Genomic DNA, 142,819 nt, shown 5'->3' on the forward strand with positions numbered 1-142,819 from the left:
TTACCAGTTAGTTAAATCAACTGCAGAGCAACATTTAATTAAAATTAGCAAGTCGTGTCAGAACTGTGAGTGCAAACTCACAACATTAATCTAAAGAAGAAATCCGTGAGTCATTTACCACCCACTGAAAGCATGAGAAGTCAAGGTCTAGAGGACTGAGGCATTAATTAGATCTCAAGCTACATCACGTTAAAGACAACTGAGGAACAGTTTCACCTAAACCCTTCAGCAGCTGTGGTGACGCGTAAGAGCATTGCTCATCAGCCAATGTTGATATTTCTCTATTTTGGTATCCACCTGTCACAAGCATCTCCACTGGTTACCAAATTGTGGATGATCTTAATCAGTAAAATGGTTTCACTCTGCTTACTCTTCATTCATTTCATGGATGCCCAGATAGAATAAATAGTCACTTACACAGAAAAAAACATATGTAAATGTATGTTTTTATATTAATGTTATATAATTTCTAAATGGAAAGCACATGGAACGGTCTGGATACTAGTGGCAGTTCTAGCTTGTATGGCACTGTCATTATTATTAAGACATTGGGAACAATACAAATAAATAATGACAATTTTAAAACTATATAAATATAAAAATGTATACAATACAAAGAAAAATAAAAACAAGTTCTATTCCTTGTATAAATAAAAAAAGAGAATTGAATTATTACACATTTACCCTGTTGGTTAACAAACATACAAGTGTTATACCTGCCGATTTCATTACATAGAACTGCATGATATAAAAAAAAATAAAAAATCACATCGAAATATATGCAACTCATTTCATATTTCGGAGTGGTAGCCCATCTACCTCACACCCCTTTTCATACTTCTGAGTGGTAGCCCATCTACCTCACACCCCTTTTCATACTTCTGAGTGGTAGCCCGTCTAGCTCACACCCCTTTTCATACTTCTGAGTGGTAGCCCATCTAGCTCACACCCCTTTTCATACTTCTGAGTGGTAGCCCATCTAGCTCACACCCCTTTTCATACTTCTGAGTGGTAGCCCGCCTAGTGACATATCATCATAGACGTGATGTGCACCAATCACACAAATGTCACCATTAGAATTTTCTTTGTGGACACCCCATGTCCATCTCAGCAAGATGCTGCCCTGGGTGGTTGCCCATGTTGCCCAAACCTGAATCTGCCAGTGCTGGATACGTACGCAGGGCAATGCTCGCACTGCACATACATTCAATCGCATAAATTACAATTAAATTAAAATTATAAATTACAGACCTACTAAATCTGACCAAGAGGGTCAACAATCAAGATTGAATTGCTTCAATACTGGATGTAATGAAGCAACATCTGAAGATATCAGCCAGCAAGTTATGGTTAGGGTGCAAATAGGTCTTCCAACTGGACAATGAGCCCAAGCATACCTCCAAATTAGTTACAAAGTGGCTTGTCAACAAAGTCAACATATTGGAGTGGCCGTCACAAAGCCCTGACCTCAATCCTATGGAAGATTTGTGGGCAGCACTGAAAAGGCATGTGTGAGCAAGAAGGCCTACAAACCCGACTCAGTTACACCAGACTCCATCGAAGCTCCTCCCTCTTCGGAGGTGGAGGAGCTTGAGTGGGACCCCTCGGGGACCTTGTTTGTGACTCGGGTACCCTCACCCCGACGAACCCGACCCCGGCTCCTTATGTCTGTGTCCCAGAAGGGGAGAAGACACAGACGCCGGGCTAGGGTCCCTCCCGCCCTGCCCCCTGGCTCGCCCTCGCTCGCCTGCGCTGGGGCTCGGAGAGCGCCTGCGGGTCCCGGCCCTCCGGGTCGGCGATCGCCTGCAGGTCCCCCTTCGCGACCTCGTCGCCCTGCCTCGCTCCCTCCGCCGGTTCCTCAGCGGTCGCCTGCGGGTTCCTCGATGGCGGCTCCTCGGTCGCTTGCAGATCCTCCCGCTCGTGCGCGGGGGAAGACGTCGCCGCCTGTAGCGGCTCCCCCCCTCTCCCTGCCCTCGCCAGGGTCCCTTCCTGCTCCCTCGTCCCCTTCCCTGGTCTCCCCTCCGACTCCCTCCTTCGTCCCTGCGTCAGTCCCTCGCCCTGTCTTCTCGGCCCCTCCGGGGTCCCTTCTGGCTCCGGCCTCCCGGCCGCCTGCGGCCCCTCCGGCTGCCTCCCATCGCCCGCTGGCTCTCCCTCGGGCTCCCCTTGGTTCCCCCTCCTTGTCTCCCTACGTTCCTGCCTTTGTCCCGCTCCTCCTCCTTCTGTTCTGCCCTTCTCTGCTCCTCGTCCCCCGGTGTTCCCTCCGTTCACTCCTGCTCCTTATGTTCCCTCTGTTTCTCTCTTTCTTGTCTTTCTGCCTTCCCTGTCCTTTGCCAGTCCTGTCATGTCCTGTCGCTGGCTCTGTTTTGTGCTTCTGTCCTGTTTCCCGTCCTTCATAGATTTTGTTCTTCTTTTCCAGGTCCCGTTATCCTCGTCCCGTCCGTCGCCTCCTCCTAGGCGCGCCCGGAGTAGCGCGCCTTTGGGGGGGGGGGGTTCTGTCATGCCCGGCTCGTCCGCTCCTCGTGTGTGCCACGCCCCCTGATTACCCACGTGTGCTTCCCTGATTGTCTCCTGCTGTGTCCGCTTCCTTTGATTAATCTTTGTGTATTTAAGTCCTGCTCTGGCCTGTTCCCCTTGTCCGTCATTGTGGTTAGCTGTGCTTTCATGTCTCCTGATCTTCGTTCCTTAAGACCTGTAGTTTGCCCCGATCTTGCCTGTCTCGCTTGCTCTGTGCACGCCTGCCTGCACGATCACCGCTCTCCCCGCGACTGATCGTGACAGCTACCAAATAGTAAGGAAGTTTATGTAAACTTCTGCCTTTGATGAAAGTAATAAAAGTTAAAAAATTAAATTCTCTCTCTATATATTCTGACATTTAACAAATACAAAAAAAATGGTGATCCTCACTGACTAAAACAGAAAACGTTTCCTCTGATTTAATGTTCGGCAGTGAGAGAAAAGGTTTTTGTTTCTTTTTCTGAAGTGCATGTAAACTTCTGGTTCCAACTGTACATTAAAAGGGGGTTTTAAACAATGGTTATTTGGGTCAGTGAATGTATTTTTATGGGCAAGAACAACATTCTTTTACTAAGCTTGTACTTCACTGAGTGAAACTCGGACAATCAGCTGGATTATTTTGGCATTAGACCTATTTCAGCTCATTCAAGAGCCGGTTGTGCCACTCAATTGTGTTGCAATGCATCACATTCACGGTTTTTGTAAAGGTCAGCTTTTAGTCAAAGTTAAAATGACAGCTGACTGCACATCTGTCATTGTGCATCAGTGCTGCAGTGATACATTTTATTCCTGTCCATGTTCTTATTCATTTTCTCGGATGAAAAACGTCCATTGAATAAGCTCTGGAGTAACTGGGCGTTAAGGGCGTTGCTCAAATATTAAATCACTCTGCCGACCCTGGGATTTGAACCAGCGTCCTAACCTGCTAAGCCACACATTCTAGATGTCACCTCTCATACCAGACACTGTTTCAGCAGTAGCAACGCCTTGATATCCTGTCCATGAAAATCACACACGCGAGAGGAGACAAGACATGCTTTTGTAACAGGCCAACACCTACTCATACCCAACAGAAGTATGCAGACACTTGCGCAAACATGCTACTTTCATACCGGGACCAAATAGTACACAGTAGTAGCAGTTGTACCGAATATTCCTGCACATCTCCCACAATAGGTGCCAAAGCACATTGCCATATGGTTTCCTCAGGTCCTAAAGCACATGCAAACTGCAGCGTTAAATTCCAACATTTAAAATCGTTTAATCAACATTTCTTTTTAAATACTTCTTATTCACCCTGCATGGTTTTATAGCAGTGTTTAGGCGTTGCATTTCAAAATAAGCCTTTTAATTTTAATCGGGAATTATCTAAAACGAATAGAAAAACTAACCAATAAGCAACTACGAGCAAGTATGGCTGTAATATCTGTAACAGTGCATGTTTATAATATTAAAAGCTGAAGCCATTGTTTTAAAGGTCCGGTCCCATAATTTATAAAAACTTTTATAAATATTTACCAGTCTCACTATTCGTGCACAATATTACGGCTCATTACTTAAAGTTCGAGGCAGACAAAGTTTCCGGCTTCAGTCCAGAGACTGCGTTCCTTGACCACAATATTCATATTAGTACAATACAATAAATAACCAGAGATATTTAAAGCTGTTTCTAAAAGTTACAACAGAATAAAACAAAACGCATTTCCCACTTTCAAGACTTTCTGAAGCCGGACTTAAGTGTACTATAACACGTGTTTTACGCAATCACGTGAGAGGCCACGCTAGAATGGACGAACCGATTTGCAGAAGCTCTTCGAACAAAAGAGGAAAAGTAAACATCGTAGCAAGGATTTTAACAACCATGACAGATTCCCTAAGAATCATTAACAGAAATTAAGTAATAAATATTTTATTCAAAATCACAAACCAAATATATGCATCCAAATAAATGCAAACGCATTTGCTGATACTTATATCTAACCCCTTCCGCTAAAGTTGGTTTGACCTCAGCTGAAGGAGGCTACCAAAACGTCAAATGCAGTAATTTACAAATATTGTAAGGATACTAAAATATGGAGAAATATGTAATTAAATAAACACTATTTTTAGTGTGATTACTAAGTTTCTGGTTAGTTACTTGTAATTTTTAAATATACTACAAAAGCAGTTTACGGGCTGTCCTTTTTTACTGGAATGGTATAATCCAGACATGCCTTCCCTTCATTCAATGGGTCGGAGAGTTATGCTTAATGTTTATGTAGTTTTAACTGGCAGCCGTGGGTTGGGTGAACCGTAGGGCCAAAAAAAGTTAATCGGCGGTGTCGTTATATTGCTTTTTAAATTTTAAGGCCGACGTCAGTCTTCACATAGTGATCTCCCTTCGTTTTGCTTTAGGTGAGTAATGAGGAGAGAAAAATATATTTCCCCGAACATCTGCGCACAACGAGAAGAAGCCCATGGATACAGAAGACGGGAGAAGGAGAAGAACGAGGAGCGTTCGGACGTGCAGGAAAGCCGGAGCAGAAAGCGGTAAAATGAAGAGGGAAGTGGACAAAGTTCTTAGGTCTTTGTCTGTGGGAAACTCCGAGGACCATGAAGTGCCCGTGGAGGAGGACTGTCTTTACGGCAACTTGTTCCGAAGCGAGAATTTAGAACAGAGGACGGTGGCGCCGCGCTATAGCCTCCTGCGAGAGATCGGAAGGGGCAGCTATGGCGTGGTGTACGAAGCCATAGCGCGGAAGTCGGGCGCGAGGGTGGCCGTGAAGAAGCTTCGCTGTGACGCCCCCGAAAACGTGGAGCTGGCCCTCGCCGAGTTCTGGGCTCTGGCGAGCCTGGAGAAGCGACACGAAAACGTCGTGCAGCTGGAGGAGTGTGTGCTGCAAAGGAATGGTATGGCTCAAAAAATGAGCCATGGCAACAAGAGGTCCAAGCAGTACCTCCGGCTAGTGGAGACCTCTCTAAAAGGTAACGTTCAGATAATATTTACCAATCCTCATCATCCATTGTCAAAATAAGATTAAAATGAATCACTCAAATTCTAATATCTTTGCCATTTTGGTTGTGTACAGTTTTTTGTATATAGGTGATCAGTTTACCCCTGGATGTTAAGTCCATAATGTTTCACTTTCGCTGTTGAAAAAATAGCAGGTATTTTTTTTACTATTTAAAAAGGATACTATAGAAGTCTTGTTATGACGTTTGAGATGTAGGAAGTGGAATCTTTATGGAGAAGTCACTGTGTTTTTGTCACGTCATCCGGACTTGGCTGGACCAGATTGATCAAGTTTCTGAGCACTGCGCGGTAGCTTTCAGTTTTAATACCAGCCTTCCGCGATTGCTTGCTTTGTCAGGCTTTCTGCTCGGCCAGAGCTCTTACCACGAATGCTCTTCGATCACCTTTGTAAACGTGTAATGGCAAGGAAAGCGAGGGAGTTGCTGCCCAGTCTTAGCTGCCCCGGCAGCAGCTTCACCATTTCAGTTGAGGCCTTTTTCATCTCTAAGAAAAGTTTCAGTCGCTGAAATTCTAGCAGTGTGTACAATGGAAGCATTGTTTATGTTTCTAATCGAGAGCAGCCATTTATGTTGGATTTATTTAGTAAAAATAACCGCTTTAGCGAAGCCCTGCCATTTCCAGTTATGCAATTGTGCTTTTTTGTGCTGGGGGGATGGGTGCTTTTGTAAGAATCCTGCTGCAGATGACAGCGAATGGGGGCAGTTTCGTGGCGTTTCCACCAATTCGGTGCGGTTTCGCGAAGATTTTTTTTAATTTCTTTTCATTTTTTCATTTGGTTGGATATGTAAGGCAAATACTCGGGCCTTAACACTTTACCCAAAATATCATTTTCAGCGTTCATGCTTTTAACTCTAAGGACTTCCTTGTCTGTTAGATGTATCAAATGAAAGAAGAAAATCACAGCCTGGTATTGTATTACCACTGGCCATGGAAAAATCTGAGTGTTCCTTTGGTCACATATGGATCAGGCCAATGTTCTGCCCTAAACTGCAGTCAGAGGTGTGCAGAGGTCATCCTCCTCTTGGGTGACCTGTCCCGGCACTGTTCCCATCGATGCTTAGGTGTTCCTGACTAAGCTGAGTTATCCGTGCTAGGCCCCAGACAGATTACACATGTAAACACACTGGCCTCAGAAGCAGCTGACAGCAACTTGCCAGGATTTGTGCATGGCTCGATGGCTGCCAACTGCTGATAACAATCTTTGTGTGGTTGCCCCGCTGTGGTTTATTTTTAAATTGCCTGATGACTTCCTTGACTATAGTCTTTGACTACCTTGTCAAGGTTTTATGGCATAAGGTAAAATAGAGATGATTGGATTAGTACAGTAATCTGAATAATGCAGACTGACAATGTACTTTCTTTGCATGTAGGCCTTAATAGTTGATGACGCAAATTTTAATGACCCCCTCAACCTCTTTCTTATATATAGCTTTACCACAGATGTTTCCTGGCTGATACAGGAACAGTTTTGTTTATTGTGATTCTGATCATTAATGATTCTTGTCATTTCAGGCTTAACGGACCATGTCTATGAAGCAATATGACCAGCGTGTGCCGCTGAATACCCAATCACAGCGTTCGCCATAAAAGCAGAGATGTTCTTAAATGTGTAGGCCTTAAAAACTACAAATCGGTTTGGAGGATGAAAAATGGCAGCACATTCCAGGATCTTTCGCTTTCTGATTTTATGCATCACATGCTAAAGTGAGACTGGAAAGGCAGTGTTAGGATGTATGACTGGAATATGAAGCTGTATGTGTGCAGTAACCGTGCGGCATTTTCTATTGCAGGAGAGCGAGTGTTGGGCTACCCAGAGGAGCCATGCTACTTGTGGTTCGTGATGGAGTTCTGCGAGGGTGGAGACCTCAATCAGTTCATCCTGTCCCGCCGGCCAGACCCTCGGACTAACAAGAGCTTCATGCTGCAACTCACTAGTGCTGTGGCATTCTTGCACAAGAATAACATCGTCCACCGGGACCTCAAACCTGACAATATCCTGATCTCGGAGAAGTCAGGAGCACCTGTACTAAAGGTGGCGGACTTTGGGCTGAGCAAGGTTTGTGCGGGTCTGGGTGGCGTAGGCAAAGGGGAGGACAAGAATAAGGACATCAATGTGAATAAGTTCTGGCTGTCTTCAGCTTGTGGATCTGACTTCTATATGGCACCGGAGGTATGGGAGGGTCACTACACAGCCAAAGCAGACATCTTTGCCCTGGGCATCATTATCTGGGCCATGCTGGAGAGGATCACCTTCATTGACGCCGAGTCCAAGAGGGAACTGCTCGGAACATATATCCGGCAGGGCACAGAGATCGTCCCGGTCGGGGAGGCGCTGCTGGAGAACCCAAAGATGATCCTCCACATTCCCCAGAAGCGGAGGAGCTCCATGTCAGATGGGATTAGGCAGCTCCTGCAAGACATGTTGGCCGTCAATCCCCAGGATCGGCCTGACGCCTTCCAGCTGGAGATCAGAATGGACCAGGTTACATGTGCTGCTTGACCATTAGAAGCCGAACGATAGCGGACCTTTTATTTATCAGGTATTGACAAGTACGGCCCACCTCCCTGACCCAAAAAGACATGCAGTTCTTTATTTTATGACATCCGCAAATGTCACGTAAGGGTTTAGTGTCTTGTGTGAAAGTTTGACTTAAGGAGTTAAGGAGTTTACATGCCACTTTACTGACCACCTAAGGATAAACACGTTTATTTTTTATGACAGGTGCGTATTAATTCAAACCACCTTTCTTATATCTGCCCAGGCCCGAGGTCCTGCCCTCTTGAACACACATGCACTCACCTTCACTAATTAAGGTCATAGATCAACTATCACATTGGCACAATCTAAACATCACAGTTTTGAATTCTTTTTTTTCTTTCCTTCCTCTGCTTTGCCTCTCCAGTTGTTTGTTTCTGCTTCCCCCCCCCCCCCCCCCCCCCCCCCTTTGTTTTAATCAAAAACATACAAGTTGCCTCAGGGGCAGAGTGTACCCAGCATTCTTAGCAGTACCAGCCAAGGCCCCGCCCTCCATCCCCCTGTGCTGTTTCATAACACTCGCAGCGTCTCCCTGAGGGCCACGGCATTGTGGTCGATCACATCAGCTGTTCTCTCCACCTCAGATCTCAGAGTTGAGATGTTTATCTCGGCTTTATCTTCCCATAATGCTCTCTGCGCCGTTATACTACGCAAGTGTGTGCCGGGACTTTCCAGATGTTTCTCATACACTTCCATACGTAGCTCAATCGCTGTTGTTTTCTGTGTGACCAGTACAGCTTGGGGGAGTCATCCTGGTGATGAGGCAAGGTGTTAATTGAGTAGTTTGTGTTTGTACTGCTAGAAGCCAAGGAATTTTGCGGGTATGTTCATGAAAACCAGAACAGCAGGAAAACTGCGATGACTGACCCAGCCTAAGTTGTACATCTTGGCAGGAGGTTTTAATAGGGCTGGGTACCGACTGAAATGTCCAATCCTGTTGAGGACCGAAATTTTTACTTGCTTTCGGTACTAAATTCAGATACCGAAACGGTAAATCTCAGTGTCTGAGCTAATAAACATAAGGCGTACTTGTGTATATCTCAAGTTGCTGGTGGTTGGCTCTCTAACTTAATGCTCCTTAAATGCGTAGCGTGAAAAAAAAAAATGCCTACGAAATCAAAAGTGTGGCTCCACAGCGTTCCATTTAGTCACATTTTGCGACCATTTTTGTAAATTAAATTTTATAACTAGGCTATTTTCAGATGTGCCCCTCACATAGGGGCTGACCATATTGTCGTATGTCGTGAAACACCCGGAGAATTGGAGTTCATGTGTATGTGAGTGAGATCGTTGGAATTCTGGCCGATTCAGGTCCTGGGAGGCACTGCTGTTCAGGTGCATACAGCGGTAAACTTGTTGATTTGCTCGACGACAAGCACCTGCAACTAATATGGAAGTTATGCAGAAGTGCGGAAAAACAGATAAAAGTCGATGGTATTATTCTTGTACCTCAATAAGACTGAATACTTTCTGCCTGCGTCTGCAGCCGGTGGTGGCAGAGAAACGTGCTGGCGCTTATTAACGGGTGAACGATGAAAGATTGATCTGTTGGCCAGATATATTTATGAATTACAAACATATCACGGGTCGTATAAGTAAAATCAGGGCTCTCAAGTTTCACACATTGACTGTGAGACATGCATTTCAACCCGTTCACACACTCACATGCACACCTTCTGTTTCTCACGCTGAGAAGTAAGGTGAAACACCCACCAAGGTGTCCTGTTATATGGAATTAATGGGCGAGCTGTAGGCATACAGGGTGGAGTTATCCACTGAGTTCATAACTGTCCTGATCGAGTTAGACAGAGTTGATAGTCACTTACCAGCCAATCAGAAAATGGCATTTGTTGCATGTGATACGTGGATGTGCACAGATATGGAGGAGACAAGGTGGAAGTGAAAGATCCGATGAATGCGGTTGGCTGAGTTCTAACGTGTCACACACTGACCGTGAGACGCCCACAGTGCCCCTAACAGATGTTTTCTCACTGCAAACTTTCGATGAAACTTGAGAGCCCTGGTAAAATATAAATAAAAGCCTGTGACCCATTATGATTGCGATCGATCCCCCCCCAGTAACTAACCAATGAGTAACAAAACAACTTGTTTGAGTAAAAGTTTAGTGCTGTAATGTTAGATATATTTTTGTTGTTGTTGAAATTGATTTAAAAGCATATTGATATTGATAAAAGTACTGTTCCGGATCCGGTATTGAAACATTTTCAACGATGCCCAACCCTAGATTTTAATTAGTAAGCCATGCCATGGGTAGCGTGATCACCTAGCTGTGATCGTGTTTTTTAACCTGGGGGGTGTTCCACGAAGCAGTATTTCTTGGTTGGCTGGGTTTAACTTAAGCTAGACCTCATGATTGTCCAATAAGAGTTCAGGGAAGGATCATTTCTATTGGACATTCATGACTTCCAGCTAAGTTTAACCCAGTTAACTGAGAAATCCTGCTTCATGGAACACCCCCCTGGTCCTTGGTTAACCCAAGATGGTTTGCGCCATGTTTTTGCTTCCTCCCAGCTTCCTTCCTCGCCATCCATGTTTTTGTACCCTCTCAACACCCTTCCAGACAGTCCCCAGTTTCAGAAACACTGCTTCAGGGATACACGCCGTCATCCAGGCAGAAAAGACTCAGCGCTGTGGGAAATTCTCTCCATGGAAGCTGACATTATGTTTGTCAGGTTTAGTGAATGCCCTGGGGGGTCCTGGTTTGAGCAAACATGCTTGTGTGCGGTAGGGGATTTTTTTTGTAGAATTCAAAGGACCGCTTTCCTTGTTTTGGGAAGTGAGGCAGTCAGCAGTGACTAATGAAGAGTACTGCTCTGCAGGTGAAAATGGTGGTGTGTGATAGGAGAGGTGAAGTAGTTATAACAGAGTGAATATCAGTGTTTGATTAATCACGTTAGTCTGTCCACAGATATGTAAATTTTAAGCAGTCAGCAGCTCAATGGTGGCTATTGTAAGGATGTTGTGGATCCCTGCTATTTCGGTTGAGTAGATTTGCAAATATTGCAGTTTTCCCCTAAATGGTCACCTCCCCATCCATGATGGCCTGAAAACAAGCACTCACAGATGCATACGTTTGTATTCGTATCTTTGTCCACAGGAATTAATGGACAGTCCCTACAAACCCGTAAGCCCAACTATGATGACCTTAACCCCTACCCAGCCATAACTTTAACCATAAGTAACCAAACAAAACATGTAACTTTTGGAGTTTTTAGTTTTTTGATTGCATCCGCAGTTGCTTATAAAATAGATTTTTTTTCCTTTTGTGGGCACTTGAAATTATGTCCCCCCCATTCATTCATTCATTCATTCTTCTACTCCAAAGCTACAAGTCGACATTCAGACTTGAATCTCCAGAGAACTTGAGAATGATTCCTTTTTATTCAAACTTGCAGTTGAACACTGCAAGAATCTCAGTGTTTTACTGTGTTGAATCGGGCACTTGCTGCCTTCACACCTGTTGATTATTCTTTTGTTGTATTGCATCACTTCTCTGTTGACTTTAAAGTTTTTTTTATGTTACGTAAAATGGAACAACACCCCCTTTAGGCAAATCAATATAAGGCATCCCTAAGCCTTTGTCAGGATTTCACCATCTGCTTGTTGGGTGTGCTGAGCTGCGTGGCCTCAGACCCCCCCCAACCCCACTCCTTGCCTGAGGGGGGAGATCAGTCTTTTGTGGAAGACATACAGACTGTAAGAGGTTTGGGTGGTGGGGAGTGGTGTAAAAGTGCCTTGATTTTGTCTTCTCAGTCTTCTGGCCGGAAAGCAGGGCTCTGTGGAACCTGTTGGTGCATCTTCATCTTCACACAAACCCCCCTTGTAGCCAAAGAGGGTTGCCATGAAAGCAGTCGCAGTTCCCAGTCTCCGTCTACCCCCGGAATAGCCGGACCATTCTTGAGGGAGGGGCACCAGCCGAACATGCCTTGCTGGCTATGTGCTACACTTAAGTGTTTTGTGAAATTTTAAGGTGTTCAGATCTTTGAATCTCTTCACTTGTCAGAAAAACCGTTTGTTGAAATACCTGTGCTAGAGTGATGAGATGAAACAAGAATTATTTTCCCACGAATCAGTAAAAGTCTAAGCCAGTTTTGCCGGGGCTAGATGTAGAAGGTTAAGGTTTGTGCATATATTCCATCTCATTTTCAGCATGACTTGTAGTGAGTTGGATATTCTGTTCGGCATACGATGATAGCTGCTACCTTCGTTTAAAATCTAGCTTGGTGTGTTTTCAGTGTAGATGTGTGTTTGACTCCTCTAGAGGCTGGGGCCCTGCTGTGGTGTTACTGGATTTGTCATGGGCCAGCGGCTGCCGGTTTTGCCTCCCATTGGGGACGCTCCTGTTTTTCACGATGACTGAGTGCCTTCTTTGGCATGTGCAGCATGCAGTGTGTTGACCAGTCCAGCGAGACACACCGAAGGCTTCTTATTGGTGTCCTTGCTGGGGGAGGAGGGGGGGGGCTGGACACCATTAGTTTATTTGAAGAATTTTTCAGTCACTTGACCTGTGTGCTTAAAGGAGGCTTTTGGGCTTGTACATATTTGTTGTCATCATGATGGAAGCTATAAAAGGTTCAGACTGAAACCAGTAAGTTGGTTATGTGATGCAATTTATTGACAAATATCGTGACCAATCCCTTTTGCTAAAAATGGTTTCTCAGTAGATAATATTACAAACAAACTTGTTGGTTGTTATGTAGTTTAATTTGACTTTCATCAGTTATATTGTTTGGCATTTAGCTATGGACGAATAGACTCAGTTTTAGAATCTTTCCAGAAAGCAGTTTGGAAATTGATCAGGACAAGCATATTTATACTGCAAGGTATGTAGTTGGTCCACAGGGTATAGGGATGTCATGATACCAGAAATGTACTAGTCAGTAAGTGTATTGGTAAAATTCCACGATTCTCTACTGGGATGTTCTTCCAGGTCCAGAGGGAGTTTGCAGTCATCGTCACGCATCAATGATATTTCACACCAGTACCATTTTTGTGGCAATTTGTGATTTTGGTGACAAGAGGTCTGCTAATGGACATGAAAGGTGGCACCTGTTGTGGTAATATGATTTGACCGTGTTGATTCTGATATTGATTTTGAAACTAGTTTGCTGATCTGGTATATTACCTAGCTGTAGACTTTAGGGCTGCATGATATTACATCGGAATTATCTCCAGGGCCTTGCATGACAGGCGTAAAACTTTGTCTGGTCACCTTATTTTATGGCGTATCCTTTTATTTATTTATATTTGTGTGTGTGTGTATATATATATATATAATTTATATATATTTATATTGATATATATTATATATTTAAATTCGCTTAGCGAAGCATGCCAAACTACTGGTATGGTATGTCCTGGAAAAGATGAGATGTTCCTCCTTCACCGCTGCTTTAGTGCTCAACAGCCACAACATATATTATTAAAGAGGAGATTTTGCGGATAAACAAGGTAAAACAGACGGTGGTGGTGTGGTGGTACTTTTTGCAATTAGTCATGCACCTTTATGAAAGGTAGGAATACACTGAATTCATACAGATTACCAACTTGCACAATACACCTCTCACTTATATTTTAAGCGTGCTACTAATCTGCTTACCGAATTATGGTCATGAGTAAAGGTCTGTGTAGTGCCAGAAAGCCAGTGTCCAGGCAAATTTTTTATGTCCATTGTCTAAAGCCCTGTAATCACATCGCATTTCTTTACTCTGATTTGTGACACAACTTCTGGCAACAGCACCACCTTATTTGACACAATCTGTTGGTCACTTTGGCTATATTTTATTTTTGGTAAATTTTAATCAATTTTTATAGATATAGAGCAATATTGAGTGCAAATATTTTGAATAATTGCAGCGTGATATTGGGCAGCCCCAGTAGACCTGCTGGTTAGACTCGTCCTTCCCAGTTTTTATCTTTGTTGCCTGAGGACGCGTAGGGGTGGGGTGGGGTAACTTAATGCTGTGAGGTGCAGACCTCTTACAGGCTGCTACAGGTCAAGGTTTGAAATGTCTGTTAGCGAGCAAGAGATGAGCGATGGAGAAGAACAGTCATAGGCTTCAGGCTGAGTGTAGCTGAGGATGGATCGGCCATGCGCTGTCCAATCACTCAGACCATCCCTACTGTAGACAGCTGATCTGCACCTCCAGTACTGTCCTCTCTTTGCCCTTATTCTAAAATGTTGTCGCTCGCTCGAATGACTTTATTTTAGGTGCCCAGGAGGGAAACCGTTCCGGAGCTAACAGTCTAAGTGTTCTGCAGCTGACGGTTACTGATGACTGGTAGGCTTGTGGCTCCTTGCACAGCTGTTTTGCACGAGCCCTTTGTTTCCGCTGGTCTGTCGTCTCGGTTTCCTGTCGTGCGCTTCTGCACATGTTACCTTCCACCGGCTCTGTCCCGCTCTGTTAAGCCACGTGTTGTGCCATCCCCCCCCCCCCCCCCCCCCGCCCCCACCCAATGTTATTTGTTTTTGCAAGTTCACTTTCTTATACTTTCAGTCTCCCTGCATATTGAAATTGATAGCAGTGCCTCATTCAGTCTTCTGCCGCTCTGATATATATAAGTGTATCAATCTCAGCTCAATCCTGTACCATCTCCAGCTTAATTTGCATCTTTAAAAGCTGGTTGTCACACCTTAGCACTGCAATGCATTTAAGCGGCTGCTTCATCACTGGCGATGCTAGCCGATACAAGCCTTACAGTCCATTTGTCAGGACTTTAAAACAGAACTTGCAACAAAATGAATTTTCTTCCCATGATGCTCCAGGATGCAGAAGTTCTGTTCAACGGGATCTTGTTGCCCACACCTATGTTCCTCTAAGTGCTGGCATGTTTTGGCATGAAGAGTGGCAGGCACAATCCTGAAGCACTGCTCCACCAAAGTCCCCCAATGCCCTGGGAAAGTTTAGTTGATTGTTTTGTACTATATTCATTGGGAAAATAAAATATGACAAAAATACACTGAATGTTTGGCAGTGTGGGCTAACCTATTTCTCTGCTGTTGAGAGTGAATGATTTTCAGTGTTCGTGCTGTGGAGAGCCGGATTTGACCAGTTTTGGGTGGGATGTGGGCTGACGTGTTCCTGTTTAGTGTTTAATTGCTGTTTTTTTGGCTCAGCTGCTCAGGATGTTGCCAGTTCATTTAAAAGCCTGCAGTTTGATTTCCCCGGTGGGTCAGTGATACAGTAATTGGAGTCCGTGGGCCGCAGCTCTTGACGTTCGAGTGGCATTTATTTCTGCTATGGCTGTCAGACCAGGGAGCTGACTGCGCTGAAAATGCCAGTATGCAGCTTTCAAGCAGAGTCTTTTCAAGCACTTTTTCAAACAGTAGCTAATTCTTAAGGCATGTTTACTTGCTAATGCAAATAAGCCCTGCCTTCAAACAGTAAATAATGTCTGCGACTAAATATATATAGCAGACAGCCAAGCATTCGAAGAGCTAAAAATGCCTGATTTAAGTGTTTTTTTTCTTGTTTGCTTGTTTCTCCCCCAAACGTTGTGTGATTGGAGTCATTTGTGATCATTCTAGCATGTCAGAAACTGCTACCCTTATACTACAGTGTGTTACAGGTCACAGAAACGGGTGTGATAGACAAAAAAAGCATCCAATGAAAACATCTTGTTATTCAGAGGGGTCAAGAAAATTGCCCAGCCTCATTTAAGTTAACGGTTGGCCACAAAAAAATTATTTTGTGTAATGGGTAGAACAAGTCCTACCTGGTACTACATTGTCCATTGTCTTCAGGCACAGTGATATTCATTTAATTTGCAATTCTCTTATTTATGCGGGTTTGCCAGGAGTGTTGTGGGCTTGCTTTGTTTTGCCGCAGAGTTGGGCAGTGTGAATTTTAAAAGCTCTTTCCTCCTTTAGTTAGTGATGACTAGAAAGAGAGAGTGTAGTGCGTTTGTGTGTGCGTGTGTTTGTGCGTGTGTGTGTTTGTGGCTTTTATCTATTTTCGTTCTGTTCTGTGTCTGGCCAAGCCCTCTAGGCTTCTCCGTCAGATGTGCGTTACCTTTGGTATTCTCCAGACGCAAGTCTAACGGCCCTCAGGGGGAAGCCCTTCCTGCTGTAATGAGTCAGAGGAGCCATTTTAAAGTGCATGAGGTGATATGCTGCTTCTAAAATGGATTTTGCTGAAGCAGTTTTTTTTCCCCCACCTCTTCTCCTCCTCCCAGATGGCAAAGTTTGTCGTGAAGGCCTATACTGATTGGCTGATGCATCACTAGGCGTGAGCCTAATGGGACCCCATTAATAAGTGGCCTCCCTCTTTAACCCATAAGCCACTGGTTTGAAACTGATCATTCACTCGGGATTATTTTGACTGAATTTTAGACACGGAGGGTGACTAATGATTCGATTTTCTGGGGGGAGAGGGGGGGTAATGTATTGTTTTAGATGACATGAAAGTAAATGTATTTAAGCCATCTAATTGTGAGGGAGGGGCAGGTGGGGGACCCTTGAGTATTGATCCCATGTACCTTGCAATGGACAAGCTGTCGGTGTTGTACTTCACAGACCACTGCTTCCATGTGTGTTGATCCTCTGCTCATTCGCTTGCCCCTGAAGCTCTGTAACGGAGCTGCCCATGTGAGCCCGGATGTTCTACTCGTTACGCAAGTCATTTGTGGCAGAGCGGTGGACTGTTTGCGCCAACCTATTGTGTGCATCATTAAAAACAAAGTGTGGAAATGGAACAGCTGTATGGTGCATGAGACCTGGTGTGCTGCCCAGGTGAAAATGATTTTTCTTTCACGTTTCCCCATAAACTGGTCCAATCCAGCTGCATCCCACTTCTGCGCCTGGAAGGAATGTTTACTTGTTTGTGCCGTTTGTATGTTTCTTCAGTGCTTTGAAAGGAGTTCATTTAGCGTTCAGTTTAGCAACGCCAGCTTGTACACCAGCGCCAGCCTTCTGGTGCTTATATTACTTGTTCTGTCAATGGCTAGATGGCGGCAGCCGATGTAAGAGCTTCTCTGTTTTTCGTCGCCCCTGGTAGATGTTACCGGTTCATTCACCGCATGTTTTGCACAGGGTGGCTGTTTATATTACCTTGCTGTTCCTCGCCCTCTTTACCCGAGTAACACTCTAATCTTTTTTTTTTTTTCTTTCTTCTGCCCCCCCCTTCCATAGATTTGTTTACTTCGACACCCTTGGACCCCACCTCCATGGTGAAAAAGGGACTCCGATCTTTTGGACTGTGAAGCTTCCAGTGTGATGTGATGCGATGAAGCGGAGATGTACCACACGCCCCCAAACTGGGATGCAGCCAATGAGAACGCTATGCAATCAAGTTGCACAGAAAGTCAGGTTCTTTTTTAATTTGCTTTGATGTTGGACGAAGACGTACGGTAAAATTGCAGGATGACTGGCACATGCAGTGAGGTTTCATGTGGTTGTGGAAGTTTTGAGAAGCAGGTCGTTAAGACATTTCACCCCTTTGGCTTGAATGGTTTATTTTCTGCAGTGGGCCTGAGATTTTATTTGTTGCTCTTTAATCGACACAAGCTGCCATTGCGATTGGGTCAGTTGGCTGTTAGGCGATAGGGGTCTGATCCCCTTGCTGGTTTTTCCTCATAGTCAAAGGCCCATCACACATTTGAATGAATGAAGCATCGACATGGGTCCAGATCACCAGTATGTGGCATCCCCAGTCCATCAGTGCCCATGCTAAAGTTAGCTCACAGGTCCAATCTGCCCTAGCTTCTCAGCGGTGTTTCCAGTTGAGCTGAGGTCCTCAGCCGGTCTCGAGGAGCCCGACTCCTCTCTCTGACCTTGAAGCAGCTTATGGATGCCTTTTCTGAGGAAATAGGAGCCCGATGACTGTCCTCAGTCTGAATACTAACCAAATCAAAAGACACAGCTGCCTGAAAAAAAATAATAAGTACGGCATTTTCTTTTACCTGTGTGCCTTAATTATTTATCCAGTAATTAACCTGGGTGTCATTTCCTTACTGTGATGCTGTTGAATTTCCCGGTTTGTTCCCCTTATGGATATTTGGTAATGAAGTAAAAAACATTTCAGGTCCTACATTTTGGGCAGTGTTGCCGCATGGTGGGACTATATTTCTCATAGCACATTTCTGGCTTATTCCCATGGCCCAAGAAATATTAAATGCGCCATCTAACTTCCGGTTGATTATTAATTAAAAAAAAAAAAAAAGCTGGTCTTAAATGTACTGCATAGAACCGTATCAAGGAGCGTAATTGGACAGACTTGACGGCCCCTTTAAGAAGGTCTGGAGTGTAGTGAAAGTCTGTATCCACAGGGAGCTGGACGGCTTGTGACCCGCACCGCTCATTTCCTGTCTAACCATGTGCACAGGGGTAATCGGAATAGTTTTTGAAACTGAGCACAGAAGCGAAAATGTCCCCAGGAAGACTTTGTCTGGAAGCTCAGTTTAATGGAAATCATAGGATTTTTATATTCCAGTTGCTTGTGTTGTTGACTTGCGTTGGGTTAATTGATGACAACAAATAACACTAAATAATGGGAACAGCAGCTATTTTTTAGATACTCCCTCTGTTTACCCCAAACTTCGGTTTAGATGGTCTACTATTCCTATATTTTGTGTGAGGTACTACCCCCCCCACCCCATGGATTTGATCCCCCTCCCCCAGCACCACCATTAGTGTCCACTAATATTTCCTTGGATGAAGTGTCAGGCTGTTACCTGTATTTGGGAATATCTGAATGTTAAGGCTCGATAGCTGTCTGTTGTGTTTATGAATCCCTGCATCTGTACCACTGCTCACCACTGCAGTGTGAATCAATGGCATGTCATTGAAACACCTTTGCAGTGACCAATGTGTCTATCATACCTTTTAAAAACTGATAATACTAACTATTGACAACATTAACATGCCTATACCTACTTAAGGTATTTAAATGCACCTTGCCACATATTACAGATTCTTAGAATTGTAAAGAAAAGCAGTAATTAGGTTATTTTCAGTGTTGGATGTATGTCTGAGACGGAATGAAAGTTGCTCTGCATTTTGGGAACCATCCTCAAGTGGGAAGTCATTTGATTAGCAGGTAATTTAGCAAAAATTCAGTCAAGCTGTGCTAAGGGCTTGAAAACAATTGTGCAGATCCATGCATTTGCCAGAAAAACAACATAAACTCTGTGGTAAATGACGGTTGAAAGAGTTGTTTTTGAATATTAGAAGGTGTGAGCTTTTCTTAGGTTGTTTGGTTTACAGTTATGCACTTGGTCTGGAGTCTCGTTTTCTGGTTCTACCTCATATTTGCCAGGCTCTCCTTGGGAATCTCCTTTAAGCCATTGGTTGATGTCCTGGGTTCTCTTGGCAAGAGTAATATTCGGCATGTAGACTTTTTAAAATGTGGCTGGTTGATAGGCTAACTTTACAAATAAAGGTATCTTTCCAGTTTGGTCTTACTTGATAGACTGGTGTTCCCTGTGGGTTTCAGGATTCTCCAGGCTGCTGATCTGAATTGTGCTTTAATCTCTGGCGTGAAACCAGTTTGTCATTGTCCATGTTCTCTCTGACACTATTAACACTGCTATTTGTGTGTGTGCGGGTGTGTGTGTGGTGTGTGTTGGGTGGGGGGATAAATGGGCTGAATATGATTATAGTAAATGGTTCTGAGTCAGAAATATTCTACAATGAGCAAGATCAATAGGATGCGTTTGACAGATGTATCTTCTACACCACCCTTCTATATGACTTTGAGCAGTTGTGAGCTGTTTACCCTGCCCCCCCACCCCGGAAACTTCAACGATGCATTTTAAAGATCCTGCTTTTGACTAGAGCGCTATGAATCATGGCAGCAACTTAAAATGGACCATTTGCTTTTTTGAAAATCAGGCTTTTCGAACAGCGTAGCTTTATATTTTGAAGTTTAACATTCTTAAGCTGTAGCCTAAACTGAAAATGCAAAGTTATAGGCTTCTTGCCACACCCCCACACCCCCCAAAAAAAAAAACAAATGTCTGCACGTTGTTACCTGCAGTCGCAGTGATTTATTGCGCTTGGCTCGGTCTTATTCCTCGGGTGCTGGTGTTGGATTGCTCTTGTAGGAAATGCGTCTGTCTTGGATTTCTGTCTGTGCTTTATTACTGGGACCAGTATTTACAACAGGGAAGGTTGATACCATCCCACCTTCCACCTCCCCTGCCCTAAATTGAATTATTGAATTAGGCGGGTTAGAGTGGTTGTGTCTTGTGGCTTTGACTAGATTGCTCTGTTGATGTGACTGGAAGTGTGTGTGTGTGTGTGTTTCATACTGTCATTTTCTCTGGTTCCTCACCCATGACCAATTTTGTAAGACCCAGAGTGCACTGCTGTCCTTCTGGGTTTGTGGCATGTACTCCGTTGTATTGTATAACTACACGCCTACATGTACTTGCTGACATCCCGTGGGTGATCAGATGGTTTTCTTTAGTATTTATTTTTTTTCCCTGTATTATCTCTCTGGTTCAACTTGATGATTTGTACATTGTTCTATGCAAGCATCTCACTGAAAACACTGTGCTGAGAACCACGTGATGATGTCATGCCTGCTCCTTTCTCAGAGTGGATTGGAGGAGCAAAGTGAATCTTTTTATTTTATTTGTTTTCTGTTTGTGTTAAATCGTTCTTGGCTATAGTGCTAATGGGGTGCCATTAGGAGGTTTAGCGAATGACCAATTTACTTGTAAATATGTCGGAACAACTTGTTTCTTGAAATAAATGAAGAAAAATAAAATGGGTTTTCTGTGTTGCCTGTTTTTTTTTTTAAACAGCACAAGCTGGTGAGGGTTTGGATCCTCACACGTATTGGTCCGTCCATCCGCTTTGCTTAAATCACAGGTTCTAATGGTCTGCTGCTAAGTGAGGCATAGCAGAATCTGTAAACGATTTCTTTATTACATGTGAGTATGTTTGGGCTTGACTACCTGTCGTATTCCTGGGTAGTGCATGTTTTATTTGGGGTAGTTGGTGTTTCTTAACCCAGTCTTTGAGCTTCCCCAGACAGTCCACATTATTACTCCTTCACCCCTGTACCGGGTATTCGATGTTCTTTTTCAGCTGAGTGGAAGCAAAAGTGTGGATTGGGGGGGGGGGGTCACTGAGGGCTGGTTGAGAAACACTGGGACAGATTTTTAAACTACAGCTTCAGTCACCAGGGCAGTTTTCATGCTAAGCTGGGCATCCCAAGGCCTGATCTGTACAGGTTTACTTCGCCCAGCCTGAGAAGCCGCCTCTCCTCTTTGAGGAAAGGCTCTGCAAGCAGGCAGCTGTGGGCAGTGCCTGTCTCCCGGAGCTCCCTGTACCGCGGGCTGTCCCCGCTGGCTTAGCTTGGTACGTTGTGTGTACTCGCCAGGAATGGAGGATTAGTGAGACTTTGTTTTGGGTGGGCCGGTCAGGACAGAGGATTGCTGGATCAAGTCTTCTGTCCTCTGTCTGCCTCCCTGCTACAGGCCTGCACACTTACTGACCCCGTCTGTGCTTTCGAGACCTTCTTAAATGTATTTGATTGATCAGTGCAGATAAACAATTAATTGGCAAATGCTTGCATGGGTTACAAACTGCTTGTAATATCTTCCAATATCTAACTTCCAAAAAGACCAATAAAATATAAACTTGTATTTTATTTGAAAGAAAGCACAATGTTTTCGATGGGTTGTGTGTTATGAACTTTTGTTCCTGTAAAAGTCTCTGCTTATACTTAGACCCAACAAAACAAAAGTTGGCTGTCCAATCAATGGCAGGCATCGGAGGGCTCTTCCTGGTTCTGGGTGGAGAGTAGCCTATGCTGCGGTTCTTCCCTACAGCATGCTGAACCAGTGCATTCCGAGCAGGTGGATTATGTGTTGTTTGTACATTTTGCCTGTAGCCTCAGGCTGGCTGTCACTTTAAGTAGAGGTCAGTCAATTTCTGTGCAGGTAGAGGCTTGTATGAAGTATAATTAAACTTCTCAGTTAAATACAATAACCTTTCTGTTTACTGCTTTAATGTCAAGATTTTTTTTTGTGAATAATATTGTCTATTATATATTTATTAAATTACCATAAGTTGTCCATTTATATATATTAGATATTTTATTGGGGCATCCTTGTGCTTTTCATAACCCAGTGCAGGATGGTGAGGTCTGAAGCCTTTAGCATGGGCCCTTGTGCTGGGGACACCTGTGTAAATACAGGGAGAACACGCTAACTACACGCATGTGCACACAGATATAGCTGAAGGAAACAAATTCACACCCTTGGAGGTGTGAGGCCACAGTCTTGCCCTTTTACTGAAGCAACGTTCAATGTTTTACTCTGGGACACTAGAGCATAATCATTCTGGGTCTGGGACTAGACCCAACATCCTTCAGGCTAGGAGTCAGCATTCATATCTACTGCTCATCACGTACAATGCCTCAAAGCGAGGATTATTTCGAAAAGATGTCGGATGTTAGGGTCGTTTCAGCCTCCGGAATTAAACCTTGAAACCACACTAATCCCTGCTCCTGAAACGATGAGGTTGTCCTGCCTGAGGGGAGAATGCGAACCTCCCAGTGACAGCGATCATATTCCCTATGCAGTTACGTTCACTAAGAGAGTGAATGCTGATGATTGTAATTGAAACACTTCAATAACCTTTCTTATGCTGAAAAGAAGCGGACCTCCCTGGAGATCCGTGTGAGGGGGCTATTATAGGCTTACCTCCCATCAGCTGGCATCCCACCCCCAGGATGAAACCACCTCTCTAGGCATTCCAGTGTTTGCTTGACTATATGAAACTGACAGGAACGCCCCCAACCCGAAGATAAACCATCAGTCGGTATGTATGACATGAACCCCATACTGAGCCTGAAACAGTAACATTGTGTGTGTTGCTCCTGAAAGCCCCCACCCTCCCCCAGCCGTCTGATCCACAAGTCTGTGATTAAACAAGCCATCAGCGCACACTGCTAAGTGAACCCCGGTGTCCCTCGGGAGCGCTGATGACGAATGAGACGGCCAATCGTCCGTCAAAGAGACCTCGTCGCATTAGTCTCTCCTGTTGACTCTTCTGTTTCTGCCTCTTTGTGTCAGAATGCACCGTTTCCAAAGAAAATAATAATGGCCGCCTCGCAGACGTTCGGAAAGACCCCATGCCCGGACTCTCTTCTCATCTGAGGGGTGTCCTGTTCTGCTCCATTCTCATTTGTCACAGCTGGCTTCTATCCACCAATTATAGTGCACTTAATGACCTCTGACCCCACATGCATTGATACTTATGAGGGACGTAAGTATTACTGATCAGTACAGCACGTTAGCAGACTGTTAACCTTGTTTGCTACAGGAACATATGGAAACCATGTGACACACATTTTGGGGGGGGGGGGGGGGCGGGTTCAGAAGGACCCAGTGGCTGTAGGCAAGGAGGAAAGCTGCACCGTCTGCTTCGGCTGACGGGTGACAGCCTGTCATTCCTGCCAGTGATCCGAGGGATTTCCTCTCAGCTACACGGACCGGGAATATCCACCAGGATAAAAGGTAAGGTTAGTTCGGGTTGCTTTCCAGCAGGGCCCGTATTCCTGTGAATAGCTGTTAACCATTTAAGACTTCACACTCTATAAAAGGAAAAAAACATGCCAGTGAGGTCATATATAATTGTGGGGCACTATTAAACCACACTCAGAATTCAAATCACCTTATTTCACCAAGAACTGGATGAGCACAAGTCAGTGTTATACATAAACCGTAAGATATTTGTAAATATATCTCGGGTCTGTGGTGCTTGTGCTTCTCACATGTCCAGTGCGTCGTCTCAGAGCGTTTACTGCCACATGATACCCGTCTAGGTTGCGCACAGAGCTCAGTGTGTTATGCAGGGGCCCGGTGCAAGGGCAGCACCGGCAAATCGGGGGGGCCACTGGTCAGGAGAAAAACAGGAAACTGGGTCTATGGAACGCAGCAGGACTGGGGGAACATCTGGGTACCCGATGTCCCAGTGTGTGTGTGTGTGTGTGTGTGTGTGTGTGTGTGTGTGTGGGGGGGGGGCAGTATTCCAGGGAAGCTTATAGAACTGAAACAGGAGACATATTTTGTAGCTCTGAGTCTGTGATGGAGGCTGATTTTCTGGAGGGGGGGGCTGGGATACGAATGATGAATGTTATAGAGTAACACCCCCAAACAAACCCCCCCGCCAAAAATGTCTTTGTTGCTAATCAAGCACATAGTCAGGTAGTATGATAATAAGACTTATCCAACCCCCCCTCCCCCAAGAGGTCCAAAGGAGGACCCTCCCCTCTTTCATAGTGAGGGGCCTATTGGTGGAGCTGTCAGACGCCCCAGTTATTTCTGGCTACATGCCTGGCTCACACCTACAGTTTACATGTCATTTATGTAGCACACATTTTATAAAAGCAGGGCCTGCCAGTCCCTGCAGCAACTGGGGTTAATGGCCTCACTCGGAGGCCCAACGGTCAAATCGGCCACCGTCCAATCACTCACTCGGAGGCCCAACGGTCAAATCGGCCACCGTCCAATCACTCACTCGGATGCCCAACGGTCAAATCGGCCACCGTCCAATCACTCACTCGGAGGCCCAACGGTCAAATCGGCCACCGTCCAATCACTCACTCGGAGGCCCAACGGTCAAATCAGCCACCGTCCAATCACTCACTCGGAGGCCCAACGCTCAAATCGGCCACCGTCCAATCACTCACTCGGAGGCCCAACGGTCAAATCGGCCACCGTCCAATCACTCACTCGGAGGCCCAACGGTCAAATCGGCCACCGTCCAATCACTCACTCGGATGCCCAACGGTCAAATCGGCCACCGTCCAATCACTCACTCGGAGGCCCAACGGTCAAATCGGCCACCGTCCAATCACTCACTCGGAGGCCCAACGGTCAAATCGGCCACCGTCCAATCACTCACTCGGAGGCCCAACGCTCAAATCGGCCACCGTCCAATCACTCACTCGGAGGCCCAACGGTCAAATCGGCCACCGTCCAATCACTCACTCGGAGGCCCACCGGTCAAATCGGCCACCGTCCAATCACTCACTCGGAGGCCCACCGGTCAAATCGGCCACCGTCCAATCACTCACTCGGAGGCCCAACGGTCAAATCGGCCACCGTCCAATCACTCACGCGGAGGCCCACCGGTCAAATCGGCCACCGTCCAATCACTCACTCGGAGGCCCAACGGTCAAATCGGCCACCGTCCAATCACTCACTCGGAGGCCCAACGGTCAAATCGGCCACCGTCCAATCATTCACTCGGAGGCCCAACGGTCAAATCGGCCACCGTCCAATCACAGGCGCAGCCGCCCAACCCGTTCAGCCACACGCCACCCCCACCTTCACACTGTTCGTTTATAAACACCTTATTTACAGACGTGGTTGACTTGCCATCGGTGCCTAGAGGTAGGGTTCTGGCCTGTCAACAGTGAGCCGTGTGTCTGCGTTCCCATGCGAGCTGCCTGCCCCCACCTTCCCCTGTCATCCCAACTGGTTCTGCCGCTGGCACTGGGCCAAGCGTCATGTCTTCTTCATTAGTTGGGAGTGGAATCTGTGAACGACGTGCGTCCCTAGGAAGTCACATACGGCAGAGCGTCAGCCAATTTTGACTGTGAATCACCCCTTTATTGTGATACCTGATGTGACATGAAAAGCCCCCCCATCAAAACAGGGGGATCTGGAAACAAAGGAGGTATTAGGGCCCAGATCCGTTCCTGAGCTCCAGTCTGGCCAGGGGGTGGTTTTCAGCAAGCAGGTATGGCAGCGTCAGCCGAGACCTGATTGGCCAGATGACCAGGAGTGGAGGTTTGTCCGCAACGGAGTGTGATTTGTGGCCTGTTTCAAGTCTCCTGTTCCAGTGGGACCACGCTGTTGCAGCCCGTGTCAGTGGGGTTTTGACTACCTGCACGGAGGTCAGTGATCTTCTGTGGCATCCCGCCAGATGGGAAACGCAGCACGGCTGCTGAGAGGAAGTAAGAGAGGGCAGGGGTGACGTGCCGAGCAGGTACTGCATGTGACCCTGACCAGGAGCTGTGGTCAGGATACCACAGGCATCACAGAGCGACACAGGCCACGACTGGTCATAGCATGTGACATATCAGGTCACCTGATCTCACTCTGCCAATTGCCTCTCTGCTTTCCCCTTCATAAAAAAAACAAAAAAAAACAAATAAAAATCATACATCATATATCTTTATCATCATTGTACATGTACGACGAAACATTAACTGGAAGGAAACTTGCTGGGCTTAGATATGCATTATTTTATATCTTATACACTGCTCACTTGTGCTTTACTACTTAAAACAAAGCCATTGACTGTGTTATCTATGTGAAATGTACTCAGGAAGATGGGTGTATTAGAGAATCTCACTGTCCTTACGATGATTATCTAACCTGAATAAGAAGCCACAGAATATAAGAAGCTGGAGCAGAAACGGCAGAACATGAAACCGTATTCCGAAGATAATTTGAAGACATTTGTTATCTTTTTTCATGAATTTAGTTCTAATTGAACAATGAAGGTGCCCTGCAAATGTGCATCTGCTGTCCATGGGGGTGTTCAGCCGCTCCGGCAGTCAGCGCGATCCCGAAAGCGCCAGTCAGCGCGCGCTGCAATTCCTGCCAAGCCCGTTTCTGTCTTACGCTGTATTCAACATCGCGTATAATTAATATGACAGTGTAATTTTATTTTTCAATTCTGCGCCCTTTGATGGAAGTGGAGTTTTGGAATGAGACAGCTAGGTCATCATGTTGTCGCAACAACTCGCTTTGTGACGCTTATGCTTCAATGGAAAACAATCTGCTTTTCTGTTTGCATAGTTTGAGCAAAAGAACATTGGTTAATTTGGTGTAAATTGCGTGTAAATGGCATAGTATAATTATCGGTGAGGACACTGAGGGCTCTGAGACTGACTATGTCATATATGCAAATGGGAAACACCTTTATATTTCTGTCTCTTCATCTTTTCCATCAACACGCTACCGATAATATTTCATTTGTAGCTATTACTGAAACACCAGGTCAATATAAGCATTGTTGTTATTATGATTATTATTTTTCACAAAATATATCAGCAAACCAAACAGGTACCTGCAGGTTTTAATATGACGTTTTTGTGGCAGCGGTCTGTCTTGCTCCAGAGGAAAAGTCTAAGTGTGCCGATTGTGCAACGCAGCGCCCTCTAGTGAGAGCAGTTGCAAACTGAATATCTGCCAACATAGAATTATCCGGTCTGTCTGTGGGCGTGACTTTTATACTCTTCGCAGGAGGAGAGCGAGACCCGCACTTGCTGACTATCTGTATCGCGCCAGGAAGGAGTTTGTTCCACTTCCTGTCCTGTCCGCTTGTCTGGTACAATGCAGCTCCTACCCGCACTGAAATGATGGGTCACAGACAGGGACGGATTATGGGTTGTGTGGGCCCCTGGGCAAACCCCCCCCCCCACCACCACCAGCACCACCACCACAACCACCACAATTCAAGGGCCCTTGGCAGCCAAACGCCCTCCCTATAAGGTCAGGGGCCCTTGTAGGCAGAGGATCAAAGAATGTAGGCCCTCTAAAATAGACAAACGAAAATACATTGTTGATAAGCGTTGCAAATTGTTTTGGGCTAGGGTCCCCACGGGCCCCCTGCACCTCAAGGGCCCCTGGGCAGCGGCCCCGCTGGTCCGGTCCGTAATCCGTCCCTGGTCACAAACCTGTGTTTCCAGTAGCCCAAATCCAGGCAATGCTTAATCTCTTTAAGCCTCATTACAGGCAAGCATTGGTGCTCCAGCTTACAAATCCTGGAATATCCTACCCGGAGGAATTGGCAAGGCCACGGGCAGCTTATCAAGTGCGCCAAGCAGGTGGGCATCAGACAGGGCACTTAGAGGCGACAGGTATAGAATTCTGTCCTTGGAGCCTGGAGGTTTATCAGGCCCCAGCAGCATGAGACCAGAACGGAGCCCAGTTGAGTGATTGTTCTTAATTTTAATTTTGGTGGGGGGGGGGGGGGGTGCACAGTACAGGAAACTGATGTACCATGTAATGTCTCTTCAAGGTTACTGTGTCTTCAGTACCTGTGCTGGAACATCTGTATGCGATTAAATACAGTATGTATAGATCTATTGCTCAGATTCCAAACGGGAGACGTTCTGCTAAGCCTACTCTGATTGGCAGCAGCCGCGGCAACAACAAACAACAACAAACAGCAACACATTCAAAAAGGTATAAGGAGTTCTGCTGCTTCCCTTGGATGCTGTTGCTGTGCATTTTGTTATAATCAGATACAAAATAACAGTTGAGGTTTCACTGAATACCGTATTACATTTAAATATATCAAATTGCCCAAAATTGTTAATTCTACTGTATCTCTGCGCTGAGTGTTCTTGTGCAAGACCATAATACGTCTCCCTTTGCCTGTTTTTGTCGTTATTGATCAGAAGACTGTCTCGTTTGAAAGGCAGTAATATATCTGCTGATCACCTTGCATGGTTTCGGCTGACTGAACAGGTTTTTCAGTCCCCCGGTGGGATCCGTGGGGGTTGCCGTGGTAACATCTGCCTTGCGCGTGCGGCTCTGAGCCCCCGCATCCTGACGACATGGAGAAAAAGATTCATTGTGGGAAGCAGAGAGGGAGCATGGGAAAGCCCCAATGACCCAGCTGTGTGAATGGGTCAAATCTGTCGATAAAATTTAGACAGTCTTGGAATAATAAAAACATGAACTGCGTGATTAACATGAATTTCCTCAACCGCTGAGCTCCATCTCAGAGTTTTTCCCACTGTCATCACTGTCTGTGTGTGAGGAAATTAGGTTTCATGACATTAACATGTCACCTGTACAGTAGAAAAGCCTCTTGCAAGACCGTCTAGTCAATTCTTGGGATTAAGATTATCCCCATTGTCGTTGTGAAGGCAGCGTGACCCATGGAGCTGCCTCACCTGCCTACACTAAGAGCAGCACGATGGCACAGACGCATCTGGAACCTTTAGACAGTGCATGAGATTTAAAGTGTTATGACCAGCTTACAAACACCCAAACACCCTCTACTTACGAATGAGTTATATTCCGAACGGCCGTTCGTAACTTAAAATGCTCGTAAGTCGTCATTCGACATCATAGTAAGGGTATGCGCAAGTACAAAGAACTAGGATGCTGGGAGTACGCACGCTACGCTGCTATGCGATGGGAGTAGTGGCCAGAAGTCGTACTAGACAGTAAAACTGATCCTTCATGCCAGACTCAAATGTGACAAACCTCGCTCACGACAATGCAATGTGAAAGGGGAGACCACATGTGTACTAGACTCAGCTAATAACACCATCCATCCATCTTCTGTAACAACTTGTCCAATTTAGGGTCACACGGGGTCCAGAGCCTATCCCAGACGCTATGGGCACAAAGAAGGGAACAACTCAGGATGGGGTGCCAACACATCACAGAGCACACTCACACACCATTCACACACCATTCACACACCACTCACACACCATTCACACACCACTCACACACCATTCACAACTTGGTTATTCCAACTAACCTCAGAATGCTTCTGGCCCTTTGGGGGAAACCCTGTGAAAAAACGGGGAAAACATGCAAACTCCAGACACATGGAACCCTGGAATAGACTTGAACCCAGGTCCCATGGTGTGAGGCAACAGGCTGACCACTGCACCACCGTGCCGCCCCATCAGCTTATAATGGTGATTGAAAAATAAAGTGAATAAACAAGAAATTATTGTAAGTGGAAGGTCAAATGAAAGGTTTTGGGAAATCAGTATGTGCTAAATGATCCAAAAGGGGAGGGGAGAAGCCCAACAAGAGCTGGCCAGGAGCTCTTTATCTCCCCCTGGAGGTGTGGATGACCATTAAGAGTTACTCGCCTGCACTTGCTTGCAATCTCCACCCTGCAGGAGAAAAATAGAAAACATGGAAACGTGGAAATCTCTTCCCAGTGCAGTCTGGTGAAGGTTTGCTCTGTGCTTCTCTGCCCTGTCACTGCAACTCCTTAGAACTACAGAAGCTCACACAACTGAGAGGCAGCATCCCAGCCATATGACACCCAGTGACTGACAGATGGTGGGCTGGGTGTCTCTCACATAAGAAACGGATCTAACTTCCAGGACAAAGGGAAGCAAATGCGGTCTATCACACGTGCGTCTTGTGGGAAAAAGAAATCAATTAATTTATCAGAGCTTGGTGGCCAGAAATTAAAGTAAATCTATATCAGGGTTTCATTTTGAATTCTAATATAATTGTAATGATAAATAATCCTGAGCACAGAATACTGAAAAATCCATGCATAATATTACCCTGCTGCATACAGTACCTCACTTACCTGGGTGACTAACATCGCCCCACGTTGCCCACTAGTGCAATTGAGTTGATGGACTTTTTTGCATTGGAGATGCTGCCAGAGATGAGCTGGCTTTCGTGGCGAGATTTCATAGTAGTGTTACTTAACTGGTTTCTTCCCTGAAAGTTAAAACTGGGCACACGCACTGCAAACGTTTTCAGCACAGAGACAACACCACATTGCCTCCTAGTGGAAATGAGAGGGATGACTGTGCTATTTTGGGCCTTGAGGCCTGGCTGATCTAGATTTCTTCAAAGCGAAAATAGGTCACCGTCTTTATAAACACTTTTTTTTTCCAGCAGCCAAGAGAAGAAAACACAGTTTGATGTTTCTGCAGAGAAGGAGGCAAATAATTAAAAACACACACATACGCACGCAAAAGCAATAAGATAACCGGAGCTGTGGTCTAGCTCCAGTGGTCCACTAGAGGGCCTCAGTGGGGACCAAGGGGGGGCCGTGAAATTCATATGAAAATTGCAGAGAAAATGCATTTGGATTGGCTGGTAGTCTATATCAAATAGACAGTATTTAGATATATTTTCAAAACGTGATACAGAATGACACAATACCATTTATATTCATATACTTTTATTGTGCTTTAACAACTAGGACTTTGCAAAAAAAAAAATATATATATATTTATATATGTGTGTGTGTGTGTGTGTGTGTGTGTATGTATATATATATATATATATATATATATATATATATATATATATATATATATATATTCTATTTTGACCATAAACTTGTGAGAGTTTTGATCATGACATCACACAGAATCTAAACTCAAACCATTTAGTTAGCTTCTCAGGTGGAAGTTGATGGCTGTCCATCCATCCACTTTCTGCTGCTTATCCTTGATTGGGTTGTGGGAGCAGCAGCAATCTAAGCAGGCCCTCCTGCCAGTTGGACACGTCCAGGGAGGCTCCAGGAGGCTTCCTAATAGATGCCCAAACCACCTCCGCCGGCTCCTTTCGATACAGAGGAGCACCAGCTCTACTTTGAGTTCCTCCCGAATGTCTGAGCTCCTCACCCTCTCTCTGAGGTTGAGCTCTGACACCCTGCGGAGGAAACTCATTTCCACTGCTTGTATCTACATCTCTTTCTTTCAGTCACTACCTGAAGCTTGTGACCATAGAGGGTAGGAAAGTAGATGAACCAGTAAATCAATAACCTTGGTGTCCGCTCAGCTTCCTCTTTACCACAACAGAATGGAACAGTGTCTACAAAACCGCTGACGCTGCACTGATCGGCCTGTTGATCTCCAGCATCCTTCTTCTGGTAGCTGCGAAGAAGACCCTGAAAGGCTATCTTCCGTGTTCCTAGAACCAGAACTGGTACCTGATGATCATCTGCCGAGGCCCCAGCCTTCGACTGCCACCTGATCTGCAATGTACCCACCCCCAACGGTTACCAATCCTTGGTTACCACTGGTTAAACTTTGTGTTGAATGAGCGGTTGCTAGAGGAGTCCTGAATGAGGCACATTACCTGCATTGTGAGGGAGTGTCAGTTACGGCACTACGGCCATGTGGCGCGTTTCCCTGAGGGTGATCCGGCTCGCAGGATCCTCGTTGCTGAGGACCCAAGTGGCTGGACCAGGCCGAGGGGATGCCCACGTAACTCCTTGCTGCGGCAGATGGATGGCCATTTCTGGAGGGTGGGACTGGACCGTGTATCTGCCTGGGGGGTCGCTAGCTGGGATCCCGAGGAGTTTCTCTGTGTGGTGGCTGCTGCAACACGCTGTATCAGTGCATGCTCCCCAACCTGACCTGACCTAATAACTTAAAATTAGGGTCCTTCCATTTATTTAGCAGACTTATAATGGGTGTTGAGCTTCTGATTTGAGAGCCATTTAGATTTGTTCTCCTACTGTTTTTAGAGCAATGTCATGGATTGGGAAAACAAAGAACCGTAACGGTAACCATGACGCTGCTACCAGATGCAACCTCCTTATGGTCCCCTTAGTTTCATGTCTTCTCAGTTTAGTTTATAATAAAGTTCCCTTTTGTTATAAAGTCTCGCTGTGGATCATTCACTACGCCCCGCTGTGACAGTGACTAAATTAAAAAATGTTTATATTAAACGATGGCAATATCTGTCATCATTGCAGAACGCGTTCAACGGATGCAATATCATGAGTTGTGTACATGTTTTCCTGAACATAGGGGGGGGGTCCTTGGCTTAAAATAAAAAGGTTGAGAACTGCTGCCCCAGCCACAGTCACGTTTGACATCCCTGCTAAATGTTTTAAATGTGCTAAAGTGACCTTCAGGGATCTTGGGATGCATCTTCGGTTGTGGGGCTGGAATTCTATGATATAATTCAACACAGATGTGTAGTTTGAGCCTTTCAGACTAAAACTGAATCTAAATTCTAGAAAATATATTTCCATTACTGTGAATTTTCACATGAAACGGCTCTGAGCTTCTTTTTCCCGTCTTTATTTAAATAATTAGCAAAATAAAAAAGACATTATGTTGGCATGTTACATATTTGTGTATATAGTATTTAGTTATGCAATGTGGACAAACTTGGCAATTTTTTTTTTAAAAGAACCAGTTTACATGCGTCTGTTGCTTGTATGATGTCTTTGTCCCAAAAATGTCTTGCATTTCTCAAAAAAAAATCTGTCCGTAGGTGTTAAGAATACAGAATATTTCCCACTGAGCAAAGATAAATCCAAAATACTGTCACAACTTGGATTTGGAGCAGATTAAAAACATCTATTAGCCTTCGTGGACAAGGTGTGTGACAGAAGAGCTCCATCTGCCATCTGTCTTGGCAGGTTTTCTACACTTTGGTCCCTGAGACCAAAAGTACCAACACTCCCGGAAACAGGGAACCGGTGGGACTTGGGCTGCTGATTGGATGGACGGCTTTCAGGATGACTGGGAGCAGAAGACAGATTCATTCACAGAGGACTGAGAGCCCAGAGCAGGGACCTGGAAACCGAAAAGGGGCAAGATCAGAAATCAAAACCACAAGAAACTGACGAAAATAGACAAGACTTTACCGTTTTTTTTTTACTCACTGCAGTTTAGAGAAACACAGATTAAATTCATCATCTGAAGAAAAGGATTCAGATTCGCAGAAGTGTGACTGATTTTCACATATGATAAGAATTAGTAAGTTTCTCTTTCAGATCACACTACAGATAACCATGATTAAGTGTTGCAAACAAGCACATCTTACTTTCACAAGATGTGAATCAAATGACTGTAATCAGGGCATTTTTTTTATATAGGTAATCATTAACCAACACACAGAGAAGTTGTAGCTTCTAAATCTCTGCAGAAATATTTACAGAAGAGGTATATGATTATTAAAGGTATATTACAGTGAAAACGTCCCTTCCAATGACGGCTACCGCTTGCGTTTATAAACATGAAACTTCAACTCATTCAAACGTCTATAAATAGTAGGCCTTGTCCTCTTGCTCTTTGTACAAGTATAATGGAGGGAAACAGTCACAGAAAAGCACTTCACATATTCATAAATGTGCGACAGCAGCGCGACAGCAGTGTGGCAGCAGTGTGATAGCAGCGCGGCAGCAGAACGACAGCAGTGTGGCAGTAGTGTGACAGCAATGCGACAGCAGAACAACAGCAGTGTGACAGCAGAACGACAGCAGTGTGGCAGTAGTGTGACAGCAGAACGACAGCAGTGTGACAGCAGTGCGACAGCAGAACGACAGCAGTGTGACAGCAGTGCAACAGCAGAACGACAGCAGTGTGACAGCAGCGCGGCAGCAGCGCGACAGCAGAACGACAGCAGTGCAACAGCAGAACGACAGCAGTGTGACAGCAGAACGACAGCAGTGTGGCAGTAGTGTGACAGCAGAATGACAGCAGTGTGACAGCAGAACGACAGCAGTGTGACAGCAGTGTGACAGCAGTGCAACAGCAGAACGACAGCAGTGTGACAGCAGCGCGGCAGCAGCGCGACAGCAGAACGACAGCAGTGTGACAGCAGTGCAACAGCAGAACGACAGCAGTGTGACAGCAGAACGACAGCAGTGTGGCAGTAGTGTGACAGCAGTGTGACAGCAGAACGACAGCAGTGTGACAGCAGTGTGACAGCAGTGCAACAGCAGAACGACAGCAGTGTGACAGCAGCGCGGCAGCAGCGCGACAGCAGAACGACAGCAGTGTGACAGCAGTGTGACAGCAGTGCGACAGCAGAACGACAGCAGTGTGACAGCAGTGTGATAGCAGCGCGGCAGCAGAACGACAGCAGTGTGACAGCAGAACGACAGCAGTGTGGCAGTAGTGTGACAGCAATGCGACAGCAGAACGACAGCAGTGTGACAGCAGTGCGACAGCAGAACGACAGCAGTGTGGCAGCAGTGTGACAGCAGTGCGACAGCAGAACGACAGCAGTGTGACAGCGGTGCAACAGCAGAACGACAGCAGTGTGACAGCAGTGCGACAGCAGCGCGACAGCAGCGCGACAGCAGAACAACAGCAGTGTGACAGCAGAACGACAGCAATGTGGCAGTAGTGTGACAGCAGTGCAACAGCAGAACGACAGCAGTGTGACAGCGGTGCAACAGCAGAACGACAGCAGTGTGACAGCAGTGCGACAGCAGCGCGACAGCAGCGCGACAGCAGAACAACAGCAGTGTGACAGCAGAACGACAGCAATGTGGCAGTAGTGTGACAGCAGTGCAACAGCAGAACGACAGCAGTGTGACAGCAGAACGACAGCAATGTGGCAGTAGTGTGACAGCAGTGTGACAGCAGAACGACAGCAGTGTGACAGCAGTGCAACAGCAGAACGACAGCAGTGTGACAGCAGTGCGACAGCAGAACGACAGCAGTGTGACAGCAGTGCAACAGCAGAACGACAGCAGTGTGACAGCAGCGCGACAGCAGAACGACAGCAGTGCAACAGCAGAACGACAGCAGTGTGACAGCAGAACGACAGCAGTGTGGCAGTAGTGTGACAGCAGAACGACAGCAGTGTGACAGCAGTGCAACAGCAGAACGACAGCAGTGTGACAGCAGCGCGACAGCAGAACGACAGCAGTGTGACAGCAGTGTGACAGCAGTCCGACAGCAGAACGACAGCAGTGTGACAGCAGTGTGATAGCAGCGCGGCAGCAGAACGACAGCAGTGTGACAGCAGAACGACAGCAGTGTGGCAGTAGTGTGACAGCAATGCGACAGCAGAACGACAGCAGTGCGACAGCAGAACGACAGCAGTGTGGCAGCAGTGTGACAGCAGTGCGACAGCAGAACGACAGCAGTGTGACAGCAGTGCAACAGCAGAACGACAGCAGTGTGACAGCAGTGCGACAGCAGCGCGGCAGCAGCGCGACAGCAGCGCGACAGCAGAACGACAGCAGTGTGACAGCAGAACGACAGCAATGTGGCAGTAGTGTGACAGCAGTGCAACAGCAGAACGACAGCAGTGTGACAGCAGAACGACAGCAATGTGGCAGTAGTGTGACAGCAGTGCGACAGCAGAGCGACAGCAGTGTGACAGCAGCGCGGCAGCAGCGCGACAGCAGAACGACAGCAGTGTGACAGCAGTGCGACAGCAGAACGACAGCAGTGTGACAGCAGAACGACAGTAGTGTGACAGTAGTGTGACAGCAGAACGACAGCAATGCGACAGCAGAACGACAGCAGTGCGACAGCAGTGTGATAGCAGTGTGACAGCAGTGTGATAGCAGTGTGACAGCAGCGCGACAGCAGCGCGGCAGCAGAACGACAGCAGTGTGACAGCAGAACAACAGCAGTACTACGCCACATTTGAATTTTGGCTTTTAGGGGTTGGCTGAATGAGGTGACATGCATATTTTTGTGACCGTGAGTAAGTGAAATTGCATTTGTCTGCAAATTTACATACCTCAAATATCAGACATCACAGTTATTTTGTAAAACTGTGGACTGGATGTTGCATTCTAAAGAAAAGCCTAAGTTAGAATTAACTTAGGTACAGTGTTCTCCCATCTATCGCGGAAGTTACGTTCCAGACCCATCAGCGATAGGTGAAAATCCGTGATATAGAAAGACCATATAAAGAAACATTTTTTTTTATAGTTTAAGCCTTAAAGTACCTCTCCCACACGCTTTAAAAGCGATAGGTGAAAATCTGCATTTCAGCTGGGGCTTGATAGCTGAACCGCAATATAGCGGGTGATTGCTGTATTGACAAAAATAACTTGTGGTTAAAGTTGCACATTTTTCATGTGGGGTGGTACAACTCATGAAAAATTATGATAATACTGTAATATGATAAAATTCTTTAACTTTAAAACTGTATGTATAAACTTAATATCAAAGACAAAAGTTTGTGCAGGTGTCCAAGCAGCAGTATGTTTGATTTTAAATGCGACGTCAGGTAGCGCAATCGCAATTCATATTACTACTAATCATAAATACAAAAAAATTGAATAATTTACAATGTCTGATGTATTGAAGACTATTATATGGTTTACGATAATGGATGTAGTATTTTTTACATCCGCCCCATTGTTATGTTTCGGTTGGTGAAAACCATTGACATTAACCCAGGTCAAACTATGGAATGAAACTCCAGGCGTCGGTTCTCAGACTTTTCTGCAAGACGAGATGTTTTTGACTTTAAACACTAAAGTCTTTGCACTAAGTGGTGCGTTTGTGTCTGTCGTGTGTGACACGCTGTGTACTCATGTTGGCTTTCATACAGGATGTGCTGTAGGCCACAAGATGCAAAGTAGAAGGAGAAGCTGTTCTGTAAAGGTTCCATTTTACTGCTTTTGAAACCTTCATCCAAAGTGTGTATGACTGTACTTGACCTCACTGAAGAAGTTTAAATGACTTGTGGATTTCACATTCGGAACTAGGTGGAGCGAATGAAAGGAGGCTTCCCGTGTGTCACGAAAACAAGTTTTGTAGTGCTTGGGTCTGTTTTGGTTAGACACCAATTTGGTGCCAGGACCTGATGGTGATAGATGAAAGGCTTATTTTACACTATATGGACAAAAGCATTGGGACACCTGGCCATTACACCTACGGGAAATTTTTTGACATCCCATACTGAAAGCATAGGCATCAACCTGAAGTTGGGCCCCCTCAATCTTCTGGGATGGCTTTCCACAAGATTTTGGAATATGTCTATGGAAATTTTTGCCCCTTAATCCAGAAGAACATTTGTGAGGCATTTTTGTTGGAACACACCAAAGTCACCCACCCTTGCTTTATGCACTGGGGCACAGTCACAGCTGGAACAGAAAAAGGCCTTCACCAAACTGTTCCCACAAAGTAGAATTGTCCAAAATGTCTTGGTATGCTGAAGCATTAAGAGTTCCCTTCCCTGGAACCAAGGAGCCTAGCCCAACCCCTGAAAAACAACCTCATACCATTATCCCTCCTCCACCAGACTTTACAGTTTGCACAATGTAGCCAAGTAGGTAACATTCTCCTAGCATCTACCAAACCCAGATTCAGCTATCAAACTGCCAGGGAGACAAGCATGATTCGTCACTCCACAGTGAGAGCCCAGTGGTGACATACTTTACACCACACCATCCAACGCTTGCATTGCAAGATTGGTGATGTGAGGTTTGCATACAGCTACTTGACCATGGAAGCCCATTCCATGAAGCTCCCAGTGCATATTTTTTGTGCTGGGGTTAATGCCAGAGGAAGTTTGGAACTCTGCACTTACTGAGTCAACAGAGCGATGGTGACTTTTATGCACTATGCACCTCTGTACTAGGTGACTCCACCACTACTTATACCAAAGGTGGCATCCTATGACCGTATCACACTTGAATTCACCGAGCTCCTCAGAACAATCCATTCTTTCGCAAATGTTTCAAACCCTGACTGCATGGATAGGTGCTCGATTTTATACACTTGGGCAATGGGTCTGAATGGAACAGCTGAATTCAGGGATTAAGAGATGTGTCTCGGTACTCTTTTCCATATAGCGTAAGTCATAATCACATCAGATCCCTAAAAAAAAATAACATGTGAAAGACAGGACTGGTTTTTGCTTCAGGAACTGTTTTGTCACACTGGCATTTTCCAAAGGCTGACGGAGAATTTTTGTGGTTGGTGAGAATGGCCAGATTACATTCTACCGGAGTGATCTCCAACCTTTTGTGCAGCGCGAGCTTCTTTTAAGAGCAAAATAATCCTGGGAGGTACCAAGCAGGGGTCGTTCTGGGGGGTCCAGTGCGACAGCACCCCTAAATATGTAAATATGTGGACCTCCGAAACATGTATGCTACTTGGGTCTGAAATTAAAGTATCATTATTGTTAATATTATAATTATTTACATTTATACATGTGGGCTAACATTTTGTGCGATGGGAAGAGGCGAAACACAAACATAGGGACATTTTCTTGACCATCTCTTAATGTGGGTGCGCTGTGGGGTCGTGTCGCTTCAGCTGGTCAAAAGCGAAGTTAACGATCAAAAATAGTCAAGGTTGAGGACATATCAGAGTGAGTTACACATTTGTAAAAGCTGTAAAATGTGACTGCAAAGCATTGCATAAATTACATTGATTTTGCTTCTTAATGCTGACAATCTAGTACAAGACATACTTGGAGCACATTACGGTCAAATGCATCTGGCCCCCCTAACAGAACAGCTTGCCTCAGTCTGGCCCCCCAGTTGAAATTATCTAGAATCGCTGTTGCTACCAAGTTGCTGCACTTTTGACGAAGGGGGGGTTGTCCCTCTCAGGTAATAATTTTGCATTATTTAAGCAAGGGTGAGGGTAGAGGGTGTTGGACGATTGCAGCAGAAAATGTCACAATGATGATTGCAATCAACAGAATGGAGACAATACATCTATCCCTCCTTCCATCCATCTTTTATCCGTTTACACCAGGGGTCACCAACCTTTTTGAAACTGAGAGCTACTTCACGGGTACTGAGCCATACAAAGGGCTACCAGTTTGAAACGGCCTCCTAAACTTATCAAGTATAATAAACATGTTTTAAATACTTTTCTTTTTACATGTTGTCATTTTCCAGTCTATATAAATGCAAATGTGATTAAAGAAGAATAGCAACAAGATAAAATAAAATTTTAGACGCTGCTCACTGGTGAGTTATGCTATTTTTAGAACAGGTCCGCGGGCGACTCCTGTGCTCCTTGGGGGCATCCTGGTGCCCGCGGGCACCATGTTGGTGATCCCTGGTTTACACTAACCAGCATTGTGGAGCGACCTGGACCATATCCCAAGTAGCTTAGGGCACAAATCATGCCTGGTCGAGGTATGAGGAGGGTAGAAAGTTGTAGAAAGTTTTTTTTTTTTTTACAAATAAAATCCAGATTATGCTCCATAAACATAAATCACTGGAATGTTAATGCTTTAACCTGTATGCCAACTAATGTTCAGACTAATTAACGTGAGCTGAAGTGAGTCAGTGAAAAAGTTTGTGAAATAAGAACTTAAAATGGTGGCCGTACAAGTACAAAAGACATTAACTATATGGAGGTCCCTATGGGCCATAGAGTCCAGGAACTTTCCGGCCTCAGTCTGATCCTCAACATGAATGTCTAACTGGATTGGGGTCAGGTGACTGACTTGACCGGTCAAGAACATTCCGCTTTTTCAGATGCAAAAAAAAATTAAATATAATAAGCAGTTTGGATTTAGTAATCGCTGTTTTCTATACTCCTAAAACAAGAACGTATTACAATTTCAAGCAAGAAACACACCATCAAACATACATGACTTTTGAAAACAAAACAAGACAGCGTACAAAAAATGAACAATATAAACATTATGTTTTCCCCTCTAAACACTAGACAATCTTGAACCATTGAAATCAAGGTAACAATAGCTTAAATGCGTCAATAAGAATAATATAATAATAATAACAGTAAGGGCCAATAGGAAAAGCTGGCCATCACCATCAGGCAAACATTTAATATAAATCCATCAATACAGTATGTGATTTGTCTTCTTCGAGATCAAACCTAAGCAAGTTGTCTCTCAGGGTTATTAATAATAACTATTCTGCTTAGCTGTTCCAGAGAGTCCCTCGCTCTTTTTCTGATTTTTTTCAAGTGCACATGGAGATCGTCATAACCGTTTAGATACATGAGTGGAACGACGGCAGGGTTCAGATACGCAAGGCCACGGCAGACCTGGTAAGCTAAGTAGATTTTCCTAAAACTTTTGTAGCAATGTCCTTCCTCTTGCAGGACTCGGGTTTTCAGGTTGAGGTTGCGAAACACGTGAAACGGGACGTAACAAACAGCGTGCAAGAGAGTTATAGTTACCACAAGTCTCAGGCACTGTTCTTTCAGAGTAACATCTATGTCATTTCTTCTAGAAAGTACCACTGCCACATGTCCATAACACCCTAAAAAGACCAGCAGAGGGATACCGAATCCAGTGACCGTCCACCAAATGCTGTAAGACAAGTACTCTTTGAGGCGTTCATTTACTGTGGTGTCGAAGCAGAATTTTTGGATGTGCTTCGGTGTCTTCTCAAAGTATAAGTCAGGAGTAATCTGAACACAGACCACGCACCAGACAAGGACACTGAGAGCCACAGAATGCCTCTCAGTTATCTGTCCTTTCACTCGCATGGTGTGGACAATACCCAGGTATCTGTAAACGCTGATGCAGGTGAGGAAACCGATGCTGCTGTATAAATTCAAGTTGAAGCAAAATCTGGTGATTTTGCAGAAGGCTTGTCCAAAAATCCAAGATTTCTTCGTTTCAGCATAGGCCAGAAAAGGCAAGGTGAAGATGTACAGCATGTTTGAAATTCCAAGGTTAAGGATAAAAATCCTAATATTCCCAAATTTTTTCCAGGCTTTAGACACGTATTTAAAACCCCAAGCATTTGCAAGCAGACCAACGACAAACACCAGCCCATATATCGTTGGCATGTAGATTTTCGTAAAGGCTTTGTCAACTTTGCAAGTGCCATTCTTCGTCTCTTTCATTGTTATGTTCATGGTGAAGATGATAGTTAGGAGGGTGGCGTCAAAGAACACTGGTACTGAAAACCTTGGTGGTGCGCTTATGTATAGTCTGCTGAATAGCAGGAAGTGTTTTTTTTTTACACTGTCCCACTGTGGTTTGCTATGGGTGCAGTGCTCTCTATCATTTCTCTGTACAGGGTCTTCAGATTCACAGGAAGTGAGAAAGCCTGATAAGAGGAAAACAAGCTTGAAATTCTACACGTTTCACCAAAAATGAGATGGCAGCACGCTCAAACTGATGTACCCACAAACCTCTCCAAAACAGTTATTTATATTCTGTTCATTTTCAAAATGCTCAGTGTGTGAACATTTGCTAATCACCATAAACATGGGCATTTCCTTAAGCAACTAACAGTGAATAAATTGGTTAAATGAAACATAATTGTAAGAGTCTGCCAGTGTGTGATTTCTCTGGTACTTATTTTAATTTCTGACTCTCAGATGGCATACACTGTATGGCCACTCGAGGCGCACTTGAGTCACACATAGACTTCTGACTTCACTCGCAACTTGTTCCTACTGTAATTGACTTCAGTCTTGATTTGAACTCCTGCATACAAGAAATAACAATAAACAGAAAAAAAACGGAATAAATTAAATCAAGCTAAACTGTGGTTTCCTGTCACACGGAGCCCCTGAACTATCATAGAAACATTGATGTCCTTTCTAACCCTAAGCCTAGCTTCAGTCGGCCTAATTTGGGCACACAATAGGCTATTGTGAAGTGTGAAATATGCTACAAAATCGAGCTAAACTGTGTTTTTCTGTTATATGGGGGCCTTGAATTATCATAAGAACAGGTATTGATGTCTGAAAAAGCTATAACCTTTCCAACCTTAACCCTAGCTTCAGTTAGCTAACCCTAATTTTGGGAGTTAGGGTGACACAACCGGTTGTTGGACAGCATGAAATATGCTATTAAAACAAACACAAAAAACTAAGAACAAACAACAACAACAATAATAATAATGAAATACCACCAAAAACTTGGGATATTAACCATTCATATTCTCGGTAAGGGACTTTTACCCCTATCTTAATGGGGACTTTAGGCCTTACCTCACAGAGGACTCTAGGCCTTACCTCACAGGAGACTCTAGCCCCTATCTCACCGGAAACTCCAGCCCTTATCTCACAGGAAACTCTAGCTCCTACCACATAGGGGACTTTAGCCCTTACCTCACAGAGGACTCTAGCTCCTACCACACAAGGGACTTTAGCCCTAATCTCACAGGAGACTCTAGCCCCTATCTTACTGGGGATTTTAGCCCTTACCTCACAGGGAACTCAAAGCTTAACCTCACAGGGGACTCTAGCCCTTACCTCACAGGAGACTCTAGCCCCTATCTTACTGGGGATTTTAGCCCTTACCTCACAGGGAACTCAAAGCTTAACCTCACAGGAGACTCTAGCCCCTATCTCACCGGAGACTCTAGCCCTTATCTCACCAGGGACTCCAGCTCTTACCTCACAGGGGACCCTAGCTCCTACATCTTCTGGAGGGATAGCATCCTGTTTTACAGATATTGCTGATTTGGTTGTTAAAGCTGGCCTTCAGAGACATTTATTCTAAGTACACTTGTATATCCTTCCTCTGTACATCATCCCCAGTAACAAGAATTTCATTTTTTTCCTTGGCAGGTTGCAGGGAGTTTTGTAACATTTATGAATTTATGTCATCTATGCATAAGAGTACCAGGAGTTAGAGTTAGATATAGCTCTGTGTCATCTGCATCCTGATGAAAGCTGACTTTATGTTTTTTCAACGTTATTTATTATACTTGACAGTGGTAGCATGTAGAGGTTAAATAATATCATGGTGGTGCAGTGGATGTCACTGTTGCCTCACACCTCTGGGACCCAGGTATGTGGAGATTGCATGTTCTCCCTCTGTCGTTGTGGGGTTTCTTCCAGGTGCTCTGGTTTCCCACCCATGGTGCAAAAAATGCATGAATTGGAGTTACCAGATTGCCTGCAGGTGTGAATGGTATGTGTGCCGTGTGACGGGTTGGTGCCCCATCCTCAGCTGTACCGTGCCTTACACCTGTAGCTTCCAGGATAGACTATGGACCCCCACCCACCCCCCCCCCCCCCATGAGACGGGTAGGTACAGAAGATTGTTGGGCGGGAAATAATTTCTCATAATATTAGAAAAGTAAATACAGAGATTTAAATTACGATTTATAGAGATAGATCAACAAAGAAAAATGTCTCATCTCACAAAAGCACAACCACAAGCCATGCAAGAGTAAAATGTACATATTTTTATTACACAAGGGGTAGCAAACATGAAAAGTGGTAAACATTCATATAACAAGAGCAAGTCATTTACAGACATCTTTTGTTATTTTTGTCACTGAGAGACAACTTTGATCAGGTATATTTCTTTAATGTACATCCACAAGGTGGATGTATAATTTCAGCAATTCCAGCAATTCCTATTTTAAAGGATGTCCCACATCTATTCAATTTCAGACGCAAAACATAACATATCATAACTTTAAAACTTTTCAAAACAGTAAAAAACAGTAACAAAGACTGAAACTTACAGTCAGACAAACTAGTTTTGGATAACAGACCTAAGAGGGCAGCTGTTACTTCAAATGCATGTATGGATGGGTGTCCCTCCATGAATCGCCACCTTATCGTGGTGGGGGGTTGGGAAATTGGCAAATTGGTCCTAGGTGATTGGCCAGGCTAGGTGCAGTGCAGAGTAACCCCCATGAAGGAAAAGATTAGGAACCCATGATTTACAATGGAAATTCCTGGTATGGGGAGTCAATGACATGCTTTTCTTTTCACCTGAAGGCTAAACCAGTAGAAAGGCTCATTTACACATTGGATGCTAGATTCCATACATCCTTTTCTGCAGATTAGTAATTATGTAGTATTTTTGGTATCTCAGTGGCAGAGGTTATGGCCAGGGATTCAGTGATATAGAATTAGCCCATAGTACAGGACTGGGCTGGTCATCTGGCAGACTGGGCATTGGGGTTATGGGCCAGCAAAATCTGCTCCTCGGACCAACAAATTCTACAACACAAGTTCTATTTGGCTTATCTATTTAGATGATAAGTCCTATTTAGATTTTCTTTTTAGTTTATTTCGGATAAATTTAAATTTTTTGTTTTAGAAATATTGCAAAAAATTCAATATGATTTTTAAAAAAATATCATGCAGCCCTAGAGTGCATGTGTAAGTAGGTATAGGCCTGTATGGGCAAAAGCAACAGGGCTGATTTTTAATCCCAGTCCAGCCCTGCCTTTCTTCCAAGGACATGGATAGCAGATAAGGGTATGAATGCATGTTGTGGTATTAAAATATGGAAAAGAGATGAATATGGGCACTTAGACGTAGAATAACTGGAATGCAGTGCGGACAGGCGCGGGCCTCCGGGGGGCAGTGTTGAGCAGCTGGGGACAGTGGTAGTGACAGGAACAGGAGTCGACGGCCATGACGGGATGCCTCAGCAGGCCACCTCGCGGGCAGTGGAACATCACCCAGACCGTGCGGGTGCGGTACGGAGTGCAGCAGCGGCCATCGGAGCAGATACCACAGTACCGGGGGCGGTAGAGTCGTATGCTGTGGCAGCCCTGGTACTCCAGCCGTTCCGGCTGCGCAGACCTGTAGCTGGGCTCACAGCGCTTTGGCTGCAGGCACATGCAGAACAGACTGCATTGGAACCTGTGTTGCAATGCTCAAGCCAATATAAAGTCAAGACTGTTTTCCAAATTGACAGGCAGATTTCCCAAATTCCCTCAGTCCACTTCTTTTTGTTGGTGTTTCAGAGATGAGACTGCCGGTGACCTAAACTCAGGCTTCCTCATCATATCTTACAGTACTGGGAACCAAAACTCACTCAGTTGGGGCTATGTAGTCTCTGGCTTATTATCCATCTTGAGTTAATGAATCTAGCCTAGCTTTTACTACAGGCATGATCACTAGATTACGATTGGACCCAAATAGTCACATGACACATGCCGTTAGAACGTATAATGTGTAATGTTTACAAAACATACGGCTTGCCTTAACTTTAAATAGAATTATAATCTTATTGTGTTAATTGTAAAATGAAAATTAGGTTTTGTAACATTAGTAATGTAACAAGAGCTCAACAGGCTGCATCTGCAGCAGTGGGTTGGGGTCGGGTTTGGGCTCGGGTTTGGGTTCAGGTGGATTTCACAATTCCATTTTCCGGAACCACGGCATGAGATGTGAATGATTGTAACACGCTTTCGGTTTCACTATTAGAATTCTGAAGCCACGATTCTAATGCTTTCGTTAATACGGGGTTCCCCCTGGCACAGCTCTGCAAAACTTAGCCACTATCATAAACCATTTACGATAATTACTTGTTCTTTCTGCTGTGAAAAAAAAGTTGTTCTCTGTCACTCTGTTTTTCTCGATCACTTCGCTTTCATGTGAATGCGAGCAGAAACAAACAGGCAAAGCCCAAACTTGCAGGTGTTAACCACCATCCTATCCAGAGTGTGCTCCAGCCTTGTGACCTGTTCTGTCTAAGATAGACTCCAGAGACCCTAGCAAACCTGACCAGCATAAGAGGTTTACCTTTAACAAATTCCAGTTGCAGGGGGGGACCAGGGACAATCATGGAACGCAGTCAGTTGTTCAAAGCCATTCAGTCAACTTCCAGAATGACATAGATTCCCCCAAAGACCACTGTTGTTTAGCAAACTAGTACAACTTTACTTTGAAAGGGGCAAAAATGTTTTTCCAATGTGTCATTTTGCTACATTTCATATAAAAGTGAAAATAGAATAAATTTAATTGTCCACAGTCTACACTATTAAACTTATTTTGTGGTACAGGCTGCATGTGACCAATTGAACAAATAGACAATGATAGGCGATGGAGGCCAAGGGAACTGGGGGGGGCACCCACCTTAGGGACCCTGAGGGGAGCCCCCTGGCAGGGTCGCACCTGGCACAGCCGGCTGTGCAGCTCCAAGTGACAAGCCCGATTCTGGTTGGAAACACGGGTGGATATTCCTGGGCCGCAGGTCTGTGAGCAGGGACTCCACGCTGTGCTCTGCTCGATGCAGTTGGAAAGAGGGACCTGGCTCTGACTGGAGACGTCCATCCTTGTGCCATTTAGCCTGTAGGCTAAATAAGAACTACCCATGTTTCGACTGCAACCAGTTCCATTCCCAAAACATCCATTTTCGTCAGATATAAGAATGCCTGCTTCTCAGTAACCCTTGGAGCTGCTGTCTGTCTGGGAAGTACGAGATTCCCAATCTATTATCTCAAGCACTACGCAAAATATTTTACAGAAAGTGCAGGAAATGCAAGATAAGCTCAAATCAGAGCAATGAGCAGGAGGAGAATAATAATCTTGAGTTTCACATTCAGCCATTGTGCATTTTAAGATTTTTGAAGACGTTTTTCATAGGAAGGAAATGCTCCATTGTAGGGTATAGACTCCCACACGCAAACACCTATCAAGGTCAAGTTAGAGATATCAGTTTACTGAACCACATATTTGGGACTATGGGAGAAACCAGGCTACCCACAATGTAAGGGGAACATGCAAGCTGCACACTCCCAGCAGGGGATGGAAGTCAAACCTTTAAGGTGAGGCAGCAGGGCAGCCCACCTAGTCACTGAAGAAGATGTACTATATGGACAAAAGTATTGGGACACACCGTTTAATTATTGAATTCAACTGTTACCATGGCCCTGCAATAAAATTCAGCACCTAACCATGCAGTCAGGTTTATAAACATTTGTGAAATAATGGTTATTTCTGAAAAGCTCACTGCATACAAACACGTTACTGTCATAGGATGCCACCTTCCTGGTCAGTTCGTGAAATTTCCTCCTTGCCAGATATTCCACGGTCAACTATAAGTGGCACTATTGCAAAGTGGAAGCGTTTAGGAACAACAGAAACTCAGCCACACAGTGGCAGACCATGGAAAATAGCAGAGCAGGGTGACATAGTGCTGAGGCGCATAGTGCGTAAAAGACATCAACGCCCTGTTGACTCATTTACTGCAAAATTCCAGACCTCCTCTGGCATTAGCTACAGCACAGAAACTGTGCCTCTGGAGCTTCATGGAATGGGCTTCCAAGGACACGCAGCTGCATGCAAGCCTCATGTCACCAAGCACAATACCAAGAGCTGGATGGAGTAGTGTGAAGCACACCACCTCCTGGTAAAGCACACCACCTCCTGGTAAAGCACACCACCTCCTGGTGAAGCACACCACCTCCTGGTAAAGCACACCACCTCCTGGTGAAGCACACCACCTCCGAACTCTGGGGCAGTGGAAACGTGTTCTGTGGAGTGACGAAGCATGCTTCTCTGTCTGGCAGTCTGATGGATGAGTCTGGGTTTGGCACATACCAGGAGAACGTTACTTGCCTGATTACATTGTGCCAGTTGTAAAGTTTAGTGGACTAGGGATTGTGGTATGGGATTGTTTGTCAGGGACTGGGCTAGACCCCTTTGTTCCAGTGAAGGGAACTCTTAATGCTTCAGCATACCGAGGCATTTTGGACAATTCTATGCTCCCGGCTTTGTGGGAGCGGTTTGGGAAGGTGCTTTATGTCCCAGCATGACTGTGCCCCAGTGCACAAAACAAGGTCTATAAAGACATGGTTGGGTGACTTTGGTGTGGAAGAACTTGACTGGCCCACACAAAGCCCTGACCTCAACTCCATCAAACACCTTTGAAATGAACTAGAATGGAGACTGTGAGCCAGGCCTTCATAGCCAACATTAGTGCCTGTCCTTATAAATGCTCTTCTGGGTGAATGGGCAAAAATTCCCACAGACACACTCCAAAATCTTATGGAAAGTCTTCCCAGAAGAGTGGCAGCTGTTATAAATGCAAAGGGGGGAGGCAACTACATATTTGTCATGCCCCCCCTCATCTACCTCGTGTGGATTCCCCGTGTTCACCAGCTGTTTCTTGTTGTTGTCATTTAGTCCAGTGTATTTAAGTTCGCGTTTAAGTATGTTTCCCCAGTACGGTCATTAACGTTGTGTGTGTTTTGCAGTGTGTTACTCCGCAAATAAATCCCTTTTGTTCATATTCACGGCTTCCTGCGCTTGCTTCCGTGTGCCAGATGTGACAATATTGATGCTTGTGGATTTAGAATGGGATGGGAAAGTTCCTGCAGGTGTAACGGCTTGGTGTTCCAGTGCTTTTGTTCACATAAAGTAGTTAACAAAAATTTGAAAGCACGAATGAAACAAAGCTCTTGTGATTAGTATCTTGTGTGTGCATCGAGCTAGCGTACCTCGGAGGGTGTTCTGGAGGACGCTGTTGTCCGTATTCTCACAGACCCATTCCTTACAGCACTTCCCTGGCAGCCGGATGTGCTGGGGATGTGGGCAGTCTGCACTGGGCAGCTGCACTTCGTCGCTGCAGAGGGGCACGCAGGTCACACCCCCTCCGGCACAGCGGCATTGCAGGCCACATGACGGCTGGAACACCTGGCCCTCCTGGTACGTCTCTCCATTGAGCTCACAGCCCAATTCCTCCTGACCTGCGGTCCACAAGGGGAAGAACGATCACATTGCGACAAGGGAACCGCCTTGTCAGTGGCGTGATGGCAGCTCCGGGAGATGATGCTCTGCTCAGTAGTTTGTGACACTTCGGGGTGCCGGGCTTTTACAGCGATGTCAGCATGATCTGTCACCCTGCCAGAAGGGCTTCAGCGGAAATATGTCAACACTTGCCATGGATACAAAAGTTGTGATGTTTGCACAGCTCAAGTTGGTGTAAAGGCCACACTTTTCCCAGATTCTACTTGGCATGCCAATCTGGTGGAGTACCGGGTAAGGATGCCATCTCCTTTTTGGATCCTGTCTCTGGCATGGGACACTCGAGATCCCGCAGGTACTCACTGACACACTCTCCTGGGCCGCCTGGAAAGCTAGCACTGTAGTCACACTGCAGTCCCCGTTGGGCATCACACAGGTGTTTGTCGTCACATGTCTCGCCTTGCTGCCTGGCACAGACCCGGCAGCAGCGGCAGCCGTCCAGGACCAGGGGGACACCGGCAGGGCAATGGGGTGGAGACCTGGCACAGTAACAAGGGCCTCCACACATCTGGCAGCATACCTGACACAGAGGTGACAAAGTCAGCACCTCAGCCCTCATTGGCTCACAGACCATCTTGGGCAGCTGGGTGATTGGCTATTTGAAGGGAACTGGAAGAGTCCATTTCCAAAATTGGCACAATGCTCATCCGGTACACTAATCAAATACTTTGACAAATATCTTGTGTGTGTTATGTTGTGTCGGCAACACATTTTACGGTCTATTTGTGCTCAGATGTTTTATAGACTTTGAATACAATCACAGCATGAAAATGTTACGAGACCTGAGACCTACATCCTTGGAATCCTATTCATAGACTAAACCTGTTTCCAATTATTTTGGAGGACTGGAGCCAAACCTGAACACGAAAATTGTACATTGAGAGCTGAACTATTGCTATTCATTTTGGGAGAGCAGATCACTTGCCAAGAATTTTGTTTTTTTTTTTTTTTGGTCGGGAGGGTTGACAGGTTGAACACTGTGTCCCTCATTTGCTCATTGGTCATAAAAATGTCATTGATCCATACTTCTGCTACGGTCACCATTGATAAGCCCGACTACCAGAGTCATCTATGAGCTATATTATTTTTGGACAGTCATCGTTGCTGATTCCAGCTGCCACAATTTTAATATCCCTACAATATATTGCCAAGAAAATGACTTAACATGGATAAAATGTGTCACTTGTGGACTCTGGCAGTGAGATGTGCCTGGGATAGGCTCAGGAATGCTAATGGCTTAGGAGTAAACTTACCTTAGAGAACTATGAAAACACTATACATCACATCATTATTGTTACATTTAGCAATATGAAGTGTTAGTATTGTGATGTTATTAATATTGCATTACCATCCCACATTTACTTAGGAAACTTCTAATACATTTTATTATTCATGTCAATTTTTGCACTTTAATGTTAGACATCATCTAGGATAAATCCCTACTGAAGATAATGTCTGGGGTTGTAACTTGTTCCTAATCTGTCTGGTTCCTTAAGCACATCTCCCCCTGCTGGCTGTAACCCTCAAAGCAGATTTGTAGCCTCACCTGTGAGATTGCGCAGAAGAGCAGAATCCAGGATGGCACAGCGTGCCGCTGCATCGCGTCCCCCCTCCGGCTGCCCGATGCGTAGCTCTTCCGTCCTCCCAGAGTTCGCTGCTGCTGCTGTTCCTGCTGGCGTTTCCACTGACGTTTATAAAGGCCGGCCTCTGATGTCACGGACTGACTGCACTGTAAACAGCCACTGGATAGCGATCAGAAATGTTTCGAATTCCTCATCTCTCTTAGTTATTTCCACTCACTTCCAGCCAGCTCCCCCCCCCCCCCCCCCAAATGTTTCAGTCTGCTGAGATGAACTAAAACATTACATACACATTGCTGCCTGTTGGTATCTTAAAATTGAAGTATAAAACATTTCTGGTATACTTACTGATTTACAGATGTCTTTTTTATTTGTTAATGTTATTTTCCATCATCTGATTGCAGCATCTCGGGTTGGAGGCACTGTTGCAGGCAGAAAAGGTAGCGGTGGCTTCCTGGCACACCGTGAGGGACTGAGCTGGTGCCTGAAGGTGCTCCAAGATGGCAGCAGTGGGCAGGATTGTTTAATATGTTCTCCAGTCCTGCTTGCTGAAATTGCTTCCTGAGGGTCAAACGTCATTCCTATGATGGAGCTGACCTTCCTAATGAGTTTGTTTAGATATTTGCTATCATCTGAACTTATCTGGCAGACCATAACATAGAGAGATATACTTGCCATTATGTGCCTAACTTGTAAAACATGTCCAGCCACGTGCTGCACAAGTCAGAAGATCTAAGCCTCCTCAGAATGTAGCGTCTGCTCTGGTTCTTCTTGCATGCTGCCTCTGTGTTGGGTGCTCAGTCGAGCTCACTGTTCAGGTGGATCCCCAGGCACTGGTTTCCGATGTAATCAACTATTTGGTGTTGAAGACACGTGCCAGCAAGCTCTGTGGGGTCTTTCAGTACCTGTTCTCCCACACCCTGAGTCTGTAGAAGGTGCCTCTGCCCTGGAAGACATCTTGTGTGGTCTAAGGGTGTTCCAGCTCAGTATGGACTTCAGACCACCGTCTACATGCACTTTATGTATCTTGCTGCTCTGTGCAACAGAATTTCAACTTGGGATCAATAAAGTCCTTCTTTTGTTATCATCTTATCCTACCCTAGAAAACCACCAGCAACTCCCTTGTGTAGATGATGGTGCGTTGCAGTTGGTTCTCCCTGCGCCATAAGACAAAGTCCTCAGTTAGAGTCCTGTAGTCTGTACCCTATAATAGAAGAGTCATCAAAGGAATCCTGTCGGTAGCAGGAGTTTGGGCTTGTTAGTGTTGCGGCGGAGTCTGGGAGCCTCCCTACCTGGCATGTGTTAGTTGAATTCCCCTGAGCTTGATCCGGAGTTTGGAGAGGCTGAATGGTATTGAATGCACCAGGCTTGTAGGCAGACATAAACGCTGGGGGAGGGGGGATCTTCACTTTAAGCCTAGCAATAGGTCCATCTCAGTAGATTGCTAAATGGGGGGGGGGGGGGGAATTGTTCGATTTTGCAGAATCGGGGATGGGGATTCAAATTTTGGGGGAGGGCTCAACCCTGTAATTTCACTAACTGGCTATTTGCCTGGTAGGGAGCAAATATATTTTGGGTGGTGGGAGGGGTGGCTCAAACATGTAAGTTTCCTACGTGGCTGTGTGTTTGGAACACACTAGAGAAGTCAAAGAACATGGTTCTGGCAATGGTACTGGCTTGGCCCAGATGTGAGCAGGCTTTATGGAGATATATAGATTCAGAAGAACATCCACATCTATGTGTGCCTGTTAGCCAAGCTACAAGGAATCAAGGTGGTTTGTGAACATAATTGCTTCAGGACCAGCTACTCAAAAGGTCTTCATTATACGTGACGTGACAGCAACTGTCCAAATGGGCACTGCAGTAACCCTGTTTTTTCTCCTGCAATCACAGAGGGTGTCTTCTAGAGCCAGGGTGTCTTCTGCAGGCTCGGGGAGAATAGTTCCTGAGTAGTTCCTGATGGGTCCCATACTGTACGTCTGAAGAGTCACTGGATCATTTCTTCAGAGTGAGGAAGTTGCAGGGGGGTGTGAAGATAGTGGAGTGGGGATGAGTCAATGTAGATCCTGAAACACCCTCAGTCGACAGAGTCGGCTGTTGGTGTTAGGAAGGGTCTGACTGACAAGTGAGAGTCAAGTCTATTGCTGAAGAGATTGAGATATAGATACAGGCTTGTCTGTGCTCCCCTCCACCACGAGGTTTCCAGCCAGCCTGTAAGCAGTGATGCTCCTCATCCCATTCCACGCTCCTTTCATGCTGTTCCAGTTTAGCTTGTGCTCCAGCTTGTCACTAGGGATGTAACGATATTAAAATGTCACGATACGATACAATTTCGATATTGATCTCACGATACGATATTTATTGCGATATTGTGGAGAGGCTCACGGTATTGTAAAATAGTTCCCAAAATTGTGTTAAGAATGAAAATAACCAACAAAAAAAAATTTAACTGCTTTTGCCAGTCACCAGGACATTTATTCGTATATTTAAGGATCATGACAACATATGCTGATCCCTTAATGCTTTTAAAATGCAAATTCAAGGAGCATTAATATACCCCGTATGATACAGTGATTCTTCAACAACTGATTCTTCTTCTCATGTGCAATGTTCTCTCAAACAACTGTAAACAACAAAGAAACAATTCCAAAGAAAGGAATTCCCAACAGGGAACTGCAAAGAAAGATCAAGTTAAGCCAGGTTTAATCTATCATATGTGCTAGGCAAATAAAAACAGCTTGTTGAAACAATCAAGTATCTATGAACATAACTTAAATAAAATAGTGAAAAAGCTTACTGAAAAACTGGTGTATCCTTTAACTTATGTTCAAGTTTTTCTTCAGAAAGATCAAAAGATCTACATTGCAAGGGAGAAGAAGAGACCTCTGAGCATTTACAATATCCCCTGCAGTTGAAAATACTCTCTCACTGGGCACTGAAGTAGCGGGTACACACAGGTAGGTCTTTGCTAGTGAGGACAGAATAGGATACTGCCCTGCATTGTCTCTCCACCACTTCAAGGGACAAGCAGACAGAGAAATCAGTGATTCTTTACAGTAAGAGTCCATTTCTGCCTGAATTCCACCTGTGACTTCTGAGTCATTACAGCCAAAGGAGCTACCAAGGAGGTCCTCAAGGGCATGCTTCTTTGGAGGTGGCACGAAGCTCTCATTGCTGTTGGCCGGATCTGGTGAATGTGAGCTCTGTGACAGCACATCTTGGTCCTGGTTCTTAAATGATAAAGATACATTTATATTAGCTTTATTTATTAATTTATATTAGCTTTATTTATTTATGTATTTATTCATTTTTTATTTCTTTAATTAAGGCACAGTGTTAAAAAATATTTACCTGTTGTTGCATCTGTGATGCTTTTAACTTTATTCTTTCAAAGACGTCTTCCCTCTCTTTGCTGCCTAGATGTTGCAAGGTCCGAAAGCGTGGATCCAAAGCACTGCTTTCCTGCAAGAACTTTTCATCCTCTCCTTGGTATCTGTCAGAGAGATCCTTCAGTATGGCTGCCTTCATCTGAGCAATAACATTTGAGTCATGTTTATCTGTGGCCATGCTTTCTTGAATCATTTGTTTTAGAGGTGAAATTAGAGAAATTGTTGGTTGCGACTCATCACAGAGCACAGTGTGGCTTTTTTTATTGGTGAAAGGAGCTTCACTAGATCTTCAGCATTTGCAATGTCTGAAGTGTCCAAAGTGTCTATTTCACGTGACTTTTGTCTCAGTTCATCACTCAGAAGGGCTGCAGCAACAGCTTGTTGTTGTTCTAGGTAGCGCTCCACCATGTCAAGTGAGCTATTCCATCTTGTAACGACATCAATGATCAATTTGTGCGCAGGGAGATTTAGTAGTTTTTGTTTGGTGGTCAGAACAGCTGTGGCTGTAGAACTGCGATGAAAAAAACTTGCCACACGTCTAACTCTTCCGAGGAGGCGGCTCACAGCGTTTACCTTTAAACCTGCTTGGGAGGCCAGATTTAACGTGTGCGCGAAGCACCTTATGTGAGGAGACAGTTTGGCTTCATTTACTGCTACTCGCATATTGCTTGCGTTGTCAGTAACAGCAGCGATATTCGTGCTAATCTTGTCCAGCTCCCACTCGTTCACTGCAGATTTGAGCACTTCTGCTATGTTTGCACCAGTGTGTGATTCGCTTAGCAGTCTTGTTTGTAAAACGTAACTCTTCATCTCCCATTCACTCGATAACACATGTGCTGTAATAGTGATGTAACTCTGCGTTGCTCGCGAAGTCCATCCGTCAGTGGTAATAGCGACGCACTCAGACTGTTTAAGGTTCAGCATAACTTCTTCTTTTGTCTTACGGTAAAGAGCAGGAAACACACTTTGACTAAAATGAGCCCGCGATGGCATCTTGTACCTCGGCTCAAGGTTGGCCACTAACCTTTTAAATCCTTTACCATCTACTGCAGAAAAAGGACGTAAATCACAAGCTATGTATTCCGCGATGTACCTCGTGATTTCCTGAGCCCTTACGCTGTTGTGTGGCAAAACTGGTGAAAATGCCTCCTGTAACGTTTTTTGACCGGACGTGACCTTCTTTGTGAGCAAATCTGTAAACTTGTAGGGGTGATGGGTCGTCAGGTGACTCCGCATGTTGCTTGTGTTTCCCGTGTTATAACGCACTGTAGCGTGGCAGTGATTGCATATGGTCCATTGTTTGTCCGCCACCCTCTGTCCTTTAGCGTTTGTTGACATAGCGAAGCCGAAATGCTTCCATACTTCGGACTTGAATGCTGCAGGGGCTTGCACAATCTCAATTTCGGGGGCGTTTTCAGAAGTATCAACATGAGCCATGCTGTATTCGCCGCTATCCGCCATGCTTGTTTGTTGTGCGGGCAGCGTAAACTACTATTGGCTCAACAGCGAATGCCGTAGCGCAACGGATCATGGGTTATGTAGTTTACAATGCGTTATTCCGCAGAAACCTGCCTATTTTTTTTTTTTTTTTAAGGATAACTGGCGTTTTAATATCGTAACATGACCACGACGATATCGAGACACTTTTATTACCGCGATAGCGCGATATGGTCAATATTGTTACATCCCTACTTGTCACTGCAGCAGATTTTTCGCTCGCGGGCCTGCCTCATCAGTTCCACCTGCACCCTCTCAATCTCCCTCTTGACTCCAGACCTGAAGACCATCTTCTTCTTGTCGAGTCGGTCCTTCGGGTCCTTTGTGATCCACAGCTTATCATAAAAATAGTGAACGGTCTTTGTGGGACGTGTAACAGAATTGGATGTCGTCCATTAACAATGTGTCAGGTGTGTCCAGGTGTGGGAAGGGGAGTCAGTTTAGTTATTGCTCTCAGTAATATATGTCCCTTAGGACTTGCAATCTCTGCTCATTCAGTCTGATGTATTAACCTTCTGCTTCTTTATTTATTTAGGAAGTTTAATTTATTTCAAACCAAATCCATGATTTGGTATTTCCGTAGTTTTTCTGGCCCCAGCCCCCCGCCTGTTTCCAGATAATCATGAAGGGAAAATATGGGGAATAATCCTGTTTCATGCTGTCTAGTCGTACTTGTGGTTGGTTCAAATGGAGACGTTCAGTTGGGTAATGTGCAAACTGAAAAAAGGTGAACCAACTGTTGAAATTGCACACAATTACATCATGATGAACTACAAATGATCTGGCCCGTGCAAGTTTTTGCATCACATCAGAGTGTTTGGATACAGCTGTTAGGAGTCTTGCTGAATGCAGTAACATTTACTGATCTTTTGGTTCACTGGTGGAATTATACATGCCGATTGAGACAGAATTGCTGACATTTTTTGTTACACAATAAATGAGGAAACAAAGACAGTGATGAGGTGGGGGGGGGGGGGGTGACAACATGAACAGTAGATGTGTGGTTCGGTCAGTTAGGCATCAGAGCTTGTAATTCGAAGGTTGCTCGTTTGAATCCCAGCCTCGGCAAAATAGTCACATATCTGTTGGGTCCTTGAGCAAGGCCTTTAACAACCCCCCACCCCCAAATGCTTTAGGGGTGCTGGATAAATCGCTAGACCCCACACTCAAACCCCAAGCCTTGCTCTCAACTTGTGTATTTGTGTCCCAAAGGGGAGAAAGTTGTGATACGTGAAAAGAGGCTTTCCCCCCCCACCACCAGCAGCACCACCACAACCACCACAATTCAAGGGCCCTTGGCAGCCAAACGCCCTCCCTATAGGGTCAGGGGCCCTTGTAGGCAGAGGATCAAAGAATGTAGGCCCTCTAAAATAGACAAACAAAAATACATTGTAGATAAGCGTTGCAAATTGTTTTGGGCTAGGGGCCCCACGGGCCCCCTGCACCCCAAGGGCCCCTGGGCAGCGGCACACTAGATGTCTTCAGCAAGTTTTGAGGTTTTATGCTGAAGATTGACTGAATGGCAGCTGCTTCCCCATAAAAGTGTATGCTGGGAAAAAAGAAACGGAAAGAGGGATGAAAAGAGGGACGCAGGTGGGATATCAAAAAGAAAAATACAAGCACACTTTTCATTAACGGATTTGATAGGTGGAGCGGATTTCTTAACTTTAGGATGAGAAAGGTGCTGACATTTTGAGAAGAAAAAGTAAAAAGTCAGATAATAAATATGTGATAGAACATCCATCCATCCATCTTCTGCTTATCCGAGGTCGGATAATTAATTTTGTACATAAAAATGAAATAATGCAATCTGCTTATTGCCAATAATGTGCATGGTGCAATGTAGCAGCAGCATAGTCAGATCGATGGGAGAGTGGAACAGGTGATAGGCTGTAGATGTAGCCCACTGTTGCAGGGAGAGAACTATATATGTGTGGCTTCATTTTTGATAGGCCTCAACAGCTTTTTGTAGAGGTGATGTTTGTTACCAGTGCTGACATCCTGAAACCATGACTTTAGTCTTCCTTTATTGTCGTCATGACCTTGACTTTTATCATTGCTAATTTCGTACTGTTTATCTTGTGGTTTTTGTTCTTCAACCCAGAAACTGATCTTCCCAGCAAAGCGGTTCCACTAGCACCTTATGGTAGCATTTCAATGCAGAAGCCTAGCTGCTGTAATTGTTTCTGATGCAGCTCACAAACAGAGACACCTCAGGAAGCCGAAAATACACAGAGAGCTTTGGCCGGAGAAGTGTTTGCCACATGACAGCAGTGGACAACAGCAGTTGACTAGAAACAGAGGCAGCTGGGGCAGAGTGAGACCGCTGAGCGCTAAAAGGGGTAATGAAAGCCCAGCAGAGTGAGACCGCTGAGCGCTAAAAGGGGCAATGAAAGCCCGGCAGAGTGAGACCGCTGAGCGCTAAAAGGGCCAATGAAAGCCCGGCAGCAGGGCTGTCATGCTGAATCCAAGCTGTCGTTCAATTTGCGTCACTTTCCAGCAAGTCAGCCAAGACATGCTGTTATATTTGTAAATTTCAAATATAAAATATCATTTTAAATATAGCAAAATTAAATATACCAACATCTATTCAATGAGAAATCAAAATTATGTTTTTAAAGTCACAAAATACAGATACGCTTTTGCACCCTCAAGTGAAGTTTTACCATTATTAACTCATTAGTTAACTGTTGACTAATATAGTACCTGAATGGAATATGTGAATTGTCATAATTGATTAATGATGGACACACATGGGCTCAGTACATAATTAACACTTAGTTCCTGGTTAATTAATGCATTAAGTAAGCGTGTGCAAGCATGTCCTCTCAAGTAAAGTGAGCCTCCCTACCTGGCATGTGTTAATTTTAATTTCTTTGTTTCCTTCCATAAACAGTCACCTACTGTACTAATGAAACAGTGTTTTTGATTTCTCAAATAATGGTTAATGGGCCTGTCAGTTCGATGGTGAGGAGACTGACATGGCAGATAGCATGGCTGTTTGCTCCATTGAAGAACTGAAGAATGTGATTTCACACGGATTATTTTAATGGCCAGTGGAGACGTGCAGAGGTGACGGCTGAGATGAGCACCAATCACTTTTCAATCACTGATCACCCTTACAAAATATTTTCACAGATAACTTGAATCCATTTACTGTAGTGGAGGCAAACACACCGAACTCTATTTGCTCACACAAAACTCATCTACTGTTTAATAATTATTGCTCCTATACCCCACCTCAGACATTCCTTTCTGAAGCATTTGTTTCATCTCACCTCTTCTAGAACATTCCAATCAAATGCAGTCGGCAGTGTTACTCTTTGCCGGTGGGCCCTTTGATTTATTTCAAAGCAAACGAGACTTAAATATGTTTGTAGAGGTGGAGCCAAAGACTCCCCAATAGTACATTCTACAAAACAGCATTTGCTGCATACAGAACATTCCAAGAAGGAACATCAAATGTAATCCTTAATTGGTCCCTGAGGTTGACCGCACTTCTTCCCTAAATCAACAGCTACATTTTTTTGGACAATTACATGTCAAGACTGCCAGGTCTCCACTTATATCAAGGGTCTTTAAAGACATCCCTCATACTCTTTGATTGATGGGCATGCATGTTGATGACTCTGGGCAGTAACTGCAGCATCACAAGATTATGGTCATTATTAGACCATTCATTTCATAACACTTTTTCATAGAGACTTTTTTCTAACATGAAGTTTCTGCTGCCCACTCTTACTTACTCATTATTCCAGTAATGCGTTGAGTTGCTGCCAAACTGCCAAGACCTCTAGCCAGTGACTCAATGGTTCCAACTTCTAGCCTCCAGACAGAGGTTCTTTGATTTCAGAATGGTTCCTCCTGTCTTCCATACAAGTGAATGCAGATGATTAATGGCAACTGAGTTGTGCTGTTTCAGTTTAGCCACAATCTTTGCCTTGATAGCCTTCAGCTCACTTTATTATGAATACTATGCTGTTCTTCAATTAAATGCCCTTGCCGATTCAATATTGCAATACTGATGGATACAATCAGGGCAATACCACTGTCTTGGGAATCAGCCGCACTCACGAGGTACACCCTCAGTAACTTTATCTCTAGTAATTGGAAGTTGTTTCCCTCTGAGCTTTGAAGTTTGCAGTATTCTTCAGACTTAAAGTATTTTCCTGTGAGCAAAAACACAAAATCACAAGAGTTTTTATATTGAAACTGGAATGGACCTTTTGGGAGTGTTGCTATAACCTTGTTGCATTGTTACAGATAATTTCCTCTCTGCTTTGTAATGTCAAAGTGTCAGCAAAGGCTGACAAGTGAACCAGGCAGGTCTGAAGGCCATAGACCAGATTGACAGAGCAAGTGTGAGACCTCCTGGAATTATCGTCCTAACAACAGCACCCTAAGCAGCTCATTACCTCCTCAGCGTAATCTTGAATTTTGCAATAGGCAAGGTGGACACATTTGAATAAATGTCATGTTTGTAAGGTAAGGGATTATAGCACATTACCACACCCACCACAGGACAAACCACCTCGGGGATGATAACCAAAGTGCAGCCATTATTCCTCATCACCACACAAGCCTGAATGGAACAGTGGGAATTTTTTTCTGGGGCTAGAGCAGCAAATCTCCTGCAAGTTTTAGGACCTACTTGCAGGGCTGGATGTAGATTAACATCATACTCAGAACAAAGCAACTGCAGTTTAAAGGCCTTGCTCAAGGGCTCAACGGGAGTACAATTACTCCCAGCAGTTACAGGATTTGAACCAACAACCTTCCAATTGCTGGCACAGATCCCTAGCCTCAGAGCCACCACTCCACCCCATCATGTTTGAAACACTAAAATTTTTACACCCATGTTAGAATCTTCACTCACCCAGCAAGTCAGACACCTCATCACCAGTTACAGTATCTCCTACTTCTACTGTCCATGAAAATGTTTGGCTGCGGTGGAGAAGGATTTTGTGGAATTATTAATCGCTCTCGTTTCACAAATATTTTACAATTCCTTTGTCTCTCGCTGCCACTATATCTGTGATATTTGACTCGTTTAGTGTGGTCAGTGGTCAGCATCATGCTTGCATCCACGAAACTTCTCCAGTGCTAGTATCGCATAGTAAAGTTGCATATCCGATGCGTGCTAAGGGTACGCATGATGAGTGAGGCACTTGATGTCAAATATCTACTTGTCTTCAATTCAAAGTGTTATGCCATTTAATGTTGCTTCTCCAAGCATCTTAGCTTCTCAGTGATTAAGGCCTAGAGGACATCAGCTTTAGAGCCAGACTGACAAATTTGTATCATCAATGAAGCTACAGCTGTGAAACTGCCAGGTGCTAATTATATCAGCCACTGGTTGCTGTGGCTATTTGTGTTGCGGCTGGAAAAAGGAAGTGCTTGTTAGGGTTTTCTTCTTCTGAAGATACGCTGGAAACCAACCAGTCTCTGAACACAGAACAACACAGACAGCTGTGATGGCTTTTTACTTGCTGCAAGGGAAGTCCGGTCCTGACTTCGAGGTGTCAGCCTCTCAGTCGAACTCAGCCAACTTCGAAAGAGGAACTCCCCTCGCAGCATCTTTTATTAAGGTACACAAATAGGATATGCAAATAACATTCAGCATTGTTTATCACCATGTATGGGGTGGAAATATTCAAGCGACAGTTCTTAAGAAGGGTTATTGCTAAATTAAGATCAAGCTGCTGCAGGGTGTTATTTCTAAGAAGTGGCATCTAGCAAAATGACAAAAAAAAAGTACATATTTGTCTAACTGCTCTTTTTCTCCCGCATGTTGCATCAGCAACCGTCATTGTTTCTGAAAGCCTTCATGAGAACATTTCCAACCATATCTGGACTTCTGTGTGCTGCTGCAGCCTGAGTGGTGGGATATTCTTGCGCAGGTCAAACAGACTTAAGATAAACTTTATTGAATGCCAGGGACTGATTGTTGTGCATTCAGCACCAAGTACATTGAACATAGATTAACATAAGTATTGCAGGACAGACAAAGTGCGAATAGTGAAAACAAGTAGACAGGGTGCAAACTAATTAAAAAGTACATTCTACACAAACAGATCATCCTTAAAAACAATACTAAGGAAATAAATAAATATAAATTATATAAAATACAAATAAATGAACAGAAGGTATATGTGCAATTACATGCACAAAAAGGGTAGGTCTCTCTCTCTCTCTCAGACACACACACAGATCCACACACACAGTCAAATACCTACACACACACACACACACACAGAAATACAGTAACAGAATTTCAAATAAACAGTGTTCTTGTTACACAATAATAGCAACAGAGGCTATGAAATTTTTACAAAACACTGTTTACATCTGAATCCCAGATGCTACCCCAATGTGCCGAGCTATGTGGACACAGGACTCTCTAGCATGGAGCCCCACAACAGCCAAGAGGGAAAATGACACCTAGATTCTGAGCATTCCATCTGGATGTGTGAGAATCCCATGGGAATCCCGGGATACTCACTAAGGACACTATCGTAATCTGAGGTCAGGGGAATGACGTACGATCGGAGCTGTGTACACAGGCAGTGAAATATCAACTGTAGTCAGGGACCGAACTTCCGCAAACTCCACCACTGTGTTAACAGGCATGTAAAAAATGTAAGGGCTTAAAAACTTAATATCACCTTTATTTTTGCCCAAGTTTTAAGGATCTCTGTTGGAAATCTCGCTTTGACATCAGCATTCTTAAGCAGAAGAAAGTGAGCATCCACTGAGATTAGTAAATACAGCAAAGTAATTATGGTGTAATCTTGGAAGCTTATAGAAGCTTGTCACTTTCTATAGATAAAAAAAATGACAGAATTGTTATATTTCAAAACAAATGTCAAGATATATTACAACAGGGGTTATTTTATAATATTAATATGGTAGCGCTGTGGTTCTGGGAGGAAGAAGTTTCAATGCTTTCCCTGTGTTGCCCAGGTTCTGTAAGAGTGCTCTAACTTTCTCACACAGTCCAAGGACAGGCAGTTAGGTCAAGTGGTGTCTCTAAATTGCACACAAAATATTTTTGTATTTATGTGAGTGCGATGGATTGGCATCCCATCTACGGTGCATGCGGCAGTTTGTGTTCATGCTATATTTGGCTGAGGATGGGGGAGGTTGCAGTCGGCGCATGCGTACAGCGGTGATACTCCACCGGGCCAGCAGAGGGCAGCTGGATTACGACAAACACAAAAACAAGCAGTGTAGTGAAACGTGTAAGCTTAAAGTTCTTAGTCTAGGCTTGGGCAGCACTGCAGTACATTTTAATCCTTGCGACAAAATTTGCCAGGCGGGATTGATGCTCGACATAAAAATTTCAGCTACACGTGGACTGTGTCCAGGATATTGTGTTTATTGCTTGAGGTGTTAATGGATAAGAGGTGGATCAAACTAACCAGGCCCAGCCTGGATGGGGGGGGGGGGGGCCTCGAAAAGACTCAGAAATAATTTGATTTTGATTAATACTTTGTTATTATAAAATAAATAGTACCTTAAATGATAAACTGTTCCCTTTATCAGCTTATCTGCCTATTTCCTGCCCCCACATACACACCCACCGCAAAAGTAAAAGGGGTTTGATCCTCCGGTACGCAAATTTATAGTGTAAATAATGTATGCAGTCGATTTCGGCAATATCTAATCCAAAGTGAATACGTAGGTAATAGGGAAGGAGTAAGCTGTAGTTTCTATGTCCAGAAAGCTCAAGGTTGTATCTTAATAGTGTTCTGTTTCCTCCCGTGTGTGTTTCAAAAGGTCGTTGTTGTCCTCTTGAAAGTTCACGGAGGAGATGTCCTTGATAAATTTGCCATACTTATTATTATTTTATTTTATTTGACCTTTTTTCATTTCCGTATTGGGTCGCAGCTTCAACTTTCAGAAGCCTTGGACTAGGTCGCTGTTTCAAAAGGAGCTCAGCGATTATCACAGGTTGACCTCTAGTGGGAAAAGGCTGAAAATACAGTCTGAAATATGTCCTTAAAATGATCAGAATTGCCTGAACTACAGATGATTCACACACAAAATCTTCCTGTGAGTATTTTTATTACAAACTCACAGTCTATCAACGTTAATTTTTCAATTGTATGTCAGCAAGTCTTAAAAAGAAATCAGAAACTGAAAATGCAACGTATAGAAGTATTTGACCCCTCAAGTGAGCATTTGGGAAAATCCCCTTTTTTTGCAATAACAGCCCTATGTAGCTACCAGCTTATTCCCAGTAGATTTTTTGAGTGTTCTTTTCTTTTTTGTAGTATTTGAACTTCCAACACTGGGTTTCATAAAACCAAATACCATGTAATGCTTTAGTGGCAAGGAGGGGTATGAGACCCTCACTGGCTTGGTGGGTTTCCTGACAAAAACCATGACAAATAACAACCGAACTGTGTTTTAAACACCTGTAAAAGGTCCCTTTGTCTGTTTCATTCCCCATCGTCAAGGTCACTTCAGTTTGTTTTACTAAGCTAATCTTTGAACATGGAGGCAATGCATGATGCTACAATCATCACAGACTATGCGGTGCATGTGTAGAGTGTGCCTTGTCATGAAGTCGTTTGATTGGCTAAAGAGACAGTATATGTTCTCTGTACATATTTCATTGGCTATTCATTGTTTGTGCATATTTCATTGGCTATGAAATAGTTGATGTGAGTTGCACATATGCCCGAGTTGACAGCTAAATGCTAAAGGAGTGAACTGCACTGCAGCAGCGCATGCTCCCCAACCTGACCTGACCTTTCACAAACTGCCATTGGCTCAGTCCATACCTAACACTCCAACTGCAGACCTTGGTGGGATCTTGCCTTAAAAACATGACAAGGAGAATAATAATTGAACTGTGGTTTCAATATCTGTAAAATGTCCTCCTCGTCTGTTTTGTTACCCATCCGCAATGGAACTTCAGTTTGTTTTACTAACCTAATCTTTGAACATGGAGGCAATGCATGATGCTACAATCATCACAGACTATGCGGCACCTTGTCATAAAATCGTTTGACTGGCTAAAGAGACAGTATACATTCTTTGTGCGTATTTCATTGGCCAAAAAGACACATTGTAATCTATTTTTATTAGTCAATTATAGCAATGACTGAATATGAACGTGTTATTAATGCACATATACAAAAGGCTCAGATCCCGGACCATTCTATATCCAGGAATGAATTTTTTTTTTCAGACAGATGACCAAAATCCATGGTGGTCCTGGAAAATCTTGAACAGGTGACAACCCTAGAATAACCTTTGCAGGACCACACGCTCTTAACATGTTCTGAAAGAACCAGCATATATCGGCGATTTAAAAACTTCCATCCACATATCACAAGCAGGGTCACTATTGTGCTGTATGAGCCACATCGCTTCAAAACAGCCAAATTCAAATTCAAATCCAAATTCAAATTTTATTTGTCACATACACAGTCATACACAGTACGATATGTAGTGAAATGCTTACATGACCGCCAGTGATAACACATAATGTGTAAAATATTACATTTATTTTTCATTGTTTTAAAAGGAAGATTTCTCTTTTTTTGTCATAAGGACAGAAACCTGAGGAAAAATAAATTGCTGGGGTTTATATTCCCAGAAACTATAGTACTCACCTTGTCAGATTCTCCCTCTGATCCTTTTGTCAGTGACCTTTTTTCATATGACATTCCAGATCATTCAGCACTGAGAGAGAAACGGCTGATGGAAATTATATCTGCTATCTATTTCCAAGGAACACACCACAAAAGAGTTATCAACAGTACTCTTGTTTCATGCACTCATGCATTTTAATGGCTCATACTTCAATGGAACACTGGTATACACAGTATAGGGAATGTACTTCCTCTTTAATAACATTTTCTTAGAATAACAATCGTAAGTGTACCAGCCCTAGCTCTGCCATAATGGCACTGCCCCAATCTTATCATAAATCTCACCAAGTAGGCAAATATTTAACTTAGTATTCTCTTTTAATGTCCCAGCTGTGGAAAAATTCAGAGACCACTTTATATTTTTAAACACATCTGCATTTTTAAATCCCAGTTTAATTGTGGTTCTGCTGGCAGAAGGTTACACTGAACAACAGGTTGCTTCCAGGTTCAAAATTTCTAAGACAGCAGTACAGAAGAACAAGGTAAAGCAGGAGATACTGGGAACGACCAGAAACCAGTCAGGTAAAGGGTGGAAGCAACTTTCTAATGCCAGAGATGACTGTCAGCTCATTCGACAGTATCTCATGAATCATGGGATGACATAAAGTGACCTTCAAGAACCCATCGCAACCTTCTCACAAACTCCTTGCTCCAATAACATCTGGTAGGGGTTTCTTTGGCCTTACAGTCAGCAGAGCGAAGCTTAAAAACAGCTTTTTACCTGAATCAGTTCAACTGCTGAACAGTCTGAACCTGAATAACTGCGGACTCATTACTCTGAAACTGCATTTTTTTTACTGCATTAAATTTTATCATTCTGCGTTCATGCCATATTTGCATAATCTTTCCCCATTCGGAAGTTACCAGTATTTCTTGTTCATGTCTTAAAACATAATTTTTATTTTATGCTTACACACTACATGGACAAAAGTATTGTGACACCTACAGGAACCGTAAAGACACCCCATTATAAGTCCATAGGCATCAATACGGAGCTGGTGCCCCCTTTGCAGCTATAACAGCTGCCATTCTTCCACAAAGGTTTTCTGCAAGATTTTTGGAGTGTGTCTGTGGGAATTTTGTGAGGTCAGGCACTCATGTTGGAAGTGAAGGTCTGGCTCACAATCTCTGATCTAGTTCATCCCAAAGGTGCTCAGTGGGGTTAAGGTCAGGGCTCTGTGTTGGCCAGTCAAGTTCGTCTACATCAAATTCCCCCAACCATGTCTTTATGGACATGCGTGGCGGAGCACAGTCATACTGGAACAGAAAGGGCCTTCCCCAAAATGTTCCCACAAAGGGGGAAGTATAGAATTGCCCAAAATGTCTTGGTAAGCTGAAGCATTAAGAGTTCCCTTCATTGGAACCAAAGGGACGTAACACAACCCCTGAAAAACAACCTCATACCATTATCCCTCCTCCAACGAACTTTATAGTTGGCACAATGTTGTCAGGTAGGTAACGTTCTCCTGGCATTCACCAAACCCAAAATTGTCCATCACACTGCCAGACAGAGAAGCATGATTCATCGCTCCACCGAATACATTGCCACTGCTCCATAGTTCAGTAGTGACATGGTTTACACCACTCCATCTGACGCTTGGCACTGCGTTTGGTGATGTGAGACTTGCATGCAGCAGCTTGGCCATGGAAGCCCATTCCATGAAACTCTCAGTGCAGCTCCAGTTTTTGTGCTGGGGATAATGGCAGAGGAAGTTTGGAACTCAACAGAATGTTGGCAACTTCCATGCACTTTGCGCATCAGCACTCAATGACCCCATTCTGTTACTTCACATGGTTCGCCACTTCATGGCAGTTTCTGTAGTTCCTAAACGCTTCCACTTTGCAATAATACCACTTACAGTACAGTTGAGTGTGGAATATCTAGCAGGCAAGAAATTCCACAAACTGACTTATTGCAAAGGTGGCGTCGTATGACAGTACCATGCCTGAATTCACTGAGCTTTTCAGAATGATGCATTCTTTCACACATGATTGTAAACCTGACTGCATGGCTAGGTGCTTGATTTTACGCACCTGTGGGAAAGAGCCTGAAAGAATCACTGGAATCCAGTGACTAAGATGTATGTCCCTGTAGTTTTTAGTCTATATAGTGTATGTCTCAATATGTATTGTAGCATCGGTGGGATTTGTATATCACAGCATGCTTGTGGTCAACTGTATTTCGCCCCTTGTAGTGTTATTGTTAATTCTTGTTGTACTCTCCTGTTGTGGCATGTATGTTTGCCCGTGCTTTATATGAACCCTGTCCGATCCTCACATGTCCTAAGGGTTGTATAAATCTCCCTCAGTGTGTGTCCTGTGTTTCCCAAATAGGTTTGGTGTTTATTGGATGCCAATTATAGTCCTGTTAATGACTGGATATAAGAGTGTGCTCCCCCCAGCAAGCAATTAAGTCTCCACATCATATAAATATAAGATATTTTTACTTTATTTTTGTCAGTTATTGTGAATCTGTTAACACCAGACTGCATTGCCTGTATGAATGGGGTATCCAAACGGGAAAAGAAAACTTTTACAGTGCAATTATACAATCCCAAGTCTAACATCATGTAATTTATGTAATGCAAGCCACGATCACAGCATGAATTAAACGTTGCTGTTGTCTGTATGCTATAGAGACACCACCACGTCATGCTCTAGTCCGACTGAAAAAATAACAGTCTCAACGCGGGCACCCAAAAACTTTATTTCCATACAAACAGAGAGTTATTAGAGAAATATATTGGTGACACAAAATAAACTAAACCATGCAGAAGACGTTAGGACAGTTCGTAAAACTACACATTATGTGACGCTCCTTAAGGAAACACGTTTTACTCGCAGACAAAGAATGATACCATGGTTATAGTACCATCTTGTTTCTCAAAAGGAATAATGAGATTAAGATTAACTCGTTTAGGGCATGTGGCTTAAACCTGCCGAAGTACTACACCGAGTTTCTTCGTTAAACACTTATCTGCAAAGTACTTTCGTTATACAGTGCAGAGGCGGGATATGTGGAGATATATGTAGAAAGGGAGTGTGTGTGTGTGATCCGAGTCGCCTTTCAGCCTCTTCACTGATCGAAGTCGACGTCTGTTTTACAACTTCTATTATGGATAAGCAGTACGAAAGAGATACGTTTAACAAGGCCAAGGTAAGAAAAGCTGAAACGTCTCCAGTTAAAACTTGCAAGATCATGCAGTAACTTAGTCTTATGTCGGGAGTAGTTGCCGTAATACATTTTATAAAACGGTCACGCCTGAGGTTCATGAATCTACAGGCTGTTGTTAACGATTCTTCTCATCAAGCATCTGAATTATATATTCATGAAATCACTTGTAAGCTGAAGTGCAGAATGATCCTCATCACATAAATATACTTTTATAAAAACTTAACTGCAGTTAAAAACAAGGATGTCCTTGTTTTCTTACTGCGAATTTTATCAAAATGTGGCGGTTGCTGGTTGTAGTTCTGTTGTTCTCGTTTTTGTTGTACAATAATACCCGTGTTGCTGCTAATGCTCCAGCAAGAGAAGACAATAGGTTTAACTTAATTTGCATGGAGAGTAACGGTAATAACTTGGTGGTATGGCGCGCCGATCGAAGTCTCCATAAAAACACACACTAAACGTGTGAATCGTACAGCCCTTGTAGATGTTTTTAAAAGATCCATATGTAGCAAAAAGTATTATTTTACTTCCGTCTTCCTCCTGTGTTTATGCAGAACAGTACAATCGACGATTAGTTGAAGAATAATTGCATTAAATTGAAGAATATTGCATTAAATTAACATCAGTGATTAGACCTGTTTTTTTGCAAGCAGTTCACCTGTTTCATTCGTAGTGTTACCGTAGCCTACTTCATTTACTAGGCACCGATAGTTTTGCTAGTGTTTATGAATGATGAAGGGTGTAAAAAATATGTCTATCGGCGGAGCTGCAATCTGCTGCGTCCCAACAAAGACCCAAAACGAACTAATGTTAACGATCATAAAATGACTGATGACGCACGAGAAATACATGCATATATATGCTTAATGCACTTTGAAAAGGTTTTTTTTCAGCGGTATCAAAGTATACCAATATATGAGAAATATATTACAATATCATTTAAAAGACCGTCAGAAAAACAATTAATGCACTTGATAGCAGGTATTTGGACAATTTCTTTCAGTAACATGGATGTTACTGGATTTGTCTGTCATAAGTTTGTCATACGTCAGTCACTAGTCAAATTATACAAAAGCTACTGAGTAACGAAGTACAGGTGTCCCCCCCCCCCTTCAGCGACGTTTGCTTTATGCCTGTTCGACTTTACCAAAGACCTACGCTGGCACCTGTTTCAAAGTGCATTTTCACTTTTACGTAAAAAGGAGAAAAGCGAAAATATCGTTTTAGTTTTGTTTATGAGCGAGCCAATTATATAGTCTTGTGCTGTCCATAACGACATTTCGGTCAATGACGGACCGCATATATGACGCCAGTCCCGTAAAATTATAAATGATCTGAAAAAATCCCGTCGCTTAAGGACGTCACAGCCGTCGTGACGTCATAACGCAGCGTATTCCTCATGTGTTTGTGGTGGTGCCGGTGTAAACAAACCTATTTATCATATTATTCCTGTTTTTAGTATATGTTGGTGTCATTTTAGGTTTTGCTTGTCAATTGGTAGGAATAGTGAAAAACAGAGTGTATCCTGTTAAATAACATTTATATTTAATTTGAAATATATTTATTGAACAGATGCATTTGTCCATAGTGTAATTATCTTTTGAGGGGCAGGTGCTCGACGGTAAAAATTATTGACTGGGGGTGGGGAGGGTACAAATACGTATATAGTCAAAGTAGGTTAATCATCTGGGCACAGTTTCAGCTCGACACTATAACTGTACTTATATGCTTGAATATTGTACACTTCCGTAAGGCTGTACGTTCTGCATTCTGGTGCAGGTGTTTTGCTCTGCGCGCTTGTTTTTGAGAGCTGTTTTGATGTTTTGATAGTGGTGATTGTGTACACAATATGTAAGGCAGTGGAGTTAGACTTTGTTGCCAGCACCTGTGCAGGTGCATCTGTGAAGGGTAAATATTCTCCTTTGTATCTGCCTCTGGCTTTTAGAGACACCAAACTTCTTCAGGCTGCTTTTATTAAACTCCATCCCCTGTTGTGAAGGATAAGTTTTTGGACGGTGCAAGAAAAAAAAAAAAAAGCAGGAAGTCAAGAAGTCCATATCGTGTCTGAGGCTAGTGCACATTACAACAGCCTAGTGTGTCTTGTCTCTTCAGAGAAAGAGCACGGAGTTGACCTTTGGAGGCACCAAACACTTAGTCAGCATGGAGAGGGAGCCTGCCAGAAAACTGATATCTGATAGGTCGTTATCTCGTGATAGGCTTCCGAACCAGAGAGAGAACATGTTGACTCTCCAAATGCTTTCATTATGACATTATGCTGACTACAACAGCGGGGAAGTTATCTACACTGATGTGTAATTGGATGAGCTTATCAGTTTTCCTTTGGTTTAGTTCTTTAGACAAGTTTTTTTATGACTAAAATGTAATAATATTGGCATTTTTTGTTTGGGTCATTAAAGCTACATATTAATGTTTACATGTTTACGTATTGCTCATGTTGCAAAAGATCTATAATCGTGTTTACTAATTAAATGATTTTTTTGATAATTTCATCATTTTGAAATGAACATGCATGTTTGCCATTTAAAAACAATGGAATAATTATTGAAATGACTGTATTTAAATTTTTTTTAATGCATTCTGTAAAATGACCAGTTTCAATGCTAGAAGTACTTTTGACATTTTTGGTTCACAAAATTGTTTTAGAAAGAAAGAAAGATGTATACAAGATGTATTATATCCTCTTTTCTTCAGTCTTTCTTCATTTTTGGTTTCTGGTGTGTCCATCTCGTGGTATTTTGCAGTTCGTAAAGTTCTCAGTAAGCATTTCAACATCCTGGATACTACTTGATGATTTTGACCACAAAGTAGTTGGTAACCAAAAGATAACGGAGCAGCATTAGTCCAAATGCGGATATTTAAGTGTACTTAGTAAAATTCTGAACCTTCTTTCGAAGATGCTGACATAGTAGGAAATACGGGATCTTCCGCCATTCCCATTTTTTATTTTGACGTCGTTAAAAGCTACAGTGGAGGCCTTTCCCCCGATTCACAATGAAGTTTTATGTCCGGCATTTATGATGTTCAGTTCAGAATTAGCTGTTGGCAGGCAACCAGGATGATGGTTTAGAACCTCATTTAAAACATTTGTTTTAAACGTGTGGGAGGGGTATTTTACGGCTTAAACTATAAAAAATGTTTATTTATATGCATGGTCTTTCTATATCACAGATTTTCACCTATCGCTGGTAAAGTGAGTGGGTATTTTAAGGCCTTAAGGCGGGGGATCACTGTATTTTTTTCTAAATGATTGTTTTGTTTAGTGGTCTCTTTCTGGTCCTTTTGTTTTCCACAATGTATTGGGCCCTTTAGTTAATTTTTGTAGTGTTTGTGTGTAAATAATCAAGCATGCAGAAAACAACTGCCCTTCACATGGACATCAAGGATCTGTTCCAAACCCTCTGTGGGTTTTAGTCGTCTGCTTTGTAAAAAGGACAAATCTATGTTTGATGCTTTGTGATCAGGCCTAGATTGATGGACAGGCTTGCCTAGGCTACAGCCTAGGGGCCCAGAGAGATCAGGGGCCTCTATTCGCCTTCTAGATATTATTATTATTATTAGAAGTGATCAGTTATTGGTTGTTGAATTGTTTGGGAGATGGTGATTGGTCCACACTGAATGGGGAGACCAATTCTAAATATATCTCTCTTTTAGTGCTCTTTCTATACCGTGTGCTTTTTCTGGTGTAGATGTAGAATAGTCTACATCAGTAGTTTCTGTGGCACAAGTCTGTCTTTATCAAAAATGCATGGAAGAAGACATTCTAATAGTAAGAACTTGTTTTATATTATCTTGGAAGCTGCCCCTCTTTGTAAAAGGTCTTATGTGTGTGGTAAATGTGTTTTTAGAGCACATTGTGGTTGCAGTTGACATGCACTGGGTCAGAGTGTAACGTGCTAAGGTTACGGCTATTGAGGCGTGTTTATTTAACGGGGTCTCTGTTGGGCTCATTCTGGCTGCTGCACATGACTGATGTGAAAGTGGAAGGTTGCCAGTTGTCCTTTCATACAGTCTCACATCCTCTTTGAATTTGTTATAATTATTTCATAGCTAGTAGTATTTAATAGTTTTGGTGCAGTGGTTAGCACTGTTGCCTCACGCCTCTGGGACCCGGGTTCGAATCTCCGCCTGGGTCACATGTGTGTGGAGTTTGCATGTTCTCCCCATGTCGTCGTGGGGTTTCCTCCGGGTACTCCGGTTTCCCCCCACAGTCCAAAAAACATGCTGAGGCTAATTGGAGTTGCTAAATTGCCCATAGGTGTGCATGTGTGAGTGAATGGTGTGAGAGTGAATGGTGTGTGGGTGTGCCCTGCTATGGGCTGGCCCCCTATCCTGGGTTGTTCCTTGCCTTGTGCCCATTGCTTCTGGGAAAGGCTCCAGACCCCCCGCGACCCAGTAGGATGAGCGGTTTGGAAAATGGATGGATGGATGGATGGATGGATGGATGGATACTTAGTTGTTATATTATTTATATTATTATGAAAGTGTAGCCTGAGGGACCCTGAATTCGTTAATCCGCCACTGCTTGTCATGCTTCAGCCACCTGTGTCTCGCCTCCTGTGCCGCTGTTGTCTTGGAGTCTGTATCAAGAAGCAGGATTTCTTACATAGCTGGATAACTTGTTGGATTTAAGGTAGCAAAATGTAAGTGAACTGGGTTACCCGCTAAAGACATTCAGGATGAATTACCCATGGTCTGCTCCATGGTAGTCTGGTTTCCTGCACAACCTGTTTTATTGACCTGGAAGGTGTGTCGATGCTTATCCCATCAATAAGCAGCCATAGAGAGCATTTACAACGTATCAGACAAAATTACAGCAATGGGTACATGTGACTATTGTGCAACTAGCCCATATCCAAAAAGAAAATGGGCCCCTCCCACTTACATGTAACCAATCACATGTCAGTTAGAGTAGGACCCATGAGCCCATGAGATGAGAGCAATATGTGAAAGTATCGGCAGAAAATTATAGCAAACATTGAAATTGGGAAACATTGATCAGTTTGAAGAAAAAATTAAATGAATAATTATTGTTCTTCAACTGTACTATATGAATGTCTTTGTCACTTTGTCACCAGGTGATGTATGAGGGAAGAACATTTTTTGGCTGGAACATCTGTTCATCTGTCATACTAACTCACATACGAGAGCACAGCCTTGGCCATTATCTTCTCACGCAACCTCTTGTGGCATCCCCACCCATTTCATTGGCTGGTATTCAGTAATGTGGGTCCCATGCTAGATGGGACCAGATGTAGGTCTTACACAACATCTCCACAAACCTTCAGGCCTCTCTTCTGGAAGCTCAACAGCCAGGAAGACTTTTATGCTTGGAAATTATGTTTGCAAAAGCGTTTCAAAAACCGTCTCCCACGTTTGATTAAATCCAGATCCTTCCTGAAATCAGGACAACATTATTATCAGTTATACAATAGAACTGTGTTGATCTATGTTTATTAGAACCAGGAGTATGGTTTACAGACATAAATATTTTTACCAAAATTATTTGTTTCAGTTTAATTTATTGCAGTGTTTGTTTTGCCAGCTCATGATATGTGTATGTATGCAGTTAGAGGGCGTTTAGTGTTGCATTCCAGTGTGTCTATCGTTTGTGTTTGGCTTGCATCCTGAGACTGAGCTTACACCAGCTGCGAGGCAACCCGCCAGCCCACAACTGAAACGTTTTGTGTGATTGTTCTGTGGGTCTTTATCCCGCCAGGTTGAGTTACATGTACACCTAGATGGCGCCTTCAAGTTGTCCACCATTTTGGATGTGGCAAAGTAAGTGGAAAATGTTGCTTGCACAACTTACAGCACAAACTCTTTGAACATATAATTATGCTTAAGTAAGAATGTTCCTTATACGCAATTCCAGCATTATGGATGTAACATTTGGACTCATGTTGGCAAACAAATAATGCCTTAGAGATTATTATCAGTGAGTCACTTTGCATATCTCTTAATGTAAATTCTTAGGTTGAATATGGACAAATCCTCAAAACTCAAATATATATTTGCATATTAGAAATGCATAGCATTTTATTGCATTATGGGTGTGACATTGCATTGACTTTTGCGTGGAATTGCCTAATATATTAAACTCCATAAATGTGTAGATATGCATGGGTGTTGTTAAAAATTAGCTGCTCTGAAAAAATAAGCTGTAGGGTCTTAGATGGTCCTATTTTCTCATTTGACCACTATCCATCCCGACGGCCCCCATTGTAGGAGACGGGGCCTCATCCAACCCGACACCGCCGAGAATGAATTTCGGGAAGAGTGCACGATGTGCAAGCCCTCCTCTCTCACCGAGTTCCTGTCCAAGTTCGAAAAGTACATGCATATCATCGCGTGAGTCTCTCGCTCGTAACCCTGACCCTTTCGGACCACAGGCTTCCACACAACAGGAAACCGGAGCAACAGGCAGTAAACAGCAAGCTGAGCTAACTGCAGTGTTCAGAAATGATTGCAGTAGACAGCGGTAGCAGCAGTTACTGTCCAGTATGTCCAGCACTGGTGTGATATTTAAACTGGCAAAATGCTCTCACATTCCTAATGGAGCGAACAGTGCTGAAATATTTTTGGGGAGGGGTCTGTATCTTACTTTTTTTTCCCTGCCAATATTTTATGTTTTCTAAGTCGTGCAAGATTGATCTAGATTAGCTAGGTTGGTGCTGCCTTATCTGGAGGTTTCTGACAGATGATGCAGGTTCGTCATGCTTGGTGATCGAGTAGTGCAGATGATAGTATACTTCAGTGTTGGGTGGAAGCTATGTTATTGTTTTCTGTTACGTCAAAGCAAAAAAGCTTATTTTCCTTATCTCCGCTGGCTGAAATGCACACTATCTTTGGAATGGTTTCTGCTTTCATAAACACAGATGACAGACGTGTTTTGGTTTCGTTGGTATGGTGTTGCGTCTTTGGATCAGTTCCCCTTGAAGCTACTGCGTAAAGGCTAGTCACCCCCACGTGCTGAGCACTAAAACCTCATGCTAATTCCTTGGAGCTTTTTATTTCACTCCAGATACTAAGCGTGCTTAACTCACATCACCCCAGCGTACTGGCGTTTGCTTTGGGTCATGGTGGGTTAAGCGTTTCATACTGGCCTCTTGCAGCAGGCTGCCACTCTGAAGACAATGTCGTTGTGTTCAGGTTCTGTCAGTTTGGTTACCCCTCCATTCATAAATGTATTTCAGTCGACAGCAGCACTGGTCTTTACTGGGACCGACTTTAGTGTGGTTTAGGCCTCCCAAGTCAGTTACACAATAATTGGTCATATTTAATGGACTAAACTTGTTGGGATACATTATTCAGCTTTTTCAAAACCTTTAACAAAATACTAAAGCTAGTTCTGTTTCATTAGTTCTGTTTATATTATAAAGGTCATTAATTAGTTCAGCAGCTACAGTAGTTTTGTTAAATTCCTCATCAGTTCATCCGTCCGTCTCCCAAGGTAATTGGCGGGCAGGGATGAGGACCCTGGAGAGGAGCCCATTCCACACTTACAATGTTTGCCGGTTTTAATCTTGATGATGTTTTATTAAGAAATATGAATTTGTGAGTGATTCCTTAACCCGTTTCTACCCCTACAGTGGAGACAGGGAAGCTGTTAAAAGAGTAGCATATGAGTTTGTGGAGACGAAAGCCAAGGAGGGCGTGGTTTATGTGGAGGTGAGGTACAGCCCCCACCTCCTGGCCAACTCTGGTGTGGAACCAATACCGTGGAACCAAAAGCAGTAAGTGGTCTGTATGTAATTTACAAAACAGCAGCCCTCAGTTATTTTGCCACTAACTGCTTAATGTAATAATTTTTTTACATGAATGTTCTTGACGTTACGGAAAGTCAGTCAGTGTGCAAAGCGCTGCTTCATGACCTCGAGGTAAAAGCCGCGATCGTCAGACATCCCCCACTGACAGCTGGCCTTCTGCTTCTGCTTGCAGGGGGGACCTGACGCCCGATGAAGTTGTCCGTCTAGTTAACCAGGGCCTCAAAGAGGGGGAGGCGGCCTTCGGAATCAAAGCCAGGTCCATTCTGTGCTGTATGCGGCACATGCCAAGTAATGCCCAGCTACCCCCCCCTTCCCATCTGCATCATCTGTTAATCATTTAAGACCCCCTCCTCACCATCTGTCCTGGCTGTCAGTTAGATAACGACGGCTGTATATCTCCTCTGCCTCTTTAGGTTACACCCACTCCACAAGTGTCACAAACATCTAAATCCATGGTGGACACACAGTAGACTGTAGCTCCAAACATCCAAATATGGTTAATTTCTTGTAAATTTGATGAATGGCACAGTTACCCCTCATTGATGGGCACCTCCTGGTTTCATTCACACCTCATATTCTCATAGTGGTTGACTTTTGGGATAGTCGCAAGCCCCTCACTGCCTGTAGGCATAGACTTTTCTTTCTTGTGTTGCCTTTAGTGAATGGGGTATTTTGTTTGGTACAAATCACTGGCTCGCTTGTTTTTAAGTTCTTTTCATGCTACACACTCCCTTTTGCTCTCAAGGCTCTGGGGGCCTTAACTGGTGCTTTTTTATGCATTTAAATTGCATCATTTTCTTCTGTGCTTTACTTCAACATCAGCAGAATGAATATTTTGGCAAATATAGAGTTTTGACAAAGACGTATTACGTCTGTATGCAGAGTATACAGGAGACCAGAAAATAAATGTAGAGCTTTGTTTTCCATGTAGTGAATTACAGATTTTCTCGATTCTGTCACATTTCTTAAATGACAATTAACATTTGCAAAACAGCTTGTGTGATCCCCAAACCACAATTACACTTCATCTCATTGTTTCACACAAAAATTTCTAAAAGTTTTAGTCTTGTACAATTGTCATCATTCGGCACAATCTTCAGTTGCTTTTGTGGTATTAGTCAAAACGGATTATGTAGTTTCCCGTTGTAACAAATGTACATCTACGTGATCATTGTGATAGCCATGACGTGCAAAACTGCTAACCAAGCTTTCAAAGATATATTCCTTAAAGTGCAGTGATACACTGTTGTTGTGTCTATGGTTTCCGTAATATGCGATTGTGTTGCTGTTCTGTATTCTTCTGTTCCCATTTGGCTGTTTTTATACCTTTTTTGTTCCCTCTTGTACAGGGCCTGGAGATTTGAAAAATGTGTGCTAGTGCTTTCTTTCAACAGTAAACTTTGCATACTGTAATATGGAGCTGAACAAGGCTGAAATTAGTCTTTGCCATGAATAAGTATCAGTTTGCTATAGAAGAATGATCAGTCAGTGACAATGAGAAAGTGGGAATTGACTATTATTAGGAACTGTGGAGCTCAGGAACATACGCGCACATTTGCAATATATCTAAGCATCTTGAGTCTCGTGGTTAAAATGATGCAGATTGTACTTTTTATTTTGGTGGCGCTGACTAATTCAGTGGTGGAATCATTTGCTTTTGAGACATTAGTTGATTGTTTTGGGTAAATTACCGGCTTTTACAGCTAAACCGCAGTGTTTTGAGAAGTGCTCTTTCAATCCTGAGAGTGTTAAATATGTTTCATGAAATGTGCCAAAGCAATCAAAAAACTCTCAACGTTTAGTTACTAAAATTCAATGTGCTTTAAATTTTTTAATTTATCATTTTGAATATTATAAGGAGAAATTTAGGCAGAAGTGCTGAATGTGAACTTGCCTGCTGCCTGTGATCATGACTTCATGCTGGTGCTTTATGGATTTGTGATTGCAGATTGGTCCATGGAAGTGATTGAGATGTGTAAGAAGTACCGCAATGACGGAGTGGTAGCAATTGACCTGGCTGGTGATGAGTCCTTGAACTGTGAGGCCAACTCAGGGCACAGGAAGGCATATGAGGTAAGAAAAGCTCAGCTAAAGCTACTTTCCTGCTTCTGCATTACACTCCATCTGTCTGTTTGTCTGTTTATCTATTTATCTGTATATCTAATCTATTTATTTATTTGATGCCATTTTCTATGCTGTTTGCTGAGGGTCCTGAGGGTCCTTATCTGAGGGTCCTGGGCTGACATCAGAAGGTGTCATCGGTTTGAATAAGCTTTCCATTTTTCCTTATGTTTGCCGGGCCTCTGGACAATAGCCTAGGACAGTGTTTCCCAATATAGTCCTCAGAGACCCCCAAACAGGCCATGTTTTTCCTCCCCCCCAAACAGGCCATGTTTTTCCTCCCTCCCAAACATGCCATGTTTTTGCTCCCTCCCAAACAGGCCATGTTTTTGCTCCCTCCCAAACAGGCCATGTTTTTGCTCCCTCCCAAACATGCCATGTTTTTGCTCCCTCCCAAACAGGCCATGTTTTTGCTCCCTTGCTCCCTCCCAAACAGGCCTTGACTGTCTAGGGGTCCCCAGGGACTGGACTGGGAAACACTGGCCTAGAATAATCTATGCTTTAACTTTAATGTAATTGACATCATTATAATTGCTACATTATTTTCTCCCAAATCTATTAATTTTAGCAGCCAGTCATTTTCAGATTTTCAAAAGGGCAAAAATGTAACAAAGTCAATTGATGGACAACTGGGATGGAGAACAGAAATGCGCATATTTACTGAGATGAGTATTTATGTTGGTTAAAATAATTGCCAGGGAGTAAATGTGTTACAATTTTAACTGTAATAAATCCATTATTACACTTTTTCTTGACTGCTTTGGCACATTTAAATGAAACACGTAACATTCTCATGGCTACAAAAGCATTTATCAAAACAGTTTATGCACTATGGTTTAGCTGCACAGAGCTGTAAATCACCAAAAACAATTAAATAATGTCTCAAAAGCAAATAATTCTATCAATGAATTAGTCTCCCACCAAAATGAAAATTACCTTCAGCATTTGAGAGTCAAAATGCTTAGATATATCATCAAACTGTCAGTGTACGTCTGCTCCTGAGCTCCAAAATTCTGAATAATTGTTTCCTACTTTCTCAATGTCCCTGAACAATAGGTTTTCTTTAGGAAACTGATACTGATTACCAGTTTCAGCATTGTAAGGCTCTAATTACAGTGTGTAAAGTTCACTGGAAAGATTTTGCGGATCTCAAGACACAGTTCAATAGCAAACAAAAAAAGTCACGCAGCAAAAACACAAGAACAACAAAATTACAACAAAACCAGATACTTTGGGAACCAAAAAAATATAACGATGCTGCACTTTATAGTTTTAGGCATAAAATTATTCCAGTGGGAAACCACACAATCTAACTGATCACACTGTGCCAAATGATGACAATTATACAAAACCACTTGCGTAGACATGCTAATACATTGGGAAATTTGTGTGAAGCAATGAGAAATGATGTTCCGCTGTGCAGAAGTGATGTTATGGTGTGGGGATTGCACTTGTTGCTTACCATCATATACCATTAACGTTAATGTTAACGTAATTTGTCATTTGAGAAGTGTGCCAAAGCAAATGATACTATAATACTGCGTCATTTTCAGAACTGAAAGGTTGTAGGTTGAAAGCTGGGGTTTTCATACAGTCATTTCGACCTTTTGAATGTTGACTTTTTCCAGTGTTGAGAGCTTCTTCCATTTATGGTGGTGTTTGCGAAGGGCGTGGGGGTAGATGACTGTTAGGCAATGAAGAGGTTGCTGGTTGGTAGGTCTGAACCAGAGACTGGCTGATCAGAAGGGAAACGCTCTAACCTGGAAGCCACAATGGGATCTGACGCTGCATCGTAACTGAAGGAATCCGACTCCACATTCGGGAAGGTCATCCGGGAACAATAGGGGATTAGGTCCTGGAGCAGGGTTTCCATGGAGATAATTCTCAAGATGAGGCCAGTTCTTTGCATGCCGAATCGAAATGTTCCAGCCTGTGGTGTCGTTGATGCCAGAGTCACTAGAGTTGGAAGGGGAACTTGCTGATGCAAGAATCAGATTCTTTATTGACATTGTTTTACATTTACCTCACAAATCTGTCCAATGTCCAATGAGCAGGGTTAAGGGAGAGGTCAGAATGGAATGTCGTTCATAGGTGAGGCATCATTGGTCCCTTTCTCAGATAACTAGGTAAAAGTACAGCACTTGACTGATCTTAATCACCTCAATTATGGGAATACTGAGTCCATGTAAAATGAATTTATTACCAGCTTAATTATTTATTATATGGCTGTCGGTTACCTATTTCACTGAGATTCGGGGTTAGTTTGAGGCTAAATCCAACGTATCTACAGGATATTTGCCAATGGCCATAGTTAACTGAGCTACTCATCAGCCTATTGAAAGCTTCTGGTACACGTGAGAGAAACCAGACTGCGTTCAAACACAGAAAGACACAGACAACTCCGTTTCTGAGAAAGCGCCAGTTGAATTCAGTTTAATCTATTAGCGCCATTCATAACCGAGTCGCCTCAAGGCATTTGACCAGAATGTACGGCAATCTACTACTACAGCATTGTGTGTAATATAGAAGGACAGCAGAAGACAATGGAGGGTAGGAGCCAAAAACCCCTGAGTTGGGAGAAGAAAAATTTCTGCCGCTGCATGGTCAACTGGCAGCTCAATGCCCCCCCCCCCCCCCCCCCCCCCCGCCCCCCATCCCCCTGGCAGGCTAACATTATACTATATAGAAAAAGTGAGCCTGTTTTAATAAAATCAAGGGGTTATGTGGTCATAGCCTATCCGAGAACCAGATCTCCAAGCAGATATATGAAGTTGAACTTGAAATGCTTAGAAATGTCAAAGATTAATATAATAAGCATATTATGGTGTCTCAGGGAGGTTTACATCACAAGAACGCTGAGCTGTGCAACACAAGGTACAACCGCTGGACCAAATATGACTTCAGGCAAGAAGCATCCAGAGCTGGTTTTATCGGGTTTATAAAACACCCATAAGCATCTGAGAGATGTTCCAAACCGCAGGGACGCACCGAAGCCTAAGCATGAGGATAATCCATTGTCTCAGTCATTTACTTAGAAGTGTCCCTTGGGTGCATAGATGTTTATAGGTATTACATACATCTCAGGAGAGAACATCCACACGTAAACTCTGATTTGCCTGGCAACTGCCTTTATTTAGAGAATTCTGCACGCAGATGTGTAACATCTGCCTGAATCATTTGCAAAACGAGTGCCAAGAAAAACAGCTTGTCTGTTCGCCGTCACGTCCTCCCGAGGCTCAGACAGACTCCGCGTCCCACATGATGTAAACCGAGTCACTGATTCATCTACAACTTTACTTGGTTATGCTGCATCTTTCCATTCTAAGCAGCTAAACACCACTGAGAGAAAGAAGCTTTATTTCATTAAATTACGTAATCGTATTAGATCGGATGAGTCTGAGAGCAGATGTAGCTCCGCCCCCCGGTGGGGACTGCACAGCCTGCGACTGACGGATCAAAGCTGCACTTTCCTTTTTCCAAATGGAATTTCATTGTCTAACCTTTCATGTTTTTTAAATAATACTGACCCAATCTACTGACCTGTTGATCTGAAGTTAAGGTTTGTAAATAAGGCAAATGGCTTCTCATATTAAAAATATTTATAACTTGATTTAAATAAGTACATTTTTCACAGACCCTTTGAAATAGTATCCAGCCTATCTAGTATCCAGTCTGTCCCCTGCTGATTCTAAATTATGGTTTCATGGTAGTTTCAGGAACCTCGGTCTGTAATGAATTGTGATATGTGATGTGGTCTGTAAAGCTGGGCTGCTGAGTTCAGTCAGGCCTTCAATTAAGCTAACTGGGCAGTTCCTGTTGCTTTCGGATATTTCTGGTGTTCAGCGTTTCGATTTAACCTAGCCACTTGTGAAAACAAGTACCGGAAAGAGTAGGAAATGAACAGTAAACAATAGCCACAGGATTATGAAAGAATATGGTCAGGCTTGAAAATAAGAGTCAGTCGCTTCCATTTGCCATTCATTTTCATACGAAACCTAAGTCCTATGAGGCTTACTATCAATATGCTGCAAATCGACATGTTTTTGTGGACTTGCTGTGCACAGGAAGCTGTCAGAAGCGGGATTCACCGCACTGTCCACGCAGGAGAAGCGGGGTCCAGCCAGTGTAGTGAGGGAGGTAAGTTCTCCGCGGTCGTGTTTTATACCTTTGGTCAACACGTTTACCCAGAGCATTGCTGCTTTGGTAGCAATATACTGTACAATGGTGGAGCAGCATCAATAGATGACCAGCAAATACACAGCAGATTCATCGTAGACGAATGTTACAAAGGGACTGGGTTAGAATTATGCTGAGCCTAACAAAATGCCTAACAGAAGACTCTCAGACGGCCTTTTGTCTTACGGTGCAGCTCTGAATGGATCCTCTGACTTATGCCATTTCTCAGTGAGATAAATTACCTCGTCAAACGCTAAATGTCCTGAGAGAGTACTGTATGCCTACAGTCATTGCTTAATCTCCCTTCACTTACACCCAGGCTGTAGAAGTCCTGAAAGCAGAAAGGATTGGACATGGTTATCACACAATCGATGATCAGCAACTGTATCAAACACTTCTGGGGGCGGAAATGCATTTTGAGGTGAGTGTGATTGTTTGTAAATGTAATTAACTGTGTGTTATTAACATATCTTTTTGTTACACTGCATCCGTCCACCTCTCATACAATATAAAGACACTGGGGGCAGACAGAGCACAGGCTCCATATTTTTAGACTGCAGAAGGACGAAAGATAGAAAGCAAGGAGAAAATCAGAGAACTCCACCCATAGACAGTCATTCAAACCCCCCAGCCATGGAGATGGAAGGCTGCAGTGTTACCACAGAGGCACCATGCAAAAATAACACCATCCACTATGACTGTGATGAGTTCACCGAACACAAAAACCAGCCAGCAGCTAGCGTGGTGGCGAAGGACATGAATGGTTGCCAGCACCACAAAAGTACAAACACTAGCTTAATATAAATAAAGAGGACCGATCTGAAGATTACAAAACAATATATTAAGTACAACAGTGAGTAATTAAACAAAGGCGGTTGGCAGTTGTACCAGATGAGTAAATAGCTCCCCCTGGTGGACAGGGTCAATGTAGCTGAGCCACATTTTTTGCATATTTTTCCGGTTTTTATCACTGATAGTATCAGCGTGTCCCTCTACATTCTGATGGTGTACAGTCATCCTTACTGTGTTAACCTGAGTTGCCCTTTGTAGATTTACAAGACTGTTACACTTGTCTAAATATTCTCAAAACACCATAATGTCATTCCTGTTATAGAGTCTAGATTGCATGGATTATCTTTTAGCGCAGAAAAATGAGAAACTGAGCACCTAAGAAATGAACAAACCTCTTTTACGTTGACCGGATGGATTTCTAACACGCGTGTTTTCCCTAAAGATTGCATTTCTTATACATTTAGTGCTTTTACGGTGTATGTTCCTGACATGTGAATGTGTTTTACCCTCAGATGTGCCCTTACTCTAGTAAGATGACAGGAGCATGTGGCCCAGACTTCAAAAAGCATCCTCTCAACAGGTAGGTTACCAAGTTAAAATCCTACTTTTTATACTTCTTCTAAGTAATTATGTTATGATGGCGAAAAGGCATCGCGATAGATTCTGAGCTGATGCCGATTTCTTTTTCCGTGTTCCGTCAAAAGGTTTAAGGAAGATAAAGCCAATTTCTCTCTGAACACGGATGACCCTTTAATATTAAAATCGTCCTTGGAAACTGACTATCAGATCGCAAAGGAATGCATGTCTTTTACCGAAGAAGACTTTAAGAGAGTGGTAAGAAGACATGGTCGATTGTGCATTGTGCGGGTCTTCGGATCCCAGACATTGTACACAACTTTCAGGGAATTGTAAGACATGAAGACCTGTTTCCATTTTGTTTTTTTTTTCTTCCAGAATATAAATGCTGCCAAATCATGCTTCTTACCAGAAAAAGAGAAGAAGGAGCTGCTACATCTCTTGTACGAGGACTATGGAATGATTGAGCGAACCAGCTTTTGAACAGCAATTTAAAAAATACCTTATAAATACTTTCATGATAAGAGCCCCCTGGCTGCTCCCTCATGAAACCCAGGCCCAAAACCGACGGCTGACCAGTGATGGAAATTGCAAGTGTAGCCTAGATTAATCTGCAACTTGTCGCTAATTAATATATTAGTCATTATTTGACAATAATCCAGCTCATCTGCATAATTGCAGCTGCAAAATGGTGCTTGATTTGACCAATATTTTTGCCACAACTTTAACTTTAGCTATTCAGAAAACGATCAATCAAAATCAAATTATTTGGATTTTTGGCCATCTGTTGGTAATTAGATAACTAGATCAAACACAAAAAATGTAACGTAGACCAGGTAGAACATTTCACAGGATATTGCAAATGTACATCTTAGTAAAACTTCAACACAGGAAAACAAAATCTAATATCTTGTAAAGATGTCTGTACAATATCAAAAACCATATCACATAAAGTTATCCATCTATCTCCCAACCGTGATTGTGGTGATGTAATACTATAGTATCACAAGCATAACATTATACGTATCATATTTTTGGTTGTGTGTGTCTGTGCGAAAGCGTGGCTCGCTGCTGCTCGCGGCATAAATACTGGCTTTAGGAAATGTGAGGTGTTTGTGGGGGGAAAAGCCTTATTATGGTGATTAGTGGTGCATGACTCTTTAAGTCAGAATCACAAAGGGGCTTCAGTGTAGCCCAGACAGCACAAGACACAAGGCCTGTATAATTACTGGCTTCCAGTCCGGTTTACACTTCAGTGAAGAGTTCATCTGGCCATGACATTCTTACTGTGCCAGAGATGCACAGAATTCCCTCTTATTTAAACAGGGGGGAGAACAATTACATTCCCTGTGGCCTGATGGCTGTTGTGATTTTTACTTTTATTTATATATATATATAAATAAAAGCGATTATACACAGAGACCATCTGCATCTGATTTCTCAGGTAAACATGCATTCCACTGAACGGGGGGGGGGGGGGGGGGGGGGTGCATCACCACCTGTGAAACTAGTGAAAGATTCTGACTAACTTGTTACTCACTAAATAAGAAGTAATGAAATTTTGGCTGCATCGAAATGATCCTCCCATGAACTTTCCTGATTGCTGACAGGAATGTTAACATTTAAAACATTAAAATGCCAGCTTATAGAACGGCCATTTTGAGCTAAAAAAAAAAAATGTATTTCTGAAATAATCATCTTCATTACAGTCTGCATGGCATTCAAAATGGAAACCACATCAACAAATACAGATTTAAAAGACACCTGGGCAGTACACACACACACACACAGATATAGATGAAAAATGTGAGCTTAAATATGAATTATACATCAGGTTACAGTACCAAAGTGTTTTTATGTAGTACTTTACATCTACAGTAGGTGGCGATATGCTGTCACTTATGTGATCTTTTCAAAATAGATTACAGCTCAAGTGGTCTTATAACTGAAAAAAGTGTCTTTTTAGGTAGATCTATGCACATGTAATGTTTTTCTTTTTTGTCTAATGCATTTATTTTGAGTTTGATTTATTCTGGAATGATTTGTTTACTGCTTGAAAAAGTTCCGCAATTATGACGTACTTTGGTGCACCTGTGGATGTAAGCGACAATGCACTGTTATAAAATGTTTTTTCATCATAAATTGCTGTGTTGTGTGTTGTTCTTATCAGAATTTTCACTTGGTGTGCAGTCTTCTGTCCTAGGAAGGATTTAATGAAAGGCTAAATAAAGATTGGAACAGATAGATAGATAGATAGATAGATAGATAGATAGATAGATAGATAGATAGATAGATAGATAGATAGAGAATTCAAATGCTATTACTGAAAGTTGAATAGTGCATCTGAAAATAGTGTTGTGATAATATTCACTGCAGCTTGAACACTTACCTGATCACAATTACTGTCTTTTTTATAGATCATGTACATGAAATATGCAAACATGAAAGCAATCTGACAGCAGCTCCATTCAGAACAATCTGGAATGCATTGGGTGGGGGGGGGTCAATCTAATATGCAGGGAATGAAAAACAAAGCTGTAGTTTGCTATGGGTGGGTAAATGTAATGTGTTCCTCACACCTCCTGTAACGATTTCGGTTCCAGCGTAAGTTCTGATCTCTACACACATCATGAGCACCATCGCTAACACATGCTAATGTGTTTGCACCTCCAGCAGTGAAAGGCAGCATGAAGCAGACCAATGAGATGTCCCCATGCACCTCCCAACATCTACATGCTGTTGAAATCAAGGACTGAAGCCAGTTGGGGTTTGTCCTGCCTGACATGATGTGGTCCCTGGCATAGGCAAAAGATGGATGGATGGATTGATGGATGGATAGATGGATGTGAAACGTGCCGGTGGATGTCATCCTGGGTGGCCATGTTAGGTATGTTGGTGGTCACCAGTGCTCAAATTGTGAGGTCTTGGGTTGGTCCTTTGGTGGGGAAGTTGGACGGGTGGATGATCCACTTGGGTGGGCATGACGATCCCCTTCGGGTTGGCACTGCCCACGCCCTGCTCACCAGTAGCCCCACCCATGGAACAGTGGAGCAGAACGGAGCAGCAGAGTAACCCAAGTACTCTGGGACCAGAGGCAGGGATCAGTTTCTGAACACATTTTGAAGGGAGGGTCCCTGCGATTCATTCAATATGGCATCAGGTGAGTTGGGGTATCAAGCTGCCGTCTTCTCGGGCCATGACCTGAGCTCCTGCTGGTCTCGGTTTCCGCTGAGCTCCTCACTAATTCACCCATTCGCTAAAACCAACCCCCAAACTAACAGTGTAGCTTAAATGTCATTGAACTAAGAGCTTTTGGACTTACAGTGAAACCAAACACATTTGTTGATACTAGAAAAAAATACAGCTGTTTGTCTTATTAAAAATGCTTTTTTTTATGTCACTCTTGTAAAATTCATCAAAACACATTAGCACTGTCACCAATCTATATATTCATAAATCATACACAGGTCTGAGAAATACCGACAGCTTACTTGCTAAATTTAAATCTATACCATTACATTCGTACAGCCTTCCTCAATAATTAATACAGATTCAGCTTGATTTCACTAAGCAGTGCGCTTCTCCTAACAGATTCCTGTTAAATCTGTAATTTGTTGGATCAGTACCCTATTTTGGTAATTGATAACTCAGCTAGAACAAAAACCAGCAATCCTAAGGGCCGTGGCTGGAGTGGGATCAAACACAGCTCTCATGTTGTTGGCAAGGGAACTACACCCACGGGAGCTCCACTGTTGTCAAAAACAACGTTTTGTCAAACATGGATGAAAACACGGTTCGTAAAAAGGTAACAAAAGCATTTTGATCGGGAATCAAATCAACACTCCAACATACTTTGGACACACATCTACAAATTTTATTACTTAAAACCCTAATAGAAACATCTCTGGTAAAAGCTTAAAATAAATATTATCCCATACATGAATATTCCCAAATAATTACCACCAACTTATACTGAAGCATAACAAGGTAAGATAGAAGGTGTATACATAAGGGACATACAAAATCGGGAATGATTTAAGTCTTTTTTGGTATCTGTGTGATTGATAGTGTTCAGTTCAATTAAGTTACACTCCTTGTGGGTGATGAATAGATGGGAACTGGAGAGAAAAGAGCCGGACTTCTGTGTTTCTCAAAGGGTGTTTAGAGCAGCTCATTTTTAATGCTGGGACCATACTGGCTTTTTTATTTTTTTTTTTAGCTTTTTTCATTCGGTCTTTCCTTTTATCTTTTAAAGTGACTGAGCTGGCTTTTGTAGTGTTTCCAGGGACTTTTCATCTGCGTTCTAAGACTGTCGGACCAAAATAAATCCACAAGGGGGGGCTGTGTGTGGGCGGCATCCCAAAGCTTTGTGGCTGCAGCGTGTATCCGGAGGAGAGGCGAAGACTTGCTGGGGGTGGGCTTGAGAAGGCTTCAGGGTGTGTGTGTGTGTGTGTGTGTGTGGGGGGGGGGGGGGGGTGAGGGGCAGGTCTCCATCTAAGAGGGGTTCCCACCCGCTTGAGCTTCCCGGTTCCCAGGAGTGTCGGCCTGCGCAGGCGGGGTCTGAGCAGAGCCCTCCCCCTCTGAAAAACACGAATCAGCACGCCCCTCTGAGAACACAGCAGTCCACACGGCCTCACTGCCGATGTCTTAATGAGTCACAGACACAAGAATACATCCGCCAGCACAAACAAGCGAGTGAGAACCGGGAAACTGATTCAGTGTAGAATTCACCCTTCAGTCTATACAAAACATACATAAACACAGGGAGACGCATAAAGATTTTGGACCCCATGAAATCATATCATATTGTCCCCCCCCCCCCCCAACGAGACTAATCCAATTAACTTTTTTAGGTCCTCTGTCACTCCACTTTATGCCCCCCCCCCCCACATAAACAACATAATTACTAAAGATTAGTTATGCAGTGAGATGCTGAAGGGTCTTTAGCGGCTCGAACGCAGAGATTCTGCGATGCTGATGATGACTAATAACTTGGCTGCATCACATTCCTGCTTTGATATTCTGAACATTTCAAAGTTAACATTTTTCTCCATGGTCAATCCATCCACCTTTTCAAAATCCATTAAGGTTCAGAGCTCCCCAGAGTTATCCAGACGAGAAGTGTCGTCCTTCACGTAGTTGTCAAACTGAAATGAACCCCAAAGCGGGCAAAACGAAACCTCACAAACTCCACCACCGTAACACGTGCGCTTTTCGGAACTGAATGGATGACAAACGTTTCTGTGGTCAGTGCTCCAGAGTTTCTTTGCTCTCTGCTCTAAAATGGAGATAATATGAAAAATAACAGGACCAGCATTAAATGCTGGATGATTCCTTTGGCTTAGAGTTTAGCTGCTCTTTTCAGGCATTCAAATACCACAACTCACTCTCTAAGCATGTCAAACAACCATGCTGGCTGTACTGAGAACTGATATTATACTGTATCAAAAATACTATTATAATATTTTACAAAAACACTATAATTTTTGAGGGAAAAAAAAATCTGCAACAGTACCACATAGTTTGTCGATCATTTCTACTTCCATTTTGTGCAAAGTTTAAATGGAGCAGCAAGAAGAATAAGTGCAGGAAAGGCCTTTTTATCCCTCTGCCATTGTCTTTCCATTTCTGATGTGACTCACTATCATAGATATGAGCAGCTAGCAAAGGTGCTAAACCTTCTCGTAGCATGATGAAGGAACCGGGGGCGATAAAAAGTAAAAATGACCATTCTCTCACTGAACACTCCTCAAAACCCCTTCATTGAATAAATGCTTTCTTTCTCTGTGACCACAGCGAGGCCAGGGGAACATCAGCTCGCAATCCAGGACCTTTCAGACCATTTCAGGTATGTACTGTACATTTTCATCCTTCAGCACTCGCTATACAACTTCAGCATGTAATGAGAACAGGGAAGGGTCCTCTAGTATGATTAATGAACTATTTCACTCGTCACTTACATAACCGTACCATATGATGACTCATAGTCGAGGTATATGCCTATGTATTGTGGCCACAATGAGCAGCCAGGGTGCAGCGCCGCCCTAGAGGCTGGTATGCACATTGACGCACTTACCTTCTGACTTCAGCTTCATCTCAGACATGTCTTTGGTTAGCTCGCCCGTGCCCACGGTAACGCCGTCTCCTTTAATGTCAGGCACCGCGTTCCTGCGGCCCGTCCGATCACAGGTAATGAAATCCGAATATGACGTCTCCACATCCATTATCTGTCCATGGCCAAAGCTCCCATTACATCTGGGTGGCGGGGAGGGTGGGGGGAGTGGTAGGTAAAGAAGATGTGCAGGTGAGTCGGGAACCTTCAGGAGGAATGCACTTGTTATTGTGCTGCATTTGAAACAAAAGGTAAATGGATCCCCCCCCCCCAAGAAGGTTCAGTGGGAGGCTCATGGAGTCAAATTACATGCATGAAAAGAATACAGTATATACAGATCGGCTGGTGTCTGGACCCAGAAGAGCTAGATCAGAGTGTAAGTTCCCTTCTAGGGGCCCGTATGTAAGAGACTCATCTAAGGGGCCCGGGGAAGGAAGCAGGTCAAGCTCTGACCCCTTTATAATCTCATTGTGGGACACTGTCACAGACCTTTCTTCCTTGAGGGACATTATGTACAGTCTAAACTAGCTATTTTTGGGAAAGAATGAAGATCCAAATGATGGCGTATCTGACAATGAACACAACAAGCTGGAGCTTAAGTAGTGCTTCAGGATGAAGGTGCAGATATACTTAAGCGCATTTCAGTTACAATGTTCGCAGTTCCTGTACGGGCTGAATTCAATTTAATTTAATATCCTTTTAGATGTGGGGTTGATATTTCTAATGTTACAGCAAATCCAATCTGTGGATGAAAATGTGTCATTTTAAGAGCAAAGACCATTATCTCCGAGTGTAATAAACCCAGTCATGCAGAAAGAAGATCCCACACAAGCAATAAACCCTTTTTCAGCAAAATAATCGTACAATCAGCTTCAATCAAACAATGAACCGTCTGAATTTAATGGACCTTGGTCCCCTAAGTTGTTTGTTTTAGCTAATAAATGTGGAAAAAAGTGTGCAATGGCTGGTGCAATATTTTGTGAACGAAAGAGTGAGAGAGAAAGACGGAGGGGCAGAGCGGGAGAGAGAAAACCCCAGTATTGAATCTATTGAGCTCACGATACATTAGTCATTCATTTCCTTTTCACTCTACACTTTAAAGCTGGTATTTAACTGGGTCATGAATCCTGCCAACAAGAAAGGCACCATGCAGCTGGAGAGGCTGGAAGAGGGGTTGAAAGAGGGAGAGAGGACAAAACACTAGATTGCTTGCAAAATGGAGAAGCTGGAGACCAGCTTCAGCCCCCACTCACACCGGGTGCCCACTTTGAGAGTCAAAGCCGCAATGTGGAAGACTCCGTCTAAGGGCTCTTCTGTGCATTATCAATATAATACTTTTACATACAGTGGAAAGTTCTATGTAATGACTAGGAGAGCCTGGGGGAGGGGAATATATGCCTATTAAAAAGGGGCGGGGCCACATGAGCGCTGGTCGTAGCTGAAACCTGATTGGCCCCCCGAGTGCCCCCTCCTCTGTCATTCAAATATCATTGGCTAATGATAAAGTTATCCCCTGAGTATGAATTATGACCCATGTAATGCCGCCCACCTTAAATCCTGAAATCACCCCTGTTATAAAATAAGACCAGAAAGCTACCTTTGCAGTGACACCACAACCCAAGGCCACACTGGTTCTAAACATTTAACATACATTCCTGAAACATCATAGCTCTCCAAGCACAGCTCTAGTTTTCCTTTCGTGCAATAAATGCCAAATGGAAACACTGTTCCTCAGGCTCTATGGGAATCCAAGCTTTACAGAAGCAGAAAGCAAGAACCCAGGAAATGAGTCAAGTCCCAGGGGTAGTGATACCATCAGACATCATTCTTCTCCCCCCACTGGTGGGCCCCAGTATTGCACCTCGACAGCGTCTGTTCACCAGTTTCGGCGTGCTCCTTGTCGGTTTTCCAAACACCAGCTGGCCAGCATGCTACTCAAAAATTCCAGGTTTGAGACCTCATGGCCAATCCAAAGTACCCATAGGCACAGATTTTGGTTGGGTCAAGAAAATATAGAATAGGGCATGAGATATGATCTGACAACATCCCACAGATACTGACATGGGATGTGGTCCCCGGATAAAACAACCACAAACTTACTAGCTTGTTAACACAGAACCACACCTCTGGCACAGAGCCACATGTCCCAGGAGCCTCTGAGATCATTTGCAGCCTGATGTCCATTCAGCCAACGTAGGAACAGTGCAGCCTGAAGAGCTTGTGGTGGCAATAATGCTGGACGCGAGCCACTTGATGAAGCATGAAGCAGAGAGAGACTGATCTAGCTCAACACACTTTGATTATAGAACCCCAATGTTCTACAAAGGATCCTTGATTCCATTCACGTGACCAAATAATGGGCATCTCCTGAAGTGTTTCTGTTTTTAACCCACCACATCACTGTTGTCCCACACATGAGTGCCAAGCATTTCTTGGCTCGATGCAAGAGAGCTCATACCAGGTGCAAATGAAAGATGGCATCGGTAAGAGGACAGCCTTGACCACCGGGTGACTCGTAGGCGTCCGGGAAAAGGGCGAGGCTATGGACAGCTGGGCTAGAGGGGACTGAAAGTTCTGCTAATTATACATCAATGCGCTTTTAGAGTCGGCAGACGAAATGAGTCGGCAGGCGGTTCCGTCAATCGACTACATGCCGGCCTTCCAGCACGTCAGGATATCAGAACGGGCTGTAGTGGCGAAAACAGCCTGAGATGCTCCGCCCCCGCCCTGCTCGGAACCCGTCTACCCTCCGGTGCAATCATTTCCTTGGAATGTCTCACCTGGGGATTGTATTTTCCGCACCGTACTAGTCGGAAAGGAAAGCCTAGACGGGTTTCATTTTTAAAACAGTGCATAGCAATTTAAGGGAAGAGCGCGTAGCACCAGTGCAGATTCAAGCTGGATAGGCTACAAGGCAGATAAGGACATTTCGAAAGTGTGGCAACGCTAGAGAATTTGGGCCCCATGAAAGCATATCATATTGGGCCCCCAACAGAGACCAATCCAATTATGTTGCAAATTTTTTAGGGCCCCTATTACTCAGGGGTCTTGGAATTGTCCTAAATAAACCCCCTTTACGGCCCCCCTGCTCGCTTCAAAGTGCAAGTGGGGAATCACATGCTCGGAAATTTAATCTGTTCCCACGAGTAACTTCATTGTTTCCCACCGGGTTATAGCGAGGAGCTATTCACCACTCGCGGCAACTCTACCCACCACGGCTTTCGGACACTTATTTCTTTCATCTGTATGACTCGATATAATGAAACACAACCATTTCCTGATCAAATGAGAATACGATAACTGGATGTAATGATTTACAAGCACATTGTAGGGAGGGCTGGAATTCTTTGTTTTTTGACACATTAATTTCTCAGGCAGCACAAAAATGTTTCTCAGAAGCCCTTGATGTGTTTGTCCATCCATGCAATTTGAGGCAAACGGATGTGCGGACACAGACAAGGCTTTTACTGCAATTTGGTGGGGAAATTCCATAGTGCAATCTTATGATATTATCACAAAAAGCTCTCTTAGCTGAAAATAGCAGTTTTATTTCAGTAATGTCTATCTTTCACTGAAAGACGGTGTTCAGCAAGGTAGGGAAAAAACACAAGACACAAAACCTTTCGCATCCCACTCGTAAAACTGCCCTTAAGGACTTAACTGTATATGAGTCACACGGTAATACTGTTGTTTTTCTGAGGAAGCTCGTTAGGCTTCATTCTCTGCTCATTAATTAGGCCTTCTCCAGCTGCGTTGCCAGCAGACTCGGATAAACAAAGCGGCATAGGAATGGGCCCTGGGTTAATAAGCACGTTTCCACATAAAGTAGGTCTTAATTGCTCGTGGTTACGGCACAGTAGGAATTGCGGACAGGTTGACAGGAAACAACTTATGCATTCAGAGATCTGACTAAAATGAAACCCACCGACAAAAAAACCTACAAATTTATTTACAAACTGTTTAGCGAAGGGGAACTTTGCGATGATCAGATTGCTTGCTGATCATGTAGGCTCACGTTTCAACAGCATGAAATTAAATGAATAGTTTTGTGTATCATGTTCCTCTCTGTTTAATAATACACTACTATGTATAGTCTATAAATGATATACTGTATATTCATAAAAGACTATTATAGTTCAGTGTAAACACAACCTCTCACATCTCAAGCTGAAATTTTCTGGTTGAACTGTGACTGGACTAACCTTTGCGTGGTTTGAAAGTGACAGGCTGCGAATGCATCTTTCTCGTTGTTCTCTTACCTGCCCTCTCGGCCAGTTTTCCTTCGCTCTGCAATGGAAGTGATACTGGGAGCTCCGTGCCTAATGCCCCGTGAGAAACGGCGAATGGGAAGGGAAACTCTACGTAGTTGCCGCCGTGCCAGGTGCACACGCTCTTACCCATGATGCACCACCGCAAGCTCTGCATTCCTGTGGGCACGGAACCAGGCTACCCCATCCTGACGGGGGGGGGAAACCTTATTGTGGGGAGGTTGCTTAGTCTTCTGTGGCCTAAACACCAAACACACCTGCACATTCATCCAGATGCACATTTGCAAGTTTTGTTAGAATTCTGAGTGTCATGGTTCATCTTCTCAGAACTTAGTATCTGTTCCCTTAACTGGTACACATCCTGCTCCCCAGCATGTAGCCCAACTGGCCTGCCCTCTTTTAATTTAAAGATCATATTCACACTTACATGATACCATACGTTCATATTTGTTAGTCAGTGTTTTTACCGTTGTTTATTTTATCTTAAAATGCAATAATCCAGGCCAAATGAAATCCTGGATGAATAAAAAGAGTAAATTAGCAGCTAGGAAATGAGTAGCAAAGGTCAGAGGAAGGGACTGACTTCAGCAGAGACATAAAAATATATGTAACTCGATGATTCAAATGACTGTAACGATTCCCAGGAAGTACTGCCAAAAGATCAACAATGGAGGTGCATAAACAGGCATGCATCTGGCAAGCAAACGCGACTTTTACGGCCGACACACTGGGAACTTTCCCGTATCCTCCTCTCCGGATTTGCATCCCACTCTTCTCTGCTGAAACTCACCCGGATTTTGAGGATTGATAGGCAAAAATGTGTGCCCTTCATTTCCTTGCTGCTTAAGCTGCATGACCAGTCAGCCAAATGTTACCTTAGTTATGTTAGGTCCAGAGTTTCGTTGTTCATGTGCAATAACAATAAAGATCTATTCTATTCTATTCTATTCTATTCTATTCTATTCTATTCTATTCTATTCTTTTCTTCTGGACAAAGCTCTTTGTTTAGCTTGACATTTGCTATTGTTTTTAACTCAACATGCGTGACCAGCCAAACCTGATACGTAAATCACTGTACTTAATTAAAGGTGGAAAGATGAGTTGCGTATTAAAAAGCTCCCAAATCCACTTGAAATCTTAATAGAAAAGTCAGGGTGCCTTAAAACAATGTAAAGCCTCCCTAACATTCCATAAATTCAAAACCAAAACAACAGAAGTCAAGCAGTTTTATTTATAATCCATTTCTTTCGTCAGGTACTCAGTCTGTCAATTTTGTCAGTACATCCATCAGTCTTTGACAGTCCTTCAAGCCACTTATCTTGATCAGAGTCACAAGAAACCAAAACGCAATACAGGCAGCAAAGGGCACAAGGCTGGGGTACCTGGGGCTGAGCACATACTCACAGGGCACAAAGCTGGGGTGCCCTGGCACATACTCACAGGGCACAAGGCTGGGGTACCCGGGTACATACTCACAAGGCACAAGGCTGGGGTACCCAGGCACGTACTCACAGGGCACATGGCTGGGGTACCCGGGCACATACTCACAGGGCACAAGGCTGGGGTACCCAGGCACGTACTCACAGGGCACAAAGCTGGGGTGCCCTGGCACATACTCACAGGGCACAAGGCTGGGGTACCCGGGTACATACTCACAAGGCACAAGGCTGGGGTACCCAGGCACGTACTCACAGGGCACATGGCTGGGGTACCCGGGCACATACTCACAGGGCACAAGGCTGGGGTACCCAGGCACATTCTCACAGGGCACAAGGCTGGGGTACCCAGGCACGTACTCACAGGGCACATGGCTGGGGTACCCGGGCACATACTCACAAGGCACAAGGCTGGGGTACCCGGGCACATACACACAGGGCACAAGGCTGGGGTACCCGGGCACATACTCACAGGGCACAAGGCTGGGATACCCGGGCACATACTCACAGGGTTCAAGGCTGGGGTACTCGGGCACATACTCACAGGGCACAAGGCTGGGATACCCGGGCACATACTCACAGGGCACAAGGCTGGGGTACCCGGGCACGTACTCACAGGACACAATGTTTAGGTACCCGGGTACGTACTCACAGGGCACAAGGCTGGGGTACCCGGGCACATACTCACAGGGCACATGCTCACAGGGCACATGCTCACAGGTCAGTCAGGATAACAGCATGTCTCTGGGCTGGGGAAGGAACTATAAGAGCCAGAGGAGGACATGCAAACAGCGCCCACTCACAGAGGGGGTGCAAGTCAAACCCCAATCACTGGAGGCAACCGTGCCACTTATTTTGTCAATATTCTTCATAATAAGTTTCCAGGTCAATTTTCATTAACAGCTTCCCCAGATTATTTTGGGAAATTTTGATTATTATTGATTTTGTTTTGTCTTTTATCCGATAACCCACTTTCCCTCCAATCATGTTCCAGCTTTCAGCCTGTGAGTTACTCCCCTGCCAAGCAGATTACATTGTTTTTTAACACATCATGAGAGAACGTCACTGATTGGACAAGAGTCTCTCGCCACTGGCTGCTGGAAGAGCTGCCTCCTGATAAGCAGCAGAGCCTAGGAGGGCACCGGTTACGCTGTCTTCACTTTCGGCTGATAGTGTAGGTGAGACTCCGGCTGTGGACTTTAAGAGCATTTTTGCCTCAACCATTAAGACTTTACACAAATCGCAGAATGTGTTCAGAGAGCATAAACGAACCCATTTACTGTATGGAAGCCAGTAAATGCAACCAGTACGTTTGCATATTTATATCGATGTCATTAAAATAGCCACCCTACAGTCTAAAAGCGAATGTAATTATACCCATCATTTAAACATACATTCAGCAGCAGTCTCATTCCCTCCATTAGAATTCATTTGTAACAGTGAAATATAAAAATGTCAGATATTACCCAGTTAATTCAGAAGGAATTCTAAAACATTAGTTAACCATTTGTAGTAAGAATATACTGGACATAAGAATTCTTGTGTTTTTGCATCATACACAGGTGAGAGTGAAGCTTGGTATCAGAGCACTGGGTGAGCAGCCCTGGAGCAGTTGTTGGGGTGAGGGTCTTTCTCAGAGACCCAGCACAGACAAGCATTCTGCCAGTCGCAGGCCAACACCGAGCCCACAGAGCCACAAATCGCCCCAATTCTCAGCCAAAAACAAGCTTCAAAGGGCTGTACATAGATAATAAGGGGTGCAGAATTGTGGAGAACAGCAATGAAGGACAACGCTATTTCATCAGAACCACTGAGACACACACAGCTCGCCCAGATGTGGACGGAAAAGCTGACTGGGACCAGACAGACGTCCCACTGTCAGCCCACAGGGACGAAGTACAGTTAAGTGAGGACTGCAGCCTCTCTGCTTCCAGACATACTGAAATCATCCCATCGACGCAAGGAGATCTGCAGCTCCTGCAGCCCAAACACACGCCCAGACCCCCTCACTCAGAAAACTCCTCCGTCACAGTTTTCGATTAGATTACATAAGATAAGATAAGAGAACTGAGGAACGTACATCTAGTGCAAAACCGACAAAGTGGAAAGACAGTGAATGTAGAGCAGACCAGTAAGTAACGGCTAAACTGGGGAACGGAGCAGCGAGCCGGAGGGGAAGAAGAGAAAACACAGCAAAGCCAGCGAAGGATTCGGGAAGCCAGGATGTTTGCTGACGGATGCAGGGCTTTGACACCCCATCGATTCCCTGCGGGGCCCAAAGTCTATCCAGTGCCCTTGGGTGTCTATGCCTTCATTCGATTTTCATTTATTCAACCACAAGACAGTTTTAAGTGGGCATCACTATAAGAGCTGAAATAAATGGGCACAACAGCTGAATCATGCTGATCTCATTCAATGGGGTAAATGTATCCATCTATTCACAAGTAAGTCCATCAGCTGGTTTTCACACTTCAGCTGAAGGCTGCGGACAGCTCATATCATATTCTAATTGTAAATATGAATATGGTGTCCAGCCCAGGGTCTGAACGGAAAGGAAATATAGTTTTTGGTACCGATACAGATTTTAAGAAGCTTCTTATAACCTATAATATTGGCTATTATAATGTTATATGGTCAAAAATTGATTGTCAATCTGTCAGACTTAAACAACAGAAACTGACTAAAGCCTTATAATAAAAGCCATTTTGCAACATTGTAACTACCGCAAAATGAGAATATAACATAAATGCCGAGTTATAAGACAAGCATATTTGAAATATATTGTCTGCACTATTTCATCCATCCATCCATCCATCCATTATCCTCCGCTTATCCGGGGTCGGGTCGCATGAAAATGCAAATTAACTCTGTTCATGCACCAAAAGAAAAAACTTAAGGTCCTTTTGTTCTTGAATTATAATACAAAACTGCATTTCCAGGCAATTGCTAACTACTTTCACTGGGCTCGTGGCTCTGCTAGAGTCTCTCTTACATCACCTCCCTGTCCTTCACTTTGGGAACAAAAACATTTTTTACATGCAGACTCAACATAAGATCGCATAAAGAGCAAAAATGGCGTTTCTCAAATGTCAGAAAGTCGTGCGTCTCTATACAGCATACAGTGGTTTAGGCTGCTCCTGAGAGTTGAAATAAGTGTCTTTTTCCATAGTAAAAGGTTTTGACACATCATCCCTAGAGCCAGTCACCCCCACACCCTTCCAGCGCTCCCGTACGTCAGTGATCCTCGGGATGGGGGAGCGCCCTCGAATTTAAAAGTGTGACCAGCTGCGTTGCCTGTAACTGGAGCCCCCGCCGCTCTTATGAACAAAAGATATTGGGTCATTCTGGGAATCCGAGTCAGCAGGTTCCTTTTCAGCGAGCCATTAGGGCTGGAGGTAAATACACTCCCGTGGGGATTATCGATGCTTCTTTGCCTGTAATAAAAACATGGTAACAGCGCAGGTGGCTACGGTCCCCCTCCCGCCCCCGTGTCAGAGCATCCATTAAGACTCCGGCTCAATTTGATTTCATCGGCCCACTTTTTTGTTCTTTTTCTGGTGCTGCTGACGACCGAAAACAAAACCTTCAGATGCCTGACTCAACGTCTCTCAGGTAGTAAAGCGACGAGGTGCTCAGCTGGCCACACGCGTGACGTCACACACAAGCACGTTTCCTGTGCTCCCATGCGGTCTCTCCACGTGAACCCACCGGCCACCACACCATGCCTGATCTCCACCATAATCACATGCGGTCTCTCCACATGAACCCACCGGCCACCACGCCGTGCCTGATCTCCACCGTAATCACATGCGGTATTTCCAGCAATTTTTTTTTTATGTGAATCGCAGGCTAGCAGCGATTCACATTTATGATTCTGTCCAGCATGTGCTGCACTCACATTCCGTGACAACAGATTTTCCAAGGAATTTTTCCCAGGAAATATGACGACAAAAATCAAATATAGATAGAAGCTACGTGAGGTTCAGGAAAACAATACGATAAATGTGCCAAGTGAAAGGGTGGTGGGGGGGGGTGGTGCTCCGATTACAATGGAAATGCTCCATCGGATATGAAAAACAAAACTTTCTAGGAACAAACAACAGATAGTATAGGATACGAGTCTCTTTTTACATTCCTCTTACGAAATGGGAGTCACTTCTCATCTCCCAACTGTGGTCATGACAACTATCTGCAGTCATCTCTGCAACAGCCTAGGAGCAGAAGGATCATATTATCTAATTTAAATAAAACACAATAGAGGAGCACTTTCACAGCCCCACTGCTGTCCATCACCTTTCTTCTGTAGTGCGGCAGGTCATGAGGATAAGAGAGGACAGGCTATTTAAAAGACAGAAGATGGATTTTCCTTAATATTCAAAGCTGCCCTTACTCCGTACTCAAGGTGTGAGCTTTAAGGATTAAAAGACATATCATATCAAGTTCGCGTTTACTGAGGAGGAACACAACATTTCATCTTACCAGACCCACGTCCACCAGCTCAATCCGTATTGGGCCCTGCCCACAGGATCAGATCCTACAGAAGATGTATGATCCTAGTTAAAAAAAAAAGAAAAATCCACTTTCAGCTGCCCCTCTGGCAAGGTGGGTAGGCGGGCTACCTTTCACGGGTCCACTCAGCACACTATCACTGCGCTGGCTTGCCGTGATGTCAGCACATGCTTGTCTGAATGCCAGCCCACTTCAAACGTAAAGGGAGTTATGTTTCCGCCGGACCAATCAGCATTGTCGACGAGCTCCGGGCTCACTACTAAAAACAAACTGTATCCCCCAATCCTGCCGAAAAAGGCGGCTTGTACATGGACCTCCGCCGTCCTTCATCTGCTTCCGAGAGGGGGAGGCTGGGCTGTGGAGGGGGGTCCACATTCTAGTGTCACCCGGAGCACAGTCACGCCACTAGAACATTTCTGGTAGCTGACAGCATGAACATCTGCCAGGGTGCTCAGCATCTCCAGCTGCTACACTTAGGTGACCAGGGTGAGCAGAACCACATAGGAGAAAATAAGGACAAGAAGCCTATCCACGACTGACAACCTTCCTCTGTGAAATGCTACTAAAGGTTTAGAGCGAATAGTCCTGAATTAATTATGCGTTTTCCTCCAGAACAGAAGGATGACAAAAAGCCTTAAATATTTAATATAATGAAATCCGTCCCAGTTTTGTTTGATAGTCAAAAGGGGTGTTCAAATAAAACTGAAAAAAAAACATCTCACCACAGATTGCACTGTTGCCAAATTCCATCCTGCCAATCATGTCAGTGGCGAGTTGCCAAAGATTCTGCAGAGCTTGAGAAATGCACTTGAGTACACGTTAACAGAAGCAAACCAATGCTAATTTAGCAGAAGGCAATAAATCTTGTCCAACCACCACCGCCCAGCTGTGTTGTGGCCAAACCGTGCACCTGAGATACTGATGGCAGGTTTTACATTGTAAACAAGAAGCATCTCAGGGACCTTTCAGCCAATCCTGCTCTATGAGCAAAGAGTAAAGGAGCTCGATCAATTCTGCTACCCCTGTACTTGGCCATGAGCTAAAATGAGGACTGAAAAAGAGGTCTTCTGTCAGCTTCTGAGGTTCTACTCCCCATCATCATCTGAGACGTCACTAATCAGTGTGCAGGACATGTTGTGCTCAACACCTGCCATCCACTGGGCACCGACGCCAGTCCTTCAGCAATATGTTCATTTCCCACAAAACCATCAACAGACTGCTGATGTTATATAAAGACCATTTGGGATTTGGATTCATTTCACATTAGTTACATGTATTTCTTAATTGAAATACTATATTGAAGAAATACTGCTTTTAGTGTAAGGCTACACATGAATGACTGGATAGCCATGAGAACCGAAACAATTCCCACATTACTACCTTGAAAACCCACCATGAAATCTGAGACGACTCCATGGATACAAAGTCCTGTTGTCAGCGAGGCTGATTTAGTGCAATCGCTACAATCGCCATACTGAGGCCTGTATAAGGCGGACACCACCACAGAACCAAACCCTGCCCCTCAGAAGCACTCTATTCCCCTAGGAACACTGCGATCATGGAAAATGACTCAACGTTTTCAGGAACCTTAGATGACCCCCCCAGGCCTTTTTTCAGATTAACTGCGGCTGAACTGATGGATGCATTCATGTCGTCGGGTTTGTCTAAAGGTCATCGAAGCTGCATTAGATGGCCAGGTGCAGCAGGAAGCGCAGTAGCTGCTGCTAAGAGAAGCAGCTCTGATTCAAACATCAATAACAACTAGATGTTTATCACGCCCACCACCGGCTTCACTCAACTGGTTTTACAACAGCCCCGTAAAAGGCAAGTGGGACATGGTCAGGTCGGGAACCGTTTCCATAGCAGTCTGAAATCTGCAGCGGCTTCGTGAAATTCAGGTGCTGATCACAACGTCCTACAACTGTGATTTAACCGACTAAGTATATATGGAAAATTCAGCAGAACTCAATAGCATTCATATATCTGCTAAGCAGCCTTCATACTTGTAGGGACACTTTTTATAATTCTTCAGTAAACCCTCTATTCATCTTCACTGGAAGAAAACGCAAAGGCGAGAGGAATGTACCCATTCCTGCTCCACCCCACAACTGGTAAGAATCTGCAAGGCAGCACCTAGCTAAGCACCTAGCTAAAGCTACTTAACCATGTAATACTGCCTGTTACATATGTCAGCCACTAGCTGCTGTGCAACACCGAGCTAAGCTGTGCTGCCAAGCCGTCGGAAAATTCTCAAGACTTCCTGAAGCTAAAAAAACACAGCAGCTGCAATGGGTATGCAGGGTATCCAAATCCCACACAGTTCCTCATTATGGCACCAAATGAACTCTTAGCAAGTAATTAAATAAATACGAAATATTTCGCGATCTTTAAAGCATAAAGGTCAGTAGGCCCGTCAAAGCGTGCGTAGATTCTGCACGTGTTCCCTGCATTGCACTGGTTTGCTTTGCACACTATGACTTCATTCCGCAGGCTAGCAGCCCTAAATTACCCAAGTGTGTGTGTGAAGGGACTGGCACTCCTTCCAGAATGTTCCCCTGCCTCATGCCCTGTGTTTCCTGAGATAGTGTCTGGCTCATTGTGACCCTGTACTATATAAGTGGTTGGAGGATGAATGGATGAATCCAAAAATTTACAAACAGCCTTTTACTGCTGCGTTACCAACAAGAGCATCTGCCAGATCTGCATTACATAATGTTTTTACGCTGTGAGCCATCGCTGCGTCACTGAGCTACGCTGTGGGAATGGGGAATAGGAAGGGTGTTCCTTCATCACCTAGGGATAGCGGGTGACACACGAAGCGTGGCCCCAGTGGGTGAGCAGGGGTTATGTTTGGTACATGTGTGGAACTGTTTGTATTGTTTTGCACTGTGCGTGTTGTACACGGCCAATAAAGATGATGAAGGGGTCTGAATGATGGTGGTGATGTGGGGCTTTGGAGGGGCGTGGATGCACTGGTAGATTCAGGGGGCCCAGTACTTGACAGGGGGCCTTGAATATGTAGAATTATATGTATAACTGGGGGGGGGTGACATTTTTTCAGGGGGTTCAGAATTTCCAGGAACACCCCTAATGGAAATGCATCCCCAGAAAGAGTCCCTGCTTGGCTCCCCACTGGAGCCTAATGTCAGGCCTCCTCCCGGATCCTCTGCCAGCCCGGGTGCCTGCGACAGGGAGAGCAGCTATGCAGTTTCCTGGCGAGAGGCGTGGCCCCGTCCTGCAAGAGCGCAGTTCTGGGCCGCAGGCTTTTCTCCCAGGGAGGATGATTCTTCAGGTGTGTCATCAAGTGGCCTGGGTGGGGGGAGGCTGACTCAGCCGCAGGGCGAGGACGGCTGGGAAGTAGCCCCCGCAGACGGGACGGCCGCAAACGCAGCCGTGGGACATATAAAGAAGACGGGCGCGGCGGAGCAGATGGGAGGGTGGGAGCGCACGCAGAACACGCTCGGACACGCAGAACACGCTCGGACATGCAGAACACGCTCGGACACGCTTCCTCCATATTGCGCTATTCACATGGAAATGGGACGCAGGGCTTTTCCATCCAAGCAGTAAAATACACCAGGGACTGTCTTGTAAGAAAGATGATAACCGAAGACACACCACATGAAGAGGAGCTAAAACAGACGGCGTGGGATGGAGTGAGCAGTGCGTAGTCTGGGTTGGAAATGCAGCCTGGTCAATGGCATAGGAGAGAGCTAGATTTTTTATTTTTTTCGGGGAGATACACAGTTTAATAATTTAGGTACAATGGTTTATTTATTGGGGGGGCAAATGAATCAAAATCAAATATTGCAGGGGTACATATCTTCAGTAGGTGTTGGGGAGGTGTTCACTGAAATCAGTAAATCAGCTGAATTGGCTGGATGGATCTGTCGCTAAGAGAAAGTTCTCTGCTAAAACCAGCTTGTGTGGGGGGCTTGCAGGACAACAGTATGGGAAACGCTCGGGGGAGGGGGCATTTCTACACCCCTACTCTGTGCCACAACTGCTCCTACACAGATGGCAGTACCAAACACAGAGTGGTAATCACTAGGTGCGAAGGAGTGCAAACTTCACAGCGTCATCGGGCGAGATAAATAACATCAGTGGTTCCTACTCCCTCAACAACTTTTACGACGTCCTACTGCTGCGCTGTGGAGAAGATTTAATAACAAAAAGTGGCCAGTTCAGATGTGACTGCAGCGAAGACGCTGTAACGCTTTCCCACCTACTCATTACTCATTCTGGAAAAAAACACCAACCAGAAAAGACAACCTCACCTCTGTTTATGGCAGTTTAATCTCTAGATGATAAAACTTGTCTCTATATCAGTCCACAGCACCAGAGCCTTCACATCTGGGTCAACCCTGGGTCAACCCAGGCCTACCCTGGGTCTGTCTCTGCTCTCACGCTACACAGCGGAGGAAATTCTTCCCAAACTGCCCATCTGCCAGCTCCTGGATTAAACATTACAGCTGAGTAGGTGCATCAGCACTGCTACGCATTGAACCTGTGGAGGATAGACAGGAAAAGGCACAAGCGGGGGGCGATTCTAGGATTTTTTAATGTGGGAGGCATAAGAGGGGTCATATTTCATACAGAGGGGCCAATCTTATTATTAACTACTGAGAGTTAATGGGGGGGGGCACTCTTGGGGCCAATCAGCTTTCAGCTGGGGCTAGTGCCCCTGTAGCCCCGCCCCTGTATACGCCCCTCTGTACACAGCAGATGAGCTGCAGTCAGCAACATTAAATCTAACTCTTAGAAAATTGTTAAAGGTCTGAGTGCAGTAAAACTAAAAGTGTTATACTGGCGGTTATCACCATTGGACACAGAGCTCCCATAAAACACAGAGGCCTCAGAAGTGACCGTAGGGAATAAGAAACCCCAGTGACCTATAAGCATCCGCATGCTGACATACCTGCTGCCTTTTCAACCCTCAGCTTCCTTGAGCATTTACAAAGAAAGAGCTGCAAACGTCACCCGTGAATCAACTTAAAGGGAAAGGTACCTGTCAAATCACCCTTTTAAAATCACCTTAAAGGGAAAGGTACCTGTCAAATCACCCTTTTAAAATCACCTTAAAGGGAAAGGTACCTGTCAAATCACCCTTTTAAAATCACCTTAAAGGGAAAGGTACCTGTCAAATCACCATTTTAAAATCACCTTAAAGGGAAAGGTACCTGTCAAATCACCATTTTAAAATCACCTTAAAGGGAAAGGTACCTGTAAAATCACCCTTTTAAAATCACCTTAAAGGGAAAGGTACCTGTCAAATCACCATTTTAAAATCACCTTAAAGGGAAAGGTACCTGTCAAATCACCATTTTAAAATCACCTTAAAGGGAAAGGTACCTGTCAAATCACCCTTTTAAAATCCCCCATTCCAAAGTGATACGCAATTAGACACGAGCAAATTCACACTTTGCAGTGACTCATCTTCATGAAGATACTTTAAAATAAGCAGGCGACTGATAATGATACTCATGTTATTTAATTCATTTATGCGATTAAACTTTATAAAAAAAAAACAGGTCAGATGAAATGAGGAAGTGATTAATAATAAATATTGTCTTAATATAAATTAAGTGTATAGATATAAATCATGTACATGTGTAGCATAAAATTATTGGTAATATTAATGTTCTAGTCATATCCATTAAAAGACCCTCTAAGATAAATGTTTGACAAAAAGTACAAGTTTATAAAATTAGTTCAATTCATGTGTGATGAGACACAGATTCTGCCAAGCTAATAATATCATAAATGTTTAAAAATAGAATCAACTATAAAAAAAGCAAAAAAAAAATTTGAAAAAAGCAGCTGTAAACAGAAGGGGGCGCTGGAGAGACGCTGATTTTGTGGTTTAATCAGCACCTGATTTGACAGCATGTCCTGTTCCACCTTCCTTTTTGGGTTCTTATGAGTCGGCTTCGGTACCTCTGAGAGAACAAGCCTGCAGTGCAGAGAGCCTGGGTTCATACCGGAACCACTATGTACTGCAGAGTAATGCTGAGCTTAGTGCATTCCCACCTAAAAGGGAGGGCTGGTGTGAACCATAGAGCCAGTGCTCTGCACTATACTACACTGGAGTGTTTGCAGCCCCTCCACCCCACCCCAATTTTTGCGGCTCACAGATCCAGTCACTCCCACGCAGCTGCTCCAGCACCTCTCTCCAGCCGGTCTGGGAGGATGTGGGTGTGAAAAGAGAATCTGATTTGCCATGAGATGTTGGGGGGGGGGGGGAAGAACATTCCCTGACAGGAAGTGTCAAAGGATGCAGGTGGTGGAAAACAGAAGGAAACAGACACACCGTTTCCCTGTAGGGGCGTCACTGCGCTCATAGCCCCTCCCCCCTACAAGCCAGACATGTCCCTCCCCCCTACAGTACAGACTCTGATAGCCCCTCCCCCCTACAAGCCAGACATGTCCCTCCCCCCACAGTACAGACTCTGATAGCCTCTCCCCCTTCAAGCCAGACATGTCCCTCCCCCCTACAGTACAGACTCTGATAGCCTCTCCCCCTACAAGCCAGACATGTCCCTCCCCCCACAGTACAGACTCTGATAGCCTCTCCCCCTACAAGCCAGACATGTCCCTCCCCCCACAGTACAGACTCTGATAGCCTCTCCCCCTTCAAGCCAGACATGTCCCTCCCCCCTACAGTACAGACTCTGATAGCCCCTCCCCCCTACAAGCAAGACATGTCCCTCCCCCCTACAGTACAGACTCTGATAGCCCCTCCCCCCTACAAGCCAGACATGTCCCTCCCCCCTACAGTACAGACTCTGATAGCCCCTCCCCCCTACAAGCCAGACATGTCCCTCCCCCCACAGTACAGACTCTGATAGCCTCTCCCCCTTCAAGCCAGACATGTCCCTCCCCCCTACAGTACAGACTCTGATAGCCCCTCCCCCCTACAAGCCAGACATGTCCCTCCCGCCACAGTACAGACTCTGATAGCCTCTCCCCCTTCAAGCCAGACATGTCCCTCCCCCCTACAGTACAGACTCTGATAGCCCCTCCCCCCTACAAGCAAGACATGTCCCTCCCCCCTACAGTACAGACTCTGATAGCCCCTCCCCCCTACAAGCCAGACATGTCCCTCCCCCCACAGTACAGACTCTGATAGCCTCTCCCCCTTCAAGCCAGACATGTCCCTCCCCCCTACAGTACAGACTCTGATAGCCCCTCCCCCCTACAAGCCAGACATGTCCCTCCCCCCTACAGTACAGACTCTGATAGCCCCTCCCCCCTACAAGCCAGACATGTCCCTCCCCCCTACAGTACAGACTCTGATAGCCCCTCCCCCCTACAAGCCAGACATGTCCCTCCCCCCTACAGTACAGACTCTGATAGCCCCTCCCCCCTACAAGCAAGACATGTCCCTCCCCCCTACAGTACAGACTCTGATAGCCCCTCCCCCCTACAAGCCAGACATGTCCCTCCCCCCTACAGTACAGACTCTGATATCCCCTCCCCCCTACAAGCCAGACATGTCCCTCCCCCCTACAGTACAGACTCTGATAGCCCCTCCCCCTACAAGCCAGACATGTCCCTCGCCCCTACAGTACAAACTCTGATAGCCCCTCCCCCCACAGTACAGACTCTGATAGTCCCTCCCCCCACAGTACAGACTCTGATAGCCCCTCCCCCCACAGTACAGACTCTGAGAGCCCCTCCCCCCACAGTACAGACTCTGATAGCCCCTCCCCCCACAGTACAGACTCTGAGAGCCCCATACAATACACTCAGTGGCCTGCTTTACACCCACTCTCACAATGCCCATGTCGCTAAGCCCCTGCACTGAAGCCGTGAGTAAGTACTTCCTGTTACTCTGAAGGAAGACCATCCACAATAGCTGAGGAGAAAGTATTTGTCCAGTCGAAGTCCATTACCCCACATTACGGCACTTTAATAGCAGCCCACACAACTTTTACAGGAAGACTTAGCAGTGCCACCTGAAAGGCCAAGTCACTCCCAGAGGTGTGAGTTACGAGTTTATGTGACGACAGTGACAGATACATGGTGCAAACGGCCTTAAATGTGCATGGAAGGCAGAAAAGCGGCTGTGTTTCAGCAGAGGCCAGCAGACCATTAAAAACCTCTTTAGGATCCTTCAAACATCAGTTTGTGAAAAAAACAACAGCTCCTGCCAGTTTCTCAGGGCTAATACTCTGAAAACTCTGAAGAGACAAAACACCCGATCAATCAGCTGGTATAACGAGCCGGAAACACAGACGCCCATTTAAGGGAGCACTTGGACAGCGGGCAACGGGCTCCACTGACGGCAATAATAAGCCGGACGTAAGCGGCGGCAGTTACAGCTACTTACACAGGAAACCAAAGGTTCGTAATGGATTGGAGTGAGACGGTTCCAGCCCTAGACGCTAGCAATCTGTGAAGCTTTCAAACTGATCTTTTTTTTTTTCCTTGCAGAAAAAGCTCCTCTTTTTGGTTGTTTGTAATTGTCCAATCACAGAAAGCGGGGGTTGGGGGGTGGCGAGGCAGAGAAGAAGCATTAAAAGGAACCTGAAATGTGTTAGCAGCGCTCAGCAACTTCTACTCCTCTTCAGTCCAACGAACCCCTCTGTAATTAGCTATAAATGAAGGCTGGCGCCTCATTTTAAGGTTAATTTGACATGGACATCCAATTAAATATAAGCCTAGTTCATTAATTGTGCTGGATATTGTAACTATGGAAAATAAATGGTGCAAAGTAGTCATTAAATGAAATGAATCTGGTCGGTATGGGGGGCACAGTTGCTTAGTGTTTAGTGCCATAGCCACACAGCCCCACCCCCCTGCGCGTGGCGGTTGCCTGCTTTCCATATATTCGTGTGGCTGTCCCCTGGGTGTTCCAGTTTCCTGCCACGGTCCAAACGTTTCCTCAGTTCAGTGACTTACCATTTCCAAAAAAAAGTGTGCGTGACTGTGATAGACCAGCCTCTCGTACAGGTCGTCTCCATACTCCCTGACATGAGCAGCAGGCTCGTAACAGTCCCGCACCGAATAAGTGATTATGGAACATGGATGGCTGGTTGGTCGGTAGGACAACCCAATAATGCAGGACAGACCCGTTGTTGACACACCACAGCCCACAGTGCACAACAACGAAATGTGTCCTCTGCAGTTAAGCCATATGTGACATCGTGACATAGCAGGGGGGCAGCTAATTCAGCCCCCGGGGAGCAGTGCTTGAGGGCGGTACCTTGCTCAGGGAACCTCAGTGGTGCCTTGCTGGTTAGGCAATCGAACCTGCAATCTTTCAATTACAAGTATGCATCCCTAACCATTAAGCGACCAGAGTAAAGAGCAATGGCTGTATACAGGGGTAGGACCACTGAGACCCGCTGAAAGCTGATTGGCTCCCAGAGTGTCCACTCTCCTGTCACTCAGCAATTCAAAACATATCATTGGCTAATGAAGACGGGCCCCCCCTTTGAGTCTGGTTCCTCCTAAGGTTTCTAACGTCTAGGGAGTTTTTCCTTGCCACTAAATGAATTAACGATAAGGCTACTCCCTCTAAATGAGTTATGACCCTTCCTATGTCCCACCCTTAAAGAAATCCTGGAATCACCCAGAAGGGCTGTTTACTGGCAAAGGGAGTCAATGAGCAAGTAGGTGGTGTTTGAGAAGACGAAAAGCACAGGAAATACTGTCATAGAGGAAAATATATGAACAAACAGCCAGTATACTATTGCATACAGAAGGGGAATTCCATCTGAATCCTATAACTGAACTTGTTGTTCTTGCAGACCACATTGTAAGTGCCATGTGCTGTTAAATCACGCAAGCCATTGCAATGGTGTGGTTCCATTAAATTCCCAGTAAACATTTCCCAGTACGCTCAAATAGAAAAGCCGTCAGATTATGCTGTTATTAATTGTTATTAGAACAAGAACTGAGAGACTACAAAGATTTTTCATTTCTTGCAAACTATAGTTGGTGGTTTTTGGAAGCAAAACATCCCTCATAATAGACTAATCTAAGCTTTAAACATTAAAATCACATAAACTTGGTTGATTAATAAATCATAAATACATCTATTATTCATCTGCATTTTTTTATCAGATGCTTTTATCCCAAGCAATGTACAATTGAGAGAACTGTGGATGGACACTCTCTGTAGCAATTGGTGATAAGGGCCTTGCTCAAGGACCCATGTTCTGTTCTTTATTTTAAGAACTCTTTGGAATCCATCACATTAAAAACACTACACCAAACACAGGATTTGAACTGGCAACCTTCCAATCACAGACATAGAATCCTAACCCACTGAGCAACAATCCACCCCCACAAAAATAATAAGGAACTTCATGAATTTGCACGTCATCCTTTCATGGGGGTCACACTAATATTCCCTGTATTATTCTAGTTTTAATATATGAGCCATGAGCATTTTCCATACTGCTCATTCAGTACAGTAATAAAGATGATTGTTAATTATGCATTTTGTTATATACGCAGTGTATTTATGAGAAGTCAGTATAAATATATGTACAGGCTGATCTAAATATATGCATACTAAATGAATACTAAAGTGGAATTCTTCAACTACGCCATTTCAATTAGAAGAACTGCTTAGAAATGAGATTTTGGATGCATATGACGAATGAACATGTCATGTCCGCGTCCACCTCCCACACCTCGCTCACTCCTTACCTTCAAAACAAATTGCATTCATTTGCATTGCATTTACATTTATTTAGAACACGCTTCTGTCCAAAGCGTGTGCGTGTTCTCGTCCCATTCGGTCAAAGTTGGTGAAAGTCAAAAGCCAGAATCGACAATGCAAAATGGGCCTGCAACGCAAAGCAAAGGATGCGTATTAGTAAACTCTGCGTGTGAGATGTACTCCCGCTAAGGGAGAACGTTGTTCTTAGTTTGCGATGGAGAAGTCAGCGGAGGACAAGAGAAGCCAGAACTACCTTAACAAACAGCATGAGCAAAGGAGTGGAAATGTTAGTAAAGATCTATGAGATTTTAAACACCATCATCATCATCTTATAGATACATCCCAGGCCATCACAGTGATGGTGGTGGCATGAGGCTCAGTGGGTTTGGATTCTGTAATCAGAAGGTTGCTGGTTCAAATCCCAGGGTCGGCACAGAGATTTTATCATTAGGCCTGCAACTATGGCCCTTAACCCCCAAGTGCTCTAGGAACAGTCTTACAAAAAAAAAAATATGCCACTCTGGATAAATACAGATAACTAAATGATGCCAATCCATACTCATCAAAAATCTGTCACCTGTGATGATGCATGAGGCAAACTGTCAAGGAAAATGACCCAGAAGGCAAACAATGACGGAACTTGTCAATGCAAAAGGTTCATACTGTGGTTAGGCTTCCATTTGCCCAGTGATACTGGGGAGTCTTCAGATGATAGGAACATCAGTCCATCTTCTAACCACTTACCCAGGACAGGAGCTCAGTGAGCCTGCAGCTTATCTCACATAGCAGAGGGCACGGGATGCCGCTCCATGGCAAGGCAGAAAAACACACCAGGGGAAATGTAAAGACACTGATTTACTTAAGAGCATGTTTGTTTTAGACTCCAGGCCACAACTGGCACAGACAGAGAGAGGATATGCAAAGTCCACACGGCCAAACCAGGGCTGGGATTCCACTCAGCAACCCTACAACTGTGAGACAGACCATGGATATAATCAGTTTAAGATTCCCAGTTCGTGTGAATTATGAAGTCATTTATTTTCTCCTAATAGTTCTCACAGTCCACATCCATTCATGCACACCCTTTACCCAAAGAAGCAGCAAAGGGCACGACAGATAAAATACACCTTTAGACCAAGACTTCTCTGCCCCTGTTCCTGTACACCACTGCGAAAGTACGCTCACGGGAATCGATCACAGCTCATAGAAATCTTCAGATGATCTGCTTAAACACATACATGACATACACCTTATTTTTCCCGAGTTAAAAATTTTACTATGAAATCTACTATGAAATCTATCTAATACTATGAAACAATACTACAGCGCAGTAGTTCTCCATATTTGGGTCCGGAACCCCCCCCCTCGAAAAATATTAGAAACATTTAAAAATATCCATGCATAATAGAGACAAACACTCCACAAAGCGGTTATATCTAAGAGATGACAAGGCGCAGGGGCGTTCTGAGCGAAATGTCACGCATCAGCTGCGTCCCCCGACATTCACTCCAGAAAAACTTATAGTTGCTTCAGTTCAGCTCTTCAAAAATATAATAATAAAGAAAATACGATACGTGGGTTGAACGGGAATTAGCACAGGTCTAAGCACCCTCTCCAGCTCCTGTGCTTCGGCAAAGCATCGCTTATCTCCAGTTTCCACCCACATCCCGGAGACAGGACGACCACAGTGACCTTAAATCGCCTTAAAGGGTCGAGCCAGCTGTCCATCCACAACCCGCCCATTAGCTCCAAGTGCAAGAAGAATTAAAGTTACCACGACACATATGCTTCCCATTATCTGTTATAAATAAATAATGCGTCGATCAGCGTATTACTAAAAACGTCACAGCTTTTGTGGTCCCTATATGGTGCTATCGAACATGCCGGCTGTCAGAGCTACAGATTACCCCATGTTCTCCTACATCATTCATAAAGACATAGACATCTTTTTTTTATTATTATTTTGGGAGTGTATAAAGTTGCTTTAAACATACGCAACTCGCAGTTCTCGGAAGAAGTTGTGGATGTTGCGGCGTGAAAGTGATTAAGGTCCGCGGATCCATGCATGGACACCCCGCAGCATCGCTATAGCATCGATCAGCATTCAACCTTTTTAATGCTGAGCAAAAGAAAATAATAATAACAATCATACATTCAATCAAACGCAAAAACGGGCACTGAAGACTCACGTCCGCACTGTGGTTAAATACGCAAAGGCGGTTACGATCACACGTGTAACCACAGCTTTTACGGTAGTTTCATTTAGGAAATGTCGTCCGTGGGGCTGAAGTATTGGCAAACATCTCAAAAATCAACTCCAGATAAATGCCTCGGTCGACTGTCATACAGACGAACACAACGCGTATCGTCACTCGGAGCATCACCGCTGCCTGGCTGCGTGTGACCGCGATTACGCTGGAGATTAAAGACGACAAGCCCTGAAATGCATGGAATCGCCCCCCTCCGACATAAAACTGTCTTTCTTTCTAAAAATACCCCCAAGCCAAAAGCTACGCTAGCTCGCCCGAAATGGTGGAAAACACGCGGCTGCCCGATATTCCCATTTCACGGTAGATCGCGGCAGGTTCCGCTTCTTCACGCGTTTACCAGCCGATCGACGCATGAAACATTTTTAACGGCGACTTACTTTGATGAGCAGGAATCTCCTCTTTAACCCGTCACAATGTGGCGGCTCCTAGCAGACGCGATGGCTGAAAAGTTCCCTGTTTTTTTCTGGGCAACATCTGGGAGGGATCGGCGTTTGTTTCAGCCGACGTTTATACTGGACAGTGAAAAGCCATCCTTTAAAGGCGGAGTGCAAGCCCAGGACAAGCCCAGTAAAGAACAGGCTCGGGGCTGTGGTATCAAAATAAACATTATTTCAGCGACTACCTCCCCCTCACAGCCAATACACTTTTAGCATCTATTATTATTATTATTATTATTATTATTATTATTATTATTTATAATGTTTCCGTTTCCAAAATTACATATCGCTGTTACTGGATATTTACAAGATTAACACAATATAGGGCACATGCTTTTATTCAATTCTTTACCGCAGAATAACAAAATAGGCGCAACTCCTCTAATTCTTTACAGCAGATTACTCAAATTATCGCTATGAATTGAAAACATTTTCTGGTTTTGCACTGAATAAACAGTCTGTGGGAAGGTTTTGCAGAAATTGCAGCTTCATTGTGATATGTGCCTCAGAAGATGTCCACAGAACTTTGGGACCTGCTGCAGATTCAGACTCAGATGAAGAAAGCAAATTTTTGGTTTACATCTAGACCTTGGAGATCGACACTGCCCAGTATGGGGAAGCTATAGGGGCTTTTCAATTAATAGTTTGATTTTTGTTGCACTTTGGGAGCGTGTGTTGGAACTTGCTGATTGATCTATGATTAGTAGATGTTTTATGTAGCATCAGTAAAATGTAATCAAAAGAGCAAAATATTCAGCATCGCACTCTTAAAATGTAGCAATGAACATCGCATTTTTCTTTAAAGAAGATGAACCTCGGGGGCCGCACTAATTTCATTTAAGATCTGTACATTTGTGTCCTGACGCTCAAAACATGCAATGAACTGAAGACATGATTCAACTCTCAAGGTATCGTGGGAAGGTGGAGGACAACTATGAACAGGGCAGGGATGAGGATGAAGAGGAGGAAGCAGGAAGCTTCAGCAGAACTGGATATTATGTGGGTTGTAAATTTCTATGGTATCTCATGACAGCCAGTACTGGCCCGTAGTCCTCCTGGACAGAGCATCTTCAGAGCAACCATTTGTCTGGATGTTCTTTTCCCTCACTGTTCATTCTCCTTTAATTCACCCAACAGAATACCGCTATCCCTTCTTTGTAAAAGCAGTAAAATCAAACGTTTGAGTAGTCTGCTTTTCATTCGTTTAACTCAATTGAAGACATACAATTCTGAACTAATTAATAAAGATGTCCATTGGATATAAAGGCTTTGTTTTCTGTCGAATCTCCTGATCACCCCCTTGTAGTAAGAAGTTATTTGTGCGGGATGAGTGCGCCCCCTGTTGGATGTAACGGTCATGCATCATTTCATTCTCATTTTTTACGTAAAAGGTTCTTTTTAATTACCATCCTTTTAAACTACCCGTTTTCATGAATTACTCAATGTATGTAATATTTCAAATAATTCCCCTAGTTATAAAGATTAGTAAGGATATCTTAGTAAATATTAAATTATTAATATTTATGTTTTTATTGTTGCACTAAGCGTTGAATGAGGAATTATGAAAGACTAACAAAATAAAAAGTCAGTTATTACATATTAATCTAGCTTTAGCTGATTACACTGTGACCCACATATCTCTTGTCATGGGGGGTCTTACAACTGTAAAGCTGAAAAAAGTTCACAACAAAATATCCTGCACTACGGGGTACCTTTAGGATTTTCCTAAACCTAATCGAAGTGCTTAACAATACGGTCACAGTGTTACCGGTCCAACATTCCAGGGGGTTGTGTTCTGGAACATTCATGCATAGTACCAGTCTAGAACTGACTCAGTAAAACTATCCGGCTGCAGAAACAGGCGAAATGTCAGTCACTTTAGATTAAAGCAGAGAAAAGCAAATGCGAACAGGCAAATTAATTCTTACAAAAGGATACAGATATATTTTTTCAATGGTTTATTACATGCTTACCCTTGTGTTACCTGACACAAAATATCATCGTACTGCAATCATGAATCAATTTACATGAATCATAGAATAATATAACATGAATAATATAAAATGGAGCACAATTTAAAAATACAATGGAAAACATCAAATTAAAATCTGACCTGGAATAATGAAATAAACCATTTCACCTATATATACAAGTATCTACAAATTTTCACAAAGCAATGTTTGACTTCCACATTGCTTTCAAATATATTTTGGCAAAGGCTGACATATATTAGTGTATACATGGATAATTAAATCTTCGTACACTGTCACCTCACTGACTACATTTTTTGATCTGGGTTTTCATCTTTTGGTTCTTTCTTATAGCCTAATCAGACCCGAAACTTCAATCAAAATCAGATCTACTTCATTTATTCTAAGCAAAAGCTCTGAAGATTAATTAATGAGACGGAACAGCTACGCAAAATGCGAAATAAAGCAACAATGGCTGTATGGACACTTCTAACAAAGAAAATAAGAACTTCACAGTACTTAAGGTAGAAACTTATTAAGTAACCTTAGCAAGCAGGCTTCCTACTCATATTTCAAACTTTAAACTATTATTTGGCATTGACATGACCAAACAGACTTTTTTTTTTAATAACTGAGGAGTCCATTTATCTTTATGGACAGGAAGAGGAGAGTAACTGTGACAGCAAAATTATTATGAAAAAATCAAATTAAGATCCATCTTAATTCCAGCTAAGAAATGACACTTCCATGTGACATCCTTAGGATAAACAGTAAAATACTATTACTCCATTGTGCTACTGTACGAGTAACTAAACTTTACCCACCGGCCTTCCAACCTCTTATCCTGACCAGGGGTCGCCTGGGGGGAGCAGAGGGATGCCAATACCTTAACTTTATGCAAATTCTTAAAGCTTTAACCCCAACCACTTCTGGACTTGTCATGTACCGGCAAACCCTTTCCGACCTGCAGCACACGTGCAGGAGAAGAGGCAGATCATAACTATTTGATCTAAAAATTATTTTACAGCTGTCGGGAGAACATATCCCAGGGACAATAAAAAAAAAAAAAAAACTCGGTAGATGTTTTTCAGGGAACGGAATGCAGCTCTATCGCGCAGGTATGGCTCTCCCTTTGTAGGTTACTAACCCTAACACAGTTTGAAAACAGCAGGCTGAAGTTATTGCTTGCGAGTATTATTCCGAGACATTCTGGGCCGTGTTTCTCCCAGGCTGGGTGGCTACATCACGAGACTATATCCCTACCATCCCCAAAAAAGTAACGGAGCAGGGTAAGAGGTACAGCCACAGTCGTCTTTCCTGCAGAATATCTTCGATGACCTTGAGATCTGCCTTGAGATCAGTAGGGAGCCAAGGAGCTTTCACTGTTCCCAGAGCACATTACAGGCCAGTACTAAAACTACATGCGTGTATGTCAGAGAATTAACTTACGGAAGGCAATCAAAGGAGCTACAGTGTCCATTAAAATATTGATATGAATATGAATATCGTCCAGCTGGCTGAATTGAAAAGACATAACATCTCAAGAAGAAGCAGTACCACTCCTCGTACTCCGGGTCAGTAGCAGTAGTAGAGTTGGGAGCGAAGGCCTCTATAGGTGTCCTCACACTGGGTAGTGCCTTGTTCCCCCTCAAACAGCATGGAGTCCGGGAGAACGACGCCCTCTAGAGGATCGGGCTGGCAGAACTCCACCACAAACTCCACCTCGGCGTCCAACAGAGCTTTGGACCACAAGGAGGCGTCGAAGTGGCCGGACGCACCGCCGTACTCCTCGGGAAGCACGGAGCTGGGGATGTTCCGGTGCAAGGAGTTCAGGTCCGAACCGTGAAGTATGAACTGCATGGACACATTTATAAGAGTTACACATCTGGGACTAGCCAGGAAGCTGAGCCCAGCCAAGTGCAGCCCCCTTCACAGGGCCAAATGGTAGAAATTACTTTATTTACAGAAAGAGGTTACATCCTCATGGCCAACTTTACAATGTGCAAGAAATATTTAATTTTCCACTTAAACATCCATAAGAACAGCAGCACTCCATATTCGCGCACAGTGATTCTCACCCCAGACCTCCTGTCCCCCCCCCCCCCCCATAGTGCACATTTCTGCTCCCTCCCAGCTCCCAACACACTTAGGCGATATTCCACGAAGCAGGGCTTCTTCATTAGCCGGATAACTTACGGCAAATGTAAGGACTGTCCAATAGGAACGCCACTTACCTCTCTTCCTATTAGACAGTTTTCATGTCAGGCTTAAGTTATCCAGCTACCTAGGAAATCCTGCTTTGTGAAATACCCGCCTGTTCCCTGGTGTTCAGTGTTATTGTTAGGGAGCCAAAATGAGGCCTATATGGGTCCCTTATATGGGACTGTAGTGAGCAGCACTGTTTGAGTAGCAGGTCTCACTATATTTATTTGTTGAGTAGATGGTCAAGCAGGTCAATCAATCCGTGGGCGAAACTCAAGGGTCCAACAGCAATGACACCATGGGATGTGAATGGGATCCTTCCGCTCGCGGGAACAGAGGCGTACCCCGCCAACCCACATGCTGCCCCGGATGGAGATCCAAACCTTACTAACACGCAGACGAAGCCAGCCACTCACCCTTTCTGCCATCTTCTCCTTCAGGAACGGCTTAATGATGGCGAAGATTCCCTTGAAAATCCGGGGCTCGTTGATTATGTTGACCGCTTTTATCCGAATCGGAAATCCATCCTGGGGAAGAAATATACGCCTATATTGCCACGTCTGCAGGCGTCGATGCATCAATATTTAACAACTAATGTGTAGCAATAAGTGCATGAGCAATGTGGAGTACAGAGTAGGTGAGCAGATGTGAGGTGTACCCCTACCTGGAGAATGCCCACGATCTTCTTGGCAAGCAGGGGGCCAATACTGGAGGCATGTGAGAGTCCCACCCCACTGTAGTCTGCCAGGATCACCACCCCATTGACCTGGGTCTCCTCGGCCTGGATCAGTTTCTCCAGCGTCAAGTAAATGGCACGGATATTGTCGACAAAGGGGTAGTCGTTTGGCTTCCATTTTCCTTCGTAACAAATATATATTTGTAATAAATGTCACTTTCATTTCTTATGGCTAATCAAGCTGCTATAAGGTGAACGCTATAGGCACATTCTAATGAATTATATCCCTTTCATTCTAATTTTTGAACAGGACATTCTTTAAAGTAACTTTTATTTTAGCAACCATAATAAGTGACTTTATAGTTAATTATCACATGCACAAAATCTCTGGATTCTGGGACCATTTCTTAATACAGATGCTCCTCGAAGTACGATGGGGGCATGTTCCGATGAATCCATCGTAAGTCAAAAATATCGTAAGTTGAATAAGAGTACTGTGTATAATAAGTACTGATACTGAATTCGTAAATAAACAATTACAGTAACGATTTAAATATGATATGCTGTTAAACACTGTAAGAGATGTTTATGCACGCGATCACATGAATGGGCGGATGCTGTCGTCACCCAGCATCATTTAAAGGCATCGTATGGCATGTCACTAGCCTGGGAACAAAATTCAAAGCTTGGTGACTACTGAATGCGCGTCACTATAGTCGAAATACCGTAGGTCGACCAATCGTGATGCGAGAAGCATCAGTATTTCCATACGGAAAAACCAACCCCAGTTCTGAGAAGGTTGCTGAACTGACCGGGTCGGATGCAGAGGATATATCGGCCGTGGGGGTCTGGCTGCGGAAGAACAGTAAGGAAGCCTCGGTCCAGCACGTGCTTGATGGTGGAAGGTCGGAGGTCGTGGAAGACCTCAGGCCAAGCCCGGCGACTCATGTGATAGTTCAGCAGCAGCTGCAGCGCCCGGTCGTAGTCGAACTTCCGGGCACGGAGGAAGCGGAGGAGAAAGGCGTCATCCAGCCGGGTCCTGAGGTTGGGCTGGTCCTTGAGGACCATGTCCCTCAGGGCCTGGACGTCACGTAGACGCCATTCGGGCTTCTCTTGTAGCTCTTCCCGCGCCTTAGCCACCAGTTCAGGGGTCAGTGTGCAGGTGTAGATGGGCGGCGGCGCTATGGGAAACCCGCCTCCTTCCGCCGTTTCCTTGGGAGACCCCGTGTGGATGACGTCATTTTCTTCTGCCATTAGCTAGTTATGCGGCGCTGAAAGAACAGACTCTGTGTCATAAAGCGTCATTCCTTAAAAGCACAGCATTGCAACATGACCAAGTGAAACCAAGCACAGACTTTATTTAGCTAATAAAGGAACAGACTGTATGGTAATTCCTAGTATGTTAGTGTGTTTGCAGTTGTAATGTTTGCAGCAATTATAATACTTGTCGTTGCAGAAATACTCGAGGCATTAAAGCAGCAGTACTGGCAGTATTTTACATGCTGTTTACTTTGTTTAAAATATAAAAGGCAATTGCAGGAAATAGTTTTAATAAGGTGGCAATACAAGAACCAACTGCACATAGTATACTATTATAACTGTGACAGTAACTATAGTACTAATAGCATTTAATGATGTTGGCAGAAAACATATCACTGTCTGCAATTTGTTCTTGATGTTAATGTACTTCGGGGGTTCATTTGCACACAGCAGATGCTACTCGATGAGTCAGACAAGCCTCAAAATCACACGAGGGGGATGCAGAAAAGCGAAAGACTAATTATCAATTTCTTACTGTCCAGGATGTGCTACGTTTTAAGTCTGTTTTTTTTTTCTTCCGGGTACTCAAACTATCTGACCTAACAAAACTCGATGTAATTTAATGCAACGACATGTTTTAATTTACTGTGCACAAAGAATTCTACGTAGTTTTCAGTTTGGGCTTCAAATTTATGGTAAAAAAAAAAAAAAAATACATATCGGCGCCGTTGTAGCTAGTTGGCACTGTCGATCTGTAAATTCATATACAAGTAGAGAATCGGAAAAATCCAAATAGCTATACGATGCCACAACTGCTAACGCTTAGAATCGTCGTCCTCCTGTAATACCAGGCATGGTATGTTTCTGCTTGTGTTTGATCATTTTTACTATTTTCAGTTTTGGTTTTTCTGTATTGAACACTGAGCCCCACACTGCCGGGATTTCTGCTGCAGTATTTGCTTTTTATTACCTTCCCTACCCGCCTTACCAGCTCGACTGGTGTTTTCGAGCCCGTCGCTATTTCCTTACTGCTTTCATTCCGGCAATCATAGTAAATCGCGAACAAAACAGTGCGTTTTTTAAAATATCTAAAACACAACCAAGAGACAAACTGAAAATATCTTTAAGGGAACAATAAAACAGTAATAAACTAACCTGCCCCAGTGCCCTGCAGTTCCGGGTAGGCGTGCGCGAAAGCGACCTTTCTATGGTTACACAGTAGCATGTGATAAGACGTCATTTGCACTTATTTAATTATTTGTTTATTTATTTATTTCGGTGTCACACGAGAGCTAAATGCAGGCTTTATTTGCATTCCCCCTAGCGATTATGCATAGGAAATAAAAAACAGGCCGACACGTACATCGCAGTATATTCCAAATCATATTACCCTTTCTATTACGTGACCCACGCAACACATAAATCATCTACACAAGCAATAATTGCAGATAACTTTTTAACAAGACGGCTAGCAGAGACTAAGGTATCTGGGCGCAATCTTAAGCAAATGCTTTATGGCTTTTTGCGTTGCCTTGCTTACCCTTGGACTACAATAGTGTGACCGCGATCTTCCACGTGTACTGAGAAATGTTTATGACGTCCCTTCCAATACATTAATGGGGAAATTAAACCATGATTTTGATTTGCCATTCTTTAAAATATTATTATCTACGACGTTATGATATGCGTAGCAACCGCGTTATTTTCCTGTTGTTCCAAGAGAATTGCCTGTTACCGTTTTTCTTAATACTTTTTCAGCAATTCTGGTAAAAAAAATAAAAAATAATATTTATACTCTTTGGTGCTGACTAATATTTATCAGTTTGTATTAAGTCCAAATTTAATGAAATGATGTTTGAAGTCGACAGTTAACACATCAGAATAGAGTGTGGATTTTACTGCTCGAAGATAATTAAATGAGTTGTACCTATAAATCAATTAGTTACTCTGTAACTGCAATGAAAGCAACATCTGCTAGCGATTATCAAATCTAGGTTAAAGGACAGAGGAGACCTTCAAAGCTTTCATCTCGGTCTCTGATATCCCCTCCATTGATGCATTGCTCAGCATTGTGTCGGTCTTTACATTTTTTAATGATATCCTCAAGTTGCCTTAGATTTTTTTTCCTGAAAATCTGTCTTCTGCCAGCCTTACTTTGGTTAGGTTAAACCATTTACAAATTTTCTGAACTTTGTTGGATGTCAGTATTTGCTCTGCAAACAATGGTTGAACATTTTGAACTTCTAAAGCAGATAACGGAACAGATCTTCTAAAATAATATTAGCATTGAGTGTTTCTTTCATGTTCCATCGCGTCACATCATGTCACAGTCGATGCATCTGTATTCTTTTTAAGATCTGCTAGAACTGTAATTGTACATTTTCTCAGAAAATACTCTTTATATTTTGAAATCCATTATCACCTTTCAAAGGAAACAGAATTCAAAGTATTAATGTTCTTCACTTGTACATTGGTTTAGACAAAAGCATCTTCTACATAAACGAATATCAATGAATGATCTTAACGGAATCTTACTGGCCTAGAATCAAAGGGAAATCGTTTGATAGTCTGTTAAGTCTTCATTCTTTGGTTTTGGAACATTATATGTATTATATACCAACCCGTAGATCAGTGAGTTGCGTTCCATATCTGTTGGCCTGATCTTTGATATTTCATCTCCAGTTCTTTGTAATATTTTCTTTGTGATGTTGTCTATCCTTGTGGCCTTCACGTTCGGCAGAGATCTCAGCAATTTCTCCATTACCGAAAGGTTCTTCCTTGTATCTGACTTCATTAAATACATCTTGTTTTTTATGCTCTGCTGATCTTCTGTGTATTCCTTCCATCTATGCTTGATCTTCATTCCATCCTATTTCAGTCTTTCTGTCATCTGGTACTGACATTATACTTTGACTTTTGCGAATTCCGTCCGTTTACATCTAGGTGTAAAGATGCTTTAGTTGCTTGATCATTATATCACCAATCATGATGTTTTTGGGGTTTGCAGGAGCTGATTATTCACTTTCCATCTGTGCTGCTGTTTTTATTCATTTACTTGCCAGCTGGACTCCACACACTGTAATTTTCAACTTTGGCATCACAGTCTCTAATCACCGGAAACGTATTTTGTTTACTTGTCTACTCTCTTTTAGACTGAACTTGATCATAAAATGCTTCAGTTTCTTCCGTATCCCTGTCCCTTATTGGGACAGAAGCCTGTATAAAAGGTTTAATTCGTGGGTGTTCTGAAGCTGAAATGACATCGGCCAGTTCACATCATTGTGTCCAGTTGCTGTTTCCCTCCCTGACTATGAATACCGCCCCATATCTTCTGTATTGTGGATTTCCTGAGCGGTTAATGGAGTGTGTTTGGACTGAAAGTGTCCTAATTTGGTCGACTCGTAAACACTCCATTTCTATCGTCATTATGTGTCATACATTCCATCTTCCAGTAGCATCTTTCCAGCTTCACATGTGCTTTTCCGGTGCAGCAACATCAAAACATCTAAAAGTTTTATTCTACCAACAGCACTCTGAAGAATCCTTGGCTTTGTTCCTCAATTCCATTTTAAGTGCCCTCCGACCCAAGGGTCATATCTAGCACATCGATTTTGTCATTTATTCTGGAATGAGCTTGCAACTGATCTTACCCTTGGATGGGTATGGATTTATGGTCTACCATTACCTTCTTCCATGCAGTGTGAAATACTAACACTGCCATTTTCACTACTGTACTTGAGTGCTGTGAACACAGTGTTATATTATTGCTGGCCAACACAGGTGGTTCAGTCTGTGTGGCATCTCTGCTAAGATCTGCTAAGTTAATAATGCCAGGCAACTCCCAGCTTCCCTGATCCACACAAACCAACTCAGCCTGGCAAAGTGCTTTGCCACGAGGAGCTCACGACTCTTAGGATGGCTAAACTCACTTGTCTGGGTCTAACTAGCTGATTCAATTCAATTCAGTTGATTTGTTTAGTGCATTTTCACAACATTACATTGTCTCAAAGCACTTTACATTATCCCTGTGCAAAGCCCCCAGTGAGTCAGTCAGAGCCAAGAGTGGTACGGAAAAATTCCCTACAAGGAAGAAACCTTGGGAGGAACCAGGCCCAAAGGGGGAGCCCATCCTCCAGGGGGCTGGCAATGGAAGTCCAAAATAGCAAAGTTACAGTTTATAAAGTACAGTTGATGTCAGGACAGGTAGGTGAGGGCAAGCATAATGACCCATTTGTCAGACTATGGTGACCCAGTGCTTAATTCGCCTTCTAAGAAATGTCAGCTGAACAGAAAAGAGAAAAGTCAGACTAGGGTAATGAGACAGACCTTTTTAGAAAAACCTTGTGTTGAAAAACCAAGCATTTTGGCTTTACATACATAAATTAATGTTCTACCAAAATGAATGAAGGCCAGCTACCCAATGTTGGTTAAGTTCCATAAAACAGAGGCTAACCCTAGATACATCCAGTTTAGACAATGCTGTATCAAGTTGTAAAATACTGGAGTATGATGGGGTGGCGCAGTGATTCATGGTGGTGGGGGGGGGGCAGCTCATGTAATCTGCACTAAGTTATACTTTAACTGAATTTGTTGCACGCACATTTTAAAAACCTGAATTGCTTTAATATGGTTCTGTTCTCTAAGACCTCTGATGGAATTAAGCAGAATAATAAGCTTCTGCTTCATGAATGTAGCTTGAATGTCTTGGCGTGTCATTCATTTGCCTGCTTTGTAACTAAATTATATTCATAATGTTATTATGGCAACTCCTGGGGGCAGAAGGAGATCATGGCGACCGGCTTCCTCATTAATATAACGTCCCTCGCGTAGATGGAAGACACGCAGAATCTTTGTCACATTATGTCATTAGTTAGTTATACAAAAAAAATCACTTTATTGGCTCAACAAGAAATAACACAGTTTCATGTAAAAATAAAATCCCGACATTGAATTCCAATTCACATAACATATGATCTGCTCTTCCTGACCGTAGGCAGTGGTTCAGATACGGCGTTATTTTGACTCTGCAAATTATCATATTGTACAGATTGTGACGATTTGTTTGCAAAGACAGGGAACATCGTTCTTTTAAATTGTCTAATGTTAACATTTCGGAAAAGTAAAAACTGAATAAAAGCATCACTTGCTAATTTTACGTCGACAGATTTCGCTTGCCGGAGAAGAGGTGTGTGATATGAGACATCATCCACGTTATATTCGCTTATCCTAGTGAGGGTCACGGGCTTGGGGTTTTTATAACATATAGTTTATGTGTGCTCATTTTCATCAATGCCATTATATTGCAGCAAAGACAATATAGAGTTTTACACAAAGCACGTATTACGTAAAATATTTAAAACAAGAGAAGAAAATGTACAGGGCAGTAAATCAGAGTTAGATGGTTCAGAATGTAGAGTTCTGGATTTCTTTATAATCTATACATTTTCTAGAGGCTATGAGAACTATACAGGTCAGTAAGTTTGACTTTCTTTAGCCTAGAATGAGAAATACTGTACAACACTAACATAACCAGAATAATTAATGAGCCAAGCAGACCCGAAACTGTAACAATCCAAGATTATGAAATGGACTCGACAACTTCAACCACAAATAAACTAAATAAACTAAAACCACAAAATGACTCAAAGGCACATAGAAATCAGTCACAGTGCTCATGAATGAGGTTGAATGTATACATTTTTGTATAAACTTTTAAATGTTTTATTCTTCTGTAGAATGCATTATATTGTACAGTCCTGAGTTATGTACAGCAAAAAAAACATAATAAACACTGAAATTTAAGGGTCATTTCCATTGCTGGCAGTGGAACAAAACAAAACGAAACCAAACAAAACCAAACAAAACAAAACAAGCAACACCAGCAATCGCCTTACCTGATTTCTCTGGTTTTACACTTGAAAGCGTATCCAAAAAAATAGATTTTGGATACTCACATAACCCGATAGATGTCTAAAAAGACCACTTCTGTAACTGTAAAAGAAGTCTGTTGAGCTCTTATGCCCTGATAAAACTTAGTTCTCATATAATTGTCAAGTTTTTTGTTATTTAAAAAAATAGTGTGTTGCTGGCTTTGCCTGCTGCTAATATTTTTATAATGCTATTTTTTGTCTATGTTATGATAAAGAATAATACTTCTTTTTAAATGCACATGTCAAAAGTCAGGAATCGGAACCTAAACACGTACAATCAATGTAGACCACACATTCTTTATTAATATTTTGTTTACGCTCCTTCTGCTGTTCCCAGAGTGCGGAATGAGGGAAGGCTGAAAGAATGTGTGGCTGTAAGGGGGGGGGTCCAAGGTGACCTCAGATACCCTCCTGCTTGGTGATGGTGGGCTGGGGGATGGAGCTGGTCTGCTTGGGTACTGTGGCGATGACGCCCTGGGCCAGCTTGTAGTGCTCTGAACTGGACGCTGCGGGGGGTGATGGGATTGGGGTCTCAGGAGTGGCTGTAGGGTGGCAACAACACAGATCAGGGCGTATGCTCAGTCACACACAGCTGACCATTTAAGAAAGTCATATTTACCTTTACTGATAAACCGAAACTAAATAAACCAAAATAAATAACCTGGAAAATAAACTAAAAATACACATACAACATTTCTAATGCTGTTTAGTAACAAAAGAGGGTTTTTTTGTTTCATTAAAATAAGCCTGATTACACTGTAATCAAACTCTAGCATACGGTATTTTTGACAGAGGTCACTTGACCCCGCTTTGTGAGGCAAGTTTGCTGCCAGCGTGCCAGGAATACTCACAGATCTGGCCATTGTGAAGGGGTGTGGGCATGCTGCCCGCTACAATGACATTGCTATTGAGGTGCTCCTGGACCAGGTGAGGGTGAAGGGTGTGTGGCGCATGCGGTGCCTCATTGGCTGAGCCTGGGCAGAGAAAATGTGTCGCGATAAGGCTGAGAGAACAATGATGCTATCATGCAAATCAAGTTCATCCATCCTTTCAAAAATGCATATGCTGCTGATGATCCGTAAACTGTACCAATGATATATAGAAACCAGCTTCTGTTATCACCAATATTCCCAGATGGAGAATGAATGACTACTCTTACTCCTAATCTACCACATTCATTAGAAATCACATTTATATTTTTGCTTTGCTAAACATATAAATAGAACTATGTGTCTTCTAGCCATTTTACCTCCCAGCAGCATCTCCTGCAACAGATTGTCTATTTTGGCCATGCCGAAGAGCTTGACGAATTGAATCTGCTCGATCATCTGCCAGGTGATGCTCTGCAGGGTGGGGAGCAGTAGAAGCAGCTCGCCGAAGCGGCCGCGCGAGTCGTACTGCCGGTCGTTGATGTAGTCCTCCAGACTAACCTGTACTTGGTAACGCATGCGTTTGATCTTCCCAGGGTCGCTAAGTCCCTTGGCATCTTGGAGAAGGAGGACAATGGTTAGCAGCTGGCAGTGTCAAAAATAGTACATCCAGTCACAACAAACTGTTTGGAATATCCTGTCCTCATTGCTCTCTCCAGCTTCCTGGCCTCTCAAGAGTGCCGTCTGTACCGTCTCTGATAATGTGAAGACACAACATCAAGACCCGTATATTTAAAACTGCACCTCTGAGACAGCAGTGGTCTGACCATCCAGCGAGGGACAGTTTCTAATCAGTGGGAATGTTTGTGAATTTCTCAAGGTTCCATTTACTTGCTTAGCTGTGGAGTCAATGCCTTAAATCCAGCTACGCCGAGATCACCATAAAGTAAAGAATGTGGTTAACACATGGCCCTGTCATACTCTGCATCAACTGACAGGGAATACTTCCTTGTAAAAGACATTATCTTACTGTACTGCCCTATTTTACGATGATGGAAAATCAAGTCAGGCGGCTCTAGAGTCAATTCCCAGGTAGGCTATCATTGTTCTACCAAACACCAGTAACTGAATTAAGTATCTCAGATGTATTTATAAGACTGGCCTTAAAAGAATAAGTGATTCCACAATGTAGCATATTAGCACGACAAGAGTGAAAATTGCCAAAATGAAATAAAAGGAATGGACTGTGCTAAAAAAAGACTAGTATTAATTCTATTGCAAACTATATCATTTTGTATTCATACCTGGGTCAAAGAAAACAATGGCTTTCAAGCAGGCGTATTCGTTATCGTCTATCTGGAGATCCTGGAAGGGTAACACGAGCTCGTCGAGGATCCGCACTGCCACTCGGCTGACCTCCAGTTCAGGGCAGTTACGTGGAACTATGTGGTCATTTCCTGTAAGAGAAAAAAAACACATGCAGTGACTATATTTGGCAGGAACGAGAAACTATTCAATAATCACACAGGAGAAGAGCAGATGACAAATAATTAACTACAAATGTGAAATATAGCAAATTTGTTAATGGTTAAAATGTGCACTGGCAGTGAAATGGATGTGAATAAAAATGTTTTTTTTATCATCTACGTGGATAATTTTTTCTGGGATAGAAAACTTTTGCACTTGAAATAAACTTCAAAACTATCCTCTTTATTGGTTGTTGAACAAAATGCTCAAAATTCACAAAACAACTTGCAATTTTGCACCATATATGTTAAAATTTAATCTTTTAAGTATATGAATAGCCCTCTCTCAACAATGTGCACAATTACTCATATACCTATATCAGCAAGAACTTTTCCACAACCATTCTTCAGCGAGGCTCCACTGCACCTTTCAAGGCATTTAAAAAAAATCACCCAGTTTTAAGACTAAAAAAATATTTTTCTTCTCCTTTGGACCTGCATGAGGCAAGACAGCCCAGGCTGAGAATTTACCTAATAGCAACAGATCTTTGTAGAGCATCGACCTCTTGGCAGCCCCTAGAAGAAGATGTTCTCCTGCATGGGCTCTCAGTAAGGCCACCTGGAAAGAAACACACACACACACACACACATCCCCAGTCAGCATTCCCCAAAGCTCATATGCTTAAAGCTGCATCTTATTTAGAAGCAGTCTGCACTCACAAACTGGACACCAGAAAGCTGCTGAAGGAGATATAAGTTTAAAGTTCTAAGCAACAGAAGAAACTTCAGTCCCCACACGTATTGATTTTCAGTTTGAACCCGGCCAACAACAGACCATGACATCGCAGAAACAGGATGCCGGCGAGACTGTAAACGTCATATGACGTAAACATGAAATATTGTTGATCTGTTAAGACACATAATTGTTAGAGCTTTCAGTTTATCTTCAGTATCTGTTGCCATTGATGGGATGGGGGGGGGGGGGGGTTGCAGTTCCTGTAGTTCTCATGTGAATCCATGGTTCTGCTAGGTCAGTTCCTCTAATAGAGAATTAGAGCAGATATCTGTAATTGCTGAACTCCAGTAAGACATGATGGATGGTGGCCGATGGAAGTGACCTTCCCCAGGGAAAAATGGACAGAACAGCATAAATGAGGAGTTTCCCACCTCCTTAAGGTCAAAGGTCTGGAGCTACACCTGGAGATCCTTATAACATGGAATGACTCGGTGTGAGAAGATCCACAGGCCAGCCTTTGCAGTTACTCAAAATCCACAAATCAGTTACTAAACCCTGTTTATCATATTGTTAATGATTCTGGTGTACAGGGGAACCGATATAACTTTTAAAACTAGTTCATCATATTCTAACAGGAGACATCAAAACATATTAACCAAACTAGTTCAAACCTACAGATTCCAGACACCATTTTCCATCATCTAGTATCTCTCGGATGCTGACGCCTGCAGCCGTGGAGGCAGCTATAATGGAAAACGTTACGCATTTCTCAGGGGCAGAACAAAAACGTGGACCGTCTGTGGGTCTCCGAGGACCAGACTGGGAAAAACAGATCTAAAGTAATGGGTATGTGACCCTGGATGGGACATTACGTCCAACAGTGCTGAACACTGCAGCACATAATGTCATTATCTAACCATCTATAACTGTTTATGCAGTGCAGCATTGCAGTAAGTTTGCCAGCCATTCGCAGGAGTGGAGGTCAAGGGGCAGGAAGCACTCAAACTGCCGTGCCACTCAGACACATTCTTCTTTTTCTACTTGTTATAATGATAATACAGTTGATCCTTCTGCATGTGGGGGTTGGTGGCGCAGACTCCCCATGATCTGGAAAAACCACATCAGATTTTTTCGGTTTCCACTTGGCACAGGCGGAGTGAGAAGATACGAGAAACACGAGCTACAGAGATCGCCGCGAGAGGCTGCCGTAATCACGCTCGGTGTCCTCCTCACCAGCATTGTACGTGTATTTTTATGCATTTATGGGTTACTAAACTTTGCGTGTTATTTGCTGGCCTTGTGCGTGTCAACTGCAGCTTTCGTAAAACTCCCCCGTAAATCCCATTAAATTTCTCATGCTGACCCCACGAGGGTCATTATATAATTATAAGCAGACTTGACCACCTTGCTTAAGGAACCTTGAAGATTGATCTTTCTGAAGTGATATCAGACACATTATATGTTCATGGATGAAGCTGCCAGCCCCTTCCGGTGACCACACAGCGGACAGTACCTGGTCGTCCAGCGGGAGGTCACAGAATGCCGGGATGTACTTCGCCCACTCCACCAGGACCAGCAGCTGCTGCTTCATGGATTCACACACGTCTGTGATGGTGGCCATCTTCTTTGTCCTGATGTCGCCGTTCAGAATGGGCACTGTGGGAGAAATCTGAAACATCACGGGATACCTTGAATGAAGAGGAAATTGGCAAAACCAAGAGGGTTTCACCTCCAGGCATTCGGCAGCACCAGTGCGATGTGACATCATGACAATTATCAGTATGCAATGCTAATCCATTGCTTAAAAAAACTTGACACGTTCCAGTCATTTCAGTTTTTCTTCATACTTGAGGCAATAAGCGCATAATATGAAGTAGTATTTGAGATATTTCATGTTGTATAATTACTGGTTCCTGATAGAAGATCCTACCAGAAGGTAGAAGCTAAATGATAGTGACCCATTCATTTCTGTATCTCAGAAGCGACAGAACACCAACATAATGTATATTTCCAATGAATAGCCATGTATGTCAACATGCATCTGTTTTAACGCACCTGTCTCGATAGAACATCCGCCTGGATGAGAACATTTATGGAAGGCAAGCTGCTGTCCTCGTAACTGGACCTCCTGGTACTGATTCTGTCCCTTTCGTTTTGTACGGCTGCAGAGAAAACAAGTCTATTCATTCGAGAGTAAAAAAAAATCATGTTACATCACTCCTCGCTCGCACCATTAATGCAGTACATCCTGATCTTCCTGTCAGTTCCATTTCTACAGTGATATACCACACTTTCCAATACACTATACTTAATGAAGTATAATGGTCGGTATAAGCATTAAGGATGCTCTGTGCTGCATTATGAAGGTATCTGTAGTGCATTATAGATATTGAGCTCTATAAAGCATTCATAATGCATAATAACCAGGGGTATAATCTCTTATGCCTTTTTAAAAATATTTCTAGCCAAGTTTATAATGCTTTATAAATGCATTATAATGTGTTATGAATGTGTTCATAGATTCATACAGACTGTGCATTCGTAGAAAGTGCATATAATATGCTAATTCAGCCAAGTACATATGAAGTCAGTAGGGTTGGTGTCTAACTGGAATATCCTTACTGCAATGTTTTGTGGGAAAAATTAACCAGCAAGTATCAGATGGAAGTAAGTTTGAGAAGCTAGGTGAGTTAAACCTATTGCAGAGTTTGAAGACTTCAGTTGAGAAACATACCGGTTTTAAAACAGATTCTGCCTTACAGCTCTGGACTTTTATCGCTGTCAAATTATGATGCTGTGGAAGTGTTTGCTCAGCAAAAGCCAGACCTACATTTTTATGCGCTCTCTAGTGAACATTAACGACTGCTTCTTGCATCACAGCCCAGCAGCTCCTCCAATGGGTTCGTTCCGAGCTTCAAAGCCACTTTGTCCACTGCATTCTGATTGGCTGACAAGCAGGGCTACCTCAAGTCACCCCCGGTTGGTGATTATTTAAGGAATGAACTATTATTTCATTATTACTCCTGTCTCAGCAATATTTACCTCAAAACAGCAAAGATAGCAGAACCGCCTCCTTTTCAGAAGCCCGTGGAAAGCATCCAACACAACACGGTTTTCTGCCACAACACAGTTTTTAAATAAATACCTTCTTTTTTCATTCCCGCCCGGAAGCACTTCTTCAGCCTGCAATATCGACACTGGTTCCTCTTGTCTTTGTCCACTATGCACTGTCGGTTGAACCTGGAGTTAGAAATCATACGAATCCTAGAATGACAAGTTGACTGCGACTCAGGGGGAAAACAAATGCTGGCGGTGAGAAAACGGACAGTCAGCCGCTAAATCTGGGCACATCTGTCACTATAATGTCACAACCTGTTTGTTTTATGAGTTCCCTTTTCTGACGGGGAACCTGGTTTTTGATTTTCCCAGTGCTATGCCGTGTATTTTGGTCTAGGATGTTGTCTGCTAAATCAGGTGCAGCATTCTTCTTTTTTTTCCAATGCAGAGCTAAGCAGAGATATTAAGATATTGGGGGAAGGGGTTAGGGTTAGGGTTAGGGGGGATGAGCGAATGCTGCAGATTTCTGTTTGGCTAAGCAAGGAAAGGTAAGAAAAAGCTACCAACTAAATTTCCTGGGGTTATTGCATCTGTGCGATACCAAAAGTTTTTAAAGTATTCAGATGAATTAAAGTCTAAGTTTTGTACTTGCAACAGGAGTCGCTTTAGGTAAAACTAAAGGAGTATTATTTATTGTTGTATGGGGCACTGGAGGTCTCCATGCAGAGGGTAAGAGGCTGGGGCAGGGAGCTGCCCATGCGGGGAGCCGCAAGGGCCCATACCTGCAGGAGTACATGTGGTTTTTGCGGACACTGCGCCTGAAGAAGCCCTTGCAGCCATCACAGCTGGACGCCCCGTAATGTTTGCCCGTGGCCCGGTCCCCGCAGATGGCACAGAGGGTCCCTGCCCCCAGCTGGTGGGCGGCATTCATGCTGACACTCTCCGTAGGCGAGGAGTCTGAAACGACAGCCAGTGGGGAGGCGCCGGTCAACTTTTGCAAGAAGGGAATGAAGCTAGAAAATGGCGGAAGTTCAATTTCAGTGTCTGGATTAACTGAAGCAGCAAACCTTTGTGGAAACCGTGGCGGAATATGTCTTATATAACAGATTTTGAGTGGTTTTTCAATGGCAGCCTCTGAATATCTCAGTATTTTTATACCAGCAATTTGTTTATTATTTATTTCATTACATTATGATATATTATTGCTTATTAATTATTAATTCGTTATCCTAAATCTGTGAATAAACCTGCTATACAGCAGCCAATGGAAGTACACCAACCTCAAAAAAAAAAAAAAAAAAAAAACTGGAAAGGAAATATTTTCTATAAATATATTATATAGTTACTGGAAGAAGGCAGGCAGATTGCAGAGTTTTCCAAAGAAAATAAATAGGGAAGAACATTTGCAGTAGCTTTTTAAAGTGCTGGATGTTTTGCCGAACAAGAGCAAGAACTGAACCAAATTTCCCCCTTAGTTAGCCAGAGTGTCTGGCTAGTACTGCTGTTACACATTTAGCATAAGGTGGGGAAACCCCCCATTCTGTCACAGAAATCTGGGGCACACCCCACATTTTGGGAGATTAGCGTATTGATAAAATGCTGGATTTTACCAGGAGCCCAAAAAGAACAACACTGACAGAATTATATTTCGCTTAAGACAAAAAACTGTGGACCCCAACGATTCGAGGGGTTTCTCCAGAAACCAAAAGCTTCAAATTTCTGTTCTTCCTTTATATTGCTAAATACCCGTGTACGTCTTCCTTTTGAAAGATGCGTCTCACAGACATCTAGGCAGGAGTTTTAGGTGAAAGGTTACATAGACGCACCTTCAAAAGAGAGACTACTTAGTGTTCACCTCCGTTCTGTTATATAGCCTACATACTTACGCATAAACATGCACGTCAATTAAAACAATGATGATTATGTCATTTTCTTAATCAGTGATGGAAAAAAAATGTATGTTTTAGTGTGGTTAGTTTAGTATTTATCATGAGTCAACGATTTTGTCTTTCATTACGCGTATCTGAGGTTGCACCATTTCAATAAGCAGCTGTGGACATACAAATTTCATGGATAGAACGTGTCAGCTATTAATCTATCTGTACGAGAAGTACGGGCAGGACACCTTCTCAATGAAAACTCTGCTGAAGATTCACTCATTATGCATGATGAGGTGCCGTTCCTTTAAAATGGTGACAATGGCAGCTTTGATTGCATTAATACCAAACAAATTCCTTCCAAGCTGATTAAAGACAGGAGAGCTTGTCCACATTAAGCCAACAGAGAGATGGCTATCTAGCCAAATGATTAATCACACAATGTAACAAAATATTGCCTGGGTATGTTCTACACCCAAGATAAAACGTGATTCATCTGATTATTTCTTGTAAGACAATCAGCAAGGATTGTCCTTCACAAAAATGTTTCACTCACCCTAGTTGTGAAACATTCAAGGGGCAAGATATTTCTAACAAAAATAGACATGAAATTCTTTATAAAGATACACTCCCTGAATTGTCTTTGTAATACTATGCAAAATGTACGATGCAACAGATGATATAACACCATGTGACATACTAAGCATTAAGCCACCGATTAGACAGAGAAGACGTCAGTAAATTGAATTATGACAGATCATCTGAAACATTGTATTTACTTTGAATGCTTGCTTGGAAAGCTGAATTATTCGCTTGGATAGATTAATCATATTTTCTTCATTTTAAAATATATTTGCCATAGTGAGAATGCATTTTATAAAAGTCCTTGTCAAAAATGTTTGCTTGCGAAGGAAAAGCGTAATTTTGTTGAGATAAAATATTTAGAACAGCTTTACTGTTTTGGGTTCATTATAATGATGAAAGAGGGCAGGACCCCAAAGTCTTTTACAGGTTTGGTTTTCACATTTCGCAAGTGTAGTATGGTTCCCCCGTCAGAAGATCATCACACGCAGTGGTTCTCTTGGCTGTGAGACGTTGTGTGAGGGCTGCTGGACCCTGGGGGTCATCGTGTCACGGTGTCATGTGCAGGATGTCCGCGAAGGTCTAAAACTCAAAGTCCATAAGCCGATCCCAGAAAGTGACTTACCTGTGCTCATCGCGAGCACCTGCATGTTCTCAAACTCCAGCGTGGTGTAGGCTGGGTCCAGAGCCTCGCTGTAATCGGCCATGTCCATGTCGAGCAGTGCTTTGGATAAACGCATTCTCAGCCAGCACACGCTGGGGCAAAGGACTTGTCTCTACCTGGGTCCCCGGCCCACCCTTTTGCCGAAGGCCCCGCCCCATGTGACACCTCTATCAGATAGAGGAGTTTGTGGGGACACAACAGATTGATTGACAGCACAGGGCTCCTCTCCTCAGAGAGGCAGAGTAGCTACTTGGTTAATTTTTAGCCACCGATCCAACGGGGAGCCAAAGCTGGTTTTTAGAGAGATAGCACCAGTGGGACTGATGAGATTTCTTTCTCGTTGAACCAATCTGTACTAGGACCCATAAAACTCCTCATCATTCCACATCAGCAGGTGTGATTAGTGATTATTGCAGCTACTTTTTCTGGCTTCAACCGGCTGAAGTTTGTCTGAAGGTTATTTTCCCACATATTCTGATGCATCAGGGTAACAGGACAATAACTGTGGTATATTTGGCCTGCTAGAGTTCGTCAGAGCTGATTTGTTCATGAATGCCAGTCAACAGAACAGAAACAAGCTAATTTTGGCTAGAATTTATGTGTAGAAAATTAACTGAAATCACAGCCAGGTATACTGCCGAGTGCCCTTTAACTTTGTTTGCTTTATATTAACATTCTAAACTGGAAAACACCCTAAACTGCAGGAGCGTAAGGAATGGGGAAATTTTAGGGTGTGTCATTCGCTACATGTATGTATGTCATACGCATTTCTGCGTTACGTCAGTCTGCCAATCACTTCACCAAAAGCTCAGAACTATATCATACTAGCAAGACTAGCACAGGAGAAAGACTCTATAAAGTTAGAAAGATAAGTCAGAATTATGGGAATGGTTGCTGCTTAATTTTCCAGAACAATCCTGGCTGTTATCTTCGTGCCTGAAAACTTGTTTCAGTTTCTTGTGTTTTTTTTTTGTTTTTTTTGGTAAGTCAGTTTATCATTCTGAAGTCATTCGAACCATCGCAGAAATAGCAGTCATTCTGAACTGGCATCACTCCATAAGCCACTCCCCTCAATTCACATGCAAAGGTGAAATGCCAGGAACTGGCCCTTTATTTGAAGAAGGGAAAGTAGCTGCAAAGCAACAGGTCAATGATCTTTGGGGCACTAAAGTGGCCTGGTGAATTTCATAAGTTCCTGCATAAGGTGTATATTAGATCTGTAAAAGCAACTCTCTCTCATTTCCACAGTTCTTCTGAGGTTACCTTGCATTACGGGGGGGGGGGGGGGGGGGGGGGGCAGCTTTGCCTATCCATCGCTCCCAATGACTAATCAAATCAGAGGATGAAGGTATTTTTGCTATTTATTCTGATTGGTCAACCCTACTGTCATGCCAATTCTGGAGGCCCTGATAAAATGTCACCATGCCCCCTGTACCTTCAGTTACTTACCTGATATGTTCATCCAAAGCAGGTAATTTTAATTTTATTTATGCAATCAGACATTTAGCTGTCGCAGTTCAGGTTGTATAACCTCACTGAGACTTTGAGACGAATCAAACTACCTCTGTTGCTCTTAAACAGAATTCTACCTGATGATTTCACGGATACTGATCCTCAGTGTCCCCTCTCAGTTACAAACTGGAACTCTGTGGTGTTCATGGAAGACAAGGATCTACTCTGGTCTATAAAACTGGGCTTAGGTCACTCCCCTATTCTGATAGATTGTTAATTATTTCTATGGTATTGTAAGTAAAGAATCTCCTCGCTTACATATAGACACACAAACTCACACATGCAGAAACACACACATAGTTTATGAAGCATATGCCAGACCAGCAACCACTCATCACAAATGTCTACAGACTGCAATATAGAGGGGGAGAAAGTATTCTGGTCTCCAAATCCATTAATTCATGATCACTGCTGCCAGCATCAGTCAGAAACACCTGAAGAAGTTGTGTCACAGAATGACTCACCTCCACGAAGAATATCTTATCAGTCCTCTCATTAAGTCCCTTATCTCAGCACACATCTTCATTTTCTGTGACCTCCTCATAACTGCAATAACAGCCTTATAAAAGACAATCTACAAGGTGAAATCTTTCCTTCCCTGACACGTTGCCAAACCGTGAGGGAATGTTTCTGCACGGTATATCAGCGTGTCGATGCCGAGAGGCTTCCCACACCACGTTTTTACATACTTTGCTTTAAATATGGAAATGAAGTAGCTAATTCAAATACACAAGGCCTCAACCAGATCAACATCATTTCCTCCTTCCCCCCCCCCCCCCCCCCACCCTCGAAAGAGATTATCTGGAGGATATTTGTGAGTTTGTGAGCCTCAGTTCATATCCCTGCAGGAGGAGAGTGACGCTGCACCCAGGTTGCTTGGGTGGCACTTGGGATTGTTCACCTGACACTCCTGCCCAGTTAATGGGGATCATGAGGGCAAGAGGAAAATAATGAGCATCACTGCCCGATAGTTTACTTTCTAATATCTACACCCAACCCAACTTCAATAATATTACACATATTCCACATTTTATCTACAAGAGCACCTACAAGTATGGCATCTATAGTACCATTAGCACAAGTAATACTGTTACATTTTAATACTACTACTTTTACAACAACATGTATTACTTTTATTAGTATTTTAATATTACAGCTTCTACTGCCACCAGTATTATTACTATTACTACTAATGCCGCGCACTACAAATTGTGTATATTGTGCCATCTTCTGGTAATTTATCCTGGTTAGGGTTGTGGGGGCTTAGAAACCCTTTTTTTTAATTTACAAGATTATTTACAGGATTATTGGGAATAACTAGCCAAAACAATTAAACTGTAAGTCGCTGCTTTTACTAACTACGCCAGGTGTTGAGAAACACCTCTTATTACAATTGTAAGACATTTACAATAAATGTAATAGCGTCTTTATTCTGAAATATAATGAGCAGGTGGTTAGCAAGTGAAACCAGAAAGAGGAGCCCAACATTATATACTAACACAATGTTTTATATATTTCCTTTATTTTGGAGAGAAAAAAAATCACATCATTCCCAAGGTGGATGAAGCGGTTGTCCATATTTTGGACACCAGAGGTCGGGCTAAATAGCATGGATGGGTGCTAGGAAAGGAGGGGAGAGCTGCCAGAAAGAAAGGCTTCAGCCGTCCTCATCTCATCCTCCGTAACAATAAATAAATACTCTGTCTTACAATCAGTCATCCAGGCTGCCCGGGGCTAAAAGTCAACAGCAAATGGCTCTGAAAGACTGATGTAACGCCACTGCTATTTTCCCCTTTGAAACTTCAAACTCCAGTTTGTGAACAAAGTCCTGTCTTTCTTCGGGAATAGCAGTCTCCGACCGCTGACCAAACTCCATTTGAAAGCACTGCCTATTTGTACCTTCTCCTGAAAGATACCTTTGCATTTCAGACGCGCGCTCACATTGGGAGGAGACTTTGCCAGAAAAAGAAATAAGAATTAATCGTGCGACTGAAGGGGACGTTTCTGTGGCCTAGAAGAGTGATCGCTTGTGGGAAACAAGGAAAGCGCTTCGCTGAGTTTTAAAAGTCTTCCAGCACAAATGAACGGTGTGTTTTATGGTGCACGGATGTGTCGATAAGGGGAAGAAATGCTTGGAATAATGTGCTTGCAGCAGCATATTTGAGTCCAGGAACAAACCAGCAGTGGCTGACAGTGGGAGATGGTGGCGATATGTGAGTATGATGTACTAAAGAGAACCTTGTCAACTGATCACTATCTGTAAACAGAGTCTGCAGTGGCCTCTCCGCCTGCAAAAGCGACTTTTCATCTCTTTTACTATTTAAGGTCCTACTTGCTCTACTTAAATGCTCCACTGTGCTCCTTTTTGTTAAAGACGCTGTCATGGAGAGACCTTAAACACAATCCTGGAGGTACTCAGGCTAAAAAAGGTCTCCTAGGCCGTATGACAGTGGCTTGTTTTGTCAGGTCACAAAACCGAACCAATTTTGTCTGATGGATGGGTCTGATTTGAGCTCCTCCTTGATGTCTGGGTCTGCATGATACATTTACAAATACAGGTGGTTTAAACTCCTTTGAAGGACGGCACTGTCCAACTCTTGCTATAAGCTCCCTATCCAAATGGTGCATTCTAAACTGTCCGGGGTTTGTGTCAGTTTAATATGTACCTTCTGAACAGATCCGGGCTACCTATGGAAAAATAAAAATTATATTGATTTAATTTGAAATTCATTCTGGTTTATATTTGGATTAAACATAGCATAAGATAATTTTAGGGGAAGGCATAATGGCTCCCATTTGCATGTTCTCCCTCTGTTACATAGGTTACATGGGTTTCCTCCTGTATTCCTGCTGACTGATGACTCAATTATGTGTGTTTGTGGCCAATATTGCTGCAGCTTCCCGTTCAGGATGCAGCCCGAGCTTCTGCCTCATGCTGCTGGGATGAGCTCCAGGTGACCCTGGGCGGGATAAGTGGTTCGAAGATGGGAAAGCTGACTTTATCCTCTTTGCGGAAGACGTAAATATGTAAAACCCTGGAAACCACATCCAAGCGGTTTTAATTTTCATAGTCCTGCTAAAACACGAAGTAACGCGGAATCCACATGTCCTGAAAACTAAACCCAAATAACAAAATGTCTGACCAAGCTCAAAACCTGGAGTCCACAGCTTACAAACTACTCAAGCAAAATGTTCACTTCAGAACTAAAAGCCAAACTGGAATTTAGTATTTCCCGTTGAAATATTATGTTAATATTACAAGGAATGTAAAACAGCTAGACGTGGATGCAAAAGCTTCTGACCATAGGCAGCAGTGTACTTATAAAACACCTTTACATCCTGACTGCCACGCAGACCCTCAGCGTGCTGCCTGGAGTGAGAATATCTTGTTTTTTGGGTTTTGGGGGATTCTGGGTGGAGAAGACCACGAGCACTCCAAACTGACAGAACCAGAGCCTATACCTCTGTAAAGATTAACTAAAACAGCGATCCGTGAAGCGCTGATTGCCCTAACCTACTTTGCTAATCATAAACCAACAGCTCCTAATATTGCACAGCCTCTATAAAATATTTCTCTTTAAGTACAACATCAGTGGGCAATAAACACTTTAACAAAGAAAGACTGCAAATACGTGGCACATATATGGATGGCAAATACCATCGTTGATTCGTTCTGAATCAGTCGCTTCGTATGTGAAAACACCTCATCTCGAACGGACAAGTCGATAAAGTTAACAGAAACAAGAAACGCGAAAAAAGTATGTTACCCTATGGATACAATAAAATGCCATGTTTATTAATAGAGAAGTGCGACTGAACAATTGAACCAAATGAGAGTTGGTGAGAAATGTCTTCATATATGGCGACAAAGACAAGCTGTAGAAGCAACACCAGGAAACTGTGAATAAGCAGCATGCAAACGTACCATATGACATATGAAAAAGGCATTATTTTCAATGCCTGTGTAAGTATTGGCAGCACGATACTCTGTGTGAGGCCTATGCTGTGTCTGATCAGTCTTATGAATTTCAGCAATGAATATAATGAATATTAATGGTCACAGGTCTTTCCTCATTAAAAAAAAAACAATTTGCAGCAAATAACCATTTTTACCCCATATCAGCCATGAACTCATAAAAACCCAAGTAGCCTTCTGTACACTAAATAAGTAAACAATTGCATCAATAAACATTGAGACCATTGCTTTTCGTAAATCAATCACGACGTCTGATAATGCCTGTGTAATGATTAACTGCTGTTTTGCTGACAGTTCATTTTGACTGTGGGTCCCATCAATTTATGTACACTGTCTCTGCCACCCATGATGCAGTTTTTTTGGCCAATCAATGCTCTGTTGCTCCATCAGAACAGAAAAGATTTTGTCAGCCAGACGTTCCTGGGCAGTAGAAGGGTTGAGCCTATTTTGAATTTCCTCGCAATCGTAACACCATAGGTCCAACGCAAACACGTATAATGATTTGTGAGCCTCCCATACACACACAAAGAGCCACACAAGATTTTAACATTTTGTTTTGTTTTTTTTTATTACACTGAGCTTGCTTTTTGGGGAAATTAACCAACCTACTTCACTTCCAGTTCCTTAAATAGTAACTTAAGCTTAGATCCTTCAAAAGTGGGTCACCATCCAGTTTTTTTGTGGTTTTACTAATATCTATGATTTGTTTATAATTTCATCCAGAAACTATCTTGTGCTCATCTTCCTGTTCTCTAGGTTCTTAACATTTTCGGGGTTCAGTGTTTATATCCCTGTTAACTACCTTTCTTAACAGCTAATGTTTTTGGTGCTCAGTGTTTATATCCCTGTTAGCTACCTTCCATTACAGCTGACTTTTTTGGTGTTAAGTGTTCATGTTGCTGTTGGCTACCTTCCATTACAGTACAGCTGAATTTTTTGGTCTTAAGTGTTCATCTCCCTGTTAGTTGTCTTCCTTAACAGGGAGCGTTTTTTGTGTTAAGTGGTCATGCCGCAGTGAACTATCTTCCTTAACATCTGGCGTGTTTGGTGTTCATGTCCCTGTTAGCTGTCCTCCTTAAGAGCTGGCATTTTTGGTGTTAAGTGTCCATGTCCCTGTTAGCTGTCCTCCTTAAGAGTTGGCATTTTTGGTGTTAAGTGTCCATATCCCTGTTAACTGTCCTCCTTAAGAGCTGACATTTTTGGTGTTAAGTGTCCATATCCCTGTTAGCTGTCCTCCTTAAGAGCTGGCATTTTTGGTGTTAAGTGTCCATATCCCTGTTAGCTGTCCTCCTTAAGAGCTGACATTTTTGGTGTTAAGTGTCCATATCCCTGTTAGCTGTCCTCCTTAAGAGCTGGCATTTTTGGTGTTAAGTGTCCATATCCCTGTTAGCTGTCCTCCTTAAGAGCTGGCATTTTTGGTGTTAAGTGTCCATATCCCTGTTAGCTGCATTCTTTAACAGCTGTGATTTTTATTTTGCCTATGATGCCGTAATGTACTTGGATAAACAGCACCATCTTGTGCAAAATGTGTGCAAAGACCCTAAAATCTCCAGCCTTGGTTTACCCTTCTTAGCTAGGAAAACAGCCTTGTGAATGCACTGGTTAACTAGAAGGAATATTGATCACAAGAACAAAACTTCATTTTAAGCAAGCAGTAGTATTCATGTTGCATGCTATACATCTATACATGTCTAGTGCTAAGTTATAATAATTACGACATGTTTCTGTGCTGTAGCTACGTTACAAACCACAAACAGAGCAATGTGCATCCTGTGTCCTTGCTCTAATTTCTACTGTCCAGCTGTTTCTGAGAACAGAAGGGTAGCGCAGCAATACTGTCTAGAAATACTTACTGGATAAGCGCATAGATGTATAGATGTTTTATGGATGTGGTGCATTTTCTCCTGTATTTCAGTTCGTGCACTAGTTTGTATGCAAGCATACATATTTAAGTAATGCCTTTGCCAAGGGTTATGTAATGATTGTTGAATTTGCAGTGAATTCCAAACTTAAAACTTCTTATGTGCGCATTGGACAGACAACGCGTGGTACAGAATGTCTAGGCACAGCAGCAGGGGCGAGCTTTCAGGCAGCATACTTTGTTCTTCGAAACAGAGCAGCAAGTAAGTAGTGCACTGCTATAGCCAGTTCAGATTTAAATGCACAACGAAATAACCCCGTCCATCCACTACATGTTTAAATGTACATTGTTACATCCACAGCAGATTTAAGTACACTATGTAGCACATATGTCCATCTACAGTAGATTTAAATACACAGTGTAGCACATCAATCCATTAATAGTACATACACAGTGTGGTACACCAGTCCATCCACATTACATTTAAATCCACAGTGCAGTACACCAGTCCATCCACATTACATTTAAATCCACAGTGCAGTACACCAGTCCATCCACATTAGATTTAAATACACAGTCCAACACACCAGTCCATCCACAGTATATTTAAATCCACAGTGCAGTACACCAGTCCAGCCACATTACTGTACATTTAAATACACTGTGCAGTACACCAGTCCATCGACAGTATATTTAAATCCAAAGTGCAGTACACCAGTCCATCCACATTACGTTTAAATACACAGTGTAACACATCAGTCCCTCTACAGCAGATTTCAATACAGTGTACTATACCAGTCCATCTATGCATA

General features: G+C 43.5%; 9 protein-coding genes and 1 non-coding gene across 14 annotated transcripts; 3 read left to right on the forward strand and 7 right to left on the reverse strand.

Moving 5' to 3' along the window:
- The first annotated feature begins 4,647 nt into the window (after positions 1 to 4,647).
- LOC125745298 (serine/threonine-protein kinase 35-like) lies at positions 4,648 to 20,798 on the forward strand. Its single transcript, XM_049017996.1, has 3 exons — positions 4,648 to 5,478; positions 7,318 to 8,067; positions 17,215 to 20,798. Exons 1-2 carry the CDS (start codon positions 4,971 to 4,973, stop codon positions 8,025 to 8,027), a joined length of 1,218 nt encoding a protein of 405 aa, XP_048873953.1. The 5' UTR covers positions 4,648 to 4,970; the 3' UTR covers positions 8,028 to 8,067; positions 17,215 to 20,798.
- Positions 20,799 to 23,417: 2,619 nt separating this feature from the next.
- LOC125745301 (mucin-6-like) lies at positions 23,418 to 32,677 on the forward strand. 2 transcript variants are annotated; one of them, XM_049017999.1, is made up of 2 exons: positions 23,418 to 27,883; positions 31,589 to 32,677. In XM_049017999.1, the coding sequence occupies exon 1, from the start codon at positions 24,463 to 24,465 to the stop codon at positions 25,414 to 25,416; it is 954 nt and encodes a 317-aa protein (XP_048873956.1). In that variant the 5' UTR covers positions 23,418 to 24,462; the 3' UTR covers positions 25,417 to 27,883; positions 31,589 to 32,677. The 2 variants fall into 2 exon arrangements, with proteins under 2 accessions (XP_048873956.1, XP_048873957.1); XM_049018000.1 differs by lacking the exon at positions 31,589 to 32,677 and having other exon boundaries at positions 23,418 to 25,785; positions 25,876 to 29,537.
- A 128-nt stretch (positions 32,678 to 32,805) lies between these two features.
- On the reverse strand, positions 32,806 to 41,333 carry si:dkey-78k11.9 (P2Y purinoceptor 1). The gene is made up of 2 exons (XM_049018004.1): positions 40,619 to 41,333; positions 32,806 to 33,322 (listed from the first exon to the last, which is right to left on the reverse strand). The coding sequence occupies exons 1-2, from the start codon at positions 41,303 to 41,305 to the stop codon at positions 33,260 to 33,262; spliced, it is 750 nt and encodes a 249-aa protein (XP_048873961.1). The 5' UTR covers positions 41,306 to 41,333; the 3' UTR covers positions 32,806 to 33,259.
- Positions 41,334 to 43,575: 2,242 nt separating this feature from the next.
- Positions 43,576 to 50,609, reverse strand: ccn5 (cellular communication network factor 5). Its single transcript, XM_049017997.1, has 5 exons — positions 50,454 to 50,609; positions 49,211 to 49,427; positions 48,601 to 48,849; positions 46,235 to 46,455; positions 43,576 to 44,982 (listed from the first exon to the last, which is right to left on the reverse strand). The coding sequence occupies exons 1-5, from the start codon at positions 50,505 to 50,507 to the stop codon at positions 44,680 to 44,682; spliced, it is 1,044 nt and encodes a 347-aa protein (XP_048873954.1). The 5' UTR covers positions 50,508 to 50,609; the 3' UTR covers positions 43,576 to 44,679.
- Positions 50,610 to 52,959: 2,350 nt separating this feature from the next.
- Positions 52,960 to 55,561, reverse strand: LOC125745563 (E3 SUMO-protein ligase ZBED1-like). Its single transcript, XM_049018549.1, has 2 exons — positions 53,839 to 55,561; positions 52,960 to 53,717 (listed from the first exon to the last, which is right to left on the reverse strand). The coding sequence occupies exon 1, from the start codon at positions 55,335 to 55,337 to the stop codon at positions 54,087 to 54,089; it is 1,251 nt and encodes a 416-aa protein (XP_048874506.1). The 5' UTR covers positions 55,338 to 55,561; the 3' UTR covers positions 52,960 to 53,717; positions 53,839 to 54,086.
- Positions 55,562 to 67,761: 12,200 nt separating this feature from the next.
- Positions 67,762 to 83,860, forward strand: ada (adenosine deaminase). The gene is made up of 10 exons (XM_049017159.1): positions 67,762 to 68,195; positions 73,948 to 74,009; positions 74,457 to 74,579; positions 75,821 to 75,964; positions 76,170 to 76,285; positions 77,946 to 78,070; positions 82,183 to 82,255; positions 82,614 to 82,715; positions 83,599 to 83,666; positions 83,791 to 83,860. Exons 1-8 carry the CDS (start codon positions 67,962 to 67,964, stop codon positions 82,667 to 82,669), a joined length of 933 nt encoding a protein of 310 aa, XP_048873116.1. The 5' UTR covers positions 67,762 to 67,961; the 3' UTR covers positions 82,670 to 82,715; positions 83,599 to 83,666; positions 83,791 to 83,860.
- A 1,471-nt stretch (positions 83,861 to 85,331) lies between these two features.
- pkig (protein kinase (cAMP-dependent, catalytic) inhibitor gamma) lies at positions 85,332 to 113,482 on the reverse strand. Of its 3 annotated transcripts, none has more exons than XM_049017163.1 (3): positions 113,310 to 113,482; positions 89,739 to 89,917; positions 85,332 to 88,242 (listed from the first exon to the last, which is right to left on the reverse strand). In XM_049017163.1, the coding sequence occupies exons 2-3, from the start codon at positions 89,884 to 89,886 to the stop codon at positions 88,157 to 88,159; spliced, it is 234 nt and encodes a 77-aa protein (XP_048873120.1). In that variant the 5' UTR covers positions 89,887 to 89,917; positions 113,310 to 113,482; the 3' UTR covers positions 85,332 to 88,156. The 3 variants fall into 3 exon arrangements, with proteins under 3 accessions (XP_048873120.1, XP_048873121.1, XP_048873122.1); XM_049017164.1 differs by lacking the exon at positions 113,310 to 113,482 and adding an exon at positions 99,958 to 100,187; XM_049017165.1 differs by lacking the exon at positions 113,310 to 113,482 and adding an exon at positions 94,034 to 94,161.
- LOC125745571 (U6 spliceosomal RNA) lies at positions 110,286 to 110,390 on the reverse strand. The gene has a single exon (XR_007398708.1). It is a non-coding gene; the product is annotated as a U6 spliceosomal RNA (small nuclear RNA).
- A 1,830-nt stretch (positions 113,483 to 115,312) lies between the features above and the next one.
- ttpal (tocopherol (alpha) transfer protein-like) lies at positions 115,313 to 120,742 on the reverse strand. 2 transcript variants are annotated; one of them, XM_049017157.1, is made up of 5 exons: positions 120,633 to 120,742; positions 119,030 to 119,488; positions 118,206 to 118,399; positions 117,958 to 118,068; positions 115,313 to 117,193 (listed from the first exon to the last, which is right to left on the reverse strand). In XM_049017157.1, the coding sequence occupies exons 2-5, from the start codon at positions 119,469 to 119,471 to the stop codon at positions 116,915 to 116,917; spliced, it is 1,026 nt and encodes a 341-aa protein (XP_048873114.1). In that variant the 5' UTR covers positions 119,472 to 119,488; positions 120,633 to 120,742; the 3' UTR covers positions 115,313 to 116,914. The 2 variants fall into 2 exon arrangements, with proteins under 2 accessions (XP_048873114.1, XP_048873115.1); XM_049017158.1 differs by lacking the exon at positions 120,633 to 120,742 and adding an exon at positions 120,466 to 120,621.
- Positions 120,743 to 124,347: 3,605 nt separating this feature from the next.
- Positions 124,348 to 134,776, reverse strand: hnf4a (hepatocyte nuclear factor 4, alpha). Its single transcript, XM_049017148.1, has 10 exons — positions 134,620 to 134,776; positions 132,318 to 132,492; positions 131,624 to 131,718; positions 130,534 to 130,640; positions 129,992 to 130,147; positions 128,274 to 128,361; positions 127,581 to 127,733; positions 126,657 to 126,893; positions 126,259 to 126,381; positions 124,348 to 125,949 (listed from the first exon to the last, which is right to left on the reverse strand). The coding sequence occupies exons 1-10, from the start codon at positions 134,732 to 134,734 to the stop codon at positions 125,807 to 125,809; spliced, it is 1,392 nt and encodes a 463-aa protein (XP_048873105.1). The 5' UTR covers positions 134,735 to 134,776; the 3' UTR covers positions 124,348 to 125,806.
- Between the last annotated feature and the right edge of the window lie 8,043 nt (positions 134,777 to 142,819).

Source organism: Brienomyrus brachyistius, chromosome 6 (assembly GCF_023856365.1).
Source record: "Brienomyrus brachyistius isolate T26 chromosome 6, BBRACH_0.4, whole genome shotgun sequence".
Classification (NCBI taxonomy): domain Eukaryota; kingdom Metazoa; phylum Chordata; class Actinopteri; order Osteoglossiformes; family Mormyridae; genus Brienomyrus; species Brienomyrus brachyistius.

Bases quoted from the DNA above. Each gene is read 5' to 3' on its own strand.
- ttpal (XM_049017157.1), bottom strand. From the start codon at position 119,471: ATGGCAGAAGAAAATGACGTCATCCACACGGGGTCTCCCAAGGAAACG. The intron at 118,069-118,205 runs GTAGGGGTACAC...TTTCTTCCCCAG, and splicing joins AGATCGTGGGCATTCTCCAG to GATGGATTTCCGATTCGGAT. The intron at 117,194-117,957 runs GTGAGTGGCTGG...GTGTCCATGCAG, and splicing joins AGGAGAAGATGGCAGAAAGG to TTCATACTTCACGGTTCGGA.
- LOC125745298 (XM_049017996.1), top strand. From the start codon at position 4,971: ATGGATACAGAAGACGGGAGAAGGAGAAGAACGAGGAGCGTTCGGACG. The intron at 5,479-7,317 runs GTAACGTTCAGA...TTTCTATTGCAG, and splicing joins AGTGGAGACCTCTCTAAAAG to GAGAGCGAGTGTTGGGCTAC.
- hnf4a (XM_049017148.1), bottom strand. From the start codon at position 134,734: ATGCGTTTATCCAAAGCACTGCTCGACATGGACATGGCCGATTACAGC. The intron at 130,641-131,623 runs GTATTTATTTAA...TTTTCTCTGCAG, and splicing joins GGCGGGAATGAAAAAAGAAG to CCGTACAAAACGAAAGGGAC. The intron at 126,382-126,656 runs GTAAAATGGCTA...TTCTCTGCCCAG, and splicing joins GCAGGAGATGCTGCTGGGAG to GCTCAGCCAATGAGGCACCG.
- LOC125745301 (XM_049017999.1), top strand. From the start codon at position 24,463: ATGGCCTCACTCGGAGGCCCAACGGTCAAATCGGCCACCGTCCAATCA.
- LOC125745563 (XM_049018549.1), bottom strand. From the start codon at position 55,337: ATGGCGGATAGCGGCGAATACAGCATGGCTCATGTTGATACTTCTGAA.
- si:dkey-78k11.9 (XM_049018004.1), bottom strand. From the start codon at position 41,305: ATGAACATAACAATGAAAGAGACGAAGAATGGCACTTGCAAAGTTGAC. The intron at 33,323-40,618 runs GTAACTATAACT...TTCGGTTTCCAG, and splicing joins AACAGTGCCTGAGACTTGTG to GTCCCTGCTCTGGGCTCTCA.
- ada (XM_049017159.1), top strand. From the start codon at position 67,962: ATGTGGCTTAAACCTGCCGAAGTACTACACCGAGTTTCTTCGTTAAAC. The intron at 68,196-73,947 runs GTAAGAAAAGCT...TTATCCCGCCAG, and splicing joins ATACGTTTAACAAGGCCAAG to GTTGAGTTACATGTACACCT. The intron at 74,580-75,820 runs GTGAGTCTCTCG...CTACCCCTACAG, and splicing joins AAGTACATGCATATCATCGC to TGGAGACAGGGAAGCTGTTA.
- ccn5 (XM_049017997.1), bottom strand. From the start codon at position 50,507: ATGCAGCGGCACGCTGTGCCATCCTGGATTCTGCTCTTCTGCGCAATC. The intron at 49,428-50,453 runs GTGAGGCTACAA...CCTCTGTGTCAG, and splicing joins TCTTCTGCGCAATCTCACAG to GTATGCTGCCAGATGTGTGG. The intron at 44,983-46,234 runs GTGGGTGCCCCC...ATGTGCCTGCAG, and splicing joins CTCCCCTCAGGGTCCCTAAG to CCAAAGCGCTGTGAGCCCAG.
- pkig (XM_049017163.1), bottom strand. From the start codon at position 89,886: ATGGATGTGGAGACGTCATATTCGGATTTCATTACCTGTGATCGGACG. The intron at 88,243-89,738 runs GTAAGTGCGTCA...CGTGTTTTTCAG, and splicing joins GATGAAGCTGAAGTCAGAAG to AGGGGGAGGGCTCTGCTCAG.